Below are 144,179 nucleotides of genomic sequence, written 5' to 3' on the forward strand. Positions count from 1 at the left end.
TTTTCAAATAAAAATCTCATTTTTCTGGAGCACTTTAAATACCAAAAATTTTGGGGATGCAAACATTGACTTATGTTACAACTGTGATGAAAAGTGGTTCTGAGGTCATAAGTGCAAAACCTTGCATGTTTTTCTAGTTAAGTATTTCAAGGATGAAGAAGAAATGTCTTTCTAAGAAAAGTACTCTTTCGGCGATGAAGAGAACACACAAGGCAAATTTAGCAAAATCAATGTCACCTTTTACACTCTTGCTATGGCAACACACCCAATTCTATGGGAGTCAATGGTAAAATAGATGCAACCAAAGTTAATGTCTTAGTGGATACCAGGTCAACTCGTAGCTTTATATGTGAAGAAGTCGCTCAGTTCATAGGTTATCAACTTAAAAACCTCCATTCATTTGAGGTTATAATAAGAAACAAAACAAAACCTCTATTTTACAAAAGATTAATGTCAACGTCGACCTATATGTATAACCTATTAAGGATATAGATGTTGTTCGAGGGATGCATTGGCTTATGACATTAGAAAAAATTACGTGGGACTTCAACAAAATGTGCACGTCCATTCTACACATGTAGGACCCAGAAAGACCCTCAATCTCCTTCAAGCAAGTCTCATAAGAATCATGTTATTTGCATATGTAGAGAGTCAGCTGCAATCATCTGAAGAGGAGGACTCAGTAGAGTTAGCATAGGTCCTCAGTAAGTTCTCCTATGTCTTCATTGAGCCTATTGATTTGGCCCCCAAACGTCCCCGTGATCACAACTCATCCTAGAAGCAGATGCCAATCCCATGAACTTGAGACCATACCGCTATTCCCATAACCCAAAGAATGAGATCAAGATACCAGTGAAAAAGATGCTTGAGAGTGGAATTATTGGACTGTGCTCTAGCCTATTTTTCTCTCCCATTCTATTGGTAAAAATTAAAGACAACACCTAGCAGTTTGATGAAAACTACTAAGCTCTGAATGACATTACTGTCAAAATAAACACCAATCCCTATCATAGACGAGCTCCTAAATGAACTCCATGGTGTGTGCTAATTTACGAAGATATACCACTGATCTGAATGCCATCAGATCTGGATGGACCCTCAAGACTTGGAAATGACAGTCTTCCAAATGCATGATGAGCACTATAACTTCTTGGTTATGTCATTTGGACTTACCAATGCTTCGACAACATTTAAGAGGGCCATGAATGACATCTTTAGGCCCTTCTTGTGAAAAATTGTGTTTAGTGTTCTTTGATTGCAACCTTGTGTATTCTAGCACTTGGGATGATCAGCTTGAATACATTTGTATTGTGTTGGATGTATTCAAGAGCTTCTCTTGTACACCAAGCAATCTAAGTGTATTTTTGGTTCACAGGAGGTGACCTACCTTGGCCACATAGTCAGTTTCTATGGGGTATAAATGGATCTTAAGAAGGTCTAGTCCATGGAGCAATCGCCAACACCCCATGACCTAAAAAATTTTTCATAGTTACCTTGACATAACTAGCTACTATCGTTAGTTTATATATCACTATGGCCACATTGCTTCACCACTCACCAAACTCTTGAAAAAGAATTCATTTGTCTGGACTAAGAAAGCAACTACAACATTTCAGGCCTTAATGGAAGCATTGTTGAATGCATATGTTCTTGTTCTACCAGATTTCATGAAGACCTTTTTGATCAAGACAAATGCTATTGATGTTGGGATCAGAGTAGTGCCCAACCAGGATGGCCACCCAAACGCCTATCTCAGCAAGACTACCATATCACGGGCTAAGCTTTTTTCCCACCTATGACAAGGAAATATTAGCCATTGTGATGGCCATTGACAAGAGGGGACCTTATATTGTCAGCTATCATTTCGTTGTCTGCGCCGATTACTGTTCACATCCCCAAAATTTTTTTGGTTTTTGGAGTGCTCCAGAAAAATAAGGTTTTATCTTGAAATAAGAGAGAAAGGTACTCGCCCGTCGATATGAGGATTGACCATTCCTGACGCCTTTACCGGGGGTAACCAATCCAAGGGTTATACTTATTCTTGATGCATTTCATTTTGGCTTAAACATCTTTAATTCTAAACGCAGTGTAGTGTTTGAGAAAATGTTGAAGATTTGATGTTTCAAGGTTTAAAATGTTGAAGAGTGTAAAACATTTTGATTTAAGAAATTTTTACAAATATCATTTGGAAATCATTGAAGATTGTTTTTGAAGTCGATTTAGTGTTCTCTTAAGAAATTAAGTAGGTTTGAGAAGTTGCTCTAATTCGGTTGCTACCTTATTAGAGTTCCATCTCATCTTGCTTAGGTTCTTTTAGAAGGGTGCTTGTAATAATTCGTAATGTTAAGTGAGTGTGGATGTATGAATGCATTGATCGTACATGATTGGAATGAAATCATTCATTCCTACCATAACATTCATCTAAATGCATTCCTACCATCACATACTTCTAAGTTTCTCATTTATTTATAAAAGTGTCATAAGTATTTTTATGAAAAGAGAAAAGTTTTTGAAAATGAAATGAGGCTGCCAACCATCAAATATAATTCCAATATTGGGTCGTTACTTGATTTTTGGTCTTGGTAAAGTTGGCAAATAGAAAGTTAAAACCATAGATGTTAGGGAAAAAATACTCGAAAGAATGGAAAAGAGAAAATACTTTAATATGAGAGGAATATGGAAAAAGAGAGAGAGAAATAGATTATAAAATTGCAAAATAAAAGATTTTTTTTAAAGAAAGAGAGAGAGGTATGCACACATATATGTACTTATATATATATATATATATATATATATATATATATATATATATATATATATATATATATATATATTTGAGTGCATGTGAAAAGAAAGTATTAACTTAAATGGAGAGGGAGAAAAAGATTTTAGAAAAAAAGAGAAAGAGAGATTTTTGGGAAAAAAAGATTCTTAGAGGAGACTAGAGAGAGGGAGATTGTAGAGAGAGAGAAAGAGAGAGATACACATACATATTTCCATATGTACGTGTATGAGAATTTGTAAAAGAATATGTTAAATCATAAAAAGAGAAAGAAAAAGAGAGATAGTCATGTGCATGTATACGTATATAACATATGTATACATATATGCTTTCATGAGAGTTGGAATCAAGAAATAACTTCAAAATATTTGACCTTAATTTTTCTATGTAGGCCGGAGAGGAACTTGGGTTCATGCAAAAGCCTAGGCTAAGTCTCCAAGGTCTCATTAAAGAGGGTTCTTACTTTCAAAGATCTTTTAAAAACATGATTCCAAATATTTTTATACATGAACATAAAACCATGATTGTTTGTTACAAGAGAATATATGTCTTTCACCATTGGGTATGAAAGAAAATCAAACAACGTAATAAAGCACTCATGGAGGTCCCTAATTAGGTGATTAAGAAAAAAACTAAACATGAGAATGACATGAAGATGCATTTTAACATGTGTATATTCGTGAAGGACTTTCCCGGGTTGGACAAATCTCAACCTCAAAATCAACATAACAATGAAAAGATCTCAACTCAAACACTCATCCTTACCGTTCATTCGTATATAAGTGAGAAAAAATCAATCAATTATGCATGAACAATATCTCAAAAGAAAGCAACATTTAATAGAAGAGAGGAACATGTTTCTCTCCTAAAATGAAATCTTATTTACCTTCTCATGCTCCCGATGCATTCAAGAATAGTTCTTGACTCCGAAAAGGAGATTTGAGCGCTATCTTATATGGCCATGGGGAGATGAAGAGTGGAGAAATTAAGGAAAATATATTTGATTACATACCTCTAATAAAAATGATTTTTAGGAGATGAATCTCCCATTTCGGATGATCCCAAAGCTTCTTCAAATGGGGCTTGCTCCCTTGAAGAGTTGAAAATTGAAGAAGAAGAAGAGGAAAAGAAGAGAGAAATTGAGATAGAGAGTTAAGAAAAACTCTAAAACCTCAAGTGAAGAAACACTTGAGGTTCCCCAAGGGTTAGCCCATGCCCTTTCGTGCAATCGCGTGACTGCAGTCGCATGATCAAGTTCAAAAAAAAATAATGATAAAGTAAAATGGAATAAATAAATAAATAAAAAGGGGGCCATTCATAATAAAAAAAAGCATAAAACATCTTTTTAAAATGTGTATAAAAATGGGTTTTGTTACAATTGGGGGTCGACTCCATTTTGAGTGACTCCAGGCTTGTTTTAAATCTGGATAGGGTTTAATTGGTTACCAACACATTCTAGTGAGTGATTTAAGATCGAAAACACATCTTGACATGAGAAAGAAACATAAAAAAAGGGAAAGGTGTGCGTGGTGCTCAATAGCATCAAATTTTGTCGTTTTCATCTCAACTATGGATTTTAAGGTTGAAATGCTTGATTTGGATATAAATTTGGATTTTTGGACCTAATTTGAATATGAGAGTTGGATTTTGGATTTGAATCTTGCGTCTAAAGTCGGGTTTTGAATTTGAATTTTGTGTTTGGGTTCAAACAAGGGTTTGGAGATTTATTTTAGATCGAATAGTCACCACCTTGTTTTGGGTCTAGGATTGAGCATTGGGTCTAAAAATTTAAATCCAAATAACTGAGAATTTTGTTTGGGTGAAAATAAAATACAGTCTTTTTGAAAAAATTTGTGGTGTTAATAGATGCCCCTCTTTGTTACTAAGCCAGCAGCCGCACTTATTGACAAAGATAAGCAACCCGGAATTTTCAAACAAAACATGTTTGGAGTAATGTTTCAGGCTTAACCTCTTACCTGAATGGGTTATTTGAGCTTATATTGTAGGTTTAACCCTTACCTGTGCTGGTTTGCAAAATTGAATTCAGAGTTTAACCCCCTTGAATGGGTTGCCTTGGCTTGTATTTCATGTTTAACCTCTTACCTACGTGAGTTGCTCTTGGTTTGCATTGCACGCTTAACCCCTTACCTGCGTGAGTTGCTCTTTTGTCCATAGTTTTAGGTGTTACCCCTTGCATGAGTGGGTTGCTCGATAACAAGTAGCAATGCCGGGAAAGAACTCTCATAACCTCGAATAACTTTGTTGAAGCCAAGAATGAGGCCATATTGCTCCTACATTGATTATGATGAAGACTTTTTTTATCACCTTGAGTGTCTTATGGTGAAGTTTTTGTTTTCACTGAAGGCTAGATTTTGAATTTGCTTAGTAAAATTTCTCAAACTAGTGTTTGGGTTGAGCTTGCTTTAAAAAACCCTTGGCCAAACGGCCAAGTTGCGCTTGATTAAATTTTTAGCTTAGTAGCTGGGTTGATTTGTATGGGATATGACTCTTTTCTTGATGGACAAGGATGATTTTGTAAAAGAAAATATATATGAGCAATCCATTACTTGTGAAAAATCTTAATGTAGAAAAAAATATCAACTTGATATCTTAACTTTGTTATAAGAATATAATTGGTAAATAGTGATTCTCAAGTGAGATATCAAGTTGATAATATAGAAAAACAGAAAAATTATGAGCAATCCATTACTTGTGAAAAATCTTAATTTTGAAAGAATTAAATCTCAAGTAGAGTATAAATATATGTGGTTTGATTCAAGAAGATATAGACTCAATAGGGGTGAATGACTAAGTTAAGATCACATGTCTAGTGATTGAAAACAAAATATAATGAAGTAAAGCAAAGGTTGGCAATCAACTTGGAATAATTGATGTCCTAGTAAAATCATGGAAATAGTAAAATGGAAAGAATGACACACTATGGCTATTGAAGATAGAAAATTATTTGGCTAAATATAGATGAGGGAAAAAAGAATGCATGATATGGGTCAAATAAAGTTGGTAATTGAGCTAATAGATAACTATCATGTTCAATGATAGAAAGTTAGGCAAATGAATAAATGAAAGATTGACAATGTATGATAAAATGTAGATTTTGAAGCAGTTCTAAAAAAAATGAACTTGCTGAATGATAAGATTTGAATACTCATTTAGGTAGTAGGGTTAAAACAGGTCATGTTGAAGATTATATAGAGATGAACGAATAAGATAGTGATTTAAATGAAGAAGATGTGTAAAATTAATAAATTGATTAAAGATTGTATGAAATACACACATACATTCATCATATAATGATAAACATCTAGCACTTTCTAAAGTCACATACATTTATCATGTATATATTTAGAAAATGAACATAGGACCCTAATTGAATTGGGTTTGATTAAGTATGATTATTCTATATAAATATGAAAATATACCTTAGCCAAGTGACTTAGTACCGACATAGACTAAGGGTAAGGTTTATTCACTTCTTATTGGACACTCATCGATATACCACAAGTTACCACTCATGGTATTAACGAGGGAGCTTTCTCGCCCAAAGTGTGGTCAAGTTGTAAGACTTAGTCATGTGCTACCGCCTAAGACCAAACTCGCAACATGATGAATGAGACAAATAGGTATTAGAAGTTTTTGAAATATGAGCAAACATATAAAATTGGTTGTCTCTAATACAATGTTTTCTAAGACAATGATTAAGTAGAAGAGCAAATATTGTTTTCAACAAAGTCTTAAATTGAGCAGGGTGTATTTGATCATAGATCTAGGTGAACATGATTGATCCTCCTCAATTAGTCTTATATGCAAGGAAGCAAATACAATCACCAAGCAATGTGATGAAAAACTGATGGGGTCAAAGCCAAAGAAGGGGACAGACTTAATCATTGGCAATATATGAGGTGTTGAAGTTAGTGGAAATGCATCAATGATAATCATAGCCAAACGATGACGGGTCCCATCACGGTCACTATCTGTTCACACCCCCAAAAAACTTTTGGTTTTTAGAGTGCTCCAGAAAAATGAGGTTTTATTTTGAAATGAGAGAGGAAGGAATTTGCCCATTGATACGAGGATTGACCGTTCCCGGTGCCTTTACCGGTAACCAATCCAGGGCTATGTTTATTCTTCATGCATTTTGTTTTGGCTTAAACATCTTTTATTATAAATGCGGTGTAGTGTTTGAGAAAATGTTGAAGATTTGATGTTTCAAGATTTTGAGAAAGTTTTGAAGAGTCATTTGAGAGTGTAAAACATTTTGATTTACGAAATTTTTACAAATGTCATTTGAAATCGTCGAAGACTGTTTTTAAAGTCGATTTATGTTCTCTTAATAAATTAAGTAGGTTTGAGACTTTGCACTAATTCAATTGTTTCCTTCATGGAGCTCCATCTCATCTTGCTTAGGTTCATTTAGAGAGGTGTTTGTGATCATTCGTGATCTTAAGTGAGTGTGGATGTATGAATGCATTGATCGTACATAATTAGAAGGAAACCATTCATTCCTACCATAACGTTCATCTAAAAGTCTTCATACCATCACATACATCTAAGTTTTTCATTTATTTATAAAAGTGTCATAAGTATTTTTATGAAAAGAGAAATGTTTTTGAAAATGGAATGGGGTTGTAGACCATCAAACATGATTCCAATATTTAGTCATTACTTGATTTTTGGTCTTTATGAATTCGGCAAATGGAAAGTTAGAAACATAGATTTTGAGAGAAAAAGTATTCGAAAGAATAAAAAAGAGAAAATACTTTAATCAGAGAGGAATATGGAAAAAGAGATTGAGTTTAAAATCACAAAATAAAAGATTTTTTTTAAAAAAAGAGAAAGAGGTACGTATACATATACATACTTATGTGTGTTGTGTGTGTGTGTATATATATATATATATATATATATATATATATATATATATATACATATATATATATATATATATATATATATATATATATATGAGAGCATCTAAAAAGAAAGGATTAACTCAATTGGAGAGGGAAAAGAAGATTTTACAAAAAGAGAGAAAAAGAGATTTTAGAGAAAAATAGATTTTTAGAGAAGAGGAGACTCTAGAGAGAGAGAGAGCGGGAAAGAGAGAGAAGTACACATATATATCGATCACGCGCGATGTGCAGTGCGTCGTGATTGTGCACGCTGCGTGATCACGCATGAGCGCAGATTGAGTTCAAAAATAAAAAAATAATAATGATAAAAGTTAAATGAAATAAATAAATAAAAAGGGAGCCGTTCATAATAAAAATAAAAAAGCATAAAACCATCTTTTTAAATGTGTATAAAAATGGTTTTTGTTACAAATGAGGGTCGATTCCTTTTTGAGTGATTTTGGGCTTGTTTTAAATCCGGATGGGGTTTAATTGGCCGCCGACGCATTCTAATGAGTGATTTAAGCTCAAAAACACATCTTGACATGATAACGAAACATAAAACAAAGGAAAGGTCTGTGCATGCGCACACTGTGCTTAATAGCATCAATTTTTGTCGTTTTGATCTTAGCTTTGGATTTTAAGTTTGAAATGCTTGATTTGGATCTATACTTGGGTTTTTGGATCTAATTCAAATCTAAGTGTTGGATTTTGGATTTGAATCTCGCGTCTAAAGTCGGTTTTTGAATTTGAATTTTGTGTTTGGGTTCAGACAAGGGTTTAGAGATTTATTTTGGATCGAATAGTCGCGCATTTGTTTTGGGTCTAGGATTGAGCTTAGGGTCTAAAAATTTAAATTCAAACAACTGACAATTTCGTTTGGGTGAAAATAAAATACAGTTTTTTTGAAAAAATTTGAGGTGATAACAATTACACAACTTGAAATTCTTGATCGGGCATCGCATCACTACCCCTATGTAGTAGAAATTTTTTGCCATGATCATAATGTATGATTTCGAGATCTAATATGGAAAAGGCCAAGCAGATGACACAACTGAAGCTCTCTCAAGGGTAGAGTGTGACTGTAGTGAGACTGGAGCAGTCCTTACACATTACATTGTTTTAGTGGATGACCAAAACTTAGATGAAGAGATATCTTTAGTAGGATCTAAGCTTAAAGATGACCGCTTGGCATGTCCTAATTACATACTTATGAATGAGGCTGTATACTACAAGGGTAGAGTCTAGCATCCTACCGAGTCCATGTGGATTCCACAACTATGAGACCATTTTCATTACACACCCATAGCTGGGCATAAAGGTGTCCAAAAGACCATAAAATGTCTCAAAGAATCATTCTAGAAGCACATAAAATCTAGGGCTAAGAAGTTTGTTAAAGAGTGTGTACATTGCCAGCACAAGTCTGAGGGCATCAAAGCACCAGCCATCTGGTCACTTTACTAATACCTTAAAAAGTTTAGGAAGACGTTTTCATAGACTTTGTTGAAGCTTTACACCGCTCTAATGGCAAATGAAACCATCATGGTAGTTGTGGACCAGTTCACAAAATATGCTTATTTTGTTTCAATACCTAAAACTTTCTCTCGGTAGTTAAAGTCTTTTATGAGAATGTGGGTGAGTTGCATGATATCCCATAGGCAATAGCCTCTGACAGGGGCTTGCACTTTTTCAGTAGTTTCAAGTGTGAGTACTTTAAACTTATGGGAACTGAGTTTCATTTCAGTTTGGCCTATCATCCACAAACTGAAGAGCAGTTTGAAATGGTTAATTGCACCTTGGAAGCCTTCCTTTGATGTTTTTGTAACCATCATCCACTAGAATGAATAAAATTCCTAGCTAGTGGTGAGTAGTCATATAATACAAGTTTCCATTCATCAATAGGTATGACCTCATTTGATGTTGTATGACTATCTACCACTAACATTGATCAATTATGAAAAAGGTGTCTCACAAGATCCCAATGTGGACAAATGTTCAAAACAAAGAGATGAGATTTTGAGGCTTATAAATAAAAACTTAATCATGACTTACAATAAAATGAAGTAAATACATGATAAAAATAGAAAAGGAAGATCAAGGTGGGGGACTGGGCATGCCTCAAAAAATTAATGGGTAGACATAAACCCTTTTTTGGCTAGCCTTACTTCAAGCTTCTACTAAAATTTCATGAACCTTTCAGAGTCTTAGAGTTGATACGAAAGACAACTTATAGGTTGAGTTTACCAGCACAGTCCTAAGTCTATCCGGTCTTTCATGTGTCTTGAGTTAAGCCTTTTAATGGTTAAACCCATTTGAAGAAGTCAATACTCTAAGGGATGAACCTTCACCCTTACTAATCCAAATCATTTAAGTGAGGAGGATCAACAGAGAGGTACAATTGTTCACTGTGTCTTGATCCAATAGAATCAAGATGACATGAGCCAGAGTTGGGAAACAAGGAAGAGATACTTGATCGGTTTCCATTTGTTAGGTCTTGGTGACCAAACCAATTTTAGGAAGAGGACTTGATGCGCCATAGCTTCAAGAGGAGGCTAAACCACCAGACCAGCTAAAGTCATCTCAAGAGCTCGGGCCAAACCAAAGTGGGTGCATCTAGCTCGACCAACTCAAGCTAAGCACACCTCAAACCCCTACCTTGTGCACCTAGTAGGCAGCTCAGGCCAGTCCAGCTTCACATGTTCAGCCTCAACCCAAAAGGCCCCATAGGTCATGCCAGTAGAGACGCCACCTCACCACCATGGTCAACATGCATTTTCCTAATATTTAGTCGCCCAGCCCAAATGTGCCAATGAGGAGCGCATATTTGGAGAAGCCACATGACTCAACTAATAGGATAACTTTAATTCATTTTTTTTTTCATTTTTGTAAAGGGCACCGACCTAAAAGACTATTCTCTTTGATTCTTGGACATTTATTCAGATGTTTAATGAAAGTTGGGATTAGAATTGCGTAGATTATTCTCTCTCTCTCTCAGCTATTTTCCCTGTGTGTGTTCTTTGTGGTAGTGCAGACCGTTGGGCCACCTTTCTCTTTGCCATCACCAAACACCAACTCCACCACCATCGCCACAACCTCTGTCGTAGATCCCTACCCATTGCCAATGAATCTGAGCCAACCTTTTGGGTACTGCCACTACATCTTTCTGTGTTGCAACCCCACTCTATTCCACCAGCAGCCTATCGATACCCTTACGTGATCCACCCATTACAACTGCACCTTGGGCACAGGGTCTTTGGCATGTGAGGACATCACATGGCCACCCCTCGGCAACTCTACCCCATAGACAGAGATCTCATGCTCACCTGTTCTAGGCCGATCTTTGCTCACTAGATGCTGCTCATCCCTTGGGCTATGCTGAGAGCAGCTTTCGGCTGCAGCCTAGCTACCGACCAGTCCTCATACCGAGCTCACCTTCGGCCTAGCCTGACCAAGCCTTTCGTAACATGTGGTCGCACAACCCCTTGAGTGGCGTAAGAACCCAAAGTGGACAAGTTCAATGCTTCAGCATGGAGACCCACGTGTCACTCTAGGATCTCAACTTCAAAGCCCAATTCCTCACGAGTTTGGCCATGACACCCACTCAACATAGCCGAATAGGCATCTTTGTGTCCTCTATCTTCATCTCTCTCATTGGTTTGTCTGAGCACCGCACCTCTATACCAACACCGTGTGAAATCTATCTTGTTGGCGAGCATTAGATGAATGAGGGAACTTGTATTTGGGGATTATTTGCTCACTGTCGAAACGTGAATGTTGTATCTCATAGACTAGCAAGACGTTAGATGCGTACAAGAGGTCCTCAGCAAGGACTCACATCACTTATTTAACATGGTCATATGCCTTCACAATGTCAATATTCAAGAAAATTCTTCCATCCTGACTTGAGGACAAGGAGCTCACGATATTGTGGGCACATATCACATTATCATATAGACTACTACCAAGTAGGCAAGATGCCTATTTTGGACATAAATTCTATTAAAAATGAATTTCATATGTTCAGTCAAAAATTTCAATTATCTTGTATGCAAATTTACACCATAGCTTTAGGTATCAACAGTTGAATATTTCTAGCATCAGAAACATTTGGGATAAGCACGATAATTAAATGGTTGATATTATGAAAAGAACTTTCCAGATTCCATAAAACTTTCAACCATTCTAAAAATATCGTCTCCAATAGCTTCCCAAAGATGTCATCAGGCCTCAGAGCACTCCCACTAGACAGATTGAATAGAACTTTTCTAATCTCCTGCCAAGTAATAAGCATCAATTGTCTAGAACTGTCATATGAAAAAACAGACAAACTCTCTTCAATACCCTAAAACATCTAGCTCAAGCCCTTTGGAACACCATTTACTTGCATTCTTCCATTTCTTTTTGTTAATAGGAATTCACTGTTCCTCTAACTCAAAATGCATATTACTAATACTTAACAGGACCCTCCCTCTAGCGGCACCTTGCTTCCCACTAGTACCATCTAGAGTGAATTTCACTGAAATCCCCTTACTTGTCTAATGAGCTCCGTGATTTTGCATCTTATGATTCAAAGATTATGTGTAATCCTCCACAAACTTGAAGGCAAATCCTGGTGAGATCTCAGGATCCACTTGTATGTTGTTGATGTTTCATAATTGAAAAAAGTTTACAATATGAACCACATACATCATACCTTGCTTGTAGCGTCCATTACTCTTCATCCAGGAGTGATCCCCTTTCGCAACAACATCCATTGCTATTCAAAAGTCAAATGATTCTTCTTCTTATCAACATAGGATTTCATAGAGTTTTGAGTTTGATGACATAGAGATTCTGTTATGTATAATTTCATTAGAACACTTCCTTCCTTAAGTCGAGCTGATCTTCATAGAGTTTTGAGTTTGATGACATAGAGATTCTGTTATGTAAAATTTCATTAGAACACTTCCTTCCTTAAGTCGAGCTGATCACCTTAACAGCATCAGGAATTCACCCTTGGTTCATTCAACTCTAGTCCTTCTTTCATTTTCTCAAATCACCATGGGTCATGGCTTCAAATAGATTGTAGAAATTTACCATCATCTCCTACACATTCTCTTGCTCCACTTCCTTATTTTTTCATATCTAAGCATTACTTTTGGCTTCAGTTTAAATCCAATCAAGATGTCCACAGATATCCTTGTGAAACCTAATTTTCCCCAGAACTTCATATATGGGTCTTTTACGATGAAAATTCCTGCTAGAGCCTTCGTAACCATTAAAAGTATATTCATTCCAAAACTTTGCTAGTGGACTTGAAAGTTGAATCCACATCTCTACTGAGTCTATTTTCAATTGCTCACTTGGCCACATGCACTTCCCCACTCCCCATGCGTTTTTCTTCAGAATCTGTTCCAACTCTTCCTCTGAATCCACTTTAATCAAGAAATGCTTAGTTCTGTTAATAGAAAATTTAGAGTTCTTGATCATATTCCATTGCTTGTTCAACAAATCGAAGATATACTAATACTCCATTCTTGGCTTGCTATTTCCTCCAATTATTCTAGCCACAACTACAAATCTAGAGAGAGTCACAATTTTCACATAAGCTTCTAGGTGCAAGGATATCGTTAGGCCATTCACTCCAAAAGTGATCAATGCATTTGACACCCCCTTACTTTTAGGTTTATCAGAGCTCTTGACGACATTATTCCATCTACCTCAAGCATGAAATTTCTGCTCCGACAGCTGTAGTTTGACCTCCATTACCCATCTAGGATTAGCTCTAAGATATGATAGCCTCTTTCTCTTCATCTCTCCATTCACAAAAATTACAATAAACATTTTCGTTTAGAGGCTGATTTCTTTTTTAGAAAAACATGCATTCATTTTTTGAGAAGACATTTATGACCTAACTTCTAAAATAAAGTTTCAAATTTCCAATAGAAAAATAAAGTTGATTGTCTTGTCTAAGACTCATCATAAATATCTTTATATAACATTTGCTTTGAGGAATGAGTGTTAAGACTACAATTTGTGCATATCTCCACTTGAGAGGAGCTTCTATATTAGCTATTAGGGGTAGCACAACAACAAAGGAATTTTGATCCCCATTGAACTTTATGAAGAGAAAGAAAAAAAAATCATAGACCGCTGGACCAAAGCTCATACTCGCACTCGCATCTGTCATTACATAAAACATAGTCCACGTCCTCCTCTATGCATTCGAATGTGGGGATTACCCTTACTAGATGTAGTTTAGTAACTCCCATGAAAGCCAACATTAGGCCCCATTCCCAAAACAAAACCAATCTAACCACTTTCAATTCCCAAAAATTAGGGACAACCACTATAAGATACATATCTAGTATACACTACCAACTTTTGTGTATTTACGATTCTTTATCAATTCATGCATATGTGTATCCATTGGTATCGAATACACCTTATATATATATATATATATATATATATATATATATATATATATATATATATATATATATATATATATATATATATATATATATGTGTGTGTATATATATATATATATATATATATATATGTATATATATATATATATATATATATATATGTATATATATATATATATACCCATTCATTTATCTTTAAAATCCTTACCTTGTCTACCTACATTCTTATTTTAGTATACCGTCCTCTAAATGACCCTCTGATATTGAACAGCCAAATTTAGGTGGGGTTAGATAGACACTACTGTATTCATTATAACTGTGTGTACACTGCTGGAACTTATGTTTTCTTCACTAGTAATGGAAATCTGTCTAGATCAGGCAGAAGCCCTCACACGTGTTGACAATTTCTGATCTGCACATTTTCTTGTAGATTACATGCAGAAAATTTCATTGCAGACTTACAACCCTTTGTGATTCTGGACACCACTTCCAACACCTATTCCAGGGCTTTATTCATTCTCATTGTGTAAGACTTCTCATTTTCAGTGTTCATGACTTAGAATTTCTGATTCTATAAACCAAACCTTTCTTAAACCAGTGTATGAGTCATGTAATCTAACTCTGAACTTACCTATTATCCTTAACATACAAAGTTATGAATGGGAAAAACTACAAAAAGAAGGGTATAGCCCAAGTACGAGAAGGAATTACGCAATAACAATTGAGCTTAATCACAACTCATTCGAAAAGCTAGCTTAGTTTCCTAAAGAAAATAGGTTTCATGAGAAGTCTAAACTAGGAGGTATGCTATTCAACCACCTGAGATTATAACCAACTACATTTCTAGTTTTCCTTTTAGTTTTCTGTCTTTTTCTTATTATCAGCTTTATTTCTTCCTCGTGCCTATCCATGGTTGAATCAATCATTTGGTTCTTTAGTCAAAATAGTAATCTGTGCTTAACCGAAATTCCTGTCTTGGTAGGTAGGTCACTTCCTCTTTAATGTTTGAATGATAAAAGAGGACAAGAACAGTTCTTGCCTCCAATCTAATGGTCTCTGTACTTATTGTCTATATATATATATGTATGAAGAGACCCTTGTCACTCCATCCATGTAGCATACAAGAGATATTATTAAATCTGATTGCTCAGATTTGCTGCAGTCAAATCTATTCTGTGCAAACAACATATTCATAGTGATAACTAGCAGGTTGCAGCAAACTTATATCATGTATATATAACTGATTAGCAGGTTGCAGCACACTTATATTTTATATTTTATATATATATATATATATATATATATATATACATATATATATATATATATATATAACTAATTTACAGGTTACAACAGACTTATATCATATATATAACTAATTGGCAGGTTACAACAGACTTATAACCACTCCATATAGTTTCCTCGTAGGCCTAATCTCTTACAGACATGTTGCCTTGCTGCGTGCTAAGTTTCTTGTATGCCTGATTTTTCCTTTTTTATGCTTTGTATCATTTCCAGCATGGTGTTCTAATACAATACTTTATTCTTGCTCACAAATGTACATGTACACGTATTTATGTATATACAAGATTATATAACTGTTTTTACACAAGTATTGTAAGTGTTATATGCAACTATATCCTTGTTTACAACTGAATATAGTAAACATGAGTAAAACTTCCTGCTATACTCGAACTTAGACTGTTGTACCCTACAATATTCACTACTTCAGTTATATTCTTAGTCGTATACTTCCTATTTTTTACTGTCCAACCACTATACAGGTTATAACACAAATAGGTATAAGTTGTTGCATGTTCTTGGTCCAGAACTTGTTCTCATCTCCAAATTCTTCTAAATAAATCTACACATAATTATATACTCAAGTATGCTTGTATTTTTATCTATAGGGACAACAAATTTACATGGACTACATACTGAATACATGTCTGAATATCCCCATACCTATTGCTCTAAGATGTAGCCGATTTTGTTTGCTTGCAGGCTGTCACTCCAACTGTGCATTCCTTTGTTTCGACCCACTGCTCCGTAGCTTCTTTGATCATCCAAGACGTGGATGATACGCATGTAAACGAGACCCTCTTTGCTCTTGATCTTCACCCCAAGATACAGGAAACCAAGAGTTAGCTCCCACTTTTCTCCAATTTCTAGTTGTTGGGACCTTCCCTTTAAGGCTGCAGCAACTGGGAACCCAAAATACTGCAGTAGAGACTTAAATAGGGCCAATACCTAGCTAGAAACACCTCCCTACGATTTTTTTTAGGATGGCTTCTCAGCTGCCGGCAATCTTCCTTAATTTCTTATTTAATATTTTCAGTTACTACTTCCAGCCATGTATATATTTATTAGCCCATTTATTTTTTCATAACTGCACCTCTTGACAGTTTCAGCTAGTCTTAACAGTCATTGAATCTACCATTTATAGCTTTTGTAATAATTAAGAAAAAGGAACAAAAAGAAAACTTTGGGCATTACATCCTTCCCTCCTTTAAAAAAAATTTTGTCCTCGAAATTTGAGCATACGTTGTTGGAAAAACTGTGGGTAACTCTTTCTCAAGTCTTCTTCTGGTTCCCACGCATATTTTTTGATCCCATGATACAGCCATTCCACTAGAACTAGTGAGATGTTCTTCCTTTTCAACACACATTCCTTTTGGTCTATAATCCGAAGTGTCTTTTCTTCTATTGTTATATCTTCTTGTAAATCTTCCTCTTTATAGTCTATCACATGCGAAGGATCAGGTATATATTCCTTAGTATCGACACGCAAAACACTGAATGAACATGGGAAGTGCAATTTGATAAGAAACCTCTCCAACTTTCTCTAGAACCTCGAATGGACCAATGTATCTTGGGCTCAATTGTCCCTTCTTTTCGAATAGGAAAACACTTTTGTGGGTGATATCTTAACAAATATATGATCTTCTACTTCAAAAGCTAGCTCTATTCATCGTTGGTCTGCATAATTATTTTGTTGACTCTGAGCAGCCAAAAATTTCTTTTTAATCATGTTGACCTGGTCAGTGTAGTGTTGGATTACCAAGGGATTCTCAATCTTGTTGTCTCCTATCTCAGTCCAACACGATGGCGATCTACAAGGTTGACAATAGAGAGCTTCAAACGGAGCCATTCCAATGCTAGAGTGATAGCTGTTGTTGTAGGCAAGTCGGCCAACTTTACATGTTTATCCCATTCGCCCGTCCATTCCAAAACACAAGCTCTTAATATATCCTCAAGAGTCTGGATGGTTCACTCGGATTGCCCATCCGTTTGCGGATGAAATGTTGTACTTAGTTTTAATTTTGTTCTTAAGGATACCTGTAACCTTCCCCAAAACTTGGATGTAAATCTCATATCTCCGTTAAAGATGATTGATTTAGGGATTTCATGAAGTCTCACAATTTCTTCAACATATAAATCAGCCAGACTTTCAAGTGATTGCAAAATCTTAATGGGAAGGAAATGTGCAGATTTAGTTAGGCGGTCCACCACTACCCAAATAGCATCGTGTTGTTGTCGAGTACGTGGTAACCCCACCATGAAATCCATGGTGATGTCTTCTCATTTCCACTGAGAAATCTCCATTAGTTGCATTAAACCACTGGGTTTCTGATGTTCCACTTTAACCTATTGACAGACCAAGCACCGTGATATGAACACGACAATCTTTTTCTTCATTCCTCCCGATCAAAAGTTTCTCCTTAAATTTTGATACATTTTGGTGCTTCCCGGGTGTATGGTGTATTTTGTTTTGTGTGCCTCTTCTAGCAACTTGTTTTGCACTCCTGGATCATTTGGAACCTATAATCTACTGTTAAACCATATAGACCCATCATCATCTTCATAATAATGAGTTTCCTCTTTGTGACACTCAAGCACCAACTTCACATATTCAGGCATCTATTTTTGTTTCTCAATAATTTTCTCAAGGAATTTATCTCTAATGAACACAACACACTTCACCTTTCCATTATCGTCTTGCAATGGATGCCATTGTTCAAGGTCTTCTGCCACTTTTCATATTTGCAATAACAGTCCACTAGCTTTAGCAGGCACCTTTCTACTGAGTGTATTAGCTACTACATTGGCCTTTCTTAGATGATATTTTATCTCAAAGTCATAATCCTTAAGATATTTCAGTCATCTTCTCTGTCTTAAATTCAATTCTTTCTGTCAGAACAAATATTTGAAAGATTTGTGATTGGAAAATACTTCAAACTCCATACCATATGTAATGCCTCTATATCTTTAGTGCAAATACGACGGTTCCTAATTCCATATCATGCTTTGGATAGTTTTTCTTATGAGGTTTTAGTTGCTTAGAGGCATATGTTATGACTCTATCCCATTGCATAAGCACAACTCTATAACTTGTTCATGATGCATCAGTATATACCACAAACTCCTTTCTCCTTTTTGGTAACGTTAGAATTGGGGCGTTTGTCAAATTGTCCTTCAACATTTGAAAACTCTTCTGATAGTCTTTGGTCCATGTGAATTTAACTTCCTTTTGTAGCAACTTAGTCATTGGGGTTGCAATCTTTGAGAAATTCTTAATGAACTTCTTGTAGTATTCTGCCAAGCCAAGAAAACTTCTAATTTTAGTCACATTGGTTGGCGCATTTCATTGTTGTACAACTTCTATTTTGGCCGGATCAATTGACACACACCCTTCTTAGAGATTATATGTCCCAAGAAATTTACTTTGTCTAGCCAAAACTCGCATTTAGATATTTGACTTAGAGTTGATTTTGTCTCTATATTTTTAACATTAGCTCGAGATGTACCATATTTGATGCTTCACTCTCTGAGTACATTATCATGTCGTCAATGAACACTATGAAGAATTGGTCTAAGTACTCATGAAATATCCGATTCATGAGATCTATAAAAAATACTGGTGCATTTGTGAGTCCAAAAGGCATCACTTGAAACTCAGAATGCCTATAGTGTGTGCGAAATGTAGTTTTGGGAATGTCTTCTTCCTGAATCCACACTTGATGATATCTCGATCTCAAGTCTATCTTGGAAAACACATATGCATCCTTTAATTGATTGAATAGATCTTCGATTCTAGGTAATGGATATTTGATTTTTATTGTAATCTGATTCAACATTCGGTAATCAATGCATAACCGCATTGACCCACCTTTCTTCTTCACACGGTGCTCCCCATAGTGATACACTTGGATGGATGAATCATTTTTTGGTTGAGTCTTGAATATGTTTCTTTAATTCTTCCACTTCTGCTGGTGCCATTATATCTCGAACCTTAGAAATTGGTGCACTTCCTTCTGCAATCTATAGTCGCATAATGATGGTATGACCATTCCATTCCTAGGATTACATCATACCCCATTATATTCATTACCACATGTTGTGCTAGTAATAAATGTCCATGTATTTCTATTTTGACGTTTTTCAAATATGTTTTGCATGTATCTTTGCTTCCTATGGGTGTAGTAACTAACAATTCATATGACATGTTTTTTTCTTTTATCATTAAGAGTTCAACAAATCTCTTGGACATAAATGAATGTGATGCACCATAATCAAAGAGAATATGTGCCCAATGAGAATGTACTAGGAGTGTACCTTCAATCAGGTCAGTGGATTTCAGATCTTCTATTGTGGTCGTATAAATTCTCCCCGTACTTTCTTCTTTGCTGGCTGGTTGGCTGCACCACGCCTCTGTTTAGCCTCTTTTTTCTTAGGGCATTCCCAAATAAAATGACCTTTCGTCCCGTAGTAGAGACATGCCTCAATATCCCTATAACATGGTTTGCCTAGATGCTGACGCATGACACTTGGAGCACTCCTCGTCCTTCTTGGATGATGATGGCCTTTGTCTCTTGAACCTGTCCCCTGCTTCATCTTGTCACTGTGCTTCCTCTTGAAAATGTTTGGCTTTGACTTAGGCTGGAGATATTCATTCCTCTTGCCTATCCCATGAGTCATGTTCCAGTCCTCTTCAAAACGTGTGGCCATATCAAGTGCATCGTCTAGATCTCTTGGGCGACTACCCATTACTTTGCTCCTCAACCCATCTTTGAGCCCTCTAATAAATTTATTTGCTTTGTTAGCATCTGAAGTATACACATGTGGGCAGTATTTTTCCAAGTGTTTGTATTTGACCATGTACTCGTGTATGCTCATATTTCTCTGTTGAAGATCCAAAATTCTTGCATGCGCTTTTCCTGCATGAAAGCTGGTATGAAAGCCTATGCAAACGCCTCTTTGACTTCCTCCCACGTTGCTTCGTGATTAGCAAACTGTACTTCACGTTGTGTCTGCCACCATTCTTTGGCATCTACTTTTAGCATAAAGGTTTCAAATTGAACCTTTTTGTTGTCGGGCACATTCAGGGTAGTAAATTTTTTTTTTTCAGTTTCTTTTATCCATTCCTCTACATCATCAGTGATGCCCTTACCATGAAACTTTGGTAGATGCAAATTCATAAACTATTTATGAGTTACGCCCTTTGCATCATAACTCATCATCATGTTCATATATGTATTGTTCTCTCCTGAAGGAGCAGTCTGCACCAGGTCATGCATTAAACCAGTAATTACATGTAGGGTGTTTATAATGAACTCACGTTATTGTTGGATACTTCCAACCGGCATCCTAGATCCATTAGGATGAGTTCCTCCTCTAATGCGTGTCATTTGAACTACACCATAAGAAAGAGATAAAACATAATTATTGTGTTGTAACAAAAACATACATTTATGACTACTACAAAACTTTAAAACTCAGCGTTCACAATAAATCAAAAATATTATTCTATAACAAGCTTGGATGACCTTTCCTCTGCCTGTAATCGACATTGGCATTGGACATAAACTCTAGACACTGTGCTCTGATACCAAAGTTGTCACGACCCAAGTTTTTGACACAGTTTTTTTTTATAGATAATAATGAAAGCAACATTCAAGTCTTACTATAAGCAAACTTGAGTAATAACCAAATGTAAACAAATCAAACACCAACACTTTTTGAAGAGACACCCTTATTTGATTTCCACATAAAAGCACTTAGACTCAAACAACTAAAGTATCCACAAAGCCCAGACTCGACGTAGTGTCCATATTGTCAATGCTGGTCCATCACAAAGACTGAGGACGTCAATCCTGTAGCCCACAATCTCTCAAGTACTACCTGTTGAGATAAAAAAAAGGGTCAGATTTCTTCTAATTATGGTAACATCCAGGCATGAGTGAAACATGGTTTCGCAAAATAAGTATATAATTATGTTAAACAAAATTCATATGAAGACTTTATGGACAACATCCATAGGTCATCACTTGATAATGCACTTTAGAGTTACAACTTATTATCATGAATAAGGTGTACATGACCTCTATATATTACAATAATGGTCCATTAACAATGATCATGGTTATTGTAACGAGCAAACAACAAAAACCCTGTGGGCACAACTCACAGGTAGTACAAAACATGTCTTTACCATGCAATCTAAATAGATCGAGGGCAACCTACAGTGAAGCCTCCTGAGATATCCCAGATCGCCGCAAAAGTAGTATGGTCTAACCACTGGTGTTACCCGAAATGGTAGACCGGCCCTTGTAGGCACTCGGGTTGAGGGACCAGGAGACGCTTCGCTCTCCAAACAAAAGTACAACAAAATTCTGGGCCCTTGTGCCGCCCAATATCCTATGGGTCATCCAGTGCAGACGGAGAAGTGTGCGACTATAGTAAGCTCATGCGTACCACTACCTCTGGGGACGAAACCAACTGCTGGACCAAAGCTCATACTCGCACTTGCCGTATCATTGCATAAAACGTAGTCCATGTCTTCTTCTATGCATTTGAATGTGGGGAATACCCTTACTAGACATAGTTTAGTAACTCCCATGAAAGCCAACCTTAGGCCCCATTCCCAAAACAAAATCAGTCTAACCACTTTCAATTCCCAATAATTAGGGACAACCATTATAACATACATATCTGGTATACACTACCAACTTTTGTCTATTTACGGTTCTTTATCAATTCATGTATATGTGTATCCACTGGTATTGAATATACCTCATATATATATGTATATATATAAAATAATAATAATAATAATCTTCATTTGTAACAGCCATCAACTCCCATTGATTTAGGATTCTGAATGTAAGCTTACTCTTATATCAGTACTATATATATATATACCCATTCATTTATCTTTAAAATGCTTACCTTGTGTACCTATATTCTTAGTTTAGTATATTATCCTCCAAATGACCCTCTAATATCGAACAACCAAATTTATGAGGGGTTAGATAGACACTACTATATTCATTATAACTGTGTGTACACTGTTGGAACTTATGTTTTCTTCACTAGTAATGGAAATATATCTAGATCAACAAGAAGCCCTCACATGTGCTGACAGTTTCTAATCTGCACATTTTCTTGTAGACTACACACAGAAAATTTCAATGCAGACTTACAACCCTTTGTGATTCTAGACACCACTTCCAGTGCCTACTCCAAGGCTTTATTCATTCTCACTGTGTACGCCTTATTATTTTCAGCATTCATGACTTAGAATTTCTGATTCTGTAAACCAATCATTTCTTAAACCAGTGTATGAGTCATGTAATCTAACTCTAAACTTACCTATTATGCTTCATAGTTCATAAAGCTAAAAACATACAAAGTTACCAATGAGGAAAACTACACAAAGACTACAAAAAGAAGGATATAGCCCAAGCACGAGTAGGAATTATGCAATAACAATTGAGCTTAATCACAACTCATTCGAAAAGCTAGCTTAGTTTTCTAAAGAGCATAGGTTTCACGAAAAGACTAAACTAGGAGGTACGCTATTCAACCACCTGAGATTATAACCAACTATATTTCTAGTTTTCCCTTTAGTTTTCTGTCTTTTTATTGTTATCAGCTTTGTTTCTTCCTCGTGCCTATCCATGGTAATCAATCATTTGGTTCTTTAGACTAAATAGTAATATGTGCTTAACCGAAATTCCTGACTTGGTTCTCTAATTAGGTAGGTCACTTCCTTTTTAATGTTTGAATGATAAAAGAGGATAAGAACAGTTCTTGCCCCCAATCTAATGGTCTCTGTACTTATTGTCTATATACATATATATTTTTTCGTACGAAGAGACCCTTGTCACTCCGTCCATGTAACAGACAAGAGATATTATTACGTCTGATTGCTCAGATCTAGCTATTGTCAAATCTATTCTGTGCAAATAGCATATTCATAGTGACAACTAGTAGGTTGCAGCAAACTTATATCATGTATATATAACTAATTAGCAGGTTGCAGCAGACTTATATCCTATACATAACTAATTTGCAGGTTACAGCATACTTATATCATATATATAATTAATTGCCAGGTTACAGCAGACTGATAACCACTCCATACAGTTTCCTTGTAGGCCTAATCTCTTGCAGATATGTTGCCTTGCTGCGTGCTAAGTTTCTTGTATGCCTGATTTTTCCTTTTTGATGCTTTGTATCATTTCCAGCATGGTGTTCTAATACAATACTTTATTCTTGCTCACAAATGTACATGTACACATATTTATGTATATACATGATTATATAACTCCTTGTACACAAGTATTGTATGCAACTATATCCTTGTTTACAACTGAATATAGAAAACATGAATAAAACTTCCTGCTATACGCGAACTTAGACTGTTGTATCCTACAATATTCACAGCTTCAGTTATATTCTTAGTTGTATACTTCCTATTTTTCACTGTCCAACCACTATACAGGTTATAACACAAATAGGTATAAGTCGCTGCATGTTCTTTGTCCAGAACTTGTTCTCTTTCCAAATTCTTCTAAATAATTCTACACATAATTATATATTCTAGTATGCTTGTATTTTTATTTATAGGCACAACAAATTTACATGGACTACATGCTGCATACACGTCTGAATATCCCCATACCTTATTGCTCTAAGGTGTACCCGATTTCGTTTGCTTGTAGGCTGTCATTCCAACTGTGTAGTCATTTGTTTCGACCGGCTGCTCCCTAGCTTCTTTGATCCTCCAAGATGTAGATGATATGCATGTAAACCAGTCCCTCTTTGCTCTTGATCTTCACCCCAAGATACATGAAAACAAGAATTAGCTCCCATTTTTTCCCAATTTCTAGTTGTTGGGACCTTCCTTATAAGGCTGCAGTAAATGGGAACCAAAAAAGCTGCAGTAGAGAGTTAAATTGGCCCAATACATGGCCAGCAACACCTCCCTACGAATTTTTTTTGAGGATGGCTTCTCAGCTGCCCTCAATCTTTCTTAATTTCTCATTTAATATTTTCAGTTACTACTTCCAGCCATGTATATATTTATTAGCCCATTTATTTTTCCATAACTGCACCCATTGGCAGTTTCAACTAGACTTAACAGTCATTGAATCTACCATTTATAGCTTTTGTAATAATTAAGAAAAAGGAACAAAAAGAAACGTTGGGCATTACAGAGATAACATATAACTTGAAAAAACAAACTCAATAAAATAGTAGAAAGTGGTGGCCATAGGTGTAATAGTTTCTATCTATTTCAAAATGCTTAAGGTCAATTGGGGGCAACCTTCTCCTCTTACCCACCATAACCAGAAAAAAGACAGGGGACTACATATCTATTTATAAAACCACAAGCCCTTGTGAGCCAAACAAAGCATTTTCTGGGCTATTATAAGGTTAATTAGGAGAAAGCCAATTGGAGAGTCGTTCTTATCTTCCAATAGACTATTGAATGTGCTTCAGCCACCTAGCCACACCAACTAGCTATAATCAACAATGCTAATTGGAGAGTCAATTTTATCTTCTCAATTCTTCCTACATTTTCACGATTTATATGGTGAGGCTTCAATCCCTATGATTTTCTTGATTTAAATTGAGCAGATTTTTATATGACAAAAATCTTGATTAGCATGTTCTATTTGATATAGGTAGGAGAAGAACCTAATTTAATACTGTTAAAATAGAAAGAAACTAAAAGGTAAACAAAACAAAGTCAAGATGATACAGATCAATCATTCCTTTTTGTCTAAAGATCATAGTATTCTCAAAAGAACTGAATTTCAATACCTTTTCATTTTTAATTTAAGAATTATTATGTATTTTCATCTCTTTCAGTTTTGAGCCCTTGGGAAATCAAAAAATTCTTTTTATTACAAACTATGTACAAGATTTGTGACTATGAAAAGGATAATGGTAACCCCACCTAACCTATAGTATTTTGGTTACTGAACTACTAAAATAGAATTTGCAACTTACTATCATCTTAACTAGTAGACCTTGCCTCACCCTCTACAGAAAGACTGATTCATTCAGATCGATGCTGTCTAACTATAGTGCATTGCTAAAATCCTTGTTGTTAGGCTGACCTCTTTTCTCTTTCATGTTACAATCCTCTTTTTGTTGAACCCCCTTTTTCTCAATTCATAAAGACAAAATGTAGAGCTGGTGCCAATAGTTCATCTTAGAAGAAAGGGCTCACCGAGCTAGGATTACTAACTAATGCTAAGATAATAGAAAGTAATTGTCATTTATGTACATTTTCTCTTGCTATTGTGGGCCTTGTGCATTCAGATCATATAAATATCCGTTCAACATGTGTCATTAAAAGGATCTCAGGTGAACCACCAAAGCACAAAAAGCCAAGATCTTTCAACAAATTTATTCCTATTCAAAGGGTGCATAACCATATGGACAAGTTCATTCCCATTGCAACTCAGTTTGAGATTTTCAGGAGAAGGCAACATGAAAGAATTGGAATGCAATGATATCAATTTGTACAAAAGAAAATTGACTCAAACATTGCACCTATGGGGTAGATATAGAGGGAGAGGAAATAAACCAACTATTTCACATAGTATTTTTTATCAAAAGATTAATCTAATTGATTTCGTATCTTTTGTTTGATAAAAAAATGGATCAGATTCAATAGGATTAAACCCATGGGACCTAAGGAATGAGCGAAGAGAATAAAGGAAAAAGAAAAAAAATAAAAAAACGAAAAGAAAACCCTATTCTAATTGGACAAATTCAAACTCAGAAAGGTCCTTTTTGATGCTCAAAGAATGACAAAAGAGGATTGATTGGGAAAGATTTATTATTCTTAAATAGTGAATTGATCCGCATAGACTTGTAGGGTAAAAAATAATAATCTTACCCCTCAATCATAATTCAAAATGGAAATTGTGCAATTGAAACATGAAAACATGATTGAATTGGTCCTTGTTGATATGAAACATTGGATGTACCTGTGTCCCTATAGGTAAACCAATTTTATATGCAAGCTTGTTGCTCCATTTTATCACTGCTGGGTCCTTCGTACTTCCAGACCAGTGCATTGTAAAGCCATCGAAGTAGTGTGAGCCATTCATGGAGCTTCTTTGCCATCACTTGGTCTGCCACTTAAATGATGTTGGCATTGATTTAGACCAGCCCATTTCTTTATATGTTTCACCACTTTGTGTACAAACACCCTAACTATATTTTCTTATACATGTCTTTAATAAACCAGTGAGCTAATACAATTTGCCCTTATACTTCACCACTTATATGGGGTGTCATTATCTACATTCCAATATCAATTTCAAAGGGACTGTGGCAAGATGATTCATTCTTTCATACAGTAACAAAATTGAGTAGCATCCATAAAATCCACCTAATTGTCTTGATTCACATTTAAAAGTGCCAAAGGAAGAGCATTCATTCGTTCTATTTGGCCGTATTTTTGTAGGTGGAAGCCAGTTGCAAACATCAATTCATTCTTCAATAGATGAAAGACTTCTCCCAAAAACTTGCCAGTGAAGTGAGGGTTTCGATCACTGGCTATGTTCTCTATGCTTCCAAACCTTATCACATCTAGACAACCAACTTTCTAGTCAGCTTCACATCACACTTCCATGATATTGGCACAAAAGTAGCATGCTTTCAAAATCAATCAACCACCACCAGGATGGCTTTGCATCCATATACTCTTGGTCGAATGCACATGAAGGGGCATTCATGACAACCTTATCTGGGTTGACAAATATATTAAGCTCTTTGCCCATCATCTTGCTCAAAATTTCATGAACAAAGTAGGCATTCTTTCTATCCACCAACAAGAATCCCCTCATCCAAATCCTTGAACAAAAATTTGCATCCTCAATGCTGTCCAGGTTTGCAAGTTAATAGACAATTTTTAATTTGAAAAGGTTATATCTAAGCATTCTTAACAAATTGTTAGAACACAAAAAACATTTATCCAATGAGAATCTAAAATGGTTAACAAATGAGATGAGAAACAACAAGGCCAATAGCAACATAATTCCAAAAAAACTATGAACAAAGTATCTAGCAAAATTAACATCAATACTACACTTCCAGCTTGACGAACAAGTTGTTAATACATTGTATAATAGTATTGTATACATATTCAAATATAGATAAAATGATAAGCTCAATCAGAACCCAATCCCACAAGTGTCTCCAGTACTCACACATTTAGAAAATTCTTATTTGTCAATCATGCACCTTGCCTAAAGGAAATCACATTTACATAGGCTTAATGACAAACAAAATGCATGGATTACTATGCAACAATTAAGTAATCATTAAAAAAATTAGATTGCTAGTAGAAAGTGTTGCACATAGAAAAAAAAATATTGAAGAAGCATGAAGTAATAAACTCACATGATTATCCAAGCCAAGGAGCGGCCCATTAGATTAGCTGCAAAGACAAGCCATGTGCATGAGACAACAATAACTACATGAAGGTTTAAGATATGGACAAAATCTTTAGTAGTTTTAACTTGAGAAAAAGGGAATTAAAACTATGCTACGTCGAAAGAAATTTACTAGAAAGGCAGTATGAGCACTTACATTTTTGCTAATAATTAAACCCACAATCTTTTAAGGATGCAATGAAACTTTAGCTGATGCAAATAAAAAAGAAGAAAAGTACACCACGAGTACCCTTTCTAGAAAAAGGTAAAAGAACCTAAAAAATAAAGACATATAAAAAATAAAAAATGTGTATAAATATGAAGTAGCTATAACTGCAAAAACTAAAAGATAACCCAAAGAAAAAGAAAGGATAATCCTGCTATGCAGAAGGGTTATTATAACAATGGCATTGCCAGGAAAAGTTTGAGATAACATAGAACCCATCAGTTTCAGTGCTAAAGAATAGAGACTACAACATGGGTTTCACAATTACATGTGAATTTTCATAATTTTTCACACAATTATAGGCACAAAGAATGATAGGTCAAAAGAATGATAGCTTAAAATGAGAGCAAAAAAGAATGTGAGCAGAAAGAATGATAGCTTAAAAGTAGATTGAGACATAAGTCCATATATAGGTTTTTCTCATTTCAAATATGGAAAATTTTATAGTAAAAAGTGTGAAAGGATCAATTATCATACAATAAAAGCAAAAAAATGAATAACAAGCCTATGATCAGATAACACAAGAAAATAGAGTTCATGTGAATACCTAGAAATAAGATATCAAACACATTACCCCAAACTTCAAAGATGAAGCAAATATTTCATTACATCCAGTTGCAAAGTCTTCGAAATCATCCATGAATGGCTTTAAACCCATTATTTTCTTTTAGACAACCTTAGGAAAGAAAAAAAGCCATTTAGTCTAATAGGATTGATCACGAAATTGTCGCGCTAGACCAACATGCCTCATAAAAAACTTGTTTTTTAGTGATTTGTGGAGTAATATGTGCAAGCTTATCAAAAAACTGTAGATGGAAGTCCTACCATGTCAATAATAATGATAAATTTTTTTTATTGTGTTCCTGATTTAAGCAATAGTAACGACCTTATATTTGTAGTTAATGTTTATATTGGTTGCACTGTTAAACAAATGCTGGCACAAAGACATATACAACATAAACTTCCAAGACAAGAGTTACAAAGGAATCCACCTAGTAGAGAGAAGGATATAAATTATATAAACTATGCTGCACAACAATTACACCTGATACTTTTAAGAGAGATAACTCTAGCATGGCTTGCTTATGCTGTTAACACATCTAGAATTTGTAACTTACCATGACAAGAAAAAATACTAGAGGATATAACACATCTAGAATTTGTAACTTACCATGATAAGAAAAAATACTAGAGGATAAAAATCCAACAAACTCTACTGTATCCAATAGAGGTGTTTAAGTTATTTTTCAGACGATTGCCGCTTCCGAACTCTAGCATTTGTCAACACAATAAACATAATAGTGCACAATAGATCTTATCACTTGAACGTAGCAGCAAGGATAGTGGCTATTTCTCACCAACTGCAACAACACTTAGCAATGCCTAATGAAAATCAATGAAATTAAAAAAAAAAATCTATATAGTAAAACAAAAGTCAACTATATAGTAGAGATCAAAAGTTACAAGGGTGGACAACATGCATCGCATATAGGTGGAAAGGCCTTAGAGAACAGTAGAAACATATATGATTGAAAGCTTGCAAATGCTGAAAAAAATGTAACCCTTATTTCAAAATAATTTAAAAATAGTTCATGGTTGTCACCCTTATTTACCAGTTTGTCTATTACTTGCCAAGCATCCGAAACTTGGAATAGGACACAATCAAGTGTATCTGTCATATATGTACTCTCTGTCTCTCTCACACTCACATCCAATGACAATGGACATTAATACTACCTAATTGAATAAAAAATTGTAAACTATAAATGATCATTGTTTCACGTTTACATGCATATTGACACACATGCACACATAAATACGTATATCTTCATTATTGCAATTACTTGTTTAAAACAAGGTTATAGTATCATCAACTAGGTTAGTGTAAATTCACCGACTAGGTTAGCCTTCAATGCAACAACGGCCTTTGCCCAGCATCCTCAGTCCATGCATAGATGAATTCTCTTGGTTGTATTTCATTTTTACATCTTAATTACAATTCAATATATTAGTGATTTCTACTTCCTAAATCCACTGTATATATACGGCTAGGTGCTATTTCCTTGTTTATCAGTTGTTCATTTCTCAAAACATTTTATGTGTCATGCATAAGGTTTTTCTTACCCTAATCCAACATAAGCACCTAGTCGACCATTCAATTTGTCTGTTTCAAATGAAACCAACTACTAATATCTCCATCAACAACTATAGATACTAGCATCGTATAACATTGATTATTATTCTGACACAAAGTAGCAGCAAAAAGCTTGGGACCTTTAACATGACCCAAGATGGAACAAACAAAAAGAACGCAATACAAATCCCTACAAAAAGGAAAAAGGAAAGCAATTTGACGGCTCATTCTGACTTGTGAACCAGGAAATTCCAAACAAGACTTGGTTCATGTCTAACTGATCATTGATCCAAGCATATGTGGTCCTACATGAGCATAATACACCCAAGGCCAAACATGATTGAGACCCAGTTTCTAGGTTTTATTGGACATGGCCCTAAGCAAAGAGAGAAATCAAAATCTGGATACAAAATCCATGATTCAAAATCTAAGCCCATGATCTAAATTCTTAGCTTGTAAATGGAGATGCAAAATTTACTGATCAATTTTAATGGTTCAATTTTGAGACTTCTAGGGACTGGCTAAAGTTTAAGGTAGGGGAATCTATGGTTGAGATCCGAATATTTCTTATTAAAGATCCATATCTGCATGGTCTGGAATTAAAATCTAAGGTTACATGATCCAATTATTTTATAATTGAGATCCAAATCATCTAAAATTCAAAGCTCTAATATCCAACTTCATTGATAGGATCCCAATAGCAATCAGATTTGATGTGAAGTCGTTTCAAATTGTGATTCAGTCCAATTTCGACGCGATCCAATCCTCCAAATTTTAAAATTTCTATCAACTGTACTATGAGATCTGAGATCCATTCCATAAAGTTTTGATTTGAACTTGGATTTAGATTTAACTTGATCTTAGATTCCTAGAATCAGCTGACCTGAGGAGGATTTTAGGTTGGTCAGGATAAAATCAACTTGACTAAGGTCTACTAGGTTCTTTACTGAGCCAAAGTAAAGTTTCTGTTGGTGGGCTCAATGCCAAGGGTTAGTTTTAGGCATTGAGAAGGATCTAACCAGAGACGGTTACGAGAGTTAATTCTAAGATTTTTGGGTTCAATGTGGTGGGTTCTAGAGCCAGTTTGGGCCTGGTCATAGAAGACTTGAGCAGGGTTGGGTTCTAGACTAAGTCTCAACCATATATGGATCTTGGGGTTTTGAAAAAAAAATTGTGAAAAGAGTTTGGTTAATCTAAAATATGCTAGAGAATGGTGTTTCAATTAATTGCCCAGCGACACTTAAGTAATTATGTGATTTTTTTTCTTATTAAGGGTAAGTGTTGAACTTGTATTGGAATTCATGCTAGAATTTAAATTGAATCTGGATCTTAGTGCCAAACATCTGATCTAAAACTTTGAATAAAATCAGCAATTTCATGGAGTTATTAAGTTTGAATTGTTGAAGGAACTATTATTAATTCCAAGCAAGCTGAGGTATCAAAAACTTCTCTGAAAATCATTTTCCATGGGATTCAATATTTTAACTTCTCAAGGATAGCCGCATATAACTGCTAGACTAGAGAAATACAGAAGACCACCGTTCCTTCGCATAATTATTTATTTTGGAAGTGTAAGCAAATGATCTTATTTAGTTCACCTTCATTTCTTTCTAGAAACTATAAAACACTTACTGATGATTCTGACATATCCAGGCATGATAATAATTGAAAGGCATCTTCAAAGTGAAAGAAACTTTGTGATGTATAGGTAAGATAGCTTCTTGGTTCTAGGAAAGACGTGCTGTGCTGCTAGTGGGGGGATGGGTTGACTTTTCTTTAAAACGTACCTTGCTCAAAGTTGATTGATGGGAAAATGCGCATTCCTTGTTCTTTCTCTTCTCTATCCTTTCATATCTGAAAGCCTGAAAATGATATTTGTAACAGTTGCAAGTATTCTGAATAGTTGTTGGATGATTACAAGTTAAAAGTATTTTGCTGAAAGCATTATAGACGATTGTTAAAAATACCATGAAAGATTTCTACACTATGGACAGTCACTCATGCTCCTTTGTAAGCTGGCTTTGGTCTATAATTTGACACACGGGCAGTAATTTGCCAGGCTTGGTTCAGCCAGAGATAATATTGGGTAGAAGCGGGCCATGTTCTTGGGGCCCGTTGGAGGCCGGATTTGAGAGTTTGATTTATCTTCGTTGTTAAATTGCTAATACAAATACTATATTAATACGACACATTTAATATGGATTTATTTTTCCTTTAACCTCTTATGTTCTTAAGGGAACATTGTAAGTTTGGTTTACCAAAATTAAAATAATATGTTAATATGGATCATGCCTTTTGATGTATATTGCATTACTCTAACTTGCAATACACATTATAGGTTTTATAGTTTTCAAACGGGCTCCCAAACAAGCGGACCTGACCCAGACCAGCCCGACCCAAAACTAAAACCGAACTAGAACATGCGAGTATTGGACACACTCCGAATCTGATTTTTACACATATATCTGAATCAATATTTCCAATTTTCAAAATGTAAGAGCATTGAACACAAGATATTTATTTTAAAAGTAAATCCGATCCGAATTTGAGCTGATACCATTTTTAAAATCTAAACCGACCCGATTGCTTAATTGTGGTATTAAGTTTCTTTTTTTCCACATCCGACTTTTTTGGAGCCGTTCAATCGAATATAAGATCCAAACTAATTCAATGTATGCTACAACCAACGGCATTTCTAAGTCCAGAGAAGACCTGAACCGTTTGCATCTTTTAGTGAGGCAAGATACTTGAAACGGTGATCTAGGTTAAGGCAACGCTCCTCGCATGTTCCTAGTCAACTCTAGGAGAGAGAGTCCATTCCAAACGAATGAAGCTGAGAGAAATAAATTTAGAAAAATAAATGAAAACACCCAAATGTCAAGTCCCCACCTCTCTATTTGACGTTATGTAAACATACACAAACCGGGTCAGGGCCAAGTCCAGGTCGTTCAATCTATGTAAGTAAATGCTTATTTTTTAAGAAAATAAGGTACGCAAATATTCCAACAAAGTGAAGAAATTTCAGTCCAAATGCAAACCAGCTAAAATGCTAATCACAAAGTTCACCGATTCATGTAAGTTTAGATTCAGGTACAACGAGATGGTCCGGTTCAGATTCTCCAAATCCGATCCCGGATCGAAACACGCGGGCCCGAACAAGCTGGATCCAGACAATGCTTGGAGTGGACCCGAGTTCCGGGGCTTGATTCAAGGATGCACCAGAGAATCACACGGATGATTTTTCCTGGCGTTCATACTACCCAAACCGGTTGCTTTTACAGTCAATCACAAAAACTGAAAAGGAAACTTAATTCAAAATTAATTAGAAAAAAAAGAGAAAGCTCACAAGAAAATGGCGGGAGCCGGGAGGTCGTCTGCTCATATGCTAAATCCGTCTCACCAGAGTCTGTTGCAACTTGCAGAGAAAGAGGAACCGAGGAAGGAACCGAGGAAGGAGGACGAAGAGAGAGAGGATGGAGGGATTAGCGATCAGAGGAGCCATAGATGTCGTGGTCTCCTTGTTGGTAGCTGCCTGGGCGTTCAAGCATAGGTCCCTGAGCAATCGGGCGCATTCATGGGGTCCACATAGCGGCGAGTTACAGGTCAGGGAGCGTCTTCTGCTTCTTCTGGTTGTATTCCTCCTTTGTTCTTAGATGCACTTTTTGGGGTCTCGTTTTTGTCGATAATTGAAGTATCCCTACTTTTGGTTTCTTGTTTCATAAGATTTGGGGCGATTATATTGGTGTTCTTCGTCACTTCTTCCAAGTTGACGAAGATTGGAGAGGACAAGACGCGCGGGGCTGATGACTCCTTCAAAGTGGGAGGGCAGCGTAATTGGTATATCTGTCGTCCCTTTTCGCTTTTTATTCTTTCTCGTTCTTGTTCTTGATCTGTTTTCCTCATCCTAGTGTGTGACTTGAGCAATTAATCGATATTAAGGCCTACTTTAAATAAGTGTGACTGAGAATGCGCTGGCGGGTCTTGCCAGGGAAAGTTAGCTCCAGATGAAGCTTATGTTACTTCACACATTCACACATACATAATGGTACAATTCTGCGTAAAGTCTAAACCTGGGGATAAGGTGAAGGAAGATTTCAGGAACGGTTTCTTAGTTCGCTCAGTGACCTCATGGTGATATCCTTAGTGGGGTAAGAAAGACATCGGAGAAAGGCCCAGTACGGCTTCATTGTTTTACCTTTTATTATTATCTCCTAAATAGACAATTAGAAGTATCCTATAACCATGGATGGAATGATTGTCCAGAAAAGGAATAGATGATGACCGTGAATCAGCCACAGTATTTATCCCGAGTATGGTGATGGATAGAGCCGAAAAAAGTGGCAAATGTAGTTGAGGTTCTACTAATTTTGGAACTAATGACAAGTGTTACCAGAGTAAGAAACTTGCGTTCAGTTTGTAGATATAAGCAAAGTGTTTGAACCTTCTGAACCAACAACTTTCTGATAGGATGCATTTGCACAAATAAAGCGGCGAACTGCACGATGAATTTGTTACGAAAAATCTTTTTTCATCAAATCTCTGCAAGCCACTATACAATTAGGGTACATCCAAATTCCCAATTGACAAAATTGACAAATCCACGTCCATACTGATTTGGACTCATTTCCATTCTTTGTTAGTTGATATTGCCTTGCCACTTTTTCTGTAAATTCATGGGAATGCATTTCTCTCCTAGAGAAAAGAATCATGCTAATAGTCAGGGAGTACATCTAGCTCTACATATACATGTCAAACAATAAGCTGAAGAAAGGAGATTTTATCAGGATGACCTCCACAAGTTTGATCTCATTTATCTCATTTATGAAAAGTAACTGGATGTGGATTAAAATTTTAAGATTATTCTAGTAGGTTTCTCTTTTTTTTTTTAAAAAAAAAAAAAAGAGTATGTTAAGGCCTATGCCACATGGTTGTTTCTAAATGGCTGCCACACCTGTGTCGCACTCATGTCAATGCTAGTGCTGGTGCTGGTGCTGGTGCGTCTCCGCATTCCGTTCAGTCAACCGAACCAGGTCAAAACTGACTATTTTAAATGTGCAAATAACTAAATTATCTTTAATACAAAAAAATTATATATAAATATAAATAAGGCTACCAAACAGTTAAATAACTATATAACAAATGATTTATATATATATGTGCACACACATATATATACGTCCTCATCGTACCCGTACCTTGTATTCAAGTGACATAGGTTAGGGCCCGAGGATTCAGTATTAATCAGACTTCTGAATATTTGATCTGTCTCTTTGAAAGATGACAAGGGCCAATGATAAAGGGTTTCAGCTATCCTGTCTTTAGCACAGCAGATGTTCCTGCATTATCAGCTGGCCTGCATATGTAGTCATTGTGTAATTATAATTATAATAAAATATACATAATTTTTAAATAACATAATATTTTAAATAAGTTATCAGGTCAGCCTGGTTCGGTCTCATTATCTCATAACTTATAAAGCTGGTCTGACAGGATCGGGCCCCAGCCCGAGTCAGCTAAGTATGAGTATCTGAGCCCAGTGCTCACCTGGAAAAGGATACACGGCACCCACAAAAAATCTTCTTGCAAACCGTGCGATGTCGTAATCAACCATGAAGCCAAAACTTCTAAAAACACTCATAGTCTACGTGCAACGGCGCATAGTGAGGGCTTGGGGTTCAAAAACCTATAAGAGTGCTGTTGGGAACCATTTTTTTGGCGTTTAGATTGTACTTGGTGAGAATGGTTCAACCTCACATATTAAATTCGTCTACCTTCTTCAACTTCAAAGCCTTAACCACAACTTGCTCAGTCTGGTGTCTATAAATTACAGGGACCCGTTTTTACATTGGGCTTAGTTCTTATCCTTTTCATTTGACGATACAAAATCATATGGGATTGAATTTTTTATTTTATTTTATTAGGAACCTGGTATTTGGCGTACCACTATCAGTTACGTCCGAGTATTAAACTCTTGATCTTTCTTGATCTGAAGGTCTTTAGCTCAATTTTCTAATCAGTTTGATCGAAAGACTTGCATGATTTAGTTCACTGTTGCTATGATTGGTACTTTTCAAGAAATGAATATTTGTGAGTTTCTTTACCTGAAATTTACTTACACATAAAAACTTGTTTCTTGAGAAGCCACTTTTCAGTCGGGCAACTCAAAATTCCCTTCACATCAATTAAGGAACTTATTCTCTTTGCTCGCTATGACTCGACTTTTTTTATTTTATTTTAAAAATTATTTACTTACCTATACTGTTTGTGCACGCGACGCACTATAAATTTCAAAAAACTGCTAACTGAACCTTCCTTGCGTGTTGAATGCGAAATCCATTTTCACCATTATCTTGCTTAAGCACTTGACTCGAACAGTTCTCTCCGGTACTTGAGCTTCAATCTGTCGTTATTTGTACCAGAAGTACTGAAATGTAAAACCTCCAAAACTCTCTGGCGAGAAGATGAAAAAATATCCAGTGGCCTCCAACGACCGACTGGATAGGCTCCGCTCGAATCTGTCCTCTCCTTCGCACTCTCCACCTCTCTCATATGAAAAATCCGCGAATTCCCTCTTTGGTTTCTTTTGTTTATTTGAAGTACGGGAAGTTGAAGAAGGCATGGTGGGTTTGAGCGTCCTCTGCCACCACCACCATCTTCCTTGCCTCCCCTCCGAATGGAGCATCTCCACCTCGGCCACGACGTCCTCCCATTCTTGTTCCTTTCACTCACGCAACCACTTGGCTTCTTCCTTTTTTTCTCTCCACCGCCATGATGGTGAGACGAATTCCTTTCCTGCACTCGTCCATATCGCCTGTTTCCGTTTGCATTATGTTGGTTTCTTGTCGTTCTCAGTTTCCAACCTTCATTTCACCAATCCCATTATGCGATCAAGTCAGTTATTTGTTCGTGGTTATTTCGGTGTCCGTAACTCTTGTTCGAGTTCGGCTGCTGTCATTTGAATTCTCTTTACTCTCCTTAGTTTCATTCGCTTAAAATAATTCCAAGTTGAAGTGTTTTATGACTGTCACAAAATTTTGTCTTTTTTATTTTATTTCTATGTATACAATTCGGTGATGACAGTAATCATTTTGTCATAGGCCTTTTTCCTCCCGAGATCCTGCTTGAATCATTTTATGCTGTTGATGAAGAAGAATGTATAATAGATGAACTTTTGGGAGGAGAGAAATTTCTTGGTTCGTTGAGGGTAATTAAATAAAATATGTGGTTAAAGACATTCCAACGGGAATGGCACCATTTAGGATCAAACTGAAGGGAATCAATATTCTCGATGGTCACCGCTTTCCGAATTCTTAGATAAGTGTGTGTTTGTTATTGTTTATTTCCTCACTTGTTTCCATGTACTTGGAATGGTCACAATGCATGGCGGTTTCTTTTGTCCGTGAATTGAGTATTATTTAAGTCTTGTGATTGTGCAAAAGGACAGTGTTGTTAACGCATTTGCAAACTTTATGTTCTTTATTATGTGGAATTTGAATTTTATACTCAGCTTCTGCATTGGAATTCGCAAAATGGGATCCATGTTGAAGGCTATTCTTTTTGTTTCTTTTTTTCATATTTGGTTTGTCTTTGGCGTATTCTCAGTGCAGAGGCCGTCTTGGTCTCAAGGACTGTCTTTATATTGCAACAATTTTATCAGAAGCAATGGAAGGGAGCTTACAATTCCGCGCTCAACATTCTCAACGACACCAGCAATGGTTGCCGCTGTTCATGACCTTTTTGATTTCATTTGCTCCGGTCCATTGATGAGCAAGTTAGGCCTCACGCAAGAGATAGTGACTGAAACCATAGATAGATGGTTGGAGTATGGAAGTCACTTGTGTAGATTGTTTGGCATGAACGAGCTGGATCTGCCCATTTCCGATAAGATCAGAATATATCACTATTATATCCCAGTGTTTGTTTGGTGCCAAAAGGAGATACTGTACCACAAATCTAAGTTCAAAGATGGTGAACAAGCTCCACCATTGGTGGTATGTTTTGATTGATATTCAGTTAGCTTTTGCTTGTTAAAGTTCTACTGAAACTGAATTTCATGCTTGGGTTATTTTGAGAAAAAGCATGCCATATGATGGTGGTAGTCTTGATTGGTGTATGCCTATATTGAAATGGACATTCGTGAGAAGAAATGAGAAAGGAAGGTGTTATGCACATTTATTTGTTGATCTGCGTTTGCTTTAGCTTTTAGGAGCTTGTCCACCTAAAAGTTACAAGGTTTCAAATGCCATGGCATGTCACAAGCAAGAATTGCTCAATTAGTTAATCTACTATGTCATCAAATTCAATTGTTTGCCAGAAGTTATTTTTCATTTTCATAAAATTCAACTACGCTCTACCTCAAAGGACTAACCTTATTTGAGAGGAATCAGGAAATGCAGTCACTTCTAAAAACTATGTGATTATACATTGATTGAAGAAGTATGAAAAAGCCAAAAAAATTAACTTTGTCAATCCTCACAAAGACGGCCTGCTTGAATGGAGAATGAGATTAGTTGATTTGGAAGCTTAATCAAGGATGGTTCATCTAGTTCACGCTCCAGGGCACATTTTCTATTTTAACAGAGTTGCTGTTCCATGTAGATCATGTTTTCAGACAGTTTAATTTCATTAATACTTCTTATAAGAGAAATATAGTTGATTTTTGTTAATTGGATCAAGGGATATACTTTAAATAATAGCCCATTACTTATTTTTGTTATGTAGAAGATTTAATACTTTTTTAAAACAGAGCCATTTCAGGGATCCCTATTAATCCAATGCGGTCCAGATTTTCTTTACCGCAGGAACATGTAGAATATCTATGTACCTTTAGCATATTTCTCATTTATTTATTTTCATAAAGTTTATCTTCTATTCAATTTTTCTTACAAAGTAAGTCAGCAATGCCATCTGTCCATGTTTATACTTGTTATCTCTACTAGATACAATATGGCAAAGAACTTCTGTTTAGATAAATAATCATTAAAGAAAGAAGTTCAGTTGACATATTTTAACGATAGAAGGTTTAGTTGTGTAGTAGTGGATGTGATAGTACTGATATATAACTTGATAAGAATCTTTTTAGTTCTCCGTTACACAAAACTTCATAATTCATATACTAGATATTATTGTCTTATGTCGTTCCAAAAGTCACTGTTTCCTGCTTTTTCTGCCTGCACAATATTGCTTGTTTTGGCAGCCCTATTCAAGGTGTAACTTAAAACTTGCCATCATCCACAAATTAATTTTTTCTTGCAACATAGGTAGGGTTTTTATAAACTAAACATTTTCCAATTGTCTTTGTAGAAGATCGTTCATGGCATTTGTGAACTTATTCTCTGTGTCATTAAACATGTTATTTATTTCTCGATTAACTTTGTAAAAATTTCTGCTTGTTACTAAAAATTCAGTTTTTCGATTCATATATGTTCATGATCAGCTTCAAACAACAATTTTAGGGGAATGAATTTTCTTATATTTAAAATATGTTCACTGGGCTTATCTGGATAATGTTAAGAAGAAACAAGGAGCATTGAAGTTGTAAAAACGGAAACGGAATATAGGAGAACATGGGCAGATTATTTTGTGTGTGTGTGTGTTGGGGGTGGGGGGGGGGGGGGGGGGGGGGGTGGGGGGGTGGAGATGGGGGAGATATAGAGAAGAATAAATGTATTTGGTATGCTGGTACGTCCATGGAGCCCTTTTTGGTGTTACCATTTGTACAGTCTTGATATGAAGTAGTTAAAAATATATTGAATGCATTTGTGTTAAGCAACACATGCAATTTATTTTGCTTTTCAGAAACACAAGCCTTTGCTGTATATAATGATAACTTATTTTTCTTGTAATTCCAGTTCTGCTGGTTTGAATGATAACATCATCTTTATGATTACCTGGAAAAAATCTAAAAGCATATATGCAGAAATATGCTGCTCCATGTCAAACTAGATATTTAGTTCATAAACTTCTTTTCTACAGATTGGAATCAGTGCTCCTCAAGGAAGTGGAAAAACAACTCTAGTCTATGCTCTCAACCATCTTTTCCAAGTCACTGGAAGGTAATACCTCTATTTTTTAGTACCCATCTTATTTAAAATTGGATTTGTATTTTGAAAAGCTACAGTTTGGTCTTACGTTTTATTTTTTCTATATAGGAATTCAGCAACATTGTCGATTGATGACTTTTATTTGAAAGCTGAGGATCAAGTATGCAATGCATGTGAAATGTCCATGTCATTCAAATGATGAGCATTTTTCTTTCTTTTTTTTCCTTTTTTCTTTTTTGGTGAGAACATGTTCTAACATCACACATCAACTTCAGGCAAAACTTCGCAGTGAAAATCCTGGGAACTCTCTTTTGGAGGTAGGGATAGGGTTTCTTTTGGAAGGTTGGAAAATAACCTTAGAGGAAAGATTATGATGAACTATGAATGCCTGCACTTAATTTGACTACTTTATTTTGTGCATTCTCAGCTACGAGGAAATGCTGGAAGCCATGACTTGCCATTCTCTGTTGAGACATTAAATACTTTACGCAATTTAACTAGAGCAGGTAGTTCTTAGAACTTCATTTTCAACCTCATAGTTTTATATATTTCACAAATTAATAAAAGCGGGTAATGTTTTAATGTCTTTGCCTCTCTGATTCCAAATGATCGAAAGATGTCAAATCCTAGGTCTGCGAATGAAATGGCAAAATTGTAGGTGCAGGGGAAATAAATATCGAGAATGAAAGAGGCTATGGGTTCTCAGAACCATGGTCTTTTGGACTGGATAGAGAGCTAGAGTTCTAATTTTAGGGTGGGTGTCTAGGCATTGGGGTTTTCCAAGATCCATCGCTTGATCGAACCTCTTTAACAGGCATGGACTCGATGCCAGATCAGAACAGGCAGTAAAGCACCCCACCAGCTATTAGGTTATAGTCTTCAGATCTGTAGGCAAGATACGTTGCTTGGGTCTTTTCAGGTAGTTCCAAATCCTGATAGTTCACCATGATGAAATTATGAAAAATGAAATGAACCACCTATTTTTTATCTGTTTGCATAAATTAAGAGAAATAAAAAGGAGTTAGACAAAGATGATACTTGTTTTAGTGTCAGATTATTTTTCTGTGGTCTTTATTCATCAATCTTTCCATATACAGGCCAAAAAATGCAACTTCCACGTTATGACAAAGTAAGTGAGCTTCACTAAAAAAGAATTTTATAAGATGCTAGCGATTATTCGATCATTCTGAAGTCTAGTGTTCAAACTTTTTTTATATAGTCTGCATATGGTGGAAAAGGAGACAGATCTGATTTATCGACTTGGCCTGAAGTTGAAGGACCGTTGGCGGTATGAAATAGTATACTTATGTCTTTGGTTTATAGCAATGATTTTAATGTTTTGTGTCTTCCTAGTTTTGGAACTCCTGTTTGCAAGGAAGACATGTGAGCGAAGAGATTATGTCATAGTTCAACTCTATATATGTAAACATGATTGCTTATGAATGTTATGGGTTCTTCTCCTCTAGGTTGTCTTGTTTGAAGGCTGGATGCTTGGTTTTAAACCACAACCTCCTGATGATGTCAAAGCAGTTGATCCAAAGGTCATTGTTCAAATATTAATTAAATCACATTTTAAAGATGCTATTTAATAAAAATACTAATCATCCCATTGTTATTGATTATGCTAAGTTTTTTATCATTTTTTTAATGTTGAGAACCTATTGAATGATGTTATGATGATGGTTGCTCTTATTTCTCCAGCTTGATGTGGTCAATAGCAATCTTGAAGCTTATTATGATGCATGGGATAAGTTTGTAGACTCGTGGATAGTTATCAAGATAAAGAATCCAGAATGTGTTTATCAGTGGCGATTGGAGGTTTGGAACTCTAAAACTTGTACAACGTGGATGTGCATTCTTTCTTTTTCTCTCTACCATTTAGCTCACCATGCACCATATTGCAGGCGGAGGTTGCCATGAGAGCAGCCGGGAAGCCTGGGATGTCTGACCAGGAGGTGCATTTCCTGATTTTTTTGAACTTGTATAATGGTCCTAGTTACTTGGGCTTTGATTCTGAAAACATCCTAATTGTGCAGGTTCTGGACTTCGTTTCACGTTATATGCCTGCTTATAAAGCGTATCTGCCAACCCTTTATTCAGAGGGCCCACGCGGTGCAGACAAAAATCACCTCCTAGTTGTTGAAATCGATGAATATCGTAATCCTGTAGTTGCACAATGATTAAGATGCTTCCACTACAGTTGGCTCAATCTACATGTTCTCCCAGACAAGTAACTAAGAAGATATGGGAGGAACTATGTGGGGCTGGTTCATGTACACAAAATTACAGAATAAGCATCTCTTGTTAATTCAATTTTGGGACCAATTATGAAACGTTCAGTAATAAGTCATTGACATGTGTTCATCTGTATAATCTCTTTCACTCTAATTCACATGGTGTACATTCCAATACCATCATATCCTTAAGATCTTCTGGTAATTTTTGAACAATATCATATAGACCATCCTTTGGAAATCATCAGCGGCTTTGCTCTTGGAAATTCCATGTAAAAGGTATAAATCAAAAAGAAGAATCACCAACTGTATATTTTGGAGCTAATCTTTCTTTCATCTTGTAGGTTATTGTCCAATGCAAACCACAGTGGAAGAAGTAATTACAAGAAAAATTGGTGAGTATGCTACTATAAATAATGGTTAATTTAAAGAACTATGTCAACAATCTTTCTTCTTTTATGCTATATTGAACTATAAGGGAAACAAATCTAAAGCATTCTTATGTGAAACTGACCTTTCCAGCTGCCTAATTAGTAATTAAATGATTTGTTGCTATTATAGGTTGGCACCTATGACCACTATGGATGAAGTAAATATAAGAGCTTGTGGCACCAGTCATCGGCATTCTTCTGAAAATGAAAAGAAGATAATCATTTGCTGAATGTATTTAGTATTCTTAAATATCTCTAGCTCATCTGGTTCTCTTTCTTTTTGTTCTCTTCGGCTGTAAGATTGACTGAAATGCATTATCGTATCTATTCTTTGATTCATTTGTTGTTGTTTATGCTTGGTATGTCAACATCCACAGGTATGTTACTTCGTGGTGGTCAAGAGATTTCCATTCTGATTAACTATTTGAAATACTTGAGGTTCTTGAAACCTTTATTTTGGTGTCTCAGTTTGGAAGTGGTTACTTTTGGAGGAATCTAGCTCTGGTGGTATATCTGGTTAGGAGCCTCTTATTTCATTCATAGTTGGCTACTTTTAGATTAGGCTCTGAAGGGATGGCAATGACGAGCATTAAAAGGCAGCAAGCGTGAATCCTTGCAGAGGTCTACTACCAAGACAAAAGTTTATTATCTTGTACTATAAAGGTTGGTACAGCCTAACAACAAGATTATCCTTGGTAAAACTTTGATCTGAACGTGACATGTGGTAAGGGTAACAATTGATATAGTGTTCCATGAGGAAAACACACCATAAAGGAAGAAATGAAAAGCTAAGGGAGCCATTCACTTGCTGTCAGGTGTACAACGACACTCTCAAAGATCCTCACTTCCTTTGGAGGCTGCCCCATTTCCTTACTACGTAGTCCTTGCCTCTCAATCCTCCATACTAAAATCCTACGGACAAACTACCACTTTGCCTTCCCCACCAAGATTATATCTACTGAATATTAAAACGATTGCCATTAGTTTGAAAACCCCAAGCGGAAATGCGATTTATGCTAGCTTATGACTACGCCCAGTCGCCCACCCCAACGCATAAGCTCAGCCCCGTCTCACATCCTTTAACTTTAACCGCATGAAGCTATACGTGCCTACTTTAGTACTTATCCACCTACACCTGACCTTGATCAACCTCATTAATTGATCTCCATTAGTTTATCCGAATATTTATAGTTAACTGCATGCATGCTTAATTTTTTCCTTCATGTATGGTTATATTGTTCCCTCCTCTTCTTAAGCAAAAAAAAAAAAAACAGGGGGAAAAAAGGACGCCGTGTGTCCATTAACATCTATTTTGTTAGGCAATCTTGTGTCTCGGAGAAAATCTTAGTTAAAGGTGTATTTTTGCTTGTTAAATGTGTCTTTCACAGATTGCTTATTCAATGCGTGGGCTAGGATTTTTTGTCTTGGGGAACTGAACGGTCCAAGTACCAATATATATACACACACACAACCCCAACACCAAATATATATATATATATATAGACACACACACACACACAAAAAAAACCCCAACACCAAACTATTTTGCCAATGGAGAAAACCAAAATCAAACCCACTAAAACAATTATTAATGTTTTTCTTGTAATCTAATCTTACGAATATGATCTTACGAGTGCTTTTAAGTGAAACATGTATTAAGTTAGTCTTTTTTTTTAAATAATGTTCTCTTAATAATTAAAAAAAAAGAACGGTTATAACACCAAAATTGTGATGGTAGAAAAGTCAAATTCTTTACAAAAATAGCTTGAATTAAAATAAACATTTTAAATTATCTTTATGAACGCAATAGGATATTCACATTGTGTGTAAAATAAATTTCAACACGAATTTAAGTAGTATGGTTTTTGTCTCTTACCCAAATCTGGTATATGGCTGCAGACGTTGTTAGATGACTAAATATTTAAAAGTCATGGCTAAATGCACAACAAACCATCACTAAAAATATGATAAACCGTCAGCATATCATAAAATGCTGTTAGTGCTTCTGCCACAGCACCCACCCTGGCGTGCCTCCAGACATGTGAGTGGGCTGCCTGTTGAAAAGCATAATGCAGCCTTGATGCGGGGATATATATATATATATATATATATATATATATATATATATATATATATATATATAGTTCTTAGAGAGAGGCCTTCTAGATATTATTAGCGAAAGCGAGTGAGGAAGGGTTAGTTCGGTAAAAGAGACTTAAGGTAACCCTCAATTCGAATCGCCCTTAACAACATGTGTAAAAAAAAATATTAACAACTAAAACTTATTTGAGAAAAATGAAACAAAGAAAACGATGTTTTTACCGGTTGGATTGATTTTCTACAAAATTTTTACAAGGATTAAGATTAAAAGCTTTTCAAAATATTTACATGTATTATTTCTTTAAAAAAAGTTTGAAGGCCCCCCACGGCCCTTGCTGCCCTCCTTTCTCTGCCAGCGTATCTATTTTTAAGCGCAGCAGAAACATCGAGACATGTGCTCTGCCAAAGTAGATATGCAGGGGCCGCGTTTCAGCATTGCCTTCAATATTTGGGATAACGAGACTGAGAATCGTGTTCTATGGAATGGGGTCCTAGATATATGTGAATGGATGGGATTACACATGTGGACCGTAGTGAGAAAAGATCACTTCAGCAATTGTCTGTATCTTTGCTTTGAGAAACTAAAGGGACCCTAAGTCTTAAATATCGCCACAATATATCATGGATGGTGATCTTTTTCCAAAGGTTGAAAAATCATTGGCTTCAAATATGTTATAAATATTTAAACTCAAAAAGAAATCCTATCTTGTCATAATAAATATACATCAGCAGCTGGTTTGCCGCTGTAGGTGGACAGACCTGCATGTTCAAACTTGAGATAAAATGATTCAGAATCTTGTTTACCCTCTCTCCTTTTCGCATTTTATATGCTCCTTTAAGAAGAGAATGTGTGTGATGCGCAGACAAGATAGGGCGTGTCATAAGGGGTTAAATGAGTGCTGGTGGATAGATCTGCAGGTTCATAACATGACTCAGAATCTTGTCTTCTCTCTCTTTTCTTCATATTTTAAATGAGAAAGTGACAAGACAAGATAAGGTCCGCCATAAAAGGATTTTTTAAGTAATTTTACACACCAAGGTTATCGAGGATATAGATGCACGAGTTTCGGGTATGAGTAATTTAGCGTCTTCTCCGGCCTGAGTTAATGGCCACCTGACCTGAGTCATCTCTTTGTCCAGTTAACACAATGTAGTCTCGATCGGTAGAGAAATAGAATCGGTCGACAAAAACAAAAACGTACGTTACCATGTGCTTGCAGACATGCACATTTCTAAGTTTCTAAAATCCCTTCTGCATGATACGATTAAATCCCCTGGTATTGATTTCTAAGTTTCTTTTTTTATCTCTCTCTCACACCCACACACACGGGTACGCGTGTGAAAGAAAAACAAACCATTTGTCCCACTTTGAGCAAAGTTCATTCCTCGCCACATAAGCAACCCACACTGGACCAGTTATAGATAGGCCTTGATGTTGCTCCCCTGGCACGTTTAAAGAAAAAAACGAGAGAGAGAGAAAGCATATGGTAGTTGCGAGGCCGCTACTTATAACTGTGGATCAGGTAATTCGAGCAGGCTAAAATTAATATATAATAATATATAAATATAATTAATAGTAATAAAATATTATAATTATATATATAAATAATAATTAAAAATATTTTTATCAAACCAAACTGAGTTTAGTCGGGTCCACCCAACTTATCATCGGGGCCGACTCACAGGCTTAAACCCATCAAAACCATAAAACCTAATACTTTAAAACTAAAAAAATAAGACGACTCAAAATCAACACCAACCCAACCCAACCCAACTTCCTTCTCAAGTGTCTCAAAAGAAGAAAGGCTAAAGGAAAACAAAAAGCAATCGACTTTTCTGTTTTCCAAAGGTTCACGCTTTCACTATCACAACAGAATCCAATCCCAAAGAAAGAGAGAGAATAGTGCCCCCCTGGCTTTGGCTTTTGATGGGGATCTGTGGAGGTCAAAAACCTGCTCAAGTAATAATACATACAATTATGATGGAGGTCAAAAACCTGCTCAAGTAATAATAAATAAATAGGTGGTCTCCCCTGTCCCCCTTGCTTGCAGCCATGATGATGATGAAGCTTCTGCCCTTTTTTCCCCCCTTCCCCTCTTCACTTTAACACCAAATACACTTTTTGCCGCGCAACCCAAAAGGTAGGAGGAGTAGGAAAAGGCAAAAGGGGCATTTTTGAAATTATTGAAAAAAGAATTGTCCTTTTTTGAGTCTTCTTTTCCGTTTCGGAATATTGGACATGGGACACAGAATTTACTTTACTTACATATAAAAAGCTTTTAATAATTTTCATTTAAAAATGTCCGTTAACTAGAAATTTCTAACTAGTTATTTGCCGGCAACAATGATGTTGCAAAGGGCGAGAACTGGGGTTAGCTTGTCACACACGGCCCCTCGCTCGCTTACGCTTTATATTGCGGGTCGGGTGTGGCCGATGCAATAATCACTGTGAAACGCGTACCTGCTAAGCTTTGCTGAGTTGACCTTTGCTTCTGTCTCACACCTCTATATCTCCAAACTCCCGTCCCCTCCCCTCCTCTGACTTTTCTCCTTCTCTCTTCCGACCGAAAAGCAAAAATCTGCAATGCACGTCGGCCGGGTCCATGGCCACCATCTGTTGCTTTCTCCCGAATTTGTCAATTACTTTTTTCCTCAAAACATTGTTAAGACGAAAAGAAGTTTTTTCAAAAAAGCTTAAGTAATTTGTTTGGAATATATATATAGATGGTTTTTTTTTTATTTTATATCACTAAAAACTACATTCCTTTCGCTATGACCAAAACAATTGGCTGCCGCAAATACACATTTTGCGACTGTTTTTTCTGACATAAAATAATAACTATCCGACCTCAGAAGTAGATTACCTGATTTCATATATAAGCCCGCGCACCCATTCCAAGCATTTTGCTAAAAAAACCTACTGTATTAGTTTCACTTTTCATGTGTTGGAATTTTTCTAGCATTTAAAAAACGTCAGTTGCGAAAAAAACCAAAATTTAACTTTTAGACTTGATTGTTTTCTAATCAAACTCATATATACAGATCACAATCAAGTTTCGGCAGATATAGATTTCGCTGCATCTTTGATATCTTTTAAATTTTTAAAAATTTACTGTATTTTTCTCTTTTTTTTCGTTTTTTTTTCATGTTTACCGTATTATACCTGAGAAAAACCTCACCGTTTAAAACTCCAAAACATTATTTGTTACTATGATGCGAAGTTAACTCTCACCAACCCCAATTTTTCTAAGAGTTTTCTTGGCCACCAAGGAAGCTCAAGTTAGAAGACTATTTCATTATTCGCTAGCAAGCCCAATACCGGGACTATATAGTTCGGGTAGATTGAAAGTTGCGGCCCTTGGAAGGAGGGTTTTTGCTATTGACAGTTATTCCAGGGAGACGGGTTCGAATAAGAGTTTTCCCTATCCAACCGAGGTTATCGGTCTACTTTCTCAGGACCCGAGTGGCAGAGTGGCTAGAGCCCACCCAATTTGAGGCCAATGGCATGGGTGCACTACAAGAAAAAGTAACTTTTAATTTTGTGTGGCTAAAAGTCGTCAACATAACCTCTAATGATGTGTTAGTAAAAGTAGTTAGTAATATGGATACTGTGTTACCCAATAAGAGTTGCTAAAATTGTTTAATTGTGTGCGCTATCAGTAGCAGTTTATTGTGTTACTGATACTAAGTCCCATCAGTAGCGCATGTGTTACTGATTGTCAAACCTACAATTGAGACAAAAAACCATAAAAGCTGTCCATTACAATTAAGTATGGGCAACGGGTTCAAGTATTCTGTCGGATCAGGCCTGAGCTCTACCAAGAAAAAGCCAGCCAGGAATCGGCCCGATTAGTTTTTTCTTTCAATTTTTTATTATTTTTATTTAATAATAATATATATTTTATTATTAAAAATATATTTTATATTCAAAAATCTTAATTTTGCATTTAATATTTTTAATTTTAATTAAGTCGGGCCCGAACTCGAGTACCGAGTCTGGGCCTAAGTTCGGGTTTCGGGCATTGGGCCAACCTGGGCCCAATTCTTATCTGGCCAACCTGATTCCCAGGTCTAATTATAATGTCCAAAACTAACTTCAAAATACATTATATGTTAAATTAATTGCATAAATACAAGTAAATGTCTGCCAATGAATTTTAACAAATTTGCAGATTCACCTACAATGAATGGCAACGTTATATCCAACATGTAAGTTTTTCTTGTTACTTATAATCTATCAAAGCTCTAACCTCATTTCCTGTTCAACAACTTAAAAATTATAGTGTTTGATGCAGCGCCAATCGGTGGTTTTTCTTCCTGCCATTTAATCACGCCCAATACACAACACTTTCAACTCTTTAATGAGAAATATAAGCTTCATTTTTCTCTTCATAAAACACAGTATTTCTTTTTTTTCTCTAAATCCTCTTCTCATTACTGGACAATATTTTGTTGATGTTTTCAAACATTTCAAAGAAATATTGCCACACAAATTTTGCACAAATACATATGATATTGCTGCTTAGCACCACAAATTTTGGACAAGGAAAGGTTTTACTTTGAGGACTTCACAAAAAGGCTGTCCAGTTTTAGTGATGTAACCAACATTACCAGCAACACAATAAACGAAGTTGCTATAGAACTGCATTTCAACATGGTCAAACGACAAGGAACAGGAGATGTAGTCTCAACCAGCAGAGAAGCACATCCCAACATCATTTATGGTCAGGAGAAGGAGCCGCAAAGCTCAGTCTTTATAGTAGTAGTAAAACGTCAGCAGCTATTTGTAGCAAAATTTAGCCATTGAAGTTCATGAATAAAAGTGGACTTTAACGTAGCCAAGCAAAATGTCAATGGTAAGTAATAGGCCAGCAGCTACTCAACCTCACTCACATGTGTATAGAAGTAAGTTTTTGTTGAAATTAACCTAAATATATATAGCATGAGATATGTCGGGGGTTGCAATAGATAAATATGTGAGAGCTCCAATCAGTTGAGGAAAAGGTGTGGGATTTTCTAAAATTTCTCTATCATCAATCTTTATCTTCACTCCTAAAGCTTGAGGAATGTCAATCATCTGTGATTTTAGACCAGCTTGTGATATTACTAAAAAACTTTATTTGGAAGAGTGAATACCATTTTCTACTATAAACTACTTCAATACCAAGACAATATGTTACATTACCCAAATCAGTTATTTCAAATTCATTCTTTGAAAAATGTTTTACCTGCATAATTTTTTTAGCAACATTACCTGCAATAATCATGTCATCTACATATAAAAGCAACACAGTTGAAATCGCTTAGGCAAGCTCACTCCAACAGTGGTGATTACTCGAATTGTAGTACAAAAGGTTCAATAAGTTTGGTTTGTCGATTTCTTCGGTATTCTTGAGCAATAAAAGAAATTAAACGAATAAATAAATAGACAAGCAACTCATAATAACATGATAAACATGCACCCGCCTGAATAAGATCACATGATGTCACCTAGCCCGTCAGTGTATTAAGGGTGAACCGTTACATGGCTTACGATCTCAAATACTAAGTCATCATAAATATTGGTATAGTTTGGGGTAACCACTACCATGATTTGCATTTCGTTGAGCTCAATTGTGTTACTGGAGTAACTACATCCCACACTTGTTGCCTTACACAAGGGATGGACTCTTCTAAGTAGTTCGAGGAGGAAGCACTTTATACATTAACCCCTGCATTCAGGGAAGGTTCTGAACATGTAGGTTCCTAGACCCCTGCGCCACCCAACTTGGACCCTTTTATATTTTATAGCTGGGTTCGACCCTTTATAATCGCAATGTGCCGATCTCAGACTTTTCATTTTCGATATACTGTGCCATTCTCAGACTTTCCCTTTATACCATCAACCCAAAAATATAAAACTAGCCCCGGGCTGTTGCCACATTATGATGATAACTCGGGCCATGAGCACACATTGCGGAAAGTAAATAAACAATCATCATGCTCAATCAATTCAATGCATGAGCATACTTTGACATCTATCATCACTATCGGCTTTCAATATTAATTACGCTCACTTCAGAGCTAAAACATGAGTTTATCATTAAACAACTCACTCTTGGAATACGTATCATCAACAAAGCTCAAATTCCCTATTTGAGTGTGGCATTAACAAATCAAACTCAATCTGAGTCGCACAGTTAACCGGTCACATCTGTAATAACAGCAAAAAGAATTAAACAAATAAATAAATAGACGAGCAATTCATAATAGCATGAATTTTAGTGAAGCATACACACACACCTGCCTGAGTAAGATCACATGATTCCACCCAACTCGTCGGTGAATTTAGGGTGGATCGTTGCGCAGCTTATGGTCTCAAACATTCAGTCACTGGGAATGTTGGTAAAGTTTAGGGTAACCACTGCCGTGACTCACATTTCATGAGCTTAATTGTATTGCTACAGTAACGTTGCTGCCTCACAGTGAGGAAGGGCTCCTTTAAGTAGTCCGGGGAAAGGAGCAATTTTTACATCAATCCTGCATTCAGGGAAGGTTCCAATCACATGGGTCCCAGGACCTATACGCCACCCAACCTGGCCCCTTTTATTTTTATAGTTGGGTTCGGCTCTTTATGGTCACATCATGTGCCAATCTCAGACTTTTCATTTTTGGTATACTAGGCCATTTTCAGGTTTTTTCCTTATACCATCAACTCGTAAATATCAATGCGGAGCCAGGCCATTGCTCACATCATGATGATAACTCAGGCCATGAGCAAATATTGCATAAAATAAATAAACAACCATCATGCTCAATCAATTCAATACATGAGCATACTTTGACATCTATCATTGCTATCGGCTTTCATTATCAATTATGCTCACTCCAGAGCTAAAGTACGAGTTTATCATTAAACAACACACTCTTAGAACTCAATATCATCAACACAGGTCAAGTTTCTTATTTGAGTGTGGCACGTAATTCCAAAGTCAAATACAAATAAATAACATGCATGTATGCATGAACATATATTCAAAGAATCAAACTGAACTTAATTAACTTAAGCCATTTGCTTAAACTTGCAAATTAGTTCAAGCCGCTAAATCTTAACTTTGCTAGTCTAAGCAATCTTTAAATCACATGATTAATCTAATTATGCATTATGATTAATGAGCCTTAACTAAAACTCCATGTGGTCAATCGCCTGTGTAGCTTACCCTCTGCATGACTAATGTGGTCAATCGCCTGTGTAGCTTACCCTGTGCACGACCAATGTGGTCAAACCAAAGCTGAATCATAGCCGACCAAGATCTACTATTAATCGTGACCGACTAAGGCTAGCTGGGTCCAACGGCCTAGCTTAGACCACTATCAAGTTTCACGATACAAAAAACTAGTGCATGGTTCGACACAGACTTCGACGTAACCTAGACAATTAAGCCACAAGAACACTGTTGGCACAGTCTGTTCGCTGCTCGTATGCACTACACACAAGGTTTCTAATGAACATTCGACTACATCTCATCTACCGATTTAATTTTTTGGATTTTGATTCATCAAAATAATGAAGAATAGGTGCAGAGCACAACCTTAAGGGGCCGTTTGATGGGTTGGAAATGTGGAGTTGGAAATATATTTTGAGAAATATATTTCTTGGAAAAATGGAATGAAAAAAATATTTCCGATTCCTATTTTGGTGTGTGTGTGATGACTGAGAAATATATTTCCTGTGTTTGATGATAAAGAAACATATTTCCAGATTTCCAGACATATATTTCTTAGTTTGATATAAGAAACATATTTAGAGATTTTGTAGAAGAGAAAGATTGATGTAGCACATAAACAACAGTGACAAGCAAAAACGTAGACTCATGTGGTAAAATTTAAACATCACATGTGGTAATAGTCATCAACAAAATATGATAAGTTTTACTGGAATTAAGTTTTGAGTTAGAATGCTACCCGAATTCAAAAACAGTTAAACACTACCACAAAAGCACCTCATTGTTGTCCATGTTGTGCAAGCCCAGCAATCATTGAGAGGAAGGCTTCGACAAAGTTTTGTTGCTAACCGACACTTTCTCTCTCTCTACCCTTTCTCTCCCCTTTTTCTCTTTCCTTTTCCTCTTCTTTCTCTTTCTCCTCGTTTCCCTCTTTCTCCTCTCCTCCCTCTTTCTCTTCTATCTCCTCCTTTCCTCCTTTCCTCCTTTCTCCTCTCCTCCCTCTTTCTCTTCTATCTCCTCCTTTCCTCCTTTCCTCCTTTCTCCTCTCCTCCCTCTTTCTCTTCTATCTCCTCCTTTCCTCCTTTCTCCTCTCCAGTCTTTCTTTTCTTTCTCTTCCTCTTCTCCCTCACGTTGCATCCCAAGGGGGGTGGAAACCCTTATTTATAGCCAAAAATATTTTGTATCACTTAATTATATTTTATTTTAGCTTGAGGGGTTTAGAAAAATGATAATATATTTTGAGGAGGTTTGCTCAATTAATTAGATTTAAATGATTAATTTTAGTTTCGATTTAGCTTAGTGTCTAATCTTAGTTTAAGCACTCTAATATGACATTAATTGTGTACTTAAACTCTAAACTGTCATTAGCAAAAACTTCATCATGATTAAGATGATTTAAACTTGATTAGCTAATTACTAATCTACCCATGGTCATGACTGAAAATTACAAGTTTGTCACCAACCAATGACCATAATACTCTGGTCTCACTAGTTCTTGGACTATATTAGTCTCCTAGTTTGACTGTGAATTCCGTAACCATCGGACATCTATTTTCTATTTGCTTCGGAACATGAGCAAGACTATATTAGTCTTTTATATGTATTATTAGTTTCAAATTCTGATGTAATGGCTTAATAATATTCACACATTAGGGTTAAACAAGTTCTAGGGCTAAAACTGAAATTCATAAATTGTTTCTGATGTTAAGAAGCAGTATGTAACAATAAAGGTCCTAACTGTAAAACCAGAAAGAGAAACAACAATACCGAGGGAAATGCCTAGTTACCTCATACTCCACATATATAAAAGAGGATAAACCCCGATTTTCTATTGTCCCTTTTTACCGTGAATCAGCACCAGTGCCAAAAAATAAAATCTCGGCAACAAAGCATGCTCGACACCCATCTCCATCACCGGTGACTTCATAGGACCACAGAAGAAGAAGAATAAGAAGACACGGAGACAAAAAAAGAGAGATCCTTGTGAAGGGCTTACTAAGGAGGAGACTGCAGTGGTTGGGCGAGCTGCAGATGATCTGCTGCTGTGAAGAGAGGAAACGAGGCAGAGTGAAGAGAGAAGACACTGCAGTGAAGCCTGCAGTAAAGAGACGAGCCGTGAACAAATGCGATGCCCCAACGGTCATTTCTATTGTCGACGGGCAAAAGCCAGCCCTCTCAAAGCCCGACCTTTTTCCGTGGACTTTTAAGTCCGCCTTTTTCTCTGGACAAAAGTCTGCATTCTTGCAGTCCAGAGTCGACCTTTTTTTGAGACAAAATCAGATTTTGCATATTTTTTCTCCCTATCTACAGTGACATTCGAGGACATCAAACGGACGCTTACGGATCTTTTTTTTTTTTTCAGAGGCTTCAATGGGTTGGGTCAATCCTTAGTGGTGTATGGTAAAGCCAACGATCTTGGCCTTCCCTTCTGCGAATATCATATTCTCTTGTTAAATAAAGGTAGGGACCCTGTCCCCTGGCAACCTTCCATTGCAAATATATTGCAAATATGCATCGACAAACATTTAGATGCTCGTGCTCTGTTGTGGTCAATTTGGATTAAACCAAAGGATTTATGTTTTTCCTATTAGCCAGGTGACTCGACTAAGACATGACATGACAACCAACTTTTTTAGTATAACTGTATTACCAATGTCATAATTATGTATAGAATAATGTGCACATGAAAGAAAACCCGAGATGTGAAGGCGTAGTTTAGCTATGTTTTGAATATAAATGTGTGCGTTTGTGTGAACAATTTCTGTCTCATCATTGTATGCTCTTGGGCACATACATCAGACAAGAATGCCAGCTGATTCAACCTGGCAAAACTCGATCAACTCAGTCAAAGCTCCAAAATGGCAGGGCATCCCACGACTCAGCAGGCTTGTCAATACTAACTGGCAATTCCTCCTTTCTTTTTGCTAGGTAGATGACCAAGTCGACTGGTCAAAGCTTTATCAAACAAATTCCACAGGGACGGTATATCATTCTCTTTTAGAACAGGGTGCCTGCAAAGAAACTATACGGACGTGAACCTGCTTCAATGTTAAAAGCCCCGGATGAATGCCTAAGCCTAAGCCTAAAAGGCAACACCCGGCGAAGAAGCAGCAGTAAGATCACAGACAAGATTGTTCCACCACCGAAGGATGACAAGAAAATGCTGCAAAACAAGAAAGGTGGACACAATAACCCGTTTTGTTTAAATAGAAACTCTTCGTCATGATAGTTCATTTCTTGAACAACAGAGCAAGGATTGGACTTTTTGGCCTGTTTAGTACTTCAAACTTGCTGCAAACCCAGGTGCATGTAGGTAGAGTCGAGATGAGTGCCTGTACAGCTTCCCATTCCTCTCTGATCAAAACAACAGACCAAAAAAAGGAAAACAGAATCAGAACCAGAGTTCCTTCATATCTTTTCTTACTTGGCACTCCCTTTTTCCCTCCGTTTTCTTTTTTTGCTTCTTTACTATTTTTTTATCAATCAAATAGGTGCATAAAGGCACAGCCTGTTCTGAATCAAATTTGCAAGAAAATTTATCAATGCAATGTTATTTGATGAAAATTTCAGTTGAAACCTAGGGAAACTTTTGCAAAAACGGATGATCAAGCTCAGATAACCAAAGTCACCCGAACTCTTTTATTTTACTGCCACACCAGAATCACATAGAGTCGGGTGCGCACCGGACATGGGTGCGGCTCCGACTCAGACTCGAGCCCAGTTAGAATGTCATATTACAAAATTACTTATATAATATATGTTGTTCAGATATTTTCCTATGCAATACAATTATTCAAGTATGTTATATACATTAATAACTAAATTGTAATAATAATATATACATTCTGTTATATATATAATAAATTAAAAATAATTATAATAATAAAATACCCTCACTGCACCGCCGCACTTAAATTTTTTGGGATGTGCCATTCCGGCACCCGCAACTGCACCGACACCCGCACTCGGGTGACATAGCAGATAACTAACAACCTCAATGATGCAAAAGGTGTTAGGCGTATAGGTTGGGCCGACATATACGTTGTATCGTAACGTATCGTAAACGTAGCGTATCGTAATTTTTTTATTTTAAAAAATATTAAAAATAAAAAAAAAGAGAAAAAATCGAAAAAAATCAGAAAATAATTTAAAAAATCAAGAAATGAGATTGTCGGAGTTAACTAGACGGAAGAATCATGTAACCATCCTGCAGTCATACAAGTAAAAAGAGAAAGGAATAAACTACGAAAAGTGCTATTCTAAGAATAACCCCAAAGGTGATGATTATTATGGAAAAATATTCCCCAATAAATAGGGAGGCTTGACCCTAACTTGTTGCCCCTCTCTCTCTCTCTCTCTCTCTCTCTGACGCACTCGCCCTCTCAGTGAGATGATTTTCAGTGAAAAAAGGATGCTTAGTCGTTCCCCAAGAGTTCCCTGATCACTCACCCATGGGCCAAGGCCATCTGCCTCAACGGCTGCCCCATCGACCAAATGACTTTCAACTGAGTTTCAAGTAGGGATCTGACATCGAGCGTTGCACTTGCCAGGGAGAGATCTAGTATGCATTAGATTAGCCTATGAGAATTGGGAAAAAGGCATCGCCACAGAAGCCGTGAAGATGGCCATCTCTGCGATCTTTTGAGAGTTCCCAAAGATTGAAAGGATCGACGCCGTCGTCACCGTTCTGAATGTGAGATCACAGAGGGTCCTGGAAAAGACTGGGTTAGTTAAAGAGGGGCTGTTGAGGAAGTACCATCTGAAGAAGAGGGGAGACTATAGATACGGGTGATACGCTATCGTACGGTAATCATATGATGAGGATAACAGTGAACAAGCTACTCTATAATGAATAGGATGTCAACACAGATTCATCTAGGGAACAAACGGATGACAACTGGATTCATGACATGCTGCAATTACTTCACCGCTTGCATATATTTCAAGTATTTTGGTTCAAAGAATGACTTGCTTCAAGGATGCAAAGAATGAGGTTACGGTGGTCAAATATTTTCTTAGTTGTTAATGCGTGGACTAGTCCACGCCTAGGCACCACCTAGGCGTGAATCCACACTCGTCGCCTAAACCCATCACTTAGGCGACATGTGTTAGACTGGCGCCTAGGTGCGCCTAGGCTGGACTAGGCGCTAGCACGCCTAGTTCATGGGAAAGTGAAAAGTCACCTTCCCTTCAAATTAAGTCCTGTAATTTTATTAATACACTGCTATACCATATATACTTATATTACATGCATTTATATTATATAATTTCTGTTCTTTAAGTACAGTTTGTTGTGCGTTAATTACATATTCTATATCAACTCATCAAGTGGAAGTTCCAGTCATACGTTAAGTACATATTCTATAAAACCAATAAATTTCTGTATATATCTTATGTGCTCTAAAACATATTTTGTGAAACATATGCCAGCCTTCTTACCCATGATAAAACCTAGGTTTATGGTAAAAAGACCACCAGTTTCTCTTGTTTAGTGCATGTCTAGCAATCAGAGAAATACGTGCAGACCTCATTTTTGCAACCTGAATACAGATTTATTTTCTCATTTGTGAGGGTGTTGTGAGTGTTATATGTATATTATATGTTATATGTACAATCTGTTGTAAACTTGTAATGTATATTATATGTACTGACTTGTGATTCAAATGAAATAGTCTATAAGGTCTATAACTGAAATATTCTATAAGAAATGCAAGCATTGTCCAGTATGTAAACAAGAATGACGTGTTTTTTTTTTGTGTATCAAACTATGGCATCAGCTAGAACAGAACAGCACAGTTTCCCAGTATGTAAACAAGCTGGAAATGTAATGTTAAGCTGCCATGTAAACAAGAACAGAACAGTTTTTCATGTTTTACTTTTCTGCTTTGCTTACAAAATATAATCATTCAATTATTACAGAACAAAACAGTTTGGCAAGTTTTACTTGAAATAGAAGCTTATAGTTCAATCAGTAACTACATAATTTTATTATGTAATGGTTAACATAACTAAATAAACCAAAAAAAAAAGTCACCCTTTTTGCCTAGGCACAACTAGTCCCGACTAGGCACTAGGCACTGCCTGGGTGCCTTGACAACTACGAATATTTTCTTGAGGTTCACAATAAATGAAAGAAGTGACATTGATTAAATACTTTACCAACCTTCCACCAGGGTGACCAACATAAGCAATTATACTGATGAGACCACCTGAATCCAGTATCTCGGTTGCAGATTGCAGTGCTTGAAAAGTCGTCTCTGGCACTGTTGTTACCGTCTTGTCACCTCTGGGAAGGTAGCCCAAGTTGAAAGCAATAAGCCTGTTACCAGAAAACCAAATTCCATGACCTTGTTGAAACTTAACATATAGCACACACATATACACAAACACAGAGAGATGGGAAACGCCTTATAGCAATGGAAATACAGGACACTTCCAGCTGTTTTTGACAACTAACACTAGGATATTTATATCATCACTTATTTGATAAGAATAGGCACTTGATCTATGCTCCAATTTGAAAAGTATGGTCATCTGAGGCAAGAACATGCACAAGAATTCTGGGCCATTGACTTCCAAGTCTACAACAGCCTATCTATATAACCATAAGGGACCAGCGAGACAGAGAGAGAGAGCATACCGAATGGATTTCCCCTTTGGTACAACATCCTGCATTCTGCTATGACACATAAGGAAGAGCTTAACCTGCTCTTTCTGCACCCAAAGAAGCAATATATGGTCAACTGAACGCTAAAACCTTCTGCATTTGTGGATGAGAATCAAGTTCTATAATACTGATGGACAACTCAATTCAGGATCACTAACTTTGGTTGTATGTCATATTTTCTTAATGGGTAGTAGTAACTAGTGCAAAGACATGATACTACCTGAATCGGATCAACAGATTGGTTCAGCAAGGATGAAGTACTATCAAGAGCAGACTGCTGCACATCCAAACCAAGGACACAACCATTCCTTGACTCATCTGACACCATTTTCAGCAATGCCAATGTGTCAAAGCCGTTGCCACAAGTAGCATCAATTGCAGTATCTCCTCTCTGCACAATATGCTGCCAAACACTACAAACCAGCAATCAACAAAATGTTTCATTATGATCAATTGAATAGAAGTCAAGGAAACTAAAGAGCCGTATATAAACTGAGCAGAGCCTGAGGCAGAAATGCGCAGTTTAAAGTTCCATAGTCACCAAAAACGCAATATTTTCCAAAAAACATGTAAAAAACGCGTTTTTGTTTCCCCAAAAAAAGTGTTTTTTTTAAATGGTTGAAACGAAAAAACACGAAAAAATGCGTTTTAAAATGTGTTTTTTTTTTGCATCTTTTTTATGCTTTTTTTTTGTGGGCAGACGGTGGCATCATTTGTGATTTTAAAAAAATTTAATGGTAGAAACAGAATAAATTTAATAAAATTTAAAAGTTAAAAGTTAAAAAAGCCTTCGTCGACAAAGAGGAAATCAGTCGACGAACAAAGGGGGAAAACTCAATGGTGTTTTAGGGTTTTCTAAATTTCCAACTTCAGAGGGAAAAACTCATTGGTGTTTCTCCCTTAGGCGAATTTCGGTGAGCGGCAGCCACAACAGTGAAACTTACTGATGGACAGGTGCGTTTTCCAGCATCCAGCGGACCTCCGACCTGCGAGCGGCAGCTACAGCAATAGGATTTGATTATCAACGTTGGATTTTTAAGTCTATTTGCATTGAATTTTTCAGTCTATTTGCATTAAATTTTTCAGCCTATTTGTGTTGGATTTTTCAGTTTATCGTGTGTTGGCTTGTCGTTGGATTTTTTTTTCTTTTTGGGTTTTCATTCTGTCTGTTAGAAACTGTGAGCTATGCATTCCGTCCGTTAGAAACTCTTTGGCCAATGAGTGCTGAAAAGAGTTTGATTAACCCAAAAATTAAACATAATAAAGAAGAGAGAGTGCTCAAAGGTGCATGTAGTAATGAAGATTAATTATGTAATAAAGAGGAGAGAGAGAAATGGTTTACAGAAAATTAGACAAAATAAAGAAGAGAGAGAGAGAGAGCCCAGCTGCTTTTACGCCACCGTAACCCATAGCATTAACTCCTTCATTAACTCAGCCTTCATATCATGCAGCAGAGCAAATTGGGTCTAGCATCGGGACCAACCAAATTTATTATTTCATAAATCCTACATATGGCTATTATTTGCTTTTAATGTACTATTTTTCACCCACATCCTATCATGTTTATGATTTTATCTAATCATTTTTCAATGTCTTATTATTGATTTTTTATTTATTTTACTTTTACCTAAATTTTAGGATTTTCTTAATTTATTAAAAAATTTTCCAAGATTTTCTCGAGATATATAATTTTTGCCGTATTACACCCGAGAAATAACTCACCATAGAATACTCACATACAATATATGTGACAATGGTTCATACTTTATACTTTATAGACATGTGCTTCAACGTTTGGTGAATATATGTTATGCTGTTGTGCATAGCTGTTTGACTAAGGCCTTATTTTCAGTTGTCTTTATTTCACTTTTATGATTTTATCATTTATGAATTATGATTTTCTTTTTAAGATGAAATGAAATTTACCGTTTATGGTGCTACTTGTGTATTTTTTCGACTACTTGTGTTCATTTTCTAAGTTTTATTTGTTACATACTCCTTTTTTAATGTTGTCTTATTAGTTTCTCATTTATTTTATTTTTCCTAATTTTTTAGGATTTTTTAGTTTTTAAATTTTTTAAAAATTTACCATATTTTTTCATTTTTTTCAAGCCCGACATATTGTACGCGAGAAAAACCTTGCCGTTTAAAACTCTGAAACACTATCTGTGACTTCGGTTTAAACTCGTCACACGGATACTGCTCCGCGTACCGTACCAGTAACATTACGGGTACCGATACGCACTTGGGAGCGGCTCGGGCACTTGTTTGACCATATTGGGTACAGTCAACTTACTCGGGTACGTATCTGGCATTTTTCGGACTCGGTCAAAGTTGACCGAGTCCAAAACCATCTTTAAGTTAGGGCTTTTGTTTTTCTTTTTTAATTTTAAACAAAACGCAGATTCCTTGAATTTTGTCAAGGGCTCTATGTATTACCCGCAGCAGCAACACATGTGGACTTCTCCGGCGACGTTGCATGCTCCATTGACTGGTTTCCGACAATTTCCAGCAAGAGGCATATCTTTGGCGAAGGGCGACACAGCTGGTGTTGTTCAGCGACTTCTCCGTCGACTAATTTGGGCATTTTTTTGTTGAAGCTTCATACTTAAGCTTCTTTTTTTTTTCAGCAGTGTCCCGTCGTCCAGCAGTCTATCGGTTTACTTCCTGCAGTAGGTTTAGAATCGCCTGCCCATCTTCTATGACCTGCATCAACTATTCTTTTTTTTTTCTTCAAAAATCATATCATCTGCAACCATTTTTCTTTTTTTTCATATAACTGTGCATCCGTGCATGCTCCTATGTTATTTTTTGTAACTCACCCGTTCTATTTCAGCATTTAGCACTTCGATTCCAGTTCCATAATGTTGAGATGCGGTTCGTATATGACTGTCTAAGGGGCTGCTCAGTTGTTTGGTAGATGATTTTCCTCATTCCATTGCAACTTTGCAATATATGCAGCAGATGACTTTGAGATTGATAGGTATTTTGTCCATATGTTCAAAATTTTTCATAGCTTTCTTAAACACACTGCCGCAAGAGCCGTTGGTATATATCTTCTGTGTTGTTTACTTGTTTATGTTGATATATGTTTTCTATGTTGTTTACTTGTTTATGTTGATATATATGTTCTATGTTGTTTACTTGTCATAGATATTTTTATATTTTTTACTTGTTTATCATTTCTCAGTAAGTTTTCTTTGTTATATATATATATATAATTATATATATATATATATATAGCCGTACCCCGCACCCAAGTTTTTTGAAAATGGTCTGTGTACCCGTAGTGGCACTTGTACCCGTACCTATGTGACATAGGGTTTAAAACTTTAAACCACCTATATTGAATCAGGATTGATTCAAGTGACTCTCATTAGAGACAAAAAAGGATGCAGGAGGCCACATAATAGATCTTTGAAATGCAAACTTTACTTCCAAAACTGGCAGAGCCCCAATTTGCTAAGAAGCATCAAGGTATGCACAAACTTTTACACTTTGCGTCCCTTCTCCACCATGAAGGACTTGTGCGTCCCAAATGCCAATATTCATGGTTCATGGCCTAAACACATATGATGGATGGCTTCAGAAGAGATAGTTGAAGAACCTAGCCTGGTATTCCATGAAAGAACTAGAATACTTTGAATGCCTAAACCAATGAGTTTCTGCAAATCAAATGGTGCGAACAATCATAACTTTTCCAGATCGCTCTATTGGAAACATCCAATGTTCTAGCATTACAAGTTTCTGCACTTTTCTCTAATTCTTCCCTTTTCTTTACACCACTAGGCAGTTCTGCTTAGTAGAAGACTCACCGAAGTTGTAATTTCCCCCTTATAGTGGCCAGACGATCCCAACAACTAAATCCATGTCTATTCATGGAATCTTTGTCCCTTTTCATTCAAATATATGCAATCCACCAGTGGATCTCACACTTCACCAAACAAAAAGTCCTATTAACTGGATTGAATTTTATAGGGAAAGTTTTAAAATAATACCTAAAGTTTTATCGATAACCACTGTTGAAATAGATTGTAATGGGGAACCGGGTCCAATTCTGGACCCGGTCCCATGGGGCACGGGTACCGAGGCTGGCTCGGTACCCTAGGCGGCACTCTTTCTCTCCCTCCTATATAATCTTCACTTAAGTGTAATTGTTGAATTAAGTGAATAGATTTTCTCTCTCCTAGGGTTGCGGTGTGCACCTAGGTTAGAGCTTCCCGTGGTTTTTTCCTCTTTCTGAGGTTTTTCCACGTATACCGTGTGTTCCTTTCTTCTTCCTTCATGTGTTGCATGTTTCTATATGGTATCAGAGCCAGGTTCGTGAGATCGTTCGGCTTCGTCTCGTGTTTCCGCCGTCGCCCCTGCGCCGTTGGAGTTTTCCGCGCCGCCGTCTTTGGGACCTTCTGCGCCGCCGCCGTCAGACGATCCAGCGCCGCCGCCGGTTTGCCATTTGTAGCTTCCGCTGCCGTGGGTGTCTCCTGTTCCGCCGTCGGACGATCCAGCGTTGTCACGCCTCTGCGCCGCCGCCGTCGGGCGATCCAGCGTGCCGTCGCCGACACCTAGGGTTCCGTGTGGTGCTGGTGTTTCAGCCGCCGCTGATTTGTCTTGTTGCTGCCTGGTGTTGCGTCTAACTTGACTGCTTGTGATGGCGAAAGAGATCCCACCTAAAAGTGATGTGGTTTTTGACGCGGGCAGCGCTCCCAAGAGCGAGATCTTGCCGGTCCAGGTCACGCCCATTCGTCTGACTAAAGACAACTATCTCTCCTGGTCTGCTGCTCTCGAGATTGGGATAACAAGCCGTGGTCGTCTTTCCTATATCACAGGCGACAAACCGGCGCCCAGCAAAACTGATCCTCAATGGGCGACGTGGGTGTTGGAAGACAGTCAGGTTAAGGTGTGGATCATCAGCTCTGTGTCCGCTGATATTCAGCCTCTTATTCTGCGGAAGCCGACTTCGTTTGATATGTGGACTGTGCTTGCGAGGATGTATGGTCGCAAGAAAAGGGTTCTGCGTACGTACCAGATTAAACGCAGTATTTATTCTCTGAAACAGGGTGACCTGTCTGTTGCCTCCTTCTATGCAGCCCTGAAAACTAAGTGGGAGGAACTTGATTATCATGTGAATGATAACTGGGACTGTGGTTCTGATCATGCCCAGTACTGGGAAAAGGAATGGATGGACCGGACGTTCCTTTTCCTTGGAGGCTTGCGTGATGAGTTTGAATCCATTCGGAGTCAAATTCTCAACTGTGATGAGATTCCTGGAATAGAAGATGTTTATGCCAGAGTGGAATCCGAGGAACAAAGACGCCAAGTGATGCAGATTGACCCCAGTCATGGGAATGGTCCCTCGGCCTTTGTTAGCCGTTCTTCTGTGTCAGGCCAGCGCCCTGTTAGGCGATGTACACATTGTCACAAGTCAGGACATTCTGTTGACTTTTGTTGGGATCTACACCCTGAGAAGAGACTTGTTCGTGGTCGCCCTCCGTCTAGTCGACGAGGTTCTCTTGTGCAGGACTCAAATCAGAGTGGTTCTTCTAGTGGTGAAAAGTCGAGGCTTTCCCCGGATCAAATCAAGGAACAACAAGCTTACATCAGTCGCCTTTCTACTACGTCAGAGGACACATCTATGTCTGATGGAGCTAAGTTAGCTCAGGCTCTTGTTGCTACTAGTGATCAAGGTAATTCCCTTCCCGGTGATTGGATTGTTGATAGTGGGGCTACTCATCATATGACCGGGGACCCTAAGATGTTTCAAGAATACAAGTTGACTTCTGGGCAGCAGCGTGTATCTATGGCTGATGGTTCTTCTATTTCTGTGGCTGAAAAAGGGAGTTTATCATTACTGAACAAATATTGTCTTCATAATGCCCTGCATGTTCCTAATATTCCCGTAAATTTGTTATGTGTCAGCAGTATTACCAAAGAGCTAAACTGTAATCTAATATTCTCTATTGATCATTGTTTACTGCAGGACTTGGGAACGGGGCAGAAGATTGGGATTGGTTCAGCTATTGATGGGCTCTACAGAATGCCAGTACAGGTTGCCTCTGCTTTGATTTCAGCCACCAGTAGACAGTTGTCTGGCGTGGAGGACAGATCTGTTATTATGCGCTGGCACGAGAGGCTTGGTCATCTTCCTTTTCAGTTGATTAAACAGTTGTTTCCTAAGATGTTTCAGTCTGCTTCTTTGGACACCTTCGCCTGTGAAGTGTGTCAGTTGTCTAAGCATGTTAAGACCTCGTACCCTATTTCGTTCAATAAAACTAGCCGTCCATTTGCTTTGGTTCACTCTGATGTTTGGGGTCCTTCGGGAGTACCCACCTGTCGTGGTTTTCATTATTTCATGACTCTTATCTATGATTACTCTCGGTGTACGTTCGTGTATTTGTTGAAAGAACGTAGTGAAGTTCCCGGCATTGTCAAAAACTTCGTTGCATTTGTTGAAACTCAATTCCAGACCCCTGTTAAGACCCTTCGTACTGACAATGCTCGAGAGTATGTCTCCCAATCCCTTGATGACTTCTTGCGAAGCAAGGGTATTATACATGAAACATCTTCTAGCTACACACCTCTTCAGAATGGCGTGGCTGAAAGGAAGAATCGTCATTTGTTAAATGTCACCCGGGCCATCATGTTTCAACGTCATGTCTCTAAGTGGTACTGGGGTGATGCACTTCTCACTAGTGCTCATCTCATTAACCGTATGCCTACTCGTGTGTTGAATGGTCATTCCCCTTATTCTGTTTTGTGGCCTACTCAGAATCCCTGGCCTTTGACCCCTCGGGTGTTTGGGTGTGTTTGCTTTGTCCATGATCATAGTCTCACTCTCAAGAAACTTGACCTTCGGTCCATCAAAGCGGTCTTTTTGGGGTATTCCTCCACCCAGAAGGGATACAAGTGTGTTGATCCTAGCACTTCCAGAGTGTATGTCTCCAGGGTTGTTACCTTTCATGAACATGAGGCATACTTTCCTGCGAATCCTCTTCAGGGGGAGTGTCTAGGTGAGAGAGTGGACGAGTATTCTTCGCATCAGTTGATTCAGTTCACAGATTTCTTGGATTACACGGCTAGTTCTCCGAGTGTGAGTGTGGTAGACACAGTTAGTGAGGACAGAGACAGTCAGATGGAAGGGGGCCCTGTGGAAGAACAGTCTCGTGATCATTTGTTTGGTCAGATATACAACAGGAAGAAGAAGGATGTGATGGAGGTTGTTGATGTTACCAATCCCGATCTTGTGAGCTCCCCGGATGATCCAAGTCCGATGAATGAAGATCTTCCCATAGCCCTACGCAAAGGCACCAGGTCATGTACTTCTCATCCTATTCAGAGATTTGTGTCGTATGCTAAACTCAGTAAAGACTATAAGTGCTTTATTACCTCTTTATCTATGGCTGTTATTCCCAGGTCAGTGGAGGATGCCAGGGAGGATCCCAAATGGCTACAGAACATGACAGAGGAGATGGACGCCCTGGCAAAGAACAATACGTGGGAGGTTGTTGATATTCCTAATGAAACTCACTTAGTTGGTTCCAAGTGGGTGTTTACTGTGAAGTACAAACCTGATGGCACTGTTGAACGCTATAAAGCTCGTCTTGCAAGGGGTTTAGCCAGAAATATGGGAGACGTTCGCTCCCGTTGCTAAACTGAAGACAGTAAGGGTCATCTTAGCTCTGGCAGTACAAAAGAAGTGGAGCATAGACCAACTTGATGTCAAGAACGCCTTCTTGAATGGTCACCTTGAGGAAGAAGTCTATATGAGCATGCCGCCTGGATATGCGTAGAAAGGAAAGTGTTGTTATCTCAAGAAAGCATTGTATGGCCTCAAGCAGTCCCCTAGAGTGTGGTTTGAAAGACTAAGGGTTGTGATGAAGACTAATGGATATAAACAGGGAAATGGTGATCACACCCTCTTCATCAAGTAGAGAAATGGTCTGGTGAGCCTTCTACTAGTATATGTTGATGATATGATTGTTACAGGTGATGACGAAGAAGAAAAAAGGAAGATGAAAGAAACTTTAGCTGCTGAATTTGATCTCAAAGATCTGGGTAAATTGAGGTATTTTTTGGGAATTGAGATCGCTAGATCTGAGACTGGTCTTGTTATGAGCCAAAGGAAATACACTTTGGATCTTCTAAAAGAGACAGGTAAACTGGGATGCAGGCTCTTTCTTCATCCAATGGAGTCTGGCACAAGGATAAATATCAAAACTGGGACGATCTTGGATGAGGAAGGAAAAGGGAGGTATCAGCGGCTGGTTGGTAAACTCATTTATCTCACTCTTACTCGCCCGGATATTACGTATGTTGTGGGTGTGTTAAGTCAGTTTATGCATGCCCCTACTGATTCTCATTGGAAAAGTGCTGAAAGAGTATTGGGATACTTAAAGAATGACCCAGGGAAATGACTGCTCTATACTCGACAAGGTCAACTCAGCATTGAAGGATACTCTGATGCCGACTGGGCAGGTTGCACAGATACTAGAAGGTCTACCACAGGATACTGCATCTTTCTTGGAGGTAACCTGGTGGTATGGAGAAGTAAAAGACAAGAAGTTTGTTCCAGGTCCAGTGCTGAGGCTGAATACAGGGCGGTTGCTATGGGGGTTACAGAAATGTTATGGCTCAAAATTCTGTTAGCAGATATTGGGGTGAAAATGGAAGAGAAGATGAGGATGTATTGTGACAACAAGTCGGCTATTAACTTGGCAAACAATTCAGTCCTGCACGACAGAACCAAACATGTGGAGATCGATCGCCACTTCATACGGGAACGCATAGATTCTAAGGAGTTGATCCTGCCCTATATGAAGTCTGAAGATCAAGTTGTTGATGTCTTAACTAAGTCTTTATGTACATCTCAATTTGAGAAAAATGTTAGCAAGCTTGGCATGTTTGACATGTATGCCAAGCTTGAGGGGGAGTGTTGAAATAGATTGTAATGGGGAACCGGGTCCAATTCTGGACCCAGTCCCATGGGGCACGGGTACCGAGGCTGGCTCGGTACCCTAGGCGGCACTCTTTCTCTCCCTCCTATATAATCTTCACTTAAGTGTAATTGTTGAATTAAGTGAATAGATTTTCTCTCTCCTAGGGTAGGTTAGAGCTTCCTGTGGTTTTTTCCTCTTTCTGAGGTTTTTCCACGTATACCGTGTGTTCCTTTCTTCTTCCTTCGTGTGTTGCATGTTTCTACAACCACAAAAACACCTAAGCCTCAACACTGTCAGTAACACACCCAAGTTTTTGCCCCTATTAGTAAAGTACAGTTATGCTAGTTTAATCTAGGGTATGTTTTTGTCCCTATTAGTAAAGTACATTTATGCTAGTTTAATCTCGGCTATCTTTTTATTAGCCAAGACAAAAGATAGGTGCAGTCCAACAATATCCAAACCTGAAGCATTTTAGACAATTTCCAAAACTTTACGTGTGCTTTTGAAATTTTCAGTATTTTCTGCATCCTGTGAAAGACCATATCATAGTTTAGTAAAAACAGAAAGAAGATGGCAACCATAAACAATTAAGGCAACATATAGCACCCATAAACTCTACACCTTGGACCAAATATCAAGCGAACATGCATAACAAGCCATAACTTTGATCAAAATGGTAAAAGTAAATAGCACCCATAAAATCTACACCCTGAACCAAATAGTTAAGCTAACATGTATAAACAATCATAACACAAAATAGTAAATGGGAAAGTGTACCTACGCATGAGCCACCTCAGTTGCCCGTGACTTTCCTGTAATATATCTCACTAAAGTGTCCATGGTTCCTGAATCCATGAGAAGGAAAAAAGAAAGATTTAGCACAGGTTATGAAGAAATACCAAATAAACCAGCTCAAAAAAACCCAAAGTATTCTCAATACGCCATATTCCATATACATATATCACATGCATCAGCAGTATGCCAATTCGAAAGACCTTCAGTATTTTTAAGTTAAAAGTCTTTAGTCTAAGACCTTGGCTGGGCAGAGGTGAACATGGCAGCTGGCAATATTTTGAGACTATCATGATACCTACAAAGTGTGAGTAACACTTAAGCATGAAGGGGAATATCATGCAGAGGGCAAAGAGTCTTCTACTCCTATGGCTGTTGATCAGATCTCTTTAAGAGTCTGAATCACTGGTCCAGCGATAGAACAAACAAATGAGTTCCATTTTGCTTAAACCGATGCAAACGTTAAACAAAGAACTGGTAGCATGGGACAGACACAAGGACTTAAGTATAAAGTTATTTGATGTTTTGTGCTGTTCCGTGGATTTATACGAAACAGAAATACAGGAACACCTGATCTCTCTCTCTCCCTCTCCTCCTCTTCCTCTTTCGCTTTCCTTCCAATTCTCCTTCCAAGACTGCTGGAATGTCACAGCAAACAAGCTTGTCGACAGATGCATTGAGGTGTGGCCTCTCTGCCTAGGGACGAAAATCCTGGGTACTTGACACCAAGGATGATGATGCGACCATTAAGCTTCAGAAAAAGTGTGAGTTTCGGATGCCTAATTTCCATGGAATGGGTGAACAATGCAGGGCCAGTACAACTAAGTGTTACTCAATTTTCATCAGCTCAATTTGGAGGATGCATTTGGGATGTGAAGGGCTTTCAGTGAGGAAGATGTTCAGACCCTTCGAAATGGTAAGGCACACCATCTTTCTGCAGTGTGTGAGTAGCACTGACAATCTACAGTTATATGATTGAAGAACATAAACAAATGGTCCATATGTATAGAAAAGAGAAGTCAAAGAAGATGTATGCAAGAAGGCTCCAGCAGATAGCCAGCCAAGAATTCAGGGAAGATTTGCAAAGATACAGGACTCAGAGTCATCAAAGGCGTTTTGTTTGCCTCCATAACCAAACCCACTTAGAATCATCGCCTATTGCTCTTGTCTATCAACCTTCATTGGGGTGACAACAATAATTGTTTGTCCCTTGTCCTGCCCTTGAAAACTGTGCTCATCCTTGAGCTTCCAGCTTCTCCAAGGGGCTGTAGATGATTGAAGCATTGTGGCCAACCTCCCTATAAGCTCATAGTGAGCGCCTATCAATCGTCTTCAATTGCTCCATTCTCTCCGCTCCATATGATTCCAACAGAAAAGGCCCTCAAAATCCCTCACTGCTCACCAATCCTCGGAAACTCCAAACGCCAAATCACATAGCCATTTGGTGTCATGATTTGGCCATTTAAGATGGTGGAAAAAGAAAATGGGGATATGAAAACAGAAACTCATGCTTAACAAACACCAAACAAAACAGACACAATACTCTCTTCCTAGTCTATCAAATGGCAAAAATTCACTGCTCCGTCCACTAGGACAGGACAGTGGTGTGGACTGTGGAGAATTGGAGGTTCCAGTTCCTCCTGTCTGTGGAACTTGAATCCAACGACCTCTTAGGATTGCAACTTATGAATATGCAGTACCACCAAGAACATACATGATACATCTCTTTAGCTTGTATAGTCAGCAATCACTAATGAGCTCATCAAGAGGACACGTATGTTCCTATTGGTGTTGTCCAATGCAACCCCATGTAATTCCTATACAAAGTATTCAAAGTGACAAGGATTTAAAGTCTCACAAGGCCCCCACTATGAGGCAAATCTGCAAAACATATGAGAGTGGAACAACTCTTCACTTGAAAAAATAGGTCATTTTTTCAATGAGAAATTTGCCATAGTTTTGCAAATGTGTTTTGCTTTCTTGGAGTAAAAAGAAAAGATGTTTTTCATAGATACAACAATTTATTTATGTAAGTTTATTACAAGGAAACAAACCACTTAGTGAAACATGTCCACTTCTTCATATTTAAGTGATGGATCCATGGGTGAGCCTACAAGATTTTCCTTATTAAGAACACTATGTCAAGCATATAAGTCAAGAACTGAAGTTACCTTTATCCTAATGTTGTCTAATCTAGACAAACAGACATGTAGATGCCTGATGAATGAAATTTATTCCATGGAACAGTAAAATCATTCTAGTTTTATTGGCCCCGTGGGAGAAGAAAATCAGAACATGAAAGCCCGGTCACAATCATTAGCCCATGCACTATCCCCCTAAATCTGGCTACCACAACCAAACCCATTCAAGGCTCAAGGTCGCGTCACTAGAACCCTTCCAGACTATAGTACATGCCTCAAGTATCAAATTCTTGCGTTCCAATCCTAAGGTCTTAAGATGGTCCTCCGACTAGGCATCCGTAAAATTTGTCAGAAAGAGTTCTATTTCCTTTTTTAGTCCACATGTATTGGTATGACCTATGATACACTGATGCAGCTGTGCACCTGAAGTGTCGGTGTCGACTCAGCTAGACATGGGTGCGGGTACGGACATGTGGTGGACACGACGCATGCGATGTTGGGTATGGCCAGCGTACCCGAGGTCGTGTCCGACCATTTTCAGACATGGCCAGCGCTGACCGACTCCTCTTTCGTCCATTTTTTTTTTAATTTTTCAGCACCGACCGACTCCTCTTTCGTCCATTTTTTTTTTTACTTTTTCAGCACCGACCGACTCCTCTTCCATCCAGTTTTTTTACTGCTTTTTAGCCGACTGCTCCTATCTTTTACGTTGTTCGCTGCATCTTCAGTTCCTTCTTCCACCTTCCTGTAAATTTTACATCTGACGTTCATTTTTTCCTCTTCTGTTTGTTTGTTTTATTGCTTCTTTTCCCACTTTCATTGCCCAACAATTTATAAGTCCTTCCATACTGCATCACACTACAACTGCTGTCTTCTCTTTCCCACTTTCATGACTGCAACTGCACACATACTGTTATATATTCAATATGCAACATATTAAGAATTTATATATTCAATACATTACAATATAATTATATGCATCGTATTGGATTGTAATCTTAATGAATGTATTTTTGGTTTGTTTAAACTCTTAATTAATGTATTTTTCCATATATATATATATATATATATATATATATATATATATATATATATATATATATATATATATATATATATATATATATATATATATATATATATATATATACGGTCAGCCGTACCCGCGTACCCATGATTTTGAATTTTGTGCGCAACCATACCTGCACCCATACCCATGTGACATAGGGTATGACTGGCTAAGGGAATAGAGGGAACTGCATTACCTTTCTCTTTTCAAATTTTCCCCAATACTAGGTGAGGTAGAGCATGTATATTTGCCACTAATACAATTGATTTGACTTCTGTTCAAGCATGACCCTATGTTACGTGGGTATGGCATGCAGATGCTAGTGCAGATGCAGGTGAGACAATTTTCAATGTCATACCTATATATATAATCTGTTATATAGTTAATTAACTATTACATAGTTTTATTTGTATATATTTTTTAAAGAGTTTTACTTAATATTTTATTGTAAACAAATTTTATGTTAAAGCTATTTTAGTCCAAAATTACATACTAAGTAAAGAACTTTTTCATAAATCGACAATAGGTTTTCCTCTTTTAAAAAAACACCCATTCCTTTTAAAAGGAACAATAGGAATCTTTTGAAAACAGACACCTTATCGTCCTTTTTAAAAGGAGTAACAAAGACATGAGAGAAAAAGACAGTGGAGGAAAAGGAGCATGACTGCATCAAGGAAAATGGGAGTGAGCCTTTTTAGACAGTGGAGGAAAAGAGAGGAAGCAAGATTGCATCCGGGAAAATGGGAGTGAAAACGATAAAACAAGAGAGAGAGAGAGAGAAATTGGAGTGTCAAAGATGCAAGGGAGATTTGCTGGAAGGGAGGTCACAATTGCCACAAATGGCCTTTAAAGGATGACACTAAGGATGGTTTCTAGAGAATCAAAGATGGCCGTCGGTATCGCGGAAAGGGAGCAAAGCGCAGGGGAAACAAGCAATTCATTTTTATCTTTTGAAAGAAAAGGAGGACATGGCATGACTGGCTGGTCCAGTGCAGCTGACCACACAGGAAGTGCATCAACCAATACCATGCCAGAGCTGCACCTGCATTCCATGGACAGCGGTGCAGTTGCTGTTTTGGTGAGTCCTTGTGACAAGGATCCCTAACATTCAACTCACTAGGTTCTAAATGTGCCATTAAAATAAGGAAGCTTTGATTTTCAATTATCACTGTAGTCACATACATTAGCTAATTCTCTAAAGCATATCCACTATGGTAACAAATATTAGCATGTTCTCTAAAGTCATATAAACACAAAGTAACATAGATCCAAAGGGGTCCAGATAGTAGGCAGGTCCCGAACATCATGTGGACATTCATGGTTCAATTACCATTGCTCGCCCCTTGTATAAGCTGAAATTCTAGTCCTACACTTGAGGACAGGGAGGTACATCTAAGGGCCACATTCAGGAAATCGTCAAAAGTGCTTCCATCTTGCGGAGGTTCGAATAGCTTCTATCTTCGAACAGGATCGACGCCGCTTCGGATAGCCCATGTCGTGTTGATACGCGGCAAGCTCACACCACTGCTCTGAAGAGGATCCAATTTCAGGTTCCCTTCAAACTCATTTAGAAGAGAGAAAGAAATGAAGCAGAGCAAAACATCCTAGTATTAAATTTAAAAAATATCACATGTTGTTGCAATTTAACATGATAAAAGTTTGTTTGCTTTGTTATTTTATTCAGACATTCTTGCATGTACTTGCACATTTTATATAGCTGGTACTCTGCCAAAACTTTAATATATTACAATCTTTCCCTCTGACAAGGTTTTCTCAACAACAAGATTTTAGTATGTTATCATGACTTTTCATGTACACAGATGTATAAACATCAATAATTTTAGAACCACCACATGTTGAACATTAAAAACAGGAAAACATCAAAGACATAAGAAATAAATCCTTGCTCCTTTTATAACTTGATATGGAAATGGTTATTTTCAAAATGTATAAATTTTTAATATGACTTGTGATGTGAACTGAAAAATAGACTTTGCAGAAGAAGTGATACAAAAAAAACGTTCTTGGTCCTTTTGACAACAACAAGATGCATCATTCATTCCATCAAACAACAAACTAGAGTAGCTGACAGTTGGCTAATTGGCTTTATATATCAGTATGATGATACCACACCTTACATCAAAATGATCATTAACTGACCTCTTCTTGACAAATCTAAGAATAGGTAACTACATGGAACTGAATTCCATAGTTGACTGTAAGATCAATAGCTTGGACACTCCAATGAGCACATCAATAGGTCCAATTAAGACCATAAAACAAAACAAGCCAATAGTTGCAAGAGAAATCATATGCTCAAAGACGACCTTTCAGTTGTATAATTTATCCAGCAGAAAAGAAAAAACCACTGATGATTGTCATGCATTCCCACAAACCGAGGTTCACAACCCCATCATGATTTTTGCTTAGACTTACTATGTCATTAGAGCATTATTAAGTCCACAGTTACCAGTAAACGAAATGGATACTGAAGCAGAAGCAGGGAAGCAAACATTTTGAACAACACATTAGCATAGTTGCTGACTTACAGGGATGTGATGCAAACTAGAAATGTATCAGAAGTGAGAAATAGAAGCAAGTTTGCAGGTAGTTGTAGTTGAGTGCTAGGTAGTCCAAAATTCCAAAACCCATTTCATTTGCTTTATGGGTAAGATTGTGGTTCTTCTCAAATTGATACCACACATTTGTAAGATGAATATTCCTCTCTTCTTGGTTAGCGCCTTCATGTACTTACCACACTATAAATGACCACCAGATAATTACCAATAATCCCCACAGGAACAAATTCCATGACTAAATGAGTGGAACCTATTTGCATCTCTAAGTATTATTTCCCGCTTTGTGGTAACAGAAATAAACTTCATTGCAACATGACAATCATCACAAACACGAAGGTTCTTGAAGATGCGGATAGTTGCTCCAGGAGGACTGCTTATGAGACCAAAAGATACAGCCAGCTTTTCACTATGATACCTAAGGCATTCTTCTTTCTGTTCATCATCAACATCATGCAAGACACTGGCCATGTCAGGAACATATCCCACAACTCTTATCTCAGCCAATACCTCAGCCAGTTTCTCATGTATCTGATGCAATTGTGGATGCTCTCTATCCTTTGAAACAAAAACATGGGTGCAATTTTGCACCTGTATCCAGCTTACTCCTGGTTCTTTCTTGACATGCTTGGCCTTCATTTTCTCTCGTATCTCAGTCACTTCAGTCCATCTTGTTGATTTAGCATAAATATTTGATAGAAGTATGTAAGTTCCTGCATCATCTGGATAAGTTTGAAGGATCAGACCTGCAATTTTCTTTCCTAAATTTGCATTCTTGTAAACTTGGCAGGCATTAAGAAGAGTCCTCCACACAACCACATCACAATGAATAGGCATTGATTTGATAAGAGAATAAGCCTCATCAAACAACCCAGCTCTACCCAGAAGACCAACCATGCAGGTATAGTGCTCGACACCAGGGACGACATTAAATTTTTTCATCAAACGATTAAAATAATAGAAACCCTCATTTACAAGGCCGATATGACCACAAGCACTTAGGACCCCAACAAAGGTAACATGAGTTGGAGCTTTATCAGTCAAAAGCATATGGTGAAATATCTGCAAAGCTTGTTCCCCAAGACCATGTTGGGAATAACCTGAAATCATTGAATTCCATGAAATCACATCTCTATTAGCCATACAGTCAAAGACCTTGCGTGCATACCCAATATTGCCACTCTTTGAGTACATGTTGATCAATGCATTTCCAACAGGCAAGCACATGCTATAACCCATCTTCTTGGCAAGAGAGTGCAGCTGAGTTCCATGATCTAAAGCTGCTAAGCATGCACAAGAATTCAATAATGCAGCATATGTAAATTCATTTGGTTGAACACCTTCAAAGCACATATCAGACAGAAGACTCAGAGCTTCTTCAAAAAGCCCATTTTGAGCATAAGCTGCAGTAAGCGCTGTCCAGAGCACAACGTTCCGATGACTCAAAAGTTCAAAAATTTTACAAGCATATTCAAATTTACCACACTTTCCATACATATCGACAAGAGCAGAACCAACAAAAACATTAAGTTCCTTATGAGCCTTCAAAATCTGATTATGGACTTCTTGTCCTAGCCTTAAATAGTTCATGCAAGAACATAAATTAAGAGCAGTGACATGTGCAATATCATCCCAACCCTTATGGTTCACAAGTGACCTCCTAAGGAATTCTAGAGCCTCAACATGACAACCATGCTTTAAAAAAGCTGAAATCATGACATTAGATGATGAAACATCCTGTTCTTTCATTCCATGATAGAATTTTAAGGACTCTTCCAAACCACCACTCTTGCAATACATGACAAGAATTGCATTCTGAACATACATATATGATATAAAACCATGCTTCAGTGCATATGCATGGAGTTGTTTCCCTCTGCTGAAGTCCATCAGAGTCGAACATGACCGAAGAACCATCGAAAGAACAAAATGATTAGGCTTCAATCCATCAACTACCATAATCTCAAACAGAGTTAGTACTTCTCTTGCGTGCCCATTATGCAAGTACCCAGCCATCAATGAGCACCAAGACACAACATTCTTCTCATGCATTCCATAAAAAACTTGGGATGCAAAAGCCATGAAACCACACTTGGCATAGAAATTGATAAGAGTGTTTGCTCCAACTAGGCAAACTTCCAACCTTGTTCTCAACATATGAGCATGCACCATCTTGCCATCCTTAAGTTGTCCTGTATCTGTAGCTTTTCTCAATAGGTTAATGCAAGTAGACAGGTTAGAAGATCTTGAATTCACAAAAGAATAAGAAGCCTCACTCACACAATTGATCACTGCTGAAGATCTAGGAAATAGTGTTGGTTGGTTTTCATCTGCCATCACTGATGGTGGAGCCAGAAATCCAAACCAGGGTGATTTGACTGTAGAGGCAACATGTGTTGATAACAATAACAGAGAGGCCAGAAGTAACCAAAACAACATTTCTTTTCTTTGATAATTCATAACTAACTGAAACATAGAAGACATACCTAATTGCTAAAAATAGTAAATAGGGATATTATAATTCACAAGTTATACCAGAGAGAGAGGGGAGAGAGAGAGAGAGAGCTAAAAATAGTAAAAACTAAAAAGTAACATTATAATTTTCACACGTTACACCAGATATAGAACCATAAGAAGATAATGTCTAGTTAATTTAAACCTGAAAGTTGAAACTTGAAACTGAAATATGATTGTGACATTGTTCTTGCTCATCTTGATGAGGGATTTTCTACTAATACAACTGCAGGAATAATTTATAGTTAAAACTTGGTCATTGTGACCATACTTGATGTTTGATGAGTTTTCAGTACTCAGCTGAACAGCTAGGTGACATTTTGTAATTGCTCTACAACCTTTAATGCAAATTTATAACACTGAGCTAATTTCTAATTTTTCAAAAAATGAAAATAACCTTTTTTACATGCTCAATGAAATCAAAAACATAATCTGGGCACTTTTTGGGCTCCTTTCGCTATTGCTATGAAGTATAAACACTAGGTATTCTAGTTTAGGTTTCTGACTTATACCACCAAAAACTACTGATGATCTATGTCACATGGGTACGGGTGCAGGATCGGGTGCGGGTGCGGACAAAATTCAAAATCACAGGTACACCGGTACGGCTGGCCGTACATATAATATATATACACACACACAATATGGAAAAATACAATCATTAAGATTACAATCCAATACAATGCATATAATTATATTGTAATGTATTGAATATATAAATTCTATGTTGTATATTGAACATATAATTACAGATACAGCAATACACGGATGCTCCTGTGCACCTGAAGTGTCGCAGGGGTGTCCGTACCCGCATCCGTGCCCAGGCGAGTCAACGCTGACACTTCAGGTGCATAGGGGCACCCGTGTATCAGAGCTGATGATAAATGAAATGCATTGTAGTTTATACTTTATATATTGCATCCATGTTTTACTGGTTTTAAGCTCATACTACATTTGAATTAGGTGTGGACAAGCCTTACATCGATTGTTATGGAATTTGAAATTAAAATATGAGGAATTTAGTGCCTTTTCAATGCACTATACCAGAGTTAAGAGAAATCCAAGGTTAACATCATCCCAGTCAAAGCTGACCTTGGACCAAGCCTAACCCCAAACCTGTGCTGCATAAACCATCTACATCAAACATGCCAAAGGTCCTAGAATTTCAATTTGAACCCCCCATAGTTGGCGCCGCTTGCTAGTTGAAAATAACATGAAACACAAGCCAGTTTCAAAATGGTTTAGTGTAGAGGTACTAATTAGGTATTTTATAAAATTTTAACCTAGTTTTTAGTATAAATAGGAGCCTTGAGGGAATCAGGAAAATCAGCTATCTCCAACCCTAAACCTCATGTCCTGCCTCATTTTGCTATATGCCCTCTTCCTTCCAATTGTGAGAACCTCATCATTCAATAGTGCTCTTATTCCCTTTCTTGCTCCCTTCTTCAACCCTTTGCTTCTTTTTCTTGTTAACCAGCATGGGACTGGGCTCATCCAGGCCTCAAGGTGGCATTCAAGGATCATCTGAGTGCAACACATGAACAAGGCCACTCTTTCCCTCAACCCCTCCGACTGAAATGCCCAATTTAGGCAGGTTTTTATTGGTCTCAATGTCCCATGCATGGTCACTTTGCATATTTTCATGCACATTTCTTTATTCATGCATCTCTAATTTTCCGAGTATCCATATCTGCATCATACTGCATATTTCCATTGGTTTTCAAATTAGAATAGGGTTTGCAATATATTTTAAAAAAATGTTGTTGACAACCATCTTGACTGGCAACAACCTAGGAAACTATTAGCCATCAAGGGCCGTTTTGATCTGCCATCTAGTTTTGATTAAATTTTAGGCTTGTTCATTTAAAGTTTTTGTTTTTCTTGTAGATTCGAATTGCTTTAGTTGGTTAGCATCCAACCATTTTCTTTTGCATTTATTTGAGTTTTGATGACTAGTGTCAATTTATGTCAGATGCCTTTAGGGCATACATAGCCACAAAAATCATGCTTGGGTTCTTGTCGGCAATGTCTTGGATATCTTTTGGCAAAGCTGTTTTCTTTGGGGAAAAACTGGAGATTTTTTTAAAAATAAAAAATTCAAATTATTGGGTAAAAATAAAATAAATGAGAAACTAATAAGAAGACATAAATATATAGTTGAAACTTAAAATGATATAAATGATAAACTAATAAGCAACATGCTGCATCTATGAGGTCACGTTACATACCTAAAAGGCTAAAACAAAAGGAAATAAAAAAAATGAAGCAAAAGTTGAAAAAAATGAAAAAAGCAAAAAAAAATAGTGTAAACTCGCAATAAAAATGCAATAAATTGATCTTTAATGTTTTTTTATAATATCATGTATTTTCCCCCTTTTTTTGTTAATATCCTAATATTTTCAAAAAATATTGTGATATCTGTGGCTATGCATTAGGGTTTTAGGTTCTAGGAAATAGTTTGATTAATTCCTTTTCATTTTGTAATTCTCATTGTGTCCATATGTTAGAACGTTATTAGATTAGATTATAGCAAGTTAGAGTGCTGGCTGGCTGGATAAATCGTTGGAAAATCCCACATTACAGTTTGGCTGGATTTTCCAAGAACAAGGCAGCCTGCCATGCAATGGTGTGTTTTGATTTATTTATCATGTTTTTCTTTCAATGTCATTTAATTTGGTTATTTTCTGATATTGAAGATTGCTTTCCAGCAAATCTAGAGTAGCTTAGATGTGTCTTTGCCTTAAAATTGTCTCGTGCTGATGTAGCAGAGCTGCAGAAATCATGCAAGTGAGAGGAGTGGCCTATATCAAAATCAATTTTTTCGTGGTTAAACATAGCATAGATTGTCACACGTTTTTTATTCTTTGTATTGTTTCATATATGTTGTCCCAGTACAGCTTAGGTTGTAAATCTTGTTTTATGTGTGCCTTAGATAGGTGTTTTAACTTTGATTAAATAGATTTCCAAGATAGCTTAGAAGGATATAGCAAAATCTGGTCTTGCTTTTGATTAAACACATGATTTTTGCTCTTCTGATTATTGTGTTTCTTTGTTTTCTAACAAGTTTATGGCGTTTTGCAGGTTCGATTCTTTTTCGTTGAATTCAGTTACAATCATCAGTACTTAATTCTGTTTTCAATTAAGAGTTAGGACTTAGGACATCATTAGTTGATCTTATTTAGTTATTAGTTTAGGTCATGGTCACATATATCGTGTATGGGTATTATAGGCAAAGAAATCTCAGCAATTTTTTTAAGAAATTTAAAACATTTAATAAATCCTGAAAATTATAAAAAAATAAAAATTAATAAAAAAATCCGCAAAAAATGCAAAAGAACACGTATAATACGTGTTTTTTCACGTTTTATAATTTATGATGTTTTTTCAAAAAAGACGTGTCTAATTGCCATTTTATATGGCTGGGGCATTATATGCGTTTTTTTCAAATAATAAGCGTTTTATGTGACTTTCAGTTAAGTGTTAGTCAAGGAGAAATTGCAGAAAATTTATTGCCAGAATTTTCCAAAAATTTGTGTCATCATTTCATACATGTTTTTAACGAGTTTCTACCTAAATTTGCTTCTGCAACTTCACTAGGGCATTAATTAAGATCCTATGAAGTTTCATGAAAATCAGAGTTCACTCGACTTACCTTTTATCCCGATTTCAGACACTGGTTTCTACAATGTTCTGTTTCTACACATAGCAATCAAAGGCAGTTTCGTACTTTCCCATGTCATTTTCTTTGGTTTTCTATAACCTTCCAAGTCTGTAAATTGGGTTTGTTTCCTGATTGTGTTGAGAACATCTGGACCAAATTTGACAGCAACCAGAAAGTGTCTGAAGTATGTCCTATGGAGTGTATTCTCAATCAGGTAGAGCAGTGTAGCATACTTTTTAGTATTTAGGTTTTCGCTTGCATTTACTTTTCATTTCAGTTATACTTAGCTATTTTTAATAAAGTTTAGGTTCTGTTTTTACCAAAAATCAGAAAGCTAGATTAGTTTCTCTTAGGTATTTTACATTGTGTTTTGGGGTTACTTTAGTATGGGTCAGAGCTATTATAGGATTAGCCAGGTTTTCCTTTTTGCTTTCTCTTTGTTTCTAGCGGCGACAAACACAAAGAGAATAAGGCAGAGGGGAGGCTATGGCAGATGCTCCAGAGCTGCTTCAACGCCAATTTTTTGAAGAAAAGCTACCTCAAAACAGTATAGTTTAGACTTTAGATCTTGATTTTTTCTTGTTCTTGCATTTGAAATTGTATTAAACTAAGTGAATAGCTTGTACATTATGAATTTGTTAGATTCAATTTGCTTTTTATCTTTTAATCTTTGTTCCTGCCTCCTGCTGTTCCACCCAGACTTGCCAGTTCCCACTGCATTGAAGCTGGTTAAAATTTTGATTTGTGGTGTGGATTCCCCTTGATTTTTATTAAAAATATTCGTTTAAATTTGCAAAATCACGTCAACTACCATACACACCTAGACATCTAACGTAACAAATTTTAGTCAGCCAAATAGATTAATCATAAAAATCTCCAAGAAGCATGTTCACATAATAATCAGATCCATAGGTGCTTAAGTTCACCACATATCATCAGAAATACAGTTTATATATAGGGAAATAGTACATTCCAATGAAGGAAAAGAAACCCACTCCATTACGAAGTGTAATATAATTAACCTGCACAAAAGTTAACTTTTTCTGCCTCTTATTGTTACATCCACGTGCATTCCACCAATAGGAGGCATGACTATTGAAAACCATGAATTGTGAAGATGATGCATAAAACAGAGAGGCGACTCCACCTTTCAGAAGCATCAAAGATCACCAAATCCGTGCACAACCGGCGAAGTTTTGCCACCTTTATCTAAGGCTCAAGTGCAAAAGAACCTCTATAAGGCAAGCACAAGAAGTCCGTCGCAGAGCCCAATACACACTCATACATATCATCGTCGCAGCTCGATGGGCTGCCATGATTCCCAGTGGAGACTAAAGAGGTGACGACGAGGACGACGACGGCACTTTTATTCCCATCCGTTTGCAGACTACACCTTCCATAATGTAGAGATATTCCAACGCTTGCAAATAAGGTCTTACGCTGAGTCTTACCATCCCCAGGGAAGAGGAACAAAAGCCGAAAAAGGAGGGATGGCGAAAGGAAGGAAAATAACGCATGAAGAGTGGAAGTTTAACATACTTAGTCCAAGTAGGGAAAAGGAAGAAATTAGCAAACAACCAAGAACAAAATAGTTGACATCCAAGAAGAACATAGTTAACAACCAAGAAGCTAGCTTAATCTCTCAAAGGGAAAAGAGCTTTTCTGCTATGTTTTCATTCCCATGTTTCCCCTCGAAACTAAAAGGAAAAAAGTCAAACAAAAACGAAGATTAGAATTGGTACCTAGGAGTGGAGAGGTCTCCTTATCCTGATTTGCCGTAGACACTTCACGCGTGGTGGCTCTTCGAGCAGAAAGAGAGAGTTTTTTAGGGTTTAGGGATTTGGTAGAGAAACAAAGTATGGCCCCTGAGAGACTAAAGGAAACAAGTAGGGCATTCCTTTCCCTAGATAGCGAAAAATGGGGGGAATTCCACGCGCAGACGCAGCGAGCCAACGGCTTCTGCAGCATTTTCTTCTTCTTTCTCTGAAAAAACCGAGGAAATGCAAGGAGAGACCAAGAACGGAGGCCAGTCCATCAAGTGGGGCGAGGGATCTCGGATAAGTTCAGGCGCTCTGGAAACCCCGACCCGGATTGTCTCTGGAGTCGTGTGTGTCTGGGGGTGGAGCTCGTCCAACAAACTAGACTCCAGCGACTTTATAAAAAAAATCGAAACTCAATTTCTTAAATCAAATCTTGGTGTTGGGTAAAACTAAAACTCGTCTGAAACGTGTCTGTGTGTGCACGCGGAGAGAGAGAGAGCGTCGACGTTGGATAGCTATTGAACAGTTAAAATTTAAAAATTTATCGTCAAAACCGTTAACAAACTATCATTAATGTCAATGTAATTACTGTTTCTGAGTGACAAATTTTTAAATTTCAATCATTTGAAAAAGAGAAAAGATCCGACAATATTTAATAGTTATATATATATATATATATATAATTCCAAGAAATTCATTTAATCATATTTCAACTCTACCACAAGTCCAACCCCTTATCAAATGCTAACCCGCATCACACTAGCTAGCTAGGTTAAACCGACGGAAGAAGTTAGGTGCAACCTAGCGAGATGACCATGCTCCATTTTCAGGGTCAATACCGAACCAGAAGATCCAGACAGACTCAGTTGCCACATTTTGATCCATAGGTATCATGTCATCTAGAAGAAAAAACCATTCCAAAGACAAAACTATCTATAAAGGGTTGCACGTAATAAAAAACACGTGTTACAATTATTTAATGTGACGCATTCCAGAATGGACCTTCTATAACGCCAGTCTAGCATGCGTTAAAGATGCGAATCACTAAAAAGATATATCCTACCAAAACGACATGTTACAATTAATCAGGGTTTCATCTCGTGGGAGTACTTGAGAATGCACATCATCTGTAATGCAAGTCCAACATGCCTTACACAAGTTTATAGAATGCCAACGCTTAGCTATTGGAAATCTAGCATGGGTTGATAATTGGGAAAATGTCGCTACTTTTCTAAACACAGCTGCCTTATGCATTACCAAAAACCTTTTTTAATGGACTGCCTCCTGCGTTACGGAATGTTTCTACATTTTCCAAAGGCATCTACTTGTGTGTGTTAGGTGTGTTTGATGACTAGAAATCTAGAATTGAAAATATATTTTTGAAAATATATTTCTTGAAAAAATAGAATGAGAAAAATCTTTCTTATTTCTAATTTTGATGTGTGTGATGACTGAGAAATAAATTTTCAAAAATTTATTTTTTAGTTTAATGAAAAAGAAATATATTTCCAAGTTGAAAAGAAGAAGGGCATGGGGAAAAAGAAGGAGGAAGAGGGAGAAGGGAAGGACGGACGAGGAAGAAGGGAAGGAGGGAGGAAGAAGGGAAATGTCGCTACTTTTCTAAACACAGCTTCCCTTCGTCCTCCTCCCTCCTTCCCTTTTTCCTTCTTCCTCCTCCCTCCCTCGCTCCCTTCTTCCTCCATCTTCCTTCTTCCTCCTCCCTCCCTCCCTCCTCCCTTCTTCCTCCTCCCTCCCTCCCTTCTTCCTCCCTCTTCCTCCTCATTACTCCCTCCCTCCCTTCCTTCTTTCTCCCTACTCCCTCCCTCCCTTCCTTCTTCCCCCCTCCTTCCCTTCTTCCTCCACATCCCTTCTTCCTCCCAACGGTAAAAAAAAAAATTCTAAAAAAAATTTTTCACCTCTCTGACTAGAAAATTTTTTCTGAAAATATATTTATGTTTCCACTATTAACGGAAAAAAAAATTCCATGTTTGACAAACGAGAAAAATTTTAAAAATTTGAAAAACATTTCCTGTGCTACAGGAAATTTCTTGCGCAGCAAACACTAACTTAGAGAGAAACTTACTAGCACCTATTGCAATTTTTTGTGCATGATCATTAGAAACCCCCTCCTCCCCACACCCAATAAATAAATAAATAAATGCATTTTTAGTTAGACAAACCCTACCCACAAATCCCTTTTATCTCATTCAATTTTTTCTCTTTCCTTCACTCTCCTATAAAGTTTCTGTCACCAATGTTTTATAGACACCACTGGCGACTGATGAAGCTGGTTATATACCCTGTGCCGTGTATAAATTTTTCATGTATCGTATTAATAATGATAGGAAATGTTCATGATTAATACAACAAGAAGTCTGCACCACTGGCCTCCTAGCAAACCCGTGAATCTAATCTATCTTTATTTTTCTTCTTTCTTTGTTCTTATTGTTGTTGAAGTCAATCGCTTGGTAGTCATTGTCGGGGAACATGCTGCACTGGACGAGCTAATCGAAGGTGCATTTCCGTTGCTTGTGTATCCATCAGTGGTATCAGAGCCACAGTTCTTTGAATCCAAGTAAGTGCGTTCCGACCTCTTAGGTGCCTGTGCTGCCTAGAGTGTCTACGTATCTCGGTACATAGTCTCTTATCAATCAACTAATTTAGTTAGTCTCTTCTGAACATGAAAGCATGCTAGATAATGTTAAGTTGTGATAGACAGATTATATGAAGCATGCTGGTACAGACATATACATGCGCCCAGTTTTTTTTTTTATTCAAGGCTTATTGCAAATAGGAGGACGAAGTCCTCCCGTTTGTTGAAGGTTATGTTGTTTTGTAAGAACCTAAACAAAGGCAGTCCAGGCCTTTGGCGATAGAGAGCAGAGCTTGCTCTACTGGATTTACAACAAAATACAAAGTGAGAGGACATGATATAGGATCTTACTCGTCTATAGTTAGAGTTTCTTCCGTCTGTTCCGTCTGTTGCAACCGTAGATACAAACGTCCTTTTCTTCTTCTTCTTCTTTTTTTCGAACCCCGTATAGCCCTCTGGTTTCCTTTTGTCTCTCTACCTTTGCTCTTGCCCCCTCTACCATCAAGCGAGCGTCTGGAGCTCGGTCGTCTACCTTGCGATGGTAGTGGAGGCGCAGTCCGGGTAAAACATGTAAGATCATTTGGTGGGCCGACATATGTCAATTAGGAATTTCAGACATTACGGCTGTCTTAACGTAAATATCCACTTAAGTGATTGCATTTTAGGATATTACGTCATTTTAGATGGTATGAGATAATTTTGAAATGTATAGATACCAGTACGCAATTACAGAGTTTTTGATGGGCGGAATTCGTAATTGTCCTCATTATAAAATGGTAGTGGTCCCTGGGGTCGTGTAATGGTTGCCTGAAACATTGGTTTCTAGGGTTTTCCTCTTCCCCATCTGAGAGAGACCTCAAGCGCGCCGCACGTACCCTGGAAGACCCTGCTGCGATCTTCCCGTGTACCAGATCAGATGGATTCAGGTACGCTTTCGCTTTAAGTTTAAGGTTTTGTTTAATTCAATGATTAGTATGAGCATGATCCTATTTTGTTTAGGACATATACGTTTGGTTTTGTGTATGCATGAAGGGGAGAAATCCCAACATTTGGTATCAGAGCCTATGCTCGTTGTTGAATCGTTGATTTTTTGGCGTTCTTCCTTCTTCGATTCTTCCCATGTTTATTTGGCTGCAAGAGTTTTTCAAAAAAAAAAAAAAAAATTTGCTTGGGCGAGCAACGGAAGCCGTCGGGCTTCCACTGCAGTCGCCTGTGACCTAAAGGGGCGACGGACTTGCAAGATGGGCGACGGTTTCCGGCCGTCTTGGCAGGCGTCGGCCGACCATTGGGTGACGGCCGAACCCCGCCGTTCTTATGCGACCCGCCGGCGGCCACCCACGCCGTTGGCTAGCCTACTGGCGGCTTCTTCGTCGTTGTAACCGCCGTCAAACTTCAGAAAGGGGAAGATAGAGAAAGGTGTAGAACGCCGGTCGGAATCCACCGTTCAAAGCGGCGACCCTGCGGCGGTCCTGGCGTGACCCGCCGGCAGCCACCCACGTCGTTGGGTGGACCGCCGGCGGCTCTTTCGTCGCTGTTGTTTCCTCCTCCAACTCAAGCAAAAGGGGCAGATGTGCATAAGGTAGAAAACTGGCCGGAATCGACCGGTTTTGGGCGGACGATGGCCGGCCATCGCAGCGGCGACGGCCGGCCGTCTAGGCGGCACTCGCCGGCGGCCACCCACGCAGTTGGGTGGCCTGCTGGAGGATCACCACCGCACGCCTGCCGTTCGGCAGGCAAGCGGTGGAGACGACGCCCGTGACCACTCGCGCGGTCGAGCGGGCGGGTCGGCCCGGGTCTTCACAGACCCGATCCGGATCCATCAGCTTTAAAAAACAAAAAAAAAAAATTTGTTTGCCGCCCGCCTGCGCCCGCGTTAAGATTTTTCGGACCGGGTCGGGTCCTGTCGGACCCGACCCGTATCCATATGGTTTAAGTTATGTAAATCGGTTCATTTTTTAAACCGGTTTTTGAAAAGACTCGAACCAGTTCATTCGGTTTCAGACCGGTTCAATACGATTCAGAACCGATTCGGTCCGATTCAAACCGGTTCTGACCTTTTAAGGACCAGTTCAGACCTTTTGGGGGCCGATTCAGATCATTTTGGGACTGGCTCATTGAGTTTAAATCCGATTCAGACCGTTTCAGACCTTTTAGAGACCAGTTCATTCAGTTTTGGAATCGATTCGGTCCTTTTTAGGACCGGTTCAGTTGTTTTTCAGCCGATTCAGTTGATTTTCAAACCGATTCAGGGCTTTTCAGACTGGTTCATTCAGTTTTGGAACCTATTTTAACCATTTTTTACCAGTTTAGTGGGTTTTGGAATCGATATGGTCTATTTTTTACCGGTTCGTCCAATTTTTAGACCGGTTCAGCTCTATTTAGGGGCATGTGGATATTCTAGTCGCGATTTAAGAACGATAAGGGCTACTTTAAGGCCGATTCAGTGGTTTTCAACCCACTTAAGCACAATTATGGTATCGGTTTATAAAATTTTGGACACTTTTGGGCCCCTTTTATTGGATCATTTTGGTTTTGGATTCAATATAGGGCAAATTTGTATGTAAATTTTAATTCATGTATCATGTTTTGCATGTTTTTAATTTGTGGGTGTACTTAGATGAATGTTTGGAATATGAATTTGAACTTTGGCCATGTCTATTGTTTGAAATGAGTACGTTTGTACTTTATGTCGCCAAAGTGACCTCTGTTGTACGAATTTGCTTGTTTTGAACATTAGATGATAGTATACTTGATCCATGTGGGCAATAATCAACCCAAAGGAGGATTGTTGCTTGGTCAAGTTTAAGTATACAGGGCAATGAATATGTGATAATTTTTCAGGTTTCCATGTGAATAGCGAGTCAATCCAAAGATAGGCTCGTTGTTTGATAGGGTTAATTATCTATATTCATTGTTGACCAAGAATACCACCTGCAGTTAGTATTTCAATCCAAAGATTGGATATTAACGTTGCACCGGTACCTTGTGATGGGATTTAGGCCATTGTATTTAAATTCATTTATATTTGTTATTTCATTTTTGTACATGTTTTGCTTGTGAGCATGTTTGGTATTTTTGTTCTTTGTACAGTGAGTTCTGCTTCCATGATATCTGTAAATTTGAGTACTGTTCCTAAGTTAAATGGTTCGAATTTTAAGGACTGGAAAGAAACTGTTATGATTGTTCTGGGTTGTATGGATCTAGACCTTGCATTTAGGGAGTTATGCCCACCTCATCCAACAGATCAAAGTTCCCATGAGGATAAGTAGTACTTTGAACGGTGGGAACGCTCAAACCGCATGTGTCTAATGATCATGAAGAGATCAATCCCAGAAAATTTTCAGGGCTCTATTACTGAAAAGGCTAGTGCCAAGGCGTTCCTTGAAAAGATTGAAAAACGTTTTGCTTAAAATGAAAAGGCTGAAACAAGCACTCTTTTGAGTAAACTTGTGACGTTGAAGTATAAAGGTAAGGGGAACATACGGGAGCACATTATGGAAATGTCTCATCTTGCTTCAAAATTACAGGCACTAGGTCTGAGGTTACCTGAAGACTTTATAGTGCATATGGTTCTTCTTTCTCTTCCACCACAGTTTGGACAGTTTAAAGTTAGTTATAATTGTCAGAAGGATAAATAGACTCTTAATGAGCTCATTTCGCACTGTGTGGAAGAAGAAGAGAGATTGAAGCATGACAGGATAGAAAGTGCTCACTTGGCTAATACGCCTAAAAGTAAGAAAAGAAAGACTATTAAGGAAGTTGCAGTTGATCACGCATCCATCAAGAAACAAAAGAAGCATAAGGAAGGCAAATCAAGCTGCTTCTTTTGCAAGGATGAAGGTCATATGAAGAAGGATTGTACTAAGTATCACGCATGACATGAAAAGAAAGGTACGATTCTTACTTTGGTTTGTTCTGAGGTTAATTTAATTTCAGTACCAAGGCACTTGTGGGTAGATTTGGTTGCTACTACTCACATAAGTGTTTCCGTGCAGGGCTGCCTAAATTGTCGGACGCCAATTGATGCTGAAAGATTCATCTATGAGGGCGATGCCATGAAGGCGAAGATTGAAGCCATAACAGATTTTTTGAGTTATTGTTAAAGACTGGTTGTTATTTGAATTTGATAGAAACTTATGTAATACCGCCTTTTAGACGAAATTTGGTTGTTATTTCCTTACTGAACAAATTTGGTTATTATTGTTCATTTGGAGGAAATAAATTTAAGTAGTTTCTGCATTCAAATTTGAATTCCACTGGTTCTTTGTCTAGTAGCGATAACCTTTATTTGCTTGATACGGTTGCTTCATATAATGAAACCTTGCATGTTACGTTTAGTGGTACTAAAAAAAAATTAGTCAAAGAAAATTCTACTATGTTATGGCATTGGCGCTTAGGACATATCTCTGAAAAGAGAATATAAAGGCTTATGTCAAAAGGAATTCTTGAGTCCCTTGATTTTGTAGACGTTAATGTTTGCATTGAATGCATAAAGGGAAATTGAACAAACATTAAGGGGTTATAAGTTTTTTTAATTCATTCAGTAAGTCTTTCTTTGAAAGGAAAACGCCCATTTCTTTGAGGATATTGAGTTTGGGAGGTGATCAGGTTATGAACATTGCCTTTGAAGAGGGACTTGAGTCCACTCTATTCAGAAGAAGGCAATGATGTCGATCTCTATACTGAAGAACAAACTCAACAACCTCAAGAAAATTAAGTAGAGGTGTCACTAAGAAAATCCATATATGGACTAAAGCAAGTTTTCCAGTCATTACAAACTTCATCAAGTTATAGTTTCATTTGGTTTCGAAACTAATATGGTTGATGAATATGTATACCAAAAGTTTAGTGGGGGCAAATTTATCTTTCTGGTTTTATATGTCGATGATATATTGTTGGCAAGTAATGATGTGGGCATATTGTATGAAACTAAGAATTTTTTGTCAACAAAGTTTGACATGAAGGATCTTGGTTGTGCATCTTTTGTATTGGGAATCCAAATATTTCGAGATCATTCTCGGGGTATTCTTAGATTATCACAAAAAAGCGTACATTGATAAGGTGTTTCAGTGATTTGGCATGAAAGATTGTAAACCAGGAGATACTCCAGTTGCTAAAGGAGACAAGTTTAGTCTCAAACAGTGCCCTAAAAGTGAAATCGAATCTAAGGAAATGGAAAGGATTCCCTATTTGTCTGTTGTGGGAAGCCTTATGTATGCTCAGGTTTGTACTCGTTTGGATATTGCATTTATCAATGGAATGTTAGGCAAATACTTAAGTGATCCTGGTATGGATCATTGGGAAGCAGCCAAAAGGGTATTGAGGTACTTACAAAAAACAAAATGTTTTATGCTCACATACAGGAAGTCAAACCAGTGGGAGATCATTGGGTATTCAGATTCTGACTTTGCTGGGTGCCAAGATAATGGCATTCAATTAGGTTTTGTGATTGCAGAATTTTGTCATGAGGCTGCGCATTATGTATAGTATAGAAAGACCACTAAAGTTGTTGTATGACAATAATTCAGCAGTCATGTACTCTTATAACAGCCACAGTTTGTCAAAGTCGAAGCACATCGACATTAAGTTTTTTGGGCTGTTAAAGAGGGGATACAGAATGGTCACGTGTCTTTAGAGCATATTGGGACAAACTCTATGATTTGCGGATCCGTTTACCAAGGGTTTAACACATAAGGTCTTTCACGAACATGTTGTTCGTATGAGGGTGTTATCCTTAGATGATGTGCTGGTTTAGTGGGAGTTTGTATTTTGTTTGCTCTAATGTATAGACACGTATTCAGTTTTCTGCAAAATAAAGTTTAAAGTTCTTTGGTTCCATTCTGTGTTTATGTTTTGATCTCCATAAGGTTTTAAAGTTGGACCAGTTGAGAATAGACATGTTGTAATCACATTGCATGTAATTCTCATGCTATACATCCATATCAGATCTATGTTATTGGTTATGTTAACATTTGTGATCATTAAAGGTTTAGCTAATTTTGATATAGCGAAAGCCGCTTTGGTTCTGTGTTGATATGGTCATGGACGAGATTGGTGAAAATGACGTTTAATAAGATAACAATTATGAGCTCCGAAGGTTTTGTGTAATGTCTGAATGTATAAAGACATATTTGGCCCAAGTGGGAGATTGTAAGATCATTTGGTGGGCTGACATATGTCAATTAGGAATTTCAGACATTATCACTGTCTTAACGTAAATATCCGCTTAAGTGATTGCATTTTGGGATATTACGTCATTTTAGATGGTATGAGATAATTTTGAAATGTATAGATACCAGTACGCAATTACGGAGTCTTTGATGGGCGGAATTCGTAATTGTCCTCATTATAAAATGGTAGTGGTCCCTGGGGTCGTGCAAGGGTTGCCTGAAACATTGGTTTCTAGGGTTTTCCTCTTCCCCATCTGAGAGAGACATCAAGCGCGCCGCACGTACCCTGGAAGACCTTGCTGCGATCTTCCCATGTACCAGATCAGATGGATTCAGGTACGCTTCCGCTTTAAGTTTAAGGTTTTGTTTAATTCAATGATTTAGCATGAGCATGATCCTGTTTTGTTTAGGGCATATACGTTTGGTTTTGTGTATGCATGAAGGGGAGAAATCCCAACAAAACACTGAGTCGGGTCCTTTGAGAACGGCTCTAGAAGCCCTCACCATTTCTCATGCAGCTGGAGATTCCACCGCCACCGCTGCTATTTTTTTGGCAGGCCCAAAAACATCTCACTGTTCTTTTTTTTTTTCTTTTTCCAGCGACAACCCCAAAAACTGGTAGAAAAGGGCTACAAACCGTCGTCGGATTTTACTCCCGTTGTAAAAACTAAAGACCATCGTCCTCGCGGTGGAGAAAATCGAATAGAGGCGCAGCGGAACCCTCACAAAGGGTTCTCGCGAGAGGAGCGAGAGTATCGAGTGAAAAAATGAGGAAAACGCGGTTCGAAGGTGTACTTATGCTCAAAATTTCGATATTACAACCACCACTTTTGTTATATTGTCAAAAAGGTCGTCTAATTTATTAAAAATTAAAGCCGCAACATTTTTTATGAAAAGGGGTTCTTAAAATAGTTTTGAAAATAATGGAGGAAGTTCATGGACTGAAATTTAAAATTAATATTGTCTGGCTTCTAAGTGGCGTTTTAGAATTTTGTTGGAGATGTCTGACATGATATTGCTAGGCGTTGCAAATATCTAAATATCTAAGACGTTTTTTGTTGTTTTCATCTTGTCATTAAAATCGAAATTTAGAAATGATTTAGAGTCGGAGCCGAAATTAAAAAATGACGTTTAGAGTGGGAGCCTTAGAACTGACTGAGACCAAAAAAACTAAAAGGTTAGCAACATGTATGTATGCTTATACAATTTTGTTATTCAGTGCGTGCATGACTCAATGACAGTATAAATTTTGTGTTTCTCACACTAACTAAAATCTTATTTGGATATGGATATTATGTTGAAACACGCTTGTATTGTATTTGAAATTGGATCATCTTTCTCTGTTTAAATACATATTGATTCTATTGTTGATATCATTATGTTTGGATCCACATTGATATAATCTGAATCTAGACAACCATTTGGATTTTTTGCTTTGGATCTAATCGTTACTTAAGATCCATATTTTCATTCAGTTTGGTTCATGACATATTCGGATCCGAATTTGTTTGGATATTAGTTAAAAAACCATATCATGTTTATGTTGGTTCAAATATATGTTATTATGCTTCCTTTACGGATATTGGTCGTCATTTTGGGTCCATGCTGATATTAGATATGACCAAAATTTTGTTTGATATATCCATTTAGCTTTTGAATTTGGATCTCACAGTAAAAGTTTCACTCTTTTGGAGCATGATCTGGTTTGACTTCTTGTTCAAGATCTATACCTTGTTTATATTGGATCTAAGCATATTATGATATGCATTGTTTTTAGATCAAATGTTTTTATCGAATTAAAAAAAAAGTACATAGTCAATGTGAGTAGCGCTAGAGTGCTAAAAGATGAATTTCTTCTGCTTTTATGGAAGAATATTCTTTGAACAAATATTATACTTCAACATGTTTATCCTAGTTGAAAGGAATGATTATATTAATTGATGTTGGTATGCTAAGAAGTGTAAATCAACGCTCTTAGACATGGTGAGTTCTATATAGCATTGTGCTTAGTTCATGATAGACTTGGATCTAGATTAACTTGTTTGGACCATTGACTCCAGATATTCGTACTTACGTTGAATCTAATATATCATCATGTTCGTCTTTTGTCTGTAGTTGTAAAGTAACACTCTTAAACATGATGAAAGACATATTGATGAAATATTTTTTTTTTTAAGATCTATTGTACTATAAGTTCTAGTACATGAAATCTTATTTGCTCTTATCAGAGATAGTTAGCATATATGAATTCATATCTAAATTGACTTGTTTGGATATGAGGAAAAAATCCATATCATGCTTACATCGGTTCCAATATATGTTATCATATTTGCTTTTGGATATGATCATATTGTTATAGTTGGTATCATTCTAGATCTAAAAATAATTCTAGAAAACTATTAAATAAAACTTTATTTTTTTCTTTTTCTTTGGAAAATGAATTTGTCTTTAATACATGTTCAAGAGATGTAATATAACACAATTGAACTAAAATTCATAATAACAAAAATGCATTTATTTGAAGCTTTATAGCATTAAAGTGCTAGTAGATGATAACTTGTTTTTTCTCAAAAGAGAGATGAGTTAGCATTGATCTAAATATGGTTGTTGAATCATATTGTATAATATTTCAATGAGGATCATGTGTTTTAAAATTCGTATTCATTGTATTGTGGATATTACTAGTTTGGATTCATGCTAATGTAATTTGAATCTTTATATTCATGTTGCATTTGTAATTGGATCTATTTATTACTTAAGATCCATCATACATATAGCTTTGAGTCAATTTGAATGTATTTGGATATATGGTTAAACATCCATATCCTGTTTATATTAGATCCAATGATATTATGCTATTTGTTCATTTGAGGATCCAACTATGCTAGTATGCTACTAAGTAAGTTTTTGTTTAAAAATAAATTTGTTTGATATTTGCATGAGGTGTATCATGAATATAATGAAATCCACACTAACTAGATTCATATTGAGATCTTTGGAGACCAGAATGCATGTCAAATGCTGATCTAAAAATTAAAGAATATGTTTGTAAATACATATATATTGGATACCAAAATAAAGGTATAGTATATGATGTTTTATGCATAAGATTAAACTATTCAAATAATAATACCAAAGACAATGATCCAGTGGGAGATCATATCGATCTACTGGATGACCTAATTTATTCAGAAGATCAGTCTAACAATGAACCGAATAGAAAATAGTTTAGTAATGAATCAACTGAACATGATCCGTCTAAGGATCAGTCTGGTAATGAACCGACTGAGAATGAGTTTGACAATGAACCAACTGAAGCTTATTGAGTTAATTGATCATCTTGTGAAACGATTTTTGGATCAGTTAGGAAAATAACCAAATGAGTTTGATTCCTTTAAGTTTTAAGACATTTGTAAGTTACGAAGGTCGAAAGCTCCTTGGTTATATTTAAATTATTGTTGAATGCATGTGTTGGTTGGTGGTGCTACTTTTTGACCTTAATGAAATAAATGGTAAATCTGCCATGTATGCGATAGATTCCCTTGTGATAACCTGGAAATTCACTTTCATGATGAGTTAAATATTTGATACAAGGTTATATTGATAAAGACAATACAAGATGAAAATCTTTGTACAATTTAAAATAGTCGTTGAGATAATTGTATTTCTTTTTTATTCATAAAGTCATAATAATGATTGTGTATGTTGCCAATGAGGTAGATGACTATGAACATTTGAAAAGTGGGAGCATGTTTGAGTATTATTGTCATATGATTATGTATTGCGTAAATGAATATTTTGGAACTTTTGTTGTTAAAGGAGTTAAGAAATTGTAAAAAATAATAAAAAGAAAATATACCCTTTGCTTTTAATGTATATTAGTTTGTGTGCTGGACATGATACAAACTTTTTAATTTGGGTTGTCAGTATATATTAAGAAAGTCCAAATTGGGCTTGTTTTAAGACAAATAAATGTTTTCAGATATATGAATGAAATAAAAGATATATTCATATGATTACTAGCATTTTTAACAAAAAGAATTCACAATGATTTATTTGCCAAGCATGTAGCCCGTATGGGGTTAAGAACATCCTGGTTTGCTTCTTTGTGAGGTGGTTGAAAAATATCTAGGTTGATTTCATTGTTGAACAATAAGAGAATATACATGTATGTTTCAAATGCTTACATGATTGCTAGCATTATTATCAAGAGAATTCTTGATAATTTTTATGTAAAGCTTGTGGTGCACATGAGACTAAGTTTTAACATGTTACGATGGAAATATTTGTGCATGAAGCAAACCTCATAACTAAGGTGAAATATATTGAATACTTGAAAGGTTGCGATGGAAAGCCATTAAAAGGAAAACTTCGCTACAAACTTTGAATGAAATTCAAGTTGCGATGAACAAACCGATTATGGAAAACCACATAACTAAGGATTAAGGAAACCAACAAATAGTGGAAGCAATTTGACGGTCTCATGGCCAAGTGAGAGATGTTGGATAGTGGCCCTAAGCCCTATCTCTACATCTTGTAATTGCAAGAGGGCCCGCTTGCAGTTACAAGATTAAATAAGGAAACTGGGCCCGCTTGCAGTTACAAGATTAAATAAGGAAACTGCCCACAAATCCCTCTGATCGTAACGATTGCTGGGCATCGGGAAACCCTAGGAGGCGGTCTATAGAAGCCCAACTTATCTTATACTCAGAATAGATTATCAATTGACCAAGCTGCACCTCCAAGAAGCAAACAAATCTAATCTATCTCTATTTTTCTTCTTCTTTCTCTGTTCTTGTCACTATTGAAGTTTGTCGCTTGGTAGTTGCAGCCGGGGAACGTGCTGCACTGGATGAACTAATCGAAGGTGCATTTCCGCTGCTTGTAGGGGCGGAGGGAAGGGGGGGGGCCGCCTAGGCCATGGCCCCACCCTAGCAAATGAAAAAAAAATATTTTACATTAAAAAAATAGATTTTTTTAAGTGCGCAATGTATTTTTTAGAGTTGAATTCAATTTGGCCCTACCCAGATCCAGAGGTTGGACTGTTGACCCGCCCCTAAGGAAAATCCTGGCTCCGCCTCTGGCTGCTTATATATCGATCAATGGTTATTAGAGCTGGTTCAACACTTAGACCTAGGGTCCCACACACGCGGACGTGTGTGCCTTAAGAAGGGTGGATTATAACACCCCATAAATTTAGTCCCATATTGAAGATTGTGAGAGATCTTCAAGGGTTTATAAATGGGGCCATTAAAGAGATGGTTGTCATGGTTCCTAGCCTTTTTTGGGTTGGAGCTGAAACTGTTAGGGGGCAGGTTGAGATCCGTCGAACCAAGGGACCCGAGCTCAGGAGTGAGTCGGGTTGTTACAGACATATCATAGAAGCCCCTCTCGAGAAGATGAGTGTTAATTCTTCATCTACCATCAACTCTCACTATTCACCCTCATTGATGGTCGTCATCTCTCTCCATGCCATTGACAATTGCCATCTCTATCTCTTTGCGCCATAGCTTGCCCATCTCTTACTCCACATTATTGATTGCCACCTTTGTCTCTTCATGTTCTACATCTCTCTCGCCATGTTGTCTCCTGTCCAAGAGGAAGAAGGTGGATCATATTCACTCTTATCAATGATTTTGTACCTTGTCCCATTCTTCCACAGTTGATCACATCTCTCTTTACAACGATGGGAGGTAGAGGAGGTAGAGAGAAGAGGCATGTTTCTACATTGCATCTAAAGGTATATTTCTCTAATAATTAGTTGTCAAAGCAAAGGTAGGACAAGATAACACTAATAGAGGAAAGCACACTCAAGAAACAAGAAGCATTCACATGGTTTGGTAGAGATGCATACATCCTCAACTAAAAATCTCCACTCTATCAATCAATCACCATAAGAGGAAGGTTCCTCATATGTAATCTGTTTTACATGTCAATGGTTACCATGTTTATCGTTGGCAACAAATTTACTATTTAATGGTGACTTGCTACAGGACTCGTTAAAATATGATATGAATGGATTTGATTTAGTTTTGAGGGTGGTATCATGTGCATACTTGCTTGGCTTGATGTTCACCTTCTTATCTTGAATCGCATGTGAACTAGCTCCTCTATTCTTGGAAACTTTAGAGATATCACCACCTTTAGTGTCGTCACCTCTACAAAAATCATTATATGCATCCTCTCTAACATTCCCCCCTCAAATTCTAGGGGCTGGAAGGATGTCGAGTTTGCCTCATAGAGTAGTGAACCAATGAATGGGCAACACCTTGGCAATTTTGGCATCATAGCTAATGTGTTGAACTTGTAACTTTTTTTAGCAACTCAGTTATGGACAAAATGAATATCTATCTCAACATGCTTGCTTTACTTATGCAATATATGATGTAAATAACACTTATGTTGTCTCACCATAGAGTATGTGGCTTATGAAAGGCAACTGAAGCTCTTGGAGCAAGCACTAAATCCAAATCTGTAAAGACATCAACAGCTTGATATTTTGCCTCAGATGATGAGTGAGCAACAGCTTGATATTTTGCCTCAGATGATGAGTGAGCAACAGTGTTTTGCTTTTTGGAACTCCATGGTAATAGATTATGTCTAAGGAAAATGATAGCCTCCAGTGGACTTTCTATCATCAAGGTTAGCAACCTAGTCACAACATCTCCATAGACCTATAGTTGAAGACTATCCAACCTTTGTAATGGAGAGTCCATAATAGAGGGTATGCCTCAAGTGGTCAGGGGCAGAGGCAGGGTAAGGCCCCCGCAAGGGCCCTGGCCCCACCTTACAAAAAAATAAAAAATTTAATGTAAATATTAAAAAATTTTACTTATCCTATATAAAAATTTTGAAAAATAATATTTCAGCTCATGTCAAAATTTAGAAAGATTAATTCTGCCTCCCTCATAAAAAATTTTTGGCTCCGCCCCTTCAAGTAGTGAAGGATGAATTTGGCTGCCTACCAATAATCTGCGATTGCATAATTGCATAAACTGGCAAGACTTGTGGATGGCAAAAGATATGTCTGGTCTAACGATATTGGCCAACTGAAGTGGCCCAATCACATTTTGCTATAGAGTTGGATTATAAAAACTTGCTGCAATAGTGGCCTGTAAAGCAGTGTTGCTAGACATAGGAGTAGAAATAGGTTGGCGCCAACCACCCCACTCTTTTGGAGTAGATTAAAAATGTATTTGCTTTGACATAGCATAATTCTAATGAAAGTCCGAAGAATGACTATTCCCGTGAAATAATGAAGCATCCCCAAATCTTTGAGGGCATAGATGGGCAAACATGTGTTGTAAATGAGGCAAAAGGTTTAAAAATTTTAAAAGTGATCCATGTTCATCGAACAAAAAAAAAAAGACAGTTGGGACAATTCTCGGAAAGTCATTTTTAAAAATTTTGTGGGGTGGGACGAGAATTCTCTAACCCAAAAAGAAAAAAAAAACCTATTAGGGCTGAAGAGAGAAAACAGGTCATTGCTTTTTCCCGTAGCCACAGGCATTTTCTCCTATAGTATGAGTCTCATTGCAGCCTGAGGGGTTATCGGATGTTCACGGCAACAATCGGCCGTCTTCTAGTGCCATTGGTACCATTTCCTTCACATTATGTGAAATCCCTTTGTTGCGGCTGCTAAAACACCGTCAGGAAACGCAGCTAAAACCTTCGCTCCACACTATTGCAGGTGGGTGCTTCTTCTTGTCCCATCACCATCTAACGCTAGCTCAAAATCCTCACCGGACTCTCTTTCAAATGCCCTTCAATCCAAGTTTCTCAATCTCTTCCCTCTCTCTGTTTGTCAACAAAAAAGGGCTTCAATAACAACCCCTTGTCTTTGAATTGGCAGGTATCACTGGCACATGGAGAAAGGGGTTGTCATCATTCATGCTGGCAGACCCATTTGGATATCATGGCTATTGCCTTCTTCCTCAATTCCTTTTGTTCTAACCTTCTTGCTTTTCAGCCTCATTATATCCCTTGGCATCGCTGGACCCAACTAAAACCTCTGCTAAGGCACTGTTGTGGAGTGTTGCCTCATTTTCTCCTCCCAACATCCAACGCCTATTAAAACCCTTTTCCCAACTCTCCTTCCAACTATTTCACTCCAAGTACTCTCTCTCTCTCGGTTTTTTCCTCTACATCTCATTTTTTCTCTCCATACCTACGGTAGCCATGGGAATGAATGGGCTTGGAGTGAGTGAGAATTGGTTGTTTTCTTGCAGACTACCTTTTTTTTTATTTTTTAGACATTTTAAAATTTTTCAATGATTTTGTAGGCATAGAACATTAGAAATTTACTACCAGATTCATGCTGAAAATTGAATCCATTAATAGGTTATAATGCATGTTTCAGAATAGGCTTATATTGCAACGTGTCAGAGATATGAACACTTCTTTTGTTGTTTCATTGTGTATGAATGGGTTCATTCTTCTCCAAGTTAAAATTTTATAAAGAAAAGAGGGTAATTTCCATCAATTCCATCAAATCCCATCAAACTAGGAAAGATGTTTTCAGACATCTTTAGCAAATCCCATCACACACTCAGCAAAAATGAAACGAGCAGCAAATTTCCTTTCCATTTTTCCCGGAAACATCTTTTCATAAACTTATTTCCATTCCAAGATTTTTGAAATATCAAATTGTATCTAAGAGAAAAAAACTGACACGGTTGATGGATAATATAATTTATATAACTATGTGACTGAAGGAGTCAGCCCATGACTGAAGGAGTCCCATGACACAGATAAACAAAAGTGCAGGTGGTTCCTAGTCAATTGTGCATGTTAGCTATTGTATCACTACTTTGTTATGAAATTGGTACATTTGATCAATACTTTGTTGACTAATCAATGTTTGTGCAGGTTTGGTTGTGTGTGCACATCCTTAGTCATCATCCTAATCATGTGTCTACCATCTCATGCATCAATGCATACCCAAGTTTCGCAAAGTGGGAAGGGATGAGGAGAAAAAAACTATGGATAGATCAACATCTCCAAGGGGGATTCCTCGTGCATTGATAATGAACCAATACATTTATTCGTAGTTGGTATTTGGTGTGTAGTTAAATAAGTACAATTGAAGTGATTGAAACATCATTCAAATGGCGATGTTTTGTTATGTATATCACTCTTAAGTGCAATTGGTTTGAACGCCTTATTGGCTTGTGGATGTGAGGGCACGGTAGAGTGTATCATACTGATTAGATTTTTAAAGAGGAACGCATGAAGGTTGTGGAGCAAAACAATATGGTGGGCTGGCATTAAGCCAAACACAGGTTGGTCAGCTAATAGAAAAGCCAATCAAATTAAAAACTGTGGTGCACACTCAGTAGTGAATTAGGAGAAAAGGTATGAAGATAAAATTAGGAACTAGTGGATAGGTAGAGACATGTTGTGCCTTACAAAGGCATTGCCGCCCCTAGTTACATAAAAGCCTTGATAAACTTTACAATTAGGACATTTAGCCAAGAGACGATGAGCATGTGAAACCCTCTTCTCCTCCTCTGCCACTAAAAAGGGAAAAACTATTACAAAATGGAGTTGGAGGACATACACAACCTGCACAACATGATAGAATGGCTAATGAAGGATGCATGTAGTGTGAGAGTAGATGTACTCTGCTTGCATATCTTATTTGAGTGCCACTTTGGCCATTGACATATTAAACTATGAACTAACTTTCATGTATATATGTGCATTATTTATATATTAAAATTGTAATATTCAACATTTGTGAGACTCAAACTTATTTTCTTTAGATAATGAGTTGTAGTTGTGATAGTACTACAAATTAAGTTGCTAATCATGAACCACATTAGCATATTTAACCAGAGCACTTGGCATCGACAAAATTTTGGTTGCATGTGACTAGCATCGTTTCTAGATTTCTAGCATCTCCGACCAAGTTCTTGAGCTCTTCCAATAAAATGCACTCCATGTATTTGTGGACGCATGTCTTGTAAAATTGAATGAATTTGTCTACATGGGCATGTCAAATGCATGAATATACGTATGTGAAATCCTTTAAATCTACGTCCAGTTCTTGTAGGGAAAAAAATCTATGAAGGTGTTTATATGGGCGAATAAATCGGCCGCCAACTTCAATGAGTTGTATAGCATCAGCATTTTGGCCTCAAAGTCCAGAACGTACAAGACCCAATGCTATACCATGCTCTACAGTGTTGGAAACATTATCTGCATTATAGAAGACGGTAATTCAAGAGCCAATCCTTATTCAATTATGGGTCTTTGCAAGTTCGAAATGCAAACTGCATGGTCATCTGAACATAGCCTTAGTCTGCAGTGGGCTTCAAAAGCAGTGTGCTTAAAATTTAGCTGCACAAGTGTTCATCAAGTACTCGCAAGTAAGCTTGATCATGGCTGGCCAGTTCTTCACGCACTTGAGCAGCTCTCAACGATTCAACCACCTTGCATTCGTAGGTCATGATGGTGCCTTGAGCTTCTTCCTCGTTAGTAATTTGCTTGTGTACTGAATGAAACCCTGGAACATTAGAAAACGTTGAAACCGTAGGTTGGATGATGCGAAAAATGCACACCTCTTCATTGCACTAGAAAATGAGATGGTTGCTACATGCATGAGTAGAAAAATGGCAAATGTGAAAGACATGAAGCTAATGGTTATTAGAGATTATTCGAATGATGCAACCACCTTGCATTCGTAGGACATGTGAAGGCGAAGAGACGAATGACAAAACGATGAAGAGACACCAAAATACAACGAAAAGAGATTATGAATGGCAGGAAATTAAGAAGTCTGAAAACGGAAGCATTTGTTGTCTTCCGAACGTTCTGATAATCATTAAGCCTCATGTCTTCCGAACAATCATCTATTTACATTAGTGTTATATTAAACCTTGTTACGGAAAATCATGACTCGTTGTCCCAAGTTCAGTCATGACCTGTGAATTTGTAAAATCAATTGTAGCAGGTTTTTCAAGGTGTCGATTGTGTAGCTTTTTAAAACATGAATAAACAGTCTCATGTTTCAATCTTGAAAATCCGGGACAACTGACGACATATATGTGTTTTCTCCACTTTTCTTTATATAGATTGTGTCTACATCAGTTTCTCACGTAAATGTGCAGTTGTTGTTTGTGTAATTTTGTGATTTTACCTTTGCCTTCATCTTAACTACAATGATTGAATGGACTTCAACATGGAAGTGTGTTGTCATTTGATAAACAGGTTTTTCTCATGTCATATAAATGTGCATCTACACCAACCAGTTTAGTATGCAATCATTGCATGTGAATATTATATACAATCAGGTCCATATATGTTTATTATTTCTCACACAAATTATGTGTAACTTTATGAAGCACGTGAGTACGTGTAATTTATTATGTAATACAAAGCATAACATGTCTTCAAGTTCAATCATAACATGCGAATTCGTAAATCACTTGTCGCATATGGTTTCATAGTCATTTGTGTAGTTTTTCTTCTTTTTTTTTTAAAAAAAAAGCAGGCATTAGTCTGACACAGTGGCATGTGTCCAACTTTAGAGTCTACGACAACGTATATGTGCATTTTCTCTCGGTTGCCTTATATAGAATAGATATCTTACATCAGTTTTGTGCTGACAGTATTTCGTTGTCGCTCGTGTGATTTTCTGATTTCATCTTTACTGCAACTACGACTGAAGTTAACGACTTTAACATTGAAGTTCATTGCCATTTGATAAACAAATTTACCCCATGTCATACAAATGTGCACAGAGACCAATCAATTGAGTATGTTGTTGCCTGTGAATTACTATGTATAATTGGGTGCACCTTTTAGGATTATTCTCCAAACAAATCATATGCAATTTTATGAAGCACATGAGCATAGTTAATTTATTATATACGTAGAAATCGTGACTCGTATCTTCACGCTCAGTCATGACATGCAAATTCATAAAATCACTTGTGGCAGGTGGTTTCTAACGGTCAGGTCAGTTGTGTAATTTTTTCAAAATAAGCATCAGTGTGAAACGGTCACATATGTTCCGACTCAAGAGTCTGTGGTTATATATGTGTTCGCTTTCGTTGCTCTATATATAAAATGTCTACATCTGTTTGTCACAAGTATTGGGTTGTTACTAATGATTTCACATTGACACAGCTAAGAGAGGAAGAGGGAGAGAGAGAAAAGTCGACAAAGGAGTCCCTTTCAACGACTCCATCGTCTCAAAAAACAAAAAGGTCGAGGTCGAGAGAGGACGTGGTGGAGAAAGACGGAGGAGAGATGGAAAGGATAGGATATACCCAGGCCGGCTTCTTGGAGGGCAAACAATGGCAACGTGAATCAATTGGCAAAACCTATTAAGGGCTTCTCCAAGATGAGAGGGCGCAAAAGCAGGCCTCGCCCGTCAGATGACCCTAACCTTCTTTTACTTTTAAAACTAAAATCTTATCAATTAATTTCTCAAAAAAGGATAAGATCGGTAAAACTTGTCCAAGTCTGTACATGGACAGCATGCAGCGTGAATTGACCACAGTTCGCAGCTGCATCCGGAGATATACGCTTTTTGACATGTCCATGTCACATCGTCTGAGAACAAAGTTGATCATACATATATCCTTGCCACACATGCACCCGCGCTTCTATATGCACACGCACCAAAGTAGCATAGATTTTAGGTTTCTTATCAAGCACCACCAGGCAGCAAGGGAAATTATTCATATAACGTTATTTTTGTATACAACCAGACGCAAAAGTATTACAACAAATTTATGAGATTACTTCAAAATGAACGCCTGCCGGAACGGTGGTCACTATCACCACCAAAACTACCAAAACGACTTGAACCCGAATCAGCGAACCGGCTAGAGCCAAAATCGCTAACTCCACCTGACCTGCTAGAATTCGAACTACCTCCAGACCGACTTGAGCCTGAGTCGCCAAGTCTGTCAGACTGACCAAAAGTAGACCTACCAAAGCGCTCCGAGCTTGAACCACCAAACCCTCCAAATCGACCAGAGTTGGGTCCATCAAAGGAACTGGAATGGCCTGAACCAGAAACACCATACCCACCAAGTCGACCAGATGAACCACCAGATCTGCTAGAGCCGCCAAACCGTGAACCACCATAGCTTCCAGAACGACCAAAGTCTGAACCACCTAGACGACCACCACCTGAACCCCCAAAAAATGATCCATAGCGGCTGCCGCCAGCATCGCCAAACATATCTTGACTCCTACTGTCCACAGCAACTTTAGGCAGCTGAAACAGAGGAAAGAACTTGTCAGTATCTGCAGAATCATTAAAATCCAACAACAGTGGAAAAAGACCCCAATAGCATCTTACCAACTTGACAAAGACCACAAATAGATAAAAGGAATGCATACCTCATTAAATTTGCATCCAACATCTCGCTCAATTACCCGAACAGCCCTAGTCTGTTGTTCCGTGTACATTAGAATCGCACTTCCCTTCTTACCAGCGCGCCCTGTGCGTCCTGATCTATGAACAAAAATTTCTGATGTGCTTGGCATCTCATAATGTATCACCTGATGGAACGACAGAAACTCAAATTATGATAAATCATAACAATAGTTTTCTGCAACATATCAGAAGAAACAAAAACCATCAAATAATGCATTAGATAAAAATTCATTAATACTTCATTTACAGAAAAACCTACGCATTAACTAAGAAATTGCAAAAGGATACACACACATAATATACGTGTGAAAGATAGATGCATCGCTTCTGCCAGTTGAGCAAAAAAGAAAAGAAAAAAAAGAAGAAATCCCACAAGCAATGTCAATGTAAGAGAAAATTTGCTACCAGATCAACATTTGGTATATCCAGCCCTCGAGCAGCAACATCAGTAGCAACTAAGATATTGAAATGACCATCTCGAAATCCTGAAAGGGTCCTTTCTCTCTGATTCTGAGAGATATCACCATGCAATGCTTCACATCTCAAAGTCCGAGACATAGTGTATGACAGTCGGTCTGCATCACGTTTTGTTTGGGTGAAGACAATGCATTTCCCATCTTTGGCATGCTCCTAATTGACAAAAAAGAATTAAAAAGTGCTTAAACACATACAAACAGACACTTAAAACATATATTTATGTCATTTAGTTCAAACAGAAAGCTAAGCAATATTATACTAATAGTTTTCACCCATGGTTGCAGATAATATGCTTAAGGTTCTTCAAACTTATTTCAATTAAATTTGGCAGGTTTTATAGTTTCAATAAACACCGAACAAAAATAAACTAAAAAAGAAACACATAAGACCACTTCTACAGAAGGCTAAAGCAGAACAGTAAAGCTTTTAAAATTGTTCCTGACATTTTTTAGCGCTTATCCAACAGTACAAATGAACCACAGTACACATTGTGAAAAAAAAAAAGGCAAGCTGTTCCTACTAAAAAGGCAGGCAGATATTATCTCCAGAAGTGGAAACTGAACATCAATGGCAACAACAATGACGAGAGACTTCAGAATACTAAACCAATTAGCTGCAGCTAGTATCACATTAATGATTAGAAGCATGTTCTCTAAACATGGAGAATCATCAAGACATCGAAATGACCACGTAACCTGCCCTAGTGAGTCAAACATGTGGTTGGCGAGTCAACATGTGTTGGCCAACCACCTTGCTGAGTGAGCCAGATTCCACCAATAACTTCACATCTTTAATTTTTCTAGGTTTTAGATAAACATCATTAACACAATGCAGCAGTGAACTTCAACTTCGTTCATTTTATTTGTATGTGAAGTGAACATGTCAACTTTCAGTTTATACCACTAGCTATTCAGCACTATTTTACTACTTTTGGGTTCACGTGTCCTGTCTTGGCAGTTTAGTACTATCAGACCTCACAATAATGATGGTTGGATAGAATAATCCATGCTATACACGTTATAGTAATTAGTTTGTCAATTGTTTAGGCGAACAGTTCATAAACATGCTCATTTAATAACCCCTAGATATAACTACCGTAGATCCAGTTCATATCCCTTTGATACCTGAACAGTATCTCTTATACATTAATATTCGAACACAATATGCAATTTTTTTCACTTATACAAATACTTGTTTCACATCCAACAGGAGTCAAAGCACGATGTAGACCAGAGAGTATGACAAAAAAAAGAGGGGACAGAAAAACCAGTTCCATTAGCACTCTGATTATGGTTTCTACTTTCTAATACTCCACTCATTTTCGTGCAGAGAGCAAAAGATGTTGAGTAAGAGTGACCAATCATGCAAAAATGTGAGTGAAAAACAATCTAATCAAATTTGGTCCATGAATATGAAAGTTGGCTTCTGCCAATTATTTGATCAGAAGGAAATTTGCAATGGGCACATTCAATATCAATCGTATGAATCACTTGAAAAATTGAATGTAATTGTATTTGTGAAATTGAAAGTGCTTCTTGGCGCCATATGATATTAAATAGAAAAGGTCAGCATGGATCAAAGATCTTCCCATGTTACACCATTACATTCTCGAAGCTCATTGACATCTTTGTATAAAGCAAATCGACTTCGATCTTCCTAACACTTTTGATAAAAACCCTCTCATAGAAGTGGTTCCATAAGTCCACCTGCTCATTTTATGCAGGATATGGTATTTCCATTGGGATGTGGTTGTTAAAGATCCTAACATTTTGATAAACCTTCTCATAGAAGTCCGAAGTCCACCTGTTCGATGGTACACAGGACATGATATTTCCATCTAGATATGGAATGTGTTTAGGTTCAGCTCATGAGCTAGAGTCCAGGTCTATGTCGTCAAAAGTGTTAGATGAAACCAAAGCAATGAGTAGGTCCCAGGCACATCCAGGCTAGACTACGCACTTTAAGCAGTACCAAGAAAAAGGAAAACGTAGAAACCAATAAATTTACAACACAAAATGTTATTAAATATAGTTGCATATATCATGACATCAACTATATTCAGTCATAGTCTGTGTCGGGGTATAGGAAATGAGTAAAACAACTAAACTAGCACCAAAATGAGACTATATTTTCATGTTTCTTTCCCTTTAAAAGGTCTACCCATTTTTAAGACAGAGATAGTTGTGAAAAGAAAAAATGAAGAGGAAACAAGAGTGAGGAAAAAATTAGATGAGATAGAGTCAGAGAAAACTAGGGGGTGGGGTATATATATGTATATATATACACACACACACACACACCCACACACAAACACACCCACACACACACACACACACGCATATATATATATATATATATATATATATATACCAGAAGATTATGTGGCCCACCTCCAAAAAGAGAACTAATAAAATGCAATATTAATTTTTCAAATTAATAATAAAACTGATGCAGTTCTCAGTGGAAAACCAACTTATAACATTAAAACAATCAAAAGCACAGTAACCGAACACATTAAACAGTTTGTAATATGAAAAACATAATAGCAAACTTGAAAGATCAAAATTTAACGAAGTTGAACAACTCTAGTTTACAAGTTATATAGAACAAAAAATTGTTTAAAGTAAATACCAAAATTTTTCAACATTATAGTGTGAAAAATCTAACCATTTTCCTAGATGCCAACAGATAAAAAATCTTTAATTTTATTTATTAACAATAATCCAAAAAGAAAATTACTGACCTAATTAAAAACAGGTAAACATATATCCTCAAATAATCATAGCTCATATTCATATTGTTTATGGCTTACCATAAAATTGCATTCTGTTATAATTCTAATAAACAAGAAAAATATATCAAGAAGATAATGCATACATATGTGACAGTTGAAAACACAAAATAACATAAAATACTAAAAATATAATAGTATATGAATTTACTATTTACGTATAAGTGTGTATGCACCTATACACATATACTTCGAATGCAAAATCACATACAAGTATACCACAACAAAGAAGTAAAAAACTTCCCAAAAACATAATAGCAGAAAATTGTCTCAAAAGACAAAAGGAAAAGAATAAGAAAGAAAAAGGAATCAGCAAGCCCTAGGCTAGGTTCCTACCTCGAATCCTACTATTGACAAGCCTAAGAACGAACTTATTTGCTTTATAAACATATAAACAAACCGGGCCTAGTGCCTACGCGTAAAGGAAAAGGTTCGAACCCCTGGGTCTTTTGAACCCAGGGTGGGGACCTCGTGAGGGGACCCGCCCTCACTTCGGTTGCTTGTCACAAGGGCTCGGTCAGGTTTGACCGAACCGTTCACCTAAGACTTTGGTCCTAGGACGCCTCAAGGGTCGTGCGAAGTGGACTCGCTTGGGTTAGTCGTTTCTAGCTTGGCGAGTCTTACATTGGGACCTAAGTCACCCTGAGACTGAACCTGTTTGAGCACCGTTGACGACCTAGTTGCTCCTCCCACTCCTCCCGCTGCAACTAACTCTGGTGCTTCCTGCATCTCCTTGGGACTAGCCTTGATGCACTGAAGAGAACGAGCCCAAAGATCGGAAGCCTTGCGCTTCCTTCGACTGGATTCGGCTGGCTCGGCCTCTGCTGGGTCTGGACCGAAACAATGTTCTAGGTGTTTGCAAATGGTAGGCTATGTCACATAGGTGCGAGGTCCGGGTGTCGGTGTGGGTGCCGGAGCAGCACATCCCAAAACATTTTAGGTGCAGTGGTGCAGCGAGAATATTTTTTATTATTATTATCCATTTATTATATAAATATAAATAAATATATATACATAACAAATTTTCTTATAAACAATAAAATGATCAAATAACAAATTTGAAATTGCAAATCAACAATTCAATGAGTCTTTAAGTTATTAATGCATAGAACATAATGCACACGACCATATTAGAAGTTTAGAACAGCATATATTATATATAGTAAATATTGTAAGTTAGTAATATAACATACTAACATATATACAAAAGCAGAAATTGAAATTAACATTTGGAAAGTAGAACATGGCGGCACCTAGAATAAAACTTATATATTAATATGTTATAACTAATAGACAATAATCTAAGTCACATGGGTACTTCAGTAAGGTCCACGTACCGGTGTCGCCGTACCCGTACCCAAAATGGACACTTGAGTCTTGGACACACTCGGGTACCTTTAGATTCAAACTGCTTAATTTTACTTTGATTTAATTTTTTCCACCTTACTTTTCACTCTATTCTTAGAGTGATTATTCATTAACATACTAATGTTTTTATTTATATCACTTGTTTACTAAAATGTTGCTTTCAATTTTTCGTGTTATTTTACATATATACATACATATATCCTGCCGTACCGTCGTACCCACATTTTTTAAAGTTGTCGAACCCGTACCCGTTTCTCCGTACCCATACCCATGTGACTTAGACAATAATGTATACCACGATATGAAACAACAGTAAAAGTGTAAAACAAATTGTTAAAACCAGCAAGTTACAACACAATTGTATATCGAATACTATGAAAACAGCAATAAAACAATAACATATTTCAGACAACAATTATAAAATCCTAAAAAAAGGTACATCACAAATAAGAACTGAAAAACACACAGCAAATATTAAAAAAACAGGGTTGCAGCAAGAGCAAACAATTATTCATCAATCATCACGCACGTTTAAAAAAAAAAAGAAAAACCTAGACAACAGTGAAAAAATAAACATAAAAGGGTGATAGTTGATACTTGATAGAATAATAAAACTCAACGAAGAACATCGAAAGATTGAACGTCAGAGGATTGGAAGACAGCCCGCCGTCTCAGGTCGCTGTCGCCTGTCACTGAAGGACTGAAAACTGATAAAACTGAATGTCGGTTGCCTTGTGCCAGAGAAGGGCTGAAGGTCGCTGTTGGAAGACAGTTTGCCGATCTCAGGTCGCCGTCGTACCGATGGCCGCCGAAAAATCATCGTCTATCAAGTCTCTCCACACACACACAAACACACGGAAGGCCGAACTCCAATGGGAACGGGCGGTCGACTGACTTCAATCGAAGCCCTAACCCCCTTTTCAATACTTATAATGAACTAATTAAAAAACAAAAAACAGAAAAAGGAGACACAAACTCGACATGGATTGACCGCACCCGACTCGAGTCAAATGCGAGTCGAGCGCGTGTCAAAAATGGACAGAAATAGTCAGGTGCGGCTGACCGCACTCAACTCTTCTTGACTGATTGTAGGTGCGAATTGAAGCCGCACCAGCACCCGAGACGTGTCGACGCGGGTGCGGCTGCAAAAATAAAGTGTCTGTGTGACTTACATGGTAGGTTGCCTAAACCAGCTAGCTAGGCATAAGAAGTCTGAGACACTAGGTGCAAGCCTCGTAGCACTAAGTTAACCTAAACATATCTTCAAAAATTAATGAATCAACTAGTCAACAAGCATTTGGGCTTCCAAAACTGTGAAAATAAGTTCTCACTATTGGTTTACTTAAATAGAAACTTATTGAAGGAATGATTTCTTTGTAGAAGGGTGCAGAATGTTGGTGTGATAACTTTTAGGTGGGTTTCACAAGTTGGCTTATTTAAAAACAAACTGCACACATGAATCATTTCCCTGGCACAACAGTTTCCAGAAAAAATTAGGGGCAGGTATAGTGAGGGTGTGTGTGAAACAAATATGTCCACAAATGCCAATGCTTTTCATTCCTATTATGCATCTGTTACACAGAAATAACTTACAATCATTGTCACATGGGTACTGCTGTAAAGGCAACGCACTCGTACCGGTCAGGTAAGACACCGGTACTAGCACGGGTATTGTCTCGGTTACTGCTTGGGTACTGGTCAAACAGTACCGAATACGGTCAACATACTTGGGACCGTATCCATCTGATTTAGGACTTGGTCAGAGTTGACCGAGTCCTTTGCTGTCCAACATTTAGGGTTTTCATTTTTTTTTACATCGTTTAAACTTTAAACTCAATAAACACATCCAGAGTTACGTTTCAAATTACGAATGTTATTAATATATAACTTTACATCAGAGTTTAACACTAACATATTTTGGACTTTTAGTATGTTATGTTCATATTTTGTTCAATAGTTTCTTCTTTAGAATCTATACATTTTGAATAATGAATATGTTATTTTGTTTGTTTGAATTCTTATTGTTGTTATGTATATATATATATATACAGTCTGAACCTGTACTCGTACTAGTACCCATACTCATACCTATGTGACACAACTTACAATTAGTAACTCAATTAAATATTGGTTTGAACCATTGTGGAACCTCACAAACCAATCCAGTCATTTTATTTATAAGATCATGTGAAATTAACCAGTTTCTTTCAATCCAAGTGTTGTCCTGCAAGTTTGATGAGAATAAGGAATGTGATAATCACCTGATTCATTCCTCCCTGATAGGATTGCAAATTGATTGGATCTGATTCTCCAATTTTATTATTGTAGGAGATCCAATTTGAATATGATTATAAATGCATTCTACCCTGAAATTTGACACCAATATTGTCAGATCTCTCTCCCTCTCTCTCTCTCAATCTTACACTAATGTTGTTGCCCTACAGTTGCTTTTTCCCGATAGAAAGAGCAGCTCAGCACAAAGAGATGAGCTCACAAGTCCCTAGTGAGCAGGAGAGGTGAGAGCGCATGGGGGTAAGAGAGATGGAGTTCAATCAAACCAAAGAACGTTCATAGTTCATCCAAACTAAACTGTTCTTTCTAAATTTTTTCCAAATTCTTTTTTAATTGAAACAAGGACAATTTCAGTCCTCAATGACCATGCTAGAGACGCTGTTAATGAGAGATGCATGTCATCAATGGACAAAAATCGTCTGGTAATGGATCATGTCTGCATCCAGAGATGTGATGTGGATGTTGGCATATCTGTGGAGCAAGACAAAGATTGTAATCTCTTAGTCCCTGGCGAACCAGGGAGGTGAGAGAGGAAGGAAGCAAGAAAGATGGGATTCAATCAAACCAAAGAGGGTCCATACAAACTCTCATCTGCTTTTTCTGATACTTTTTTCCAAATTTTTTTATCTAAAAAAAGGGCATTTTCAGTACTCAATGACCATAGATGTGAGTCAAGTGCATGTCATTAATGGACAAAAATCATCTGGTGCAGCCAAATGCATGTTCTCTGCATCCAGAGATGCAATGTGGGTGTTGGCACATCTGTGGACAAGACAAAGATTGTAATTTCATAGTCTCTGCTGAACCAGAGAGGTGAGAGAGGAGGGAGGCAAGAGAGATGGTGTTCAATCAAACCAAAGAAGGTGCATGCAAACTCTCATCTGCTTTTTCTAAACTTTTTTTTTTATTTTTTTTATCTAAGACAAGGACAATTTCAGTCCTCAATGACCATAGACTCACCGTTGATGTGAGTCAAAGTGCACGTCATTAATGGACAGAAAACATCTGGTGCAGTGCAATGCATGTTGTCTGCATCCAGAGAAGCAATGTGGGGTGTTGGCACATCTGTGGCAAGACAAAGATTTAAATTTCTTAGTCCCCGCTCAACCAGAGAGGTGAAAGAGGAGAGAGAGCTAAGAGAGATGTGCTTCAGTTGAACCAAAGAGGGTTCATACAAATTCTCATCTGCTTTTTTCTATTTCATTTTAATTCTTTTTAACTAATGAAATGACCATACTAGACTTGCCATTGATGTCAGTCAAGTGCATGTCATTAATGGACAAAAAAGTCATCTGGTGCAGCCGAATGCATGTTGTCAGCATCCAGAGATGCGATGTGGGTATTGGCACATCTGTGGACCAAGACAAAGATTGTAATTTTCTTAGAAATGGAAAGACAAAAGGGGGAGAAAAAGGCTAACATTCAAAAAGTATGCTGCCACCAAATAACATAAGAAAATCAGAGGAAAGCAGAGAAAATGAAATATACATACTGTTATCAGATGATTGAGAACCGAGGGCTTCGAGTAAATGTCTGACACAATGGAATGTAAACTAATCCCTTCAGCTAATTTTTTATCAGAATCACCAACCTGCATAAAAAATCAAATACCAGTTGAATAATGAGTATGCATGTGAGATGGAAATCATTGCAAAAACCTACTTTTAAAGCCAAAATTGCAACCTCAAATCAGTTCAAGTGTAGAATCAATAAGGAAAGTGTGCTCCTTGATTAAACAAGAACAGACAAAGTAGATATTATCAGACGTTCACTCAGAAACAAACAAGTGACAGGAACATAGAGGGCCAAAAATCTAACACTTACAAGATCGATGACAAGTGGATTCTTCAAATACTTTTGTGATAGCCTCCTTATCCAACTTGGCATTGTAGCAGAAAACATCATGCTTTGACGGTTCTGAGGCAACTTTTCCAAAATTACCTCAACATCCTCATCAAACCCCACAGCAAGCATTTGATCAGCCTCATCTAAGACAACAAATTGCACTTCTGACAAGTTTAATGCACCTCTCTTGAGCAAATCAATAATGCGCCCTGGGGTCCCAACAACAATATCCACCCCATAATCAAGAGTCCTCATTTGAGAAGATATAGGAACACCACCATAAACACATATGGTATCCAACACAGGTGCTGACTCTCTGAATTCTTTTTCAACTTGGCGAGCAAGCTCCCTAGTTGGTGCCATAACCAAGGCCAAAGGATTTCTTCCACGCCTATAACCAACAGAGAAAGAGAAGAGAATAAGCTTCTTCGAAATTCATGGTAATAGGAGTGACTTAAAGAAGTAGCCACCCAAAGGTGGAAACCATAAAAACTAATGTGATATTGAAGGTTGGACTAAACCCATGTTTAGCATTGAATTGTATGATCCTGTCCATGATTGGGATTCCAAAAGCCAAAGTTTTCCCTGTTCCAGTTTTGGCCCGGCCAATCATATCACGCCCTTGCATTGCTGGCTCCAAAACAGCTCTCTGACACACAAGCAGATAGTCAACATCATACAGACAAAATAACTTAAATGAACTAGATAAAGGACAGGTAATAATATACTTGAACTCCAGAATAGAACAAATGGAGCACAAATCATAATTCCTTTTCTACAAAAACAGGAGTCAAATACCAGGTAGCTAGAAAAAAGAGTCTTAGATGAAAAAATTGTTAATAAGTTGTTATTGCTACTCGCAATAATTCCACATGCAATGACTTGATCAACAATCATCATTTCCTACTTTTCCTAATAACTCATTATGGCACTTTTCACAACATTAGCGTGCCAGACAGAACCTAGTAGGCAAGCTTAATTTTTAGTTTTTTCCCCTTAAGAAGACAAGAATATTAAGGAGGTTTCCCTCTCACCACAAGATCATCATTACTCTATCATAGTAGACAAACCATTACCCTGGTTAGAATAGATAATAAACTTTGGTGATTGGTCTCATGCAACAAGAATGCAGCTCACATGAAATTGGTCTATTTTTTTGGCCAGTAATATCAACGTTGATTGAGATCAGTCCAACCTCTGCAGCAAGGACAGAAATATCCACATTTCCAATGCATGTATCTTATCTCCATATTAGTTTCACATTTCTATAGTGACTAAACATTATGTCAGGTCCGATCTTGATACATGAGGAATAATAGGGATTAAGAAGCTTCACTCTTTTTTGTTGAATGTACAGTTCTGGGAGAACATCAGAGATGGCATTACCATGTAGTTTTCACTAATAATAACATATATCAAACATCGCCTGGAAGTAAATTTGAGCAGAGCACGCACTGCACTTCACTGATGAAATATAAATTTTGCAATAGTTCTTTTTATCTCAAAATTTTATACTCATCCTTTAGTAGTAGAGTTTCTGCCTGATCATCAAACAAGTGCAGAAAACAAAAATCAAAACTCAAATGGAAAATGTTTATGTCATTGATTTAATTTAAAAACGAAGAGAAAACACAGAGACAAAAAGGGTCCGTTGGGCCGGGGGAGAGGCTTTGGTCAACTGCAGGGTGGACACTTAACAGCTTAGTTACACGTTTCAATGGCTTTCCCCACTTTCACACACTCAACCCTTATCTTTTAGGATTCTGCAATAGTTACACCAGTACAAATTTAAAGTCAAGTTACAACAAAAGAACATAATCCTGAAAAGTGCGACTTAAGATCATAAAAAGTGCATAATTCTTAAAATGCATCCAGTAAGCAGCATATCAAAAATCGCAGGGGCTTCTTTAAACTCCATCATTCAGTAATAGCTACTAAGCTGACCACTCTGCTCAATTAGTTAAAAGAAAAAAAGACATCCACGGCAATAACTTAGGCCCCGGCGCATATGCTGGATTTAAGCATGAACAAAGGACTTCTCTTTTTCAGTCATTTCCACTGTTGCAGCCTTTCGATTGCCTTAACATTTCCTCCAGCACTCTTAACTAAATTAAGATTGAAAAATAATAACATTGGTCATCCTCTAAAGTGTTCCTTCTTTTGCTCAAACAACTATAATGGGTACAAAGCAAAACCCAGCAGTAACAAGGTACCCGAAATTCGTTTATCAAAAGCATGGACGATTATGAACAACATGACGGTTGTGCTACTGCTGCTAGCAACAAAAAAAGGCAGCAAAAGTGGAAAAAAATGCCACGAGCTAAAGTTCCCACACCTGAATGGGGAACAGTTTGGTGATTCCCTTCTTTGCCAGCGCAGAGACGATATCCTGTGAGATGCCGAGCTTGGCGATCTCGAGCCCCTCATCTCCCTTTATTGCGCTCGGTCTGTCCTCGTCAGATAAGTCCGCGACGGCGTACTCCGCGGAAGCAGGCACTGACGCATGGAAGCACACCTCCGGGCACATCCGGAAGCCACGGAAACCAAACGGCAAGCCGGCAGTATCGGATGCCGCAAAAGGAGAGAAGCTTGGAGCTCTGCTAGGATTCGGAGAAGGGGCATAACAGGGAGCTGCAGAGACATGACGAACGGACGTCTCGAAAGAGATCAGAGAGGTTAGGGTTCTGGTAAGGAAGACGCCTGAGAAGGGCGTGGAGGAATTGAGAGTTCTTCTGAGGAAGGCGGTCATCTTCTCAGCTTCCTCTGCAAAACCCTAAAGTCTGGGAGAAGAGAGAGTTCGCCGTCGGAAAGTAACAGGAATGAGGGTTTTAGAAAGGGGTCATTGGCGTCCGCGGGAAGAAGATTTTAGGTATCTCTGAATCCGAGCCGTTCGGACGAGAGATCGGACTTGGACTTGGACTTGGACTTGGACTTGGATTTAGATTTAAACTTATGCTTGTCCAAGCTTTTTGTAACCGAAAAACGTTTGAGAGAAGTCATACTCCTCATTGGTGCTCTCCGGAGACCCATTTATATGATTAAGTGGGCAAAAAGATAAGGATTTGAACCTACGTGCTGAAACAAATAAATAAATAGTTAAATGAGCAAATAAATATATATACACATATTTACAGAGTGATTGGTAGAGCTTTTTGTAACCGAAAAACGTTAACATCATTGATAGAAGTCTACTTCCCATCGGTGCTATGCGGAGACATATTTATATGGTTAAGTGGACAAACAAGGTCAGGATTTGAACCTACATGCTGGAACAATGAGCAAATAAATGTATATGCATATATTTACCGAGTGATTGGTAGGTTCCAGACCACTCGGCAAGGGATAAAAACCTCTTAAATTTATGTGAAAAAGTGTCTTAAACAAAATATGAACCTTCTAATGTGTTTATAAACACTATTTTAATATAAATCATGCTTTATTCCAAATCATTTTTATAAAAAAAAATCGATCTTTATACTACCAAAATTTTGATGCTATAAGATTTATATATTTTTTACTAATAAAAAAATATTATTTAAGTAAGAAAACAACTAACTTAATATATTTTGGATCTTAATTTAGATGTTGTGCTGGGGGCTTTAGATTTTGTTTTTGACTGATTTAAACCCATATTTTAGATCTTATAGAGAATCAGATATTCACTTGGATATTGATATTGTACAACTTTAGATCTCAGATCTTAGATACTGGACCATGATTTCAGACCTCATAGAATTAGATCTTAATTTGAACGTTGGATTTCAGATCTGCATCATTTGGATCAAGATCTCAGATCTTACTAGATTGGTCTTTAGAGTTTAATCCAGATTGTGAATTTGAACTCGGATTTCAATCCCAGAATCAGATCATAGGTCTATAACCTAGTCAATTCCTTAAATATAAAACCATAATTTTGAACGTCGATTTAGATTATTAAATTTGATCATAAAGTACAAATTGTGATCTTCCCTGAATCAGATTTTGAACTCGAATATGGATCATGATAATTTGGATTCCAAATCATAAATCTCTTCAAGACCACTTCCCAAAACCCTAGAAATTGGGTCTCAACTATCTCTGAACCTATTGTGTGTGTGTATCATAGGAAATTGCTGCATAGATCCATGATGACACATATCAGGAATTGTGTCCTTGGACTCCAAATATTCTTTTAGTTTGTACACTCTAATTTATGATGTTTCTATGTTTTCTAAATTAAGGCATGTTTCTACCTTTAGGATTAGGACGACAATAAAAATGTAGAATTTGCAACACTTAGTCTAGTACTTGCCCCTGGTAAAGGCATGAGAAACAATAAGTTCTCATCCCGATAGGTCAGGTCCTATCTTTCATGATTTCCCACAAGAGATACAAAGGTGAGTATATACATCTTTTTTAACTCTTCCCATATGAACAGTCATATGCAAGATGGAGAAATTTTGCATGTAAACAACCATCAAAATTACAAAGGCAAGAAATATTGCTTTTGTAAGAAATATGATCATATTGAAGCAAACCACTTTGAAAAAAATAAATAACTGAATGTAGTTGTTGAAGAAGAACACTGCATTGATGCCAAAAAAGATGAAGGTAGTATATGGATTCTAGATGGTGTCTGCAGCAACCATAAGATAGGAAAGATAAGTTTCTTTTCAAAATCTTGATGAATCCATTGAGTTGTGGGTTTGGCTTGGTGACAACAAGTATGTAAAGGTTGAAAGAAAAGGAACTATATCCATCAAGTCTAAATCAGGTAGAAGCAAACTGATTCATGGTGTATATTATGTTCCTAGATTATCACATAATTTGTTGAGTGTTTGTCAGTTAATCCAAAAGGATTGTGAAGTTCTCTTTGAAATGATTTGCATGAGATTACAAGCAAGACATCTAGTTCTCTTGTTGCTGAAATTGGTATGGTAAAAGCAAAACGTATCCACTTGACTTTTTAGATCAACATAGTAGTGTTTATTAGCACAAATAGAAAATTAATCTCATCTTCGGTGTCTATAGATGATATGGCCACTTGCACTTCAATGGATTCAAATTTCTCAATTATAGAAAATGGGTGCGTAGCCCATCTTCTCCTTATAATTCAAGTGGTGCCTGTGAAAGGTGTATTTATGGAGAACAACACAAAATTCCTTTTCCAATGGGAAAAGCTTGAAGAGCAGGAACACCCGAGAGAAAGAACACCTCTTGAACTAGTTCAAATAGACATCTATGGCCCAATGAAAATTGTCTTTTAATAAGAGTAAGAATTCTCTTTTATTCACTGATAATGTAACTATACACATATGAATTGGGTATATTCACTTTTTAATAAAAAAAATCTGAAGCTATTGATCAATTCAAGGAGTTCTAAGTATATGCATATGGCCATGAACATACTTTGCAAAGATAGAGGGGGACAGTTTTTCTCAAATGTTTTTGAGGCATACTATAGGGGAAATGGGATCCAAATGTCACAATAAGAAAGACATCACAACAGTGTGGCTGAGATACATAATTAGACAGCTGTTGGGATGGCTCGTAGTTTGCCAAGTAATGAATTTAAGAATTGATCTGGCTTGAAGCTATGGATACGTTGGTATGTCTGTTAATTTTTTCTCCAACAATACTTGTGTGCAACAAAACTCCACATGAAGCTTGGAAAAAAAAAGGAAAACGTAAGTAGCTATTCTCTAATCAATTGTAGTGAGACATCCAAACTTGATTAAAAAAAGTGACAAGTGTATTTTTGTTGGGTATGATGATGAAACAAAAGGTGACAAGTTAAAAAAAACTTAATTATGAAACTAGTTTTAATACTTTGCAGATTGTGTGATTTATTCATGTTTGGAATTAGGCTTGGGCACCAGGCCGAGCCGTTGCCGGATCCCCGATACCTGAGCTTGGGTACTCTAGCAGAAAGCCCGGCCCTGCACGATCAGGTCGAGTCACGATTAGGCACAGGCTATGCATTCGGGTAGGGTAATGGGAAATGAAAGTGGGCCATCGGGGCCCAGTATGCCTGCCTTTAGTACTATGTATGAAGGCAAGAAAGAGAGAGAGGGAGTAGCAGAGTGAAGGGTCAGAGAGGGGAACTGTTAAGGCCATCTATGGTTCCTTGTTAGAGATGCTATTGGATTTGTCGCAGCTACGGACAAGAAGCTTGCCACTTTGCCAGCTCTAAGCGTCGAGGTTGTTGTCTCGGGTTTATAGATTCTTCTTTGTTGTTTATATCTACGTCAATTCATCTGTGGAGTGGATTCGAGGGTTTTTGGAGGAGGAGGTTGGATTCCATTCTTTTTTTTTTTTTTGCAAATTATGCATTTTTCATGCTTATGCAACATGATTTTTGTAGTGGAAGGGAGGGTTTGCTTTTTCTTTTCTCTTTGCATTGTTATGTGTTGTCACTCTCTATAGAAGTGATTTTTGAGGTTTTTGGTCAAGTAGGGTGTTTCTATAGTTTTTTATGATCCTCTATGGGGTTGGAGGGAGGGAGAGAGCTTGGGATTTAAGGTGGTTGGTTCTGGATTTAGGGTTTGGCAACATAGTGACTTGTGTGATTCGTCTCACTTGGAATGGCATCATCGGAGGTGAGGGTCAAAGTAAGTGATAGTAATAGGAGGGGCAAGAGCTTATCCTCTGCGTGCAGCGAGAGCTGAGTAATGGTGGTATCGAGAGGAAGGGTGCGCCTAAAGTGCCAAGAGGTATGGAGCATTTAATGCAGCGGGAAGGTAGACTTCTAAGGGACTATTAGGTCCTATTCCCGGCGTCGATGAAACCACAGCCCGAGCATCGATCCTATCCCCAAGATCTCTCGAGGTAGTTGTAAAGCAAACCCAAAACAAGTTAAGTACAAGACTTAATCCTGGCCAGATAGCAACCCCAGTGAAAATAATCCTAGAATAGCGGTACAAGTGATTTTTCAAAGCCCCGGTCTTGCTTCCTATTACAAAAGCATGGGGTCAAGGCTTTTACAATCACACACGATACAAAGAAACACTCAACTCACTCAAGCAAAACACAGCAAACCATGACATCCACCCTGTCATTCATGCTAGGATTCGGCCAAACCACACCCAATCCCATAGGTGGCCATGGCCTTAAGCCTTAGAGGTACAACAAGTGACTGTAATGGCCGTAGCCGGTTTAGAAAGCAAAGAACACCCTTAGAGGCTAAACTTGGCTAATGTCAGCAAGAGAATCCGAGGTGAACCCTGGTAGCCAAGCTACCCTCGGATATTGCAGCAACAGTCTCCTAGTGCGGCTCCTCCACTGACTCCGTTGATATGCACGAACTGCCCGTCTTAGTTCCTTCGACTCCGCATCTGCTTCTGCTATGATTCTCCTTATGGTTGATGTGTAATGGCTGGCACATTTTGTCTCCTTGCCTGAGGATAGGCACAAGAGAGCTCCAGTTGACTAAGGCACGCAGCGTTCTCTCCCACACAACTGATGACTTGCCTTCTTGGATGAAGGGAAGGAAGTGCGAGGGGGGAGCGGTTACTAATCTCCACGCGGGAAGGTGAGGTGGTCGTGGATCCACTTACTCGAATTGTGGTAGCAAGCGAGAGATGGAGGGAACGGTTGAGGATGCCACATATGGTAAGGAAATGGGAACGGATATGGCAAGGTGGGCTAGAGGAGTGTGTGAGGGCTTTCCTAACTCGCGTGGCTGTCTTTTTGGATGATGGATGAGGTGGCGGGAGGAGTTACCTATTTGGGAGGACGTGGGGGCAAGCTGGCTTCCAAATTCTAAGGAGAGGGAGTGATTACCTTGTGAGGTGGCAGCGAGAGAGTAACGGTTGGTGAGGTGTCGGGTTATGGTTGGCGCCTTTCCTATTTTGTAGGAAGAGGAAGCAGTTACGATAAGGAGATGACAGCTAAGGTTTCAGTTTTTTATGCGAGCCCTCAAGCAAATGTCCAATTTACCCCTTTGATCAATGCCTTAAATATTAATAAATTAATACTCCAAGGGCAAAATAGGAAAGAAGCACCAGAATTAGGCCAACACCAAAAGTTGTCGGAAATGGAACATTAACTGTCGCTAGGGAAGATCCGACAAAACTTGCTCTAGCATTGCCGCCTGATAGCTTGGTGCTGATCGAGAACTTCTTCTTCGCCGGGCATAGTCCAATCTGATCGAAGCCTGGCCTGTTCGTCGTCCAAGGTCTCAGCACCAAAACAATGTTGAAGTAAGAATCACGTGGTGCTCAAATCAGAGGACTTTTCTCGATGTCCAACCAAGAAGAATCAAGGAACCATTGGTCAAAAGGGTTGAGAGAGGTCCTCAACTCAACTAGGCCTTCCGCCAAATAATTCTACCGGAATCTTGGCCGAACTGTCGAATCTACAACTTACCTTCCCGAGATTGGACAAGGAAATGATGCAGCCCCGATTGTGGTCACAAGATCTATTGAAGACAACTCTAGGGAAGGAAGAACCGAGGGTTTTTTGTACTTGCCTTTGATTCTAGAGTTGTCAGAGGTTGTTACCATGAGGGATGAATCCACCAATGACTCGGCTTCTCTGTCCTTCACAGCTTTCCCGGTATCACTTCTGGCCTCTAATCACCTTGGGTTGAGGGGTGATTGCACCGTGAAGAGAATATCCTTTGCTGGTTGGGGTATTGATCGTGGATGGAAGATGAACAAATAGACACCGCAGCAGCTCCTTGCAACCTTCACACCGTGAGTCCTTTGGCCGATGAACAAGGGGGTATTAGAAGATAGAACTGGGAAGAAGGAGAAGAAAAGGCCATCGAGTTTCGTGAGATTCTTCAGCGCCGCTGGTGGGATCTCGAGAAGATGAAGAGATAACAAGGAGAAGAGGGAGAGAAAGAGACAAGAGAGATAGAATCCAAAATTTCATTAACATTCTTCAAGTCTCCGATGTTAACACCTCAATTTTTTCACACCAAAATTGAAGCAATGTCAAAATTTTACAAAAGAATTGTGTAAAATGTAGTTGTAAAGCCAATTTCTAATCTAAAGGATAATTTAGATTTAAATCATGAATTTATCTCATGACATGAATCCCAATGTAGGATGATGAGTCCAAGCTATGACAAAATTAGAATTTGAAATCCAAATTCAATTACAAATGTAATTTGAAATCCAAATCCAATTGCAAAAATTTAACTTTTGACTTAAATCCGAGAATTGGATCTAATTTAGTCCAAAATGCCACATGGGACCCACGTGTGGGCCCCACCTAGCCCGTGTGGTCAAGAGCCCCCAAGGGGTCACGCACCGCCATTTTTTTTAAAAAGAAAAAAATATTTTCTCTCAATTAAATGAAAAAATCATTTTCAAGGAGAAATAAATGAAATCATAACTAGAAACCTAGGAAAAGAGTGACATTTATGTCTCTCTCTCTTCCTTAACTAGGTCCTCTTTAAAGATGGGTCAATCTTCGAAAAACAATAACTAGGCTGGTCTAACCTACTTAATTCAAGTAGGTTCGACCCTAGTGCACCCAATTATGATGCCAATTACAGCTAGGCTCGATCAACAAGGGCTTAGCTCAATCGAAATGGTAGGTCTATCCCACAACCCAATTAGTAGATGAAAATAGACTTTGACCAAATCTAATTCACTTTGACTAAAGTTAGTCAAAGTACAATTTAGCTCAATTAAGAGCTTTCTTGACTCAAATTTATAAAATTACCTCAAACAAAGTCAAACTACTCGCAAATGAGCTTTGAATTTGGTCAATTGGTCAAATTGACCAATCTAGACAATTTTGCCTTTTTATGAGCAAATTGAGATTACAGAGCTTAAATTGGTGTATGAAAGACATATAGACATTTGGATTTGTCAAATGTATAAATCAAATATCAAATTAAAATTCAATATTTCAAACCAAAGTTTGATTCAATTGAAATTCATCTTCTATCAAATTTTGGAAGAAAATACAATTTTTAAACCAAATTTGATAGAACTTTCAAATTTTATTCAAATTTTAATTGAATTGTCATAATTCAATAAAATTTAGGGCTTAGTAACTAGGTTTTAACCTAACAAGCTCGATTTCAAACAAAAAATAAATAAATAGAACAAACTAAGACAAAACCCTGCACAATGACATTTTCATCCAAAATTTTGGTCAAAGTTGGTCAGCTAAGTCTGAACCAAGGTTGACCACACCTAGCCCAGCCCATCTATCTCGTGTAAATGGGATAAGAATGATTAAATAGAGTCATTAAAAACTCATTTAATCCGTTTTCCAACTCCCTAAGCCTTGATTAATCTTCCAAGACAAATTGAAGAAGGTGGTTGAACCCTTCTACTTCTCTATATAAACTCTCCCTTGGCAACCAAGGAGAGGACAAATTTTTGAGTATTAAATCAAGCAGCAGCAACTAAGGAGCTAAGAGGGAGAAGCCAAGGAGGATAAGAAGAATTCATCCAAGCACCCCTTTCCCTTTTCTCCCATTTTCTTCTTCATTTTCCTCTATTCTCTCCATTAATTTTGCTAAGTTAGGGTGCTTAAGTGAACCCTTACTTAGGATTTTCATGGTGAGAAGCTCTATTTCTCACTGCAAATTCCAACAAGCAAGCTATTCTTCTTCTAGGTTTGCTAAGCTTGAATCCAAGCTTCGATTCTTGCTTAGGATTGCTCGATTTAGGAAACAAGTGAAGAAGAAGATCAAGCATCAAGACCGACCGCAAGGTAGGTGATTTTAACTTATTTCTCATCTATCTACTTTAGCTTCTTGTTGGTTCATTTTAATTTCAGCAATTCGTGGGAGGAGTTTATTTCATTTATTTTATAACTGAGAATGATGTCCAGTTAAGGGAAACCTACGATTAAATGTATATGTTAATGCATAATACATGCACAAGTTGGTTTTTCTAAAAAGATGAACCCATGAATCAAATTTTGAAAAGGGCCCCAAGGCCACTTTTCTTTTAAAGCAACCAACTTAAAAACCATTTTGAACTCCCCACCATGAGAGAATCCTGCGATGAGAGAGTGATTTTGCTGCAATGTATATGACGAAAAAGCCTATTAAGGATGGATGCATCGTCATGAATGTAATCCACCTGTGCATGGAGAAACTAAGGATGGACTATCTTGAGCATTCATTTATCTCTTTCTATTTAAAGTTATTTTGTTTCATATTTCTTCGATTGATCAAGGGTAGTAGGGAAGATTTGAAATAGGTTTTTAATCTTCCTATGTAAAATAACCCACCATGAATCATCATGATTCGTGAGTTATGTGGTCCTTTGATAAAATTTTATTTTGAAGAGTAAGGTACATATATGTATATATTGTTATATATATATATATATATATATATACATGTGCAATCTCTTGTTAAAAATCATTTTCCTCTCTTCAAATCAGGTTCAAATCAGGTTGGGACACATTTTCAAACTGGTTTCTAAGAAAATGCATCATTTCATTTTGTTGATTTTCATAGTACAAAGCTGTGAAATTACTTTCATTTGATCTTAAAATTTGTTTAATTTCAGCAATCCATACGTAAGGTGTATGTAAGTTGTTGAAATCAGACCATATTCTATAGGAATTAGCTTAATAATGTCAAATTTTACTTATTTGAGATGCCAATTTTCAGCCACAAAGTGACTATGTTTTGAAGAACAATAAAAAGGTTCTAGCCCTATCTAATCAACTCTCAAAAAGCCTTTTAGAAATTTCTGATTTCATTCATCAATTTTCAGACTTACATGTGATTGATTGAGTCCCAAAAACGATGTAAGATCATACTTCAAAAACCCTACTATTTCCTTAAAGAACAAGACTAAAAGTGTTTTAATAGTCCAACAAATGAATGAATCTTATAGGACAAGAATTTGAAATTTTGTTTGATTTTGGGAAGAAAGAAATGTTCTTAGAACTCCATGACATGAATGAGAACATATGACACATGATTTTATCAACTTGGATGTTTAGTTCATATGGAGTAAAACTGAATTTTATCATTTTCTAAGAGTCAAACACTCTTAGAATTAATATTTTAATTTTAATCCATTTAAATCAGAATAAAATCTGATTTTTTATGACAATTTTGAGGAAAAAAGATGATATCCACGTTTCCTCTATATTTTAAAGTTTGATTTCATCCTCATTTGCCCAATTCTTAATTGTTTTGAGTTTCTCATCCATGACTCAAGCTTGTTGACTGCATCTCTAATTCATGTGCTTAATAATGTGATGAACACATTTAGAGAAAGTCCTACATTTTAATCAAAATCAATCTTCATGTATAGATTGTATGACGTGTGATTGCAATGAATGAAATTTGAGAGATTGTGAGAGAGTGAAGAATGAATGTTTTATATGAATGAACTTTGAGAGATTATGAGAAAGAGAAGAATGAATGCCTCATATAATTTCCCTTTCTATTCTATGCATTCACTTTTACTTAAAATCAATAGCACCACATGCACATTCTCAAGAAATTAAGTGATTCAAATTTGAGTTGCAAAAAGTAACAAGTCATATTACAACAAGAATTTGTAAATTTCACTTAACTTCAAAAGAAAACGTAAGCAATGCATTCACATTCTTGGTCAAAATATGTTTAGAAAACAATACATTTTCTAACAATTTGAAACCTATGTTCCATCAAAAGAATGAACTCTACCTAACCAAATCACACGATTTGGCAAAAGAAGAATTCAAAATAAATTTTGATCATAAGATGATCACAATTTCAACTCATGAATCATCTTGAGTTCACAATAAAGAACTCAATTTTAATCTTCAAAGTCTCTAAGAATTGTGGATTTCAAATCAAATTGCACCAAAATAAAGGTTTTTTTAAATCAAGTTGAAAACCCTCCAATCTTCAAATTCATTTTCAAAACAAGTTCAAATCACATATTCAAAATGAATTTTGGTTCTTAAATCTAAAACCTCAATGCACAAGTATATAGGATTTGTATCAATAACTCGTACATGATCCAAATGATCTTTAGTCCTTGGTCAAATTACCCATGTTAAAGGCAACATGAACGGTTGGACGTCGTACTGACGGGCAGATCCCTTTTCTCTTAAAATTTTATTTTCCTCAAAACCTCAATTTTGAAAGAATTTTACTGATTCGCATTTTGACACCATTTGAGGAAGGAGTGGGGTGCGAATATTCGGTTTAGCCCTTAAACAAAAGCTTTAATAGTCTTAATCATGTCTCAGTTCATTAAAGTCTCGAACCGAGACGCCACACCAAACAAAAGAAAAACAATAATAAAAGATCGAGATGATCCGTCGCGGCTGTCCAAAGCATCTCAGACCTTGTGAGTCTGAGGGTAACTTGTCTGGGTTCCGCCCAGACTCTTCCAAACGTCTTCCACAGGTAGCTCGGCGTCCCCCTAAGCGGTTTCAACCTGGAAACTTTCCTAGGTTTGCCTTAGGCTGACTCGTTTTGATCAGGATCCTTCACAACAATTGGGTGGGCTCAGTCTTCTCTCGGGTCTGGGTCCTCTTCCTTGGCGCTGACCACTGTTTCCTTCCTTGGTTGCTGCCAGACCCCTGCCTTCTCTTCACACAACTCGATGCACACGCCAACATTTCCACCCTCCATGTTAGCCTCCTCCCTAGACATCACAATGCCTTCGGTGACTAACTCTCGCATTGTCGCTGACTGTCGTCATCGCACCCTGCTGCACTCGGCCAGGCGGCTGGCCTCGGCGTGGTGTCTGGTAGGACCGTAACAGATCCTCCTTAAATCGAGCTTGTCCCCAAGCTCGTGCATCAAGAAATTGGTGGGCAATCTGATCATATTCTTTCCATGACGTCCTGCTGTCGGGTCCTCCCCATTCAACTAAAACCTCGCGTCTCAGCCTACCATTCCTTTGGACATGACGATGTCGTAGTATACGATAGGGTGTAGGCTGTTGATCGGGTATCTGCTCTATCTGTACTTGCAACGGCCCGAAGTATGGTTTCAGATGAGTAACATGAAATACAGGATGAACAAGGGCTGTCTGTGGAAGAGCAAGCCTATAGGTTGCTCTCCCGATCTTCTGCAGTATCGGACGAGGCCCATAATATCTTGGAAGAAGCTTTGAGTAAGGCTGTCCTAGAAGGATTTTTGCCTCATAGGGAGCCTTTTGAGCCAAACGTAGTCACCCACAACAAATTCTCAGTCTTTTCGGCCTTTATCATATGTTTGTTTCATCTGATTTTGCACCTTGATGATGTTCTGCTTAAGAGAAGCCAACACCTCATCCCTTGAGCGTAACTCACAATCCACCCCATCTTCCATTATTGTACCTCCTTCATACCTTAGAATCAAGGGAGGTGGAAACCCATAAAGAGCTTCATATGGTGTGATTCCTGTTCCTGAGTGCCAGCTAGTGTTATAGGACCATTCGGCCCAAGATAAGTACTTTACCCAAGTACTACGCCTCTCGCCTGCAAAACACCAAAGGTATGTTTCTAAGGACCAGTTGACAATTTTGCTCTGCCCGTCCATCTGCAGGTGGTGAGCGGCACTGAACTACAAAGTTGTGCCCATAAGCTTCATGTATTCCTTCTAGAAGGTACTCAAGAAGATTGAGTCTCTATCACATACTATTGACTGGGGCATGCCGTGAAGTTTACCGATGTAATCCTAGTAACCCGTTGCCACATTGGCCCGTGGTACAACTTGAGCAAGGACACGAAGTGGCTATACTTTGTCAGTCGGTCTACTATCACTAGCATGGCTTCTTTGCTCTTTGAACGTGGCATTGCATCAATAAAGTCCATAGTGATATCGACCCATGGGTTGGTAAGCACGGGTAGTGGGTTCAAATGGCGGGGAGGCTTGGTCGCCTCATACTATTCACGCTGGCACACAAGCCATTGCTTCACAAAGGCATGAACATATGCTTTTATTCCTTGCCACTAGAACTGTGCCTTAATTCGGCTGAGGGTCCTAGCGACCCATTCATGACCCACTAAAACATCTGCTTTTATTTCTGCAATAAATTTTGCTTTAAGGCTCATCCTGGTATTACTACTACATGATTCTTGCACTGAAGTAGATTACCCTTCACGGTATAGTAGGGTATTGACCCTGGATTCTGACTAAGCCCTTCATCCTCCTGCTGCTCGGCATCCAACCTTTCCGAAAGATCCGTTTCTAAAACTGATAAGGTAGCAAGATGCTCACTTAGGCACGATAGGGCATCTGCAGCCGTATTGTCGAGACCACATTTATACACAATGTCAAAGTCATATCCTAGCAGCTTGGCTAACCAACACTATTGGGTGGAGTAGAGACACACTGCTTCAATATATACCTTAAGCTGTTATGGTCCGCTTTCACTATAAACCATTGGCCAATGAGGTATGGCCTCCATTTGACGATGACCAAAAGTTCCTTCCCATACGTCAAAAGAGGTTTGGCACAACTAGTGAGTGCTTCTGACATATAGGCTATAGGGTAGCCTTCTTGACTGAGAATGGCCCCAATACCGATGTCACATATGTTAGTCTCCACAACAAATGGCTTGTTGAAGTCGGGAAGAGTCAATACTGGTGTGGGCATAAGGGCCGACTTCAAACTATCAAACGCTGCCTGTATTTTTTCATTCCAACCCCATTCTTTAACATTTGTGACAAAGGGGCTACAATGATACCGTAGCCCTGGATGAATCTAAGGTAGTATCTTGTCAAACCAAGGAACCCCCGCAAGCTTTTCAAATCCTTGGGCAAGGACCATTTATCTATCGCATGTGATTTTTTAGGATCGGCTCTTACCCCTTCCTTCAATACAATATGCCCCAAGTAGCCTATAGAGGACACGCCGAAACTACACTTAGACCGTTTGGCATATAGGCTCTTCTCCGGAAGAAGTTGTAGAGTCTTGGCTAGATGAATGACGTGTTGCTCAAGAGATTAACTGTAAACCAGAATATCATAAAAAAAGACTAGGATAAAATCTCAAAGATGGCGCCTGAATATATCATTCATGCAGTGTTAGAATATTGCTAGTTTATTTGCTAACCCAAACGGCATGACTAGAATCTCATAATGTCCAACATGAGTCCTAAAGGCCGTTTTCTCAATATCACCTTCCTCCATCATGATATAGTGATATCTTGCCTGCAAATCCAATTTAGAGAAAACAGAAACTCCGGTTAACTCGTCCAATAATTCGTTAATAACCAGAGTTGGATGGCGGTCTTTAACAGTGGCCTCATTGAGTGTCCTGTAGTTCACGCAGAAGCGCCACATGTTATCCTTGTTTTTTACGAGAAGTACAGGTGAAGAGAATGGGCTACTGCTTGGATGGATGATTCCTCCGTCTAACATCTCTTTGACCAGTCTCTCAATTTTGATTTTCTGGTCACAACCATACCTATACGGTCTCACATTTACTGGTTCGGCTTCCTGTGCGAGCACCACACGATGAACATAGGACCACTTGGGTGCCAGACCCTTGGGTTCAGCAAAGACATCCTCAAACTGTCCCAGTACTTGCTGAATTTCAGCAGGTACATCCTCCTCCTCATTCTCAACTGTGGTACATCTGTTGCCATGGCCACTAACATAAAAGTGGGCTGCAGCATGGCATTAGCCCTCATCGCAGCCTTGGGCTCTGCACTTGTCTTTACCGCGGTAAGGGTGACTGGGTTGTCACCTCCCTCCTTAGCAAAGCTCATACACATGTTTTTGAAGTCCCAAGAGATTATGCCCAAGGTCTCAAGCCACTTCACTCCAAGTACTATGTCCACTCCTCCTATTGGTAAGACCAACATATCCACTTTGAACGGTATCCTCTTTATCACCAATTCCACGTTTTTGCAAATATGGTTGCATGCCAATTGAGAGCCATCTCCTACCATGACCATAAGGGGATCTTGTATGGTCATTTGGCAATCAATAGACTTTGTTGCCTCAATACTTGTAAAATTGTGCGTTGCCCTGAAATCAAGCAACACCAACATTTTTTTTCCTCCTACTGTCCCCATAACTAGGCCTGGGCCACGGGCCGGGTACCCGAACACCCGGGTTGGCCCGGTTCGACCCGATAATAATAAAAAATTAATTTTTTTTATTTTTTAAATTTAATAATGTGTATTTTATTATTAAAAACATGTTTTATATTATTAAAAATTATTTTATAATTTTATAAAATATTTGTTTTTATTTTTAAACGGGTCGGACCGAGTCAGGACCCAACCCGACGCCCACCCCTGCCCATAACCCTCATGGCATTCGGCTGGTTTGGGTCCATCATCCAGTGGTAGGTGCTATCAACCTCAACTAGTGGATCTGGGTTCTCTTGTTCGATACTTTCCTCTGGTGGGGTTTCTTCTTGAGGAACTGTCTCTTCCCCATCGCTCTCATCCCTGACTACTAGTAATTGTAGACGCTTGCACCGATGTTTCTTTTCTCATTTTCCTTTACAAGTGAAGCATAGATTTTGCTTTATTAGCTCTTCTCTTTCTTTCGGACTGATGTAGGTAGTCAGGACATTGTTCCTGAAATTGGTTCAAGTTTCGAACCTCCTCTCGATAGTTTGAGAGTTTTGAGAGTCCTCCTTTTTAATCGGTTGAGGTACCTTGGCAGGGAACACCTTTCCTTTGTTCACTTCGTTGGCTTTGTAGGACTTATGTAGGGCATAGAACCTATGATTCTTCTCTTCAACTGTCCTTGTTTTAGCAAAACACTCTACCAACTCGGTGGAATTCTAGCACAACATTTCTATGCGTATTTCCTCTTTTAGTCCTCTGATCAAGGCCTTTGTGGGCCAATCTTGAACCATGCATGCAAGATTTTCAAAACGGCTTTGATATTCTTGTACTGAGGAATTTGTCCCATGTCCTTGAGTTCTACATCAAAATTGGTGAAAGAAGAATCACCAAATTGGACTTGCAAGGACTCCTTGAAATTGTCCCAATCTATAGCCGGATGTGTATGTTTCAGCCAGCGGTACCACTGCATGGCCTCTCCTTCGAAATGCAACATGGATAGGATGATCCACTCATCTTCGGGCACATGTTGACAGGCGAAATATTATTCCACCTTAAAGATTCAATCCTTGGCTCCTTTGCCGTCAAACCTAGGGAATTTCATTTTAACTGATGAAGTTCGCACACCATTTTGTAGCCTGTCACGTCTTTCTTTATGTGTCCCCCATATTAAAGGGTCATCATCGTCTTGCTGTCCTTCCCACCCTCTACTTTTACTGACATGTTTGAATGGTATCCCATTGCGCCTATTATTTGGTGGTTGGAATGGATCTCGTCCCTTTGGTTCAGGGATATATTGAAGTCCACCATTTCCCCCATTTACTCTACCTCCGGCTCTACTCATCCCAATATGTGGAAAGGGGTCATTTGGTCCATTCCCTTTTGGATACGAAGGACTAGGGGTTCCACCAAGTATTCCTTTTCCCTTGTCCATTCCTGGCATTGGCCCCTAGGTACAGCCCATTTGGTCCATTCTTCGACTAAGATCCTGTTGACTTGAAGTCATGACTCTCATCATTTGTTTGATTTCTTTTAAATCACCCAATTTGTTAAGGGCCTTTTTATATTCAGAAAGCTCATAATGGATTTCATGAAGATTGGTTTCCAAATTGGACATTCTTTCATTATTAAGGGGCTCGTGTTGCTCCGAAATAACATATTGCTGCTCATTGTGGCCGAGCATTTCCTCTTCTTGCTTGGGTGAATCTATTACCGTATGCTTGTTCTTCTTGGCCATTCCAACAACTAATCACAACCTGCCCAAAAACTAGACCACATTGCCACAAGAAGTCTGACTGTAATACTGCCTGAAAACCCTAAAATCTGTTCTACCGACTGCACGACTGCCCGTGCACCTACGGCAAGGGAGGCGAGATTACCCACCAGGCGCCTCGGCAGCTGCTTCAAGCTCTCAGTTGGGCCCAAAAATGAGGCCTGAACTGCCGCGTCCTCTTGATGCCTCGACAGCAAGCCTCGAGCTCGACCACCCTCGGCTGTGTTTAACACACAGCCCGCGTCTTACTGCTTTAACTTAGCAGTGCATGGCCGTAGCAACACCCGTTCCCCGTTGGTAAGAAAATTTCCAAAACTGCCTACGAAAATGAAATATGAATTGACACAAACTGAAAAGAAGTCTGGTTGATCCTCAAGGCGGCTTTGACACAAACTGTTAGGACCTATTCCTGACATCGATGAAACCACAGCCCGAGCATCGATCCTATCCCCAAGATCTCCTGAGGTAGCCGTAAAGCAAACCCAAAACAAGTTAAGTGCAAGACTTAATCCCGGTCGGATAGCAACCCCGATGCAAAATAACCCTAAGATAGCAGTACAAATGAGTTTTCCCAGCCCCGATCTTGCTTCCTATTCCAAAAGTATGAGGTCATGGCTTTTATAATCGAGCACGAAACAAAAAAACACTCAACTCACTCAAGCAAACCATAGCAAACCATGACATCCACCCTATCATTCATGCCTATGATTCGGCCAAACTACACCCAATCCCGTAGGTGGTTTAGGTAATCCCTCGGTCGTGTCCTTGGCCTTAAGCCTTAGAGGTACTACAAGTGACTGCAATGGCCGTAGCCGGTTTAGAAAGCAAAGAACACTCGTACCCCACTGCTATAGGGGGGTTATATTTTACCAACTAAGGCAAAACACGGCTTATGCCAGCAAGGGAATCTGAGTTGAACCCCGACACCCATGTTAACCTCGGATATTGCAGCTACAGTCTCCGGGTGCGGCTCCTCCACGGACTCCGTCGATATGTACGAACTGTCTGTCTCAGTTCCTTCGGGTCTGCACCTACTTCGGCTATGATTCTTCTTATAGTTGATGTGTAATGGCTGGCACACTTCGTCTGATTTCCTGAGGATAGGCAGGAGAGAGCTCCGGTTGACTAAGGCACGCGGCATTCTCTCCCACACGGCTGATGACTTGCTTTTTTGGATTAGGGGGGGGGGGGGGGGAAGTGCGAGTGGGTATCAGTTACTAATCGCCACGTGGGAAGGTGAGGTGCCGTGGATCCACTTAATCGAATTGCGGTAGCGGGCGAGAGATGGAGAGAACGGTTGAGGGTGCCACGTATGGTAAGGAAATGGGAACATATATGGGAAGGTGGCTAGAGTAGTGCATGAGGGGGTTTCGTTTTGGAGACGGTTAGGGTTTAGGGACAAATGGCACGCGACTTGAGGCGTTTCCTAACTCGCATGGCTGTCTTTTTCGATGATGGATGAGGTGGCATGAGGAGTTACCTATTTGGGAGGACGTGGGGGCAAGCTGGCTTCCTAATTCTATGGAGCGGTTACCTTGTGAGGTGGCAGCGAGAGGGTAACAGTTGGTGAGGTGTCGGGTTATGGCTGGTGCCTTTCTTATTTTGTAGGAAGAAGGAGCGGTTACCATAAGAGGATGACGGCTAGGGTTTTAGTCTTTTATATGAACCCTCAAGCAAATGTCTAATTTACCCTTTCGATCAACACCTCAACATATTAAGGAATTAATACTCCAAGGGAAAAATAAGAAAGAAGCACCGGAATTAGGCCAATGCCAAAAGTTGCCAAAAATAGAACTTTAACCATTGGTAGGGAAGATCCAGTAGAACTTGCTCTAGCACTGCCGCCCGATAGCTTGGCACCGATCGAGAACTTCTCCTTTGCGGGGCATAGTCAAATCTGATCGAAGCCTGGCCCAATGGTGTTGATCATCCAAGGTCTTAGCACCAAAACAATGTCGAAGTAAGAATCACGTGGTGCTCAGATCGAAGGACTTATCTCGGTGTCCAGCCGAGAAGAATCAAGGAACCACCTGTCAAAATTGTTGACAGGGGTCCTTAAATCAACTAGGCCTTCCATCGAATAAATCCACCGGGGTCCTCAAATCAACTAGGCCTTCCACCGAATAAATCCACCGAAATCTTGGCCCAACCATCGGATCTACAACTTCCCTTCCCAAGATTGGACAAGGAAGTGATGCCGCCCCGATTGTGGTCGCCAAGATCTATTGAAGACAGCTCTAGGGAAGGAAGAACCAAGGTTTTTCGGTACTTGCCTTTGATTCTAGAGTTGTCAGAGGTCGTGGCCTTGAGGGATGAATCCACCAATGATTCGACTTCTCCATCCTTCACAACCTTCCTGGTATCACTTCCGGCCTTTAATCACCCTTGGGTTGGTGGGTGATTGCACCGTGAAGAGAATATCCTTTGCTTGTTGGGGTATTGATCATGGATGGAAGATGAACGAGGGGGTAGAAGAAGTTAGAACGAGGAAGAAGGAGAAGAAAAGGCCATCGGGTTTCGTGAGATTCTTCGGCGCCACCAGTGGGATCTCGAGAAGATGAAGAGAGAACAGGGAGAAGAAGGAGAGATAGAGACGAGCGAGATAGGATCCAAAACCACATTAACATTCTTCAAGTCTCTAGCTTAAGCCTTAAACAAAAACTTAAATAGTCTTAATCATGTCTCAGGTCATTAAAGTTCCGAACCGAGGCGCCACACCAAGCAAAAGCAAAACAGTAATAAAAGATCGAGACGATCCGTCTCGGCTGTCCAAAGCGTCCCGGACCTTGTGAGTTTGAGGGCAACTTGTCTGGGTTCCGCCCAGACTCTTCCAAACGTCTTCCACTGGTAACTCGGCCCGCCCCTGAGCGGGTTCAGTCTAGAAACTTGCCTAGGTTTGCCCTAGGCTGCCTCGTTTTGATTTGGATCCTTCACAACACTCGGGTGGGCTCGTCATCTTCCTTGGCACTGATCGATGTTTCCTTCCTTGGCTGCTGCCAGACCCCTGCCTTCTCTTCACATGACTTGACGCACGTGCCAACGTTTTCACCCTCCATGTTGGCCTCCCTAGAGGTCACAATGCCTTCGGCAACCGACTCCCTCATTGACTGACTATCGTCGTAGCACTTTGCTACACTCAGCCAGGCTGTCGGCTGGCCTCGACGTGATGTCTGGTAGGACCGTAACAGGGACGAAGTTTCTGGATCTAGGTGTAGGTTGCTTTCTTCTGAAATTTCTGTGGAGGTTTGTGTGAAACTTAACAAGCTTTCTTTGTTGCCTTGGATGAAAGTTTCTTGCCTGCCAAAATGCCACCTGGTGGTGCCAGTCGTCGGTGCCATGTGCCTGACCTATAATCTCATAACGTATGAATGGGCCCGCTCATGCGTTATGGTAATTAGTTACAACAGTTATCTAAAACTAAAGCTAAAAAGGTTGGAACCCACTTGCTTTGTAACTGGGAATACAAGGAATCCAAGGAGTCCATTTTATAAGCCCAACGTCGAGTTTGTGTTAGGGTGAATTTTTTGATGACTACAGGGGGCTCCTTAAAACGCTACACTCGCCATTGTTTTTCAATCTAATCTCTTCTTCTCTCCAGTTTTGTTGGTTGTTGTTTTGGGTGCAGGTTTGAGTTGCATGCTAATGCTGTGCATAGAGATCCTGAGTGAAACATCAAAGTTCTAATAGTGGTATGAGAGGCTAGTTATTGAACTGAAACAAAAAACAAAACTAGCAAACCAGTGAGTCAATCTAACCATGTGAAGGCTGTTAATATCTATGTCCGTGTGTGCTTGAAATGCATACCAAGAGTATTTTTTTTATTATGATAAATATTATACTCTTTGTCATTAGATGAGGCTGAATACTTACCAAATGTGTATATGCCTGCGTGCAAAACATTCAAAACTATACATTTGACTTTGTTATTGTCTGTGAGTAGAATATAACCATTGCCTCCAGTCTAGAAATCATTCTCCAACGTGTATGGGATGGTATGCAATCTTATGTTTGCTATGAACATGATGGAAATATAGCCATTGTATGATATAAGCTATTTCTGAATATGCTATCAAAAGAGCGGTAGATTTGTGCATGTAAAATCAAGAGAGCATAGAATGAAGCATGCAGTATAAATACATATTTATCTTACATTTTCGGCTATTGGCGGTAGGGCTCTCTTAGTATTACAATGGAACCCACTTCTTTTTGTCAAAGGGTCTGATTGAACTTTAAGAAACCTTTGGCGAAGGCTCTGAAAATCTAGAACCTGTCAAACCCTTGATGAGGAGAAGGAAAAGCCTTGTCGAGGGTTCTGAAAAAAGGAGAAAATCAGATCCCTCATCGAGGGTCTGCGCACACGCAAGACTAAGAGAGAGAAGACCCCTTTGTCAGTTTTTTTTTTTTGTTTTACTGGAGAGTCAGCTGTCGCCCCTAGCAGTTGTTTGTCGCAGCCAGAGATACAACCGTTGCTCCTTTTCCGGCTACTGCCTCCTCTGCCTCCAAGGAATTGATGCTTACCGGATGAAACATCGGTCATCTTCTGAAAGAGCGAAGAAAAAGGGGATGTTTTGTTAATGGGAACAAGGATATCCCTTGTCATAGGAGGCCAACCCCATAACACTAACAATTAACAAACCCTAGCAGCGCAAGAGGAGAGACAAGATCGGGCAGAAAATGAATAAAAGTTCGAGCCAAACTATCTATAGCCTTTAAGTTAAAAATTACAGATTTAGTCAATCATTTTCCCAAAAATGTTCAAAAAAACTGTCGCATTTTACAAAAATTCATGGTACAACCTTTTTGCTAAAAACCTTTTGAAAGAGAGGTTTGTGAGAGTTAAAAATTATAGATTCAGTCCATCATTTTTGAAATATTTTCAAAAACACTGTCATATTTAGAAAAAATTAATGCCACAATTAATGCCACAACATTTTTACTATAAAATTCTTCAGAAAGAGGCTAGCGAAAGTTAAATTCCATTTAAAACCAAGTTTTCATTCATAATTGCATACAGATACCCTCAGAGTTATTAAAATTGCTAAAAGTGGGTCTCAATTTTTTTTTTGAAATGAAGGAAGAAGACCTTCCTATAAAATTTCAATTTGAGGACTCCTTGCTCTTGAGCCGTTTCATAACATTATTAGAGTATTCTTGACTTGATATGCATTTTTTTACACTGCAAAAAAAAGAAAAAGAAAAAACTCTAGCAGTGGTATTTGGCTGCTTTCTACGATATATCAAGCAAATGGAGATGCAGAGTCTAGCAAGATTTATATGCATTATTAAAGTTAAACATATAGTAAAACCATTTGTAATGATGAATGTAGCATATAAATCAGTTTAAAGGTTTCTTTCCATTGAAAATTTTTATGACATGCTCGACTATTTATATGCTTTGAGGGAGGAACGTAAACGTGTTGTATGTGGTCTGATCTCTTAGGATCTGATTTATAATAATAATTAAAAGAAAAAGGGGAAGGAAAGAATATGGGTATTGGTAGCTGACTAATAAGTCTCTAAGTTTAGGTGAAAACTAAGAACAACACATAGAAAGAGCTTGACTCACTTGATCTTAAAGAAGTACTGAAATGTGTGATTCAATGGTTAGCAACATGTATGTATGTTTAAGCAATTTTGTTATTTTGTGCATGCATGTTCCAATGGTGATATAAACTTTGTGTTTCTGACACTAACTAAAATCTTATTTGGATAAAGATATGATGCTAAATCATGTTCATATTGTATTTGAATTTGTATCCTCTTTCTTTGTTTGAATACATATTGATTCTATTGTTGATATCATTGTGTTTGGATGCACATTGGTATGATTTGAAACTAGATAACCATTTGGATTTTTGCTTTGAATCTAATCGTTACTTAAGATCCATATTTGTATTCATTTTGGTTCATGACATATTCAGATCTGAATTTGTTTGGATATTGGTTAAAAATCCATATCCTATTTATATTGGTTCACATATATGTTATTATGCATGCGTTTCAGATATTCATCGTTTTGAGTCCATGCTAATACTAGATATGAACAGAATTTTTTATATCAATTTAGCTGTTGAATTTGGATCTCATAATAAACGTTGTTCGCCTTTGGAGCATGATCTGATTTGACTTGTTTATACTTTTTTATTTAAGATCTATATCTTGTTTATATTGGATATAAACATATTATGATATGCATTGAATTTTAGATCTAATTATTTTATCGAATTATAATTACATATTCAACGTGAGTAGCACTAAGTGCTAAAAGACAAATTTCTTTTGCTCCTTCTAAAAGAATATTCTTTGAACAAAGATTATATTATTGTATGTTTATCCTAGTTAAAATGAATTATTATATTACTATATGTTGGTATGCTAAGAGGTGTAATAAACAATCTTGGACATGGTGAGATCCAAATAGCATTGTGCTTGGTTCATGATAGATTTAGATCCAGATTAACTTGTTTGGATCATTGGCTCCAAATATTTGTACTTACATTGAATCCAACATACCATCATGTTTGCCTTTTTCCTGTAGTTGTAAGGTAACACTCTTAAACATGATGAAAGCTATATTAACGAAATATTTTTATTTGAAGATCTGCTGTACTAAAGTTTTGTACATGAAATTTTATTTGCTCTTATTAGAGATGGCTAGCTGGTATGGATTGAGATTTGCGTCATATTAAGAGTAAGAAAAAGAAAAATCTTTGGTGTTGACTTAAGAGAACTAGATTGTTATTTGAGATGAGATATTAGTTATCATTTCCTATTGTTGTGCTTGGATCTATGATCTAAATTTCTATATTTGAACCAGTGAAATCCACAATAAGTAAAGTTTAGATTCAGGTCTAAATTGACTTGTTTGGATATATAGAAAAAATTCATATCCTGTTTACATTAGGTTCCAATATATGTTATTATGTTTGCTTTTGGATCTGATCATATTGTGATATTTGTTGTCATTCTAGATCCAAAATCATTCTAGAGAACTATTGAATAAAGCTTATTTGCTCATTATTTTATGAAAATGAATTTGTTTTTAATACATGCTCAAAAAGTGTAATATAACACTCTTGAACTAAAATCCAAACTGACAAGAATGCATTTATTTGAAGCTTTAGTAGATGATAACTATTTTCTCAAAAGAAAGATGGGTTAGCATTGATCCAAAGCTCCATCATTTCAAAGGTAAAGAAAAAAAAAGGAAAATTCCTTTGGCCTTGCATCAGAAATAGGATGTCATTAGATCCAAATATGGTTATTGAATCATATTGTATAATATTTTAATGAGGATCATGTGTTTTAAATGGTTATGGACATTGCTAGTTTGGATCCATGCTTGTAGCATTTGGAATCAGATCTAATTATTGCTTGAGATCCACCTTTCATTCAACCTTGATTTAGATTTGAATATATATATTTGGATATATGGTTAAACATCCATATCCTATTTATATTAGATCTAAACATGTTATGCTATTTGTTCATTTGTGGATCCAACTATGCTCCTATGCTACTAAGTAAGTTCTTGTTTGAAAATGAATTTAATTTCAATATTTGCCATGAAGAGTAAGATAACACTCATGAATATAATGAGATTCACTCCAACTAGATTCATATTGAGATCTTTGGAGATCTATAATGCATGTCAAATGCATATCAAGAAATTGAATAATATGTTTCTAAATGAATATGTATTGGATATCCAAAGATCTAATAATAATAATAAAAAAAATATTTGATGTTTTATGCATGAGATTGAGGTATTCGAATAATAATACAAATACAGGATCCTATTGATGATCAAGTTTGATTTATTTGACATTTTAAGCAGTCAGACAATCAACCAACTGAGAATCAATTTGGTAATGAACTAACTCAAGCTTATTAGTGAATTCAATGATCATCTTGTGGATCAATTTATGGATCAGTTAGGAAAATAACCAACTAAGTCCAATTCTTCTATTCTTTAAGACATTGATGATTGTCACAAAGGTCTAAGCTCCATGGCCATATTTGAACTGTTGTTGCATGCATTTGTTTGCGAAACAACGTATTGACCTTGATGAAATAAATGGAAAATCTAACATGTAAGTAAGCTATTTATTCATATGCATGACCTAGATATTTGGTAATAGAAATTCCTTTACGAATGGCGAGTTAAATGAAATACTTCTATGAAAGGGTATATTGATAAAGATTGTTGTATGATAGTCTCTGATATAATTGTTCCTTCTTTTAGATAGTTATAATGAAGATTAGGCATATTTCCAATCAAGTAGATGAGCATGTGAACAATCGAAAAGTAAGAGCCTGTTTGAGTATGATTGACATATGATTATGTATTGCATGAATGAATATTTTGAAATTATTTGGAACTCTTATTGTTAAAGGAGTTAAGTAATTGTTTTTGTGTAAAAACAATAAAATAAAAATATACCCTCGCTCAGTTTGTTGAAAGTCTAATACATAAGAATAAGTGTTTTTGGAACATGTTACGATGGAAATACTTGTGCATGAAAAACCTCATAACTAACTTCTAACAAATGATTGAGTTAAGTTGGAAACCTAACATAAAGGAAACCACTTAATTGTAGACAAGAAGCCCATGATAATGGGAGCAAACTTGCAGTCTCATGGCCAAGTGGGAGTGTTGGGTTGTGGCCATGTGCCTGACCTGTAATCTCATAACGTGTGAGTGGGCCCACTCATGCGTAATGGTAATTAGTTATAGTAGTCATCTAAAACTAAAAAGGTTGTAACCCACTTGCTTTTGTAACTGCCTAGCTGGGAATATGGGGAATCCAAGGAGCTCATTTTATAAACCCAACATCCACTTTGTGTTAGGGTGATTTTTTTTATGACTATAGAGGGCTCTTTGAAGCAAACCCTAAAAAAAGCTACACTCACCATTGTTTTTCAATCTAATCTCTTATTCTCTCCCTTTCTCTCCCATTTTATTGGTTGTTGTTTTGGGTGTAGGCTTGAGTTACAGACTAATGCTGTGCATAGAGATCCTGAGCGGAACATCAAAGTTCCAATATAACGCAGCTTCTGAGGGACGAAGTTTCTGGATCTAGGTGAAGGTCGTTTCCTTTAAGATTTCTATGGAGGTTTATGTGAAACTTAACGAGCTTTCTTTGCTAGCCGCTTCTGAGCTCTCTCACTCTTTCTTCTTTGATTGGTAAATGGTACTCTGCCGTAGCCATAGTAGTTTACAAGTGGGCTGGCCGGGCCCTAGACAACATTATCCCGGTTTGGTACTGGCACTTGGCCCGGGCTGGCTAGGTTGTGGGCGGACCAGCCCAAAAATGGGCCGGGTATTTAACTACAAAAATTTCCAGTCGGGCCCGGTCCCCAAACCTATTTAGAATTGAAAAAAACCATTTGAAAGCTACGCAACCTCTAAAAAAGGTAAAAAATTTAAAAGAAATCTATGAACGGTGTACCATGACTATAGAACCAATGAATTATGAAGAAGCACACAAGCACAAGTTGAAAGAAATAATACATGGGATTTAGTAGATCTACAGATCTACAAGAGGGAAGAAAGCTATTGGTGTAAAATCAGTTTATAGAATGAAACATGATGTCGATGGAAATGAATAAATGCAAGTCAAGGCAGGTTCTTAAAGGGCATGCACATGAGCATGCATGAGGTATATTTTTCCAAAAAAAATTTTACTTGTTTCTAGATTTGAAATAATCAGAATATTTTTAGTAATTGCTGCTGAAAAGAAATGGTAAATTTATCATTTTGATGTGAAATCTACAATCTAAATGGTTGTTTGCAGGAAGATGGGCTATGATGAGCAACCACAAGGATTTGTGAGAGAAGGTGGAGAAGATAAAAGGGTTAAAACTGAAGAGGGCACTGTGTATTTCAAATAGGCACCAGGAGCTAGGTATAGTGGTTTAGATACATACCTTCTTTAAAATGGCTTCCACAGAAGTTTGAATGAACCCACTCCATATGTAAATCAAGAAAAATAATATCCTATTTGCAACTGTTTATGTTGATGATATTATATGCACTGGTTCTTTTAAAACTTTAATTAAAAATTTCAAAAAATTTATGATTCACGAGTTTGAGATGACAGATTTAGGCCCAGCACAATTTCCCTAGCTTATAGATTAATCAACTAGCAAAGGACTTTTTCTCTCTCGATAAAGCTATGCAAAGAAATTGTTGAAGAAGTTTGGTAAATTGAATTGCAAACCTTGTTCAACACCTATGAGCACACTAGAGAAGTTATCAACAAATGAAGGAACAGCTAAACCAAATGAGAAATATTTTAGAAGTATGACTGGAGGCCTTATGTATTTGACACATGTATAGTAGACCAATTATGTATTTGACACACATATAGTAGAACAAAATAACTTATTCCCAGTAAGCTGGTTTCTCAACTTATGCATTCACCTTCTGTTCATCATCTTGAGGGAGGAAAAGTGTATCTTGCGCTAGCTTTAAGACAGTGACTGGGTGGTTTCGTGAATCATTGAAGGAGCACGAGTCGATTTGCTTTAATCTTCGGATAACAATGCTCAAATGCACTATCTTCATCTGGAGTAGGAAATGTTGACAATTTTCAGACCTTTCCTACTCCCATGTTACTTTAGACTAAAGCCATTGTCAAGCGGTGTTGTCTGAGCCAGAAAAGGGAAAATATTTTGTTCTACCTCTTTTACTTTTGCTAAAACGCATGAAATGGGGAAATACATACTTTTGCATTTTCCGTTCTTTTTACTCTCTTCTTTGTATAAGACGCATTTCTGAAAGTTGTTTGATCTCCGTGGCCACCTAACAAACATCTCCGAAATGATGTCAGAAGGAAGAATCAGAAGGAAGAAGGAGACATAGGGAGTATACAAGGCTGGCCGCTTATATTCTGCCAACAGAGTTATGAGATCCAGTTGCATGCATAAGGTTGTGCATGCAATAAATATATACTTAAAATAAAAAAGGGCCTTTTTGCGGGGCATCGGCCTTTAGCATTTTCGTAACTCTTTTTTTGTCTATTTGAAAACCTCCATTTTTTACTTTTTCATATGGGTTTTGGTCATTACGCACGCTAGTGCACAATTTTTTGTTCACCATGTAGCCCTTTCACAGAGTTACTGATCAAGCTCATCACAGGAATTATGCAAATCACATCTGAGCATCTAAACATTGTTTTGCTTCCAGAAGACATATTGATGTACATAAATCGACGTAAAGCCCTTAAATTTATGAGTAAAAGCACAAATAGCACAGAGTTACTAAGGTGACTAGTGGCATGGCAGCGGCAAACTAATGAAGAATTGAATGTCCTTTAAATAATTCATCGTTTAATGGTTCACATGTAGAGTCGTCGAATCACTTGTTAGATAGTAAGGTAGATTGGCTTAAAGCCTCCTTGTTTGAAAGAGGTCTCAAAGTTTCCTTTTGTTTTTGTTTTTTTTTTCTCTTAAAAAAAAGGGCCACACTTTGCGCTACCGGAAGTAAAGATGAAGGCCGGGACAATTTCGACGGGAAAGAAATTGCACTGACGTAAAGGATATGCATTTCCTTCTGCGCCCGTATTCATCAGTTCCAAAAATCTTGGTCATTTTATTCGTTCTAAGAAGAAGACTTTTACTTCGTTTTTCTGTTTCTTTGGCATTAAGAGAGCCGCGCTTCAAATTCAAAAAAGGAGGCCAAGTATTTGTGATTACGATCTCGGCGACATATAAAAGCGGTCCAATGTGGCGCGGGGGCACGTGCTCCTGGGGAAGAACACGCTTACGAACTCTGCTCCCACGTGGTGACTGTGGCATTGCCCACGGCCCCCATGAGTTCTACTCACGGGGCCACACCGCCTTTCAGTTGTGGAGCACCAAGTGCCATTTCATCACTGTACCCTCCTTTTTCACCACCTTTACACCTTGATGTCACCCGAAAGGGCCTTTTACAATGCGTCGGCTTGGAGATATGCCCACAATGATAAAATCCGGCTTATTATAAATGTGGAGATAAGGGAGACCCATTCACCAGTACTTAGTCTCCCACTTCTCCCTTTTTCTCTTCAATTCTGCACTACTTCTCCTTCTCTTCTTCTCTGCAGCGAAAAACATTCCGAGGAAGATCGATGTGGACTTCTGAGAACGTCCTGAAGCAGCCTGCCGTAGATGAGAGAATGGCCGAGCTGTATCTCAATCACCAAAATGAAAGCTATGGTGATGATGATGA

At 37.7% G+C, this 144,179-nt stretch overlaps 3 protein-coding genes and 1 long non-coding RNA gene across 18 annotated transcripts; 2 read left to right on the forward strand and 2 right to left on the reverse strand.

Moving 5' to 3' along the window:
- The first annotated feature begins 36,665 nt into the window (after positions 1-36,665).
- LOC116267746 (D-glycerate 3-kinase, chloroplastic) lies at positions 36,666-43,255 on the forward strand. Of its 3 annotated transcripts, XM_031649633.2 has the most exons (14): positions 36,666-36,982; positions 37,811-38,199; positions 40,184-40,263; positions 40,360-40,420; positions 40,527-40,568; positions 40,679-40,757; positions 41,349-41,380; positions 41,471-41,539; positions 41,718-41,792; positions 41,953-42,069; positions 42,156-42,206; positions 42,288-42,764; positions 42,830-42,880; positions 43,047-43,255. In XM_031649633.2, exons 1-12 carry the CDS (start codon positions 36,670-36,672, stop codon positions 42,429-42,431), a joined length of 1,452 nt encoding a protein of 483 aa, XP_031505493.1. In that variant the 5' UTR covers positions 36,666-36,669; the 3' UTR covers positions 42,432-42,764; positions 42,830-42,880; positions 43,047-43,255. The 3 variants fall into 3 exon arrangements, with proteins under 3 accessions (XP_031505493.1, XP_031505492.1, XP_031505494.1); XM_031649632.2 differs by having other exon boundaries at positions 42,288-42,880; XM_031649634.2 differs by having other exon boundaries at positions 36,668-36,982; positions 40,360-40,411; positions 42,288-42,880.
- Positions 43,256-51,032: 7,777 nt separating this feature from the next.
- LOC116267813 (uncharacterized) lies at positions 51,033-82,698 on the reverse strand. 12 transcript variants are annotated; one of them, XR_007572150.1, is made up of 7 exons: positions 82,317-82,698; positions 68,603-68,666; positions 59,109-59,301; positions 58,862-58,935; positions 58,385-58,540; positions 51,299-51,535; positions 51,110-51,209 (listed from the first exon to the last, which is right to left on the reverse strand). XR_007572150.1 is itself a non-coding variant. In XM_050075315.1 (6 exons), the coding sequence occupies exons 1-6, from the start codon at positions 82,540-82,542 to the stop codon at positions 51,164-51,166; spliced, it is 759 nt and encodes a 252-aa protein (XP_049931272.1). In that variant the 5' UTR covers positions 82,543-82,698; the 3' UTR covers positions 51,033-51,163. The 12 variants fall into 12 exon arrangements, 3 of the variants coding, with proteins under 3 accessions (XP_049931272.1, XP_049931271.1, XP_031505599.1); XR_007572149.1 differs by lacking the exons at positions 51,110-51,209; positions 51,299-51,535 and adding exons at positions 55,404-55,575; positions 56,671-56,932; XM_050075315.1 differs by lacking the exon at positions 51,299-51,535 and having other exon boundaries at positions 51,033-51,209.
- A 15,898-nt stretch (positions 82,699-98,596) lies between these two features.
- LOC116267697 (uncharacterized) lies at positions 98,597-100,225 on the forward strand. Of its 2 annotated transcripts, XR_004175650.2 has the most exons (3): positions 98,597-98,787; positions 98,950-99,863; positions 99,966-100,225. It is a non-coding gene; the product is annotated as an uncharacterized LOC116267697 (long non-coding RNA). The 2 variants fall into 2 exon arrangements; XR_007572085.1 differs by having other exon boundaries at positions 98,950-100,225.
- A 3,543-nt stretch (positions 100,226-103,768) lies between these two features.
- LOC116267563 (DEAD-box ATP-dependent RNA helicase 53, mitochondrial-like) lies at positions 103,769-116,125 on the reverse strand. Its single transcript, XM_031649365.2, has 7 exons — positions 115,602-116,125; positions 113,788-113,915; positions 113,246-113,657; positions 112,914-113,012; positions 104,899-105,123; positions 104,457-104,618; positions 103,769-104,331 (listed from the first exon to the last, which is right to left on the reverse strand). The coding sequence occupies exons 1-7, from the start codon at positions 116,013-116,015 to the stop codon at positions 103,852-103,854; spliced, it is 1,920 nt and encodes a 639-aa protein (XP_031505225.1). The 5' UTR covers positions 116,016-116,125; the 3' UTR covers positions 103,769-103,851.
- Between the last annotated feature and the right edge of the window lie 28,054 nt (positions 116,126-144,179).

Source organism: Nymphaea colorata, chromosome 14 (genome assembly GCF_008831285.2).
Source record: "Nymphaea colorata isolate Beijing-Zhang1983 chromosome 14, ASM883128v2, whole genome shotgun sequence".
NCBI classification, from domain to species: domain Eukaryota; kingdom Viridiplantae; phylum Streptophyta; class Magnoliopsida; order Nymphaeales; family Nymphaeaceae; genus Nymphaea; species Nymphaea colorata.

What these genes read in the sequence shown, in the direction of transcription:
- LOC116267746 (XM_031649632.2), top strand. Translation starts at nt 36,670, where the DNA reads ATGAAAAAATATCCAGTGGCCTCCAACGACCGACTGGATAGGCTCCGC. An exon ending in ACGCAATTTAACTAGAGCAG is followed by an intron (nt 40,758 to 41,348) that starts GTAGTTCTTAGA and finishes TTCCATATACAG; the next exon opens with GCCAAAAAATGCAACTTCCA. An exon ending in TCAAAGCAGTTGATCCAAAG is followed by an intron (nt 41,793 to 41,952) that starts GTCATTGTTCAA and finishes TTATTTCTCCAG; the next exon opens with CTTGATGTGGTCAATAGCAA.
- LOC116267813 (XM_031649739.2), bottom strand. Translation starts at nt 82,542, where the DNA reads ATGCTGCAGAAGCCGTTGGCTCGCTGCGTCTGCGCGTGGAATTCCCCC. An exon ending in GCAACTGAGGTGGCTCATGC is followed by an intron (nt 59,302 to 68,602) that starts GTAGGTACACTT and finishes GCTGGTTTGTAG; the next exon opens with TGTTTGGCAGCATATTGTGC. An exon ending in CCAAAGGGGAAATCCATTCG is followed by an intron (nt 58,541 to 58,861) that starts GTATGCTCTCTC and finishes TTCTGGTAACAG; the next exon opens with GCTTATTGCTTTCAACTTGG.
- LOC116267563 (XM_031649365.2), bottom strand. Translation starts at nt 116,015, where the DNA reads ATGACCGCCTTCCTCAGAAGAACTCTCAATTCCTCCACGCCCTTCTCA. An exon ending in CCAAACTGTTCCCCATTCAG is followed by an intron (nt 113,916 to 115,601) that starts GTGTGGGAACTT and finishes CTTGTGTGTCAG; the next exon opens with AGAGCTGTTTTGGAGCCAGC. An exon ending in TTGGATGCAAATTTAATGAG is followed by an intron (nt 104,332 to 104,456) that starts GTATGCATTCCT and finishes CCTCTGTTTCAG; the next exon opens with CTGCCTAAAGTTGCTGTGGA.